General features: G+C 34.9%; 22 protein-coding genes, 1 long non-coding RNA gene and 4 pseudogenes across 32 annotated transcripts in view; 13 read left to right on the top strand and 14 right to left on the bottom strand.

The window, feature by feature from the left end:
* LOC147920912 (uncharacterized) overlaps positions 1–153 on the top strand; it is an 837-nt gene extending 684 nt beyond the window's left edge. The window contains exon 1 of the mRNA XM_087501285.1: positions 1–153. This exon is cut by the window's left edge and continues 684 nt beyond it. Within this exon, the coding sequence (XP_087357411.1) occupies positions 1–153 (153 nt within the window).
* A 578-nt stretch (positions 154–731) lies between these two features.
* On the bottom strand, positions 732–3,028 carry LOC104767074 (uncharacterized). Of its 3 annotated transcripts, none has more exons than XM_010491097.3 (4): positions 1,788–2,043; positions 1,431–1,697; positions 1,226–1,314; positions 732–1,100 (listed from the first exon to the last, which is right to left on the bottom strand). In XM_010491097.3, exons 2-4 carry the CDS (start codon positions 1,671–1,673, stop codon positions 950–952), a joined length of 483 nt encoding a protein of 160 aa, XP_010489399.1. In that variant the 5' UTR covers positions 1,674–1,697; positions 1,788–2,043; the 3' UTR covers positions 732–949. The 3 variants fall into 3 exon arrangements, with proteins under 3 accessions (XP_010489399.1, XP_010489400.1, XP_010489398.1); XM_010491098.3 differs by having other exon boundaries at positions 1,812–2,003; XM_010491096.3 differs by having other exon boundaries at positions 1,431–3,028.
* LOC104767073 (uncharacterized) lies at positions 2,315–3,027 on the bottom strand. The gene has a single exon (XM_010491095.3). The coding sequence runs from the start codon at positions 3,025–3,027 to the stop codon at positions 2,641–2,643; it is 387 nt and encodes a 128-aa protein (XP_010489397.1). The 3' UTR covers positions 2,315–2,640.
* Positions 3,029–7,494: 4,466 nt separating the features above from the next.
* On the top strand, positions 7,495–11,887 carry LOC109124412 (serine/threonine-protein kinase STY8). 2 transcript variants are annotated; one of them, XM_087500670.1, is made up of 16 exons: positions 7,495–8,037; positions 8,448–8,562; positions 8,651–8,730; positions 8,819–8,929; positions 9,048–9,102; positions 9,231–9,341; positions 9,465–9,515; positions 9,680–9,852; positions 9,939–10,046; positions 10,301–10,374; positions 10,458–10,633; positions 10,784–10,879; positions 11,007–11,087; positions 11,183–11,236; positions 11,325–11,473; positions 11,520–11,763. In XM_087500670.1, exons 1-16 carry the CDS (start codon positions 7,835–7,837, stop codon positions 11,629–11,631), a joined length of 1,749 nt encoding a protein of 582 aa, XP_087356796.1. In that variant the 5' UTR covers positions 7,495–7,834; the 3' UTR covers positions 11,632–11,763. The 2 variants fall into 2 exon arrangements, with proteins under 2 accessions (XP_087356796.1, XP_010489396.1); XM_010491094.2 differs by having other exon boundaries at positions 11,325–11,887.
* A 127-nt stretch (positions 11,888–12,014) lies between these two features.
* Positions 12,015–13,298, top strand: LOC104767071 (UPF0548 protein At2g17695). Its single transcript, XM_010491093.2, has 4 exons — positions 12,015–12,250; positions 12,355–12,441; positions 12,554–12,730; positions 12,821–13,298. Exons 2-4 carry the CDS (start codon positions 12,383–12,385, stop codon positions 13,200–13,202), a joined length of 618 nt encoding a protein of 205 aa, XP_010489395.1. The 5' UTR covers positions 12,015–12,250; positions 12,355–12,382; the 3' UTR covers positions 13,203–13,298.
* A 560-nt stretch (positions 13,299–13,858) lies between these two features.
* On the top strand, positions 13,859–15,231 carry LOC104768156 (agamous-like MADS-box protein AGL97 pseudogene; annotated as a pseudogene). The gene has a single exon (XR_015590594.1). The product of XR_015590594.1 is annotated as an agamous-like MADS-box protein AGL97 pseudogene (transcript).
* Positions 15,232–17,497: 2,266 nt separating this feature from the next.
* LOC147920911 (cytochrome P450 77A4-like) lies at positions 17,498–18,816 on the top strand (annotated as a pseudogene).
* A 948-nt stretch (positions 18,817–19,764) lies between these two features.
* Positions 19,765–20,805, bottom strand: LOC147920910 (uncharacterized). Its single transcript, XM_087503261.1, has one exon. The coding sequence runs from the start codon at positions 20,751–20,753 to the stop codon at positions 19,875–19,877; it is 879 nt and encodes a 292-aa protein (XP_087359387.1). The 5' UTR covers positions 20,754–20,805; the 3' UTR covers positions 19,765–19,874.
* An 805-nt stretch (positions 20,806–21,610) lies between these two features.
* LOC147920909 (uncharacterized) lies at positions 21,611–23,803 on the top strand. Its single transcript, XM_087501284.1, has 3 exons — positions 21,611–22,491; positions 22,710–23,550; positions 23,642–23,803. Exons 1-3 carry the CDS (start codon positions 21,611–21,613, stop codon positions 23,801–23,803), a joined length of 1,884 nt encoding a protein of 627 aa, XP_087357410.1.
* Positions 23,804–36,133: 12,330 nt separating this feature from the next.
* Positions 36,134–36,918, top strand: LOC147920908 (uncharacterized). Its single transcript, XR_015590386.1, has 2 exons — positions 36,134–36,258; positions 36,382–36,918. It is a non-coding gene; the product is annotated as an uncharacterized LOC147920908 (long non-coding RNA).
* Positions 36,919–42,456: 5,538 nt separating this feature from the next.
* On the bottom strand, positions 42,457–44,064 carry LOC104767070 (pentatricopeptide repeat-containing protein At2g17670). The gene has a single exon (XM_010491092.3). The coding sequence runs from the start codon at positions 43,967–43,969 to the stop codon at positions 42,572–42,574; it is 1,398 nt and encodes a 465-aa protein (XP_010489394.1). The 5' UTR covers positions 43,970–44,064; the 3' UTR covers positions 42,457–42,571.
* Positions 44,065–45,746: 1,682 nt separating this feature from the next.
* LOC147920907 (uncharacterized) lies at positions 45,747–48,247 on the top strand. Its single transcript, XM_087501283.1, has 4 exons — positions 45,747–46,105; positions 46,268–46,974; positions 47,371–47,753; positions 47,825–48,247. The coding sequence occupies exons 1-4, from the start codon at positions 45,747–45,749 to the stop codon at positions 48,245–48,247; spliced, it is 1,872 nt and encodes a 623-aa protein (XP_087357409.1).
* A 3,270-nt stretch (positions 48,248–51,517) lies between these two features.
* LOC109130928 (protein NOI4 pseudogene) lies at positions 51,518–52,010 on the bottom strand (annotated as a pseudogene).
* A 62-nt stretch (positions 52,011–52,072) lies between these two features.
* LOC104767068 (isovalerate--CoA ligase AAE2-like) lies at positions 52,073–54,454 on the bottom strand. The gene is made up of 2 exons (XM_010491091.3): positions 53,853–54,454; positions 52,073–53,769 (listed from the first exon to the last, which is right to left on the bottom strand). Exons 1-2 carry the CDS (start codon positions 54,177–54,179, stop codon positions 52,300–52,302), a joined length of 1,797 nt encoding a protein of 598 aa, XP_010489393.2. The 5' UTR covers positions 54,180–54,454; the 3' UTR covers positions 52,073–52,299.
* A 405-nt stretch (positions 54,455–54,859) lies between these two features.
* LOC104767066 (serine acetyltransferase 2-like) lies at positions 54,860–57,506 on the top strand. The gene is made up of 10 exons (XM_019241047.2): positions 54,860–55,294; positions 55,656–55,853; positions 55,938–55,997; positions 56,078–56,173; positions 56,280–56,304; positions 56,442–56,536; positions 56,629–56,795; positions 56,886–56,959; positions 57,030–57,089; positions 57,187–57,506. The coding sequence occupies exons 1-9, from the start codon at positions 55,166–55,168 to the stop codon at positions 57,050–57,052; spliced, it is 867 nt and encodes a 288-aa protein (XP_019096592.1). The 5' UTR covers positions 54,860–55,165; the 3' UTR covers positions 57,053–57,089; positions 57,187–57,506.
* Positions 57,507–57,551: 45 nt separating this feature from the next.
* LOC104767067 (phosphoserine aminotransferase 2, chloroplastic-like) lies at positions 57,552–59,042 on the bottom strand. The gene is made up of 2 exons (XM_087500669.1): positions 58,840–59,042; positions 57,552–58,781 (listed from the first exon to the last, which is right to left on the bottom strand). Exons 1-2 carry the CDS (start codon positions 58,902–58,904, stop codon positions 57,635–57,637), a joined length of 1,212 nt encoding a protein of 403 aa, XP_087356795.1. The 5' UTR covers positions 58,905–59,042; the 3' UTR covers positions 57,552–57,634.
* Positions 59,043–59,163: 121 nt separating this feature from the next.
* LOC104767065 (cyclin-B2-1-like) lies at positions 59,164–61,822 on the bottom strand. Of its 2 annotated transcripts, XM_010491089.3 has the most exons (10): positions 61,440–61,822; positions 61,215–61,350; positions 61,059–61,121; positions 60,825–60,963; positions 60,608–60,736; positions 60,436–60,525; positions 60,117–60,338; positions 59,934–60,032; positions 59,658–59,836; positions 59,164–59,531 (listed from the first exon to the last, which is right to left on the bottom strand). In XM_010491089.3, the coding sequence occupies exons 1-10, from the start codon at positions 61,501–61,503 to the stop codon at positions 59,390–59,392; spliced, it is 1,263 nt and encodes a 420-aa protein (XP_010489391.1). In that variant the 5' UTR covers positions 61,504–61,822; the 3' UTR covers positions 59,164–59,389. The 2 variants fall into 2 exon arrangements, with proteins under 2 accessions (XP_010489391.1, XP_087356794.1); XM_087500668.1 differs by lacking the exon at positions 59,164–59,531 and having other exon boundaries at positions 59,654–59,836.
* Positions 61,823–65,342: 3,520 nt separating this feature from the next.
* LOC109131658 (uncharacterized) lies at positions 65,343–67,110 on the top strand (annotated as a pseudogene). Its single transcript, XR_015590821.1, has one exon. The product of XR_015590821.1 is annotated as an uncharacterized LOC109131658 (transcript).
* Positions 67,111–67,274: 164 nt separating this feature from the next.
* On the bottom strand, positions 67,275–68,189 carry LOC147920906 (uncharacterized). The gene has a single exon (XM_087501282.1). It carries the CDS (start codon positions 68,187–68,189, stop codon positions 67,275–67,277), a length of 915 nt encoding a protein of 304 aa, XP_087357408.1.
* A 1,621-nt stretch (positions 68,190–69,810) lies between these two features.
* On the bottom strand, positions 69,811–70,923 carry LOC147920905 (uncharacterized). The gene has a single exon (XM_087501281.1). The coding sequence runs from the start codon at positions 70,921–70,923 to the stop codon at positions 69,811–69,813; it is 1,113 nt and encodes a 370-aa protein (XP_087357407.1).
* Positions 70,924–82,918: 11,995 nt separating this feature from the next.
* LOC104768153 (uncharacterized) lies at positions 82,919–86,940 on the bottom strand. 3 transcript variants are annotated; one of them, XM_087500665.1, is made up of 14 exons: positions 86,765–86,940; positions 86,578–86,665; positions 86,358–86,462; positions 86,171–86,268; positions 86,010–86,093; positions 85,730–85,911; positions 85,562–85,634; positions 85,433–85,478; positions 85,228–85,337; positions 85,014–85,121; positions 84,872–84,925; positions 84,731–84,792; positions 84,336–84,648; positions 82,919–84,165 (listed from the first exon to the last, which is right to left on the bottom strand). In XM_087500665.1, exons 1-14 carry the CDS (start codon positions 86,834–86,836, stop codon positions 83,293–83,295), a joined length of 2,268 nt encoding a protein of 755 aa, XP_087356791.1. In that variant the 5' UTR covers positions 86,837–86,940; the 3' UTR covers positions 82,919–83,292. The 3 variants fall into 3 exon arrangements, with proteins under 3 accessions (XP_087356791.1, XP_087356792.1, XP_087356793.1); XM_087500666.1 differs by having other exon boundaries at positions 85,730–85,903; positions 86,765–86,927; XM_087500667.1 differs by lacking the exon at positions 86,765–86,940 and having other exon boundaries at positions 85,014–85,116; positions 85,730–85,903.
* Positions 86,941–87,497: 557 nt separating this feature from the next.
* On the bottom strand, positions 87,498–89,600 carry LOC104767064 (dehydrodolichyl diphosphate synthase 6). Its single transcript, XM_010491088.2, has 2 exons — positions 89,340–89,600; positions 87,498–88,626 (listed from the first exon to the last, which is right to left on the bottom strand). Exon 2 carries the CDS (start codon positions 88,600–88,602, stop codon positions 87,712–87,714), a length of 891 nt encoding a protein of 296 aa, XP_010489390.1. The 5' UTR covers positions 88,603–88,626; positions 89,340–89,600; the 3' UTR covers positions 87,498–87,711.
* A 2,144-nt stretch (positions 89,601–91,744) lies between these two features.
* LOC147920904 (uncharacterized) lies at positions 91,745–93,467 on the top strand. Its single transcript, XM_087500664.1, has one exon. The coding sequence runs from the start codon at positions 92,259–92,261 to the stop codon at positions 93,387–93,389; it is 1,131 nt and encodes a 376-aa protein (XP_087356790.1). The 5' UTR covers positions 91,745–92,258; the 3' UTR covers positions 93,390–93,467.
* A 3,504-nt stretch (positions 93,468–96,971) lies between these two features.
* On the bottom strand, positions 96,972–98,192 carry LOC104768152 (uncharacterized). The gene is made up of 3 exons (XM_087500780.1): positions 97,929–98,192; positions 97,620–97,848; positions 96,972–97,536 (listed from the first exon to the last, which is right to left on the bottom strand). Exons 1-3 carry the CDS (start codon positions 98,175–98,177, stop codon positions 97,064–97,066), a joined length of 951 nt encoding a protein of 316 aa, XP_087356906.1. The 5' UTR covers positions 98,178–98,192; the 3' UTR covers positions 96,972–97,063.
* A 716-nt stretch (positions 98,193–98,908) lies between these two features.
* Positions 98,909–101,397, bottom strand: LOC104768151 (uncharacterized protein At2g29880-like). Its single transcript, XM_010492078.2, has 5 exons — positions 101,142–101,397; positions 100,944–101,022; positions 100,287–100,548; positions 99,709–100,057; positions 98,909–99,620 (listed from the first exon to the last, which is right to left on the bottom strand). Exons 4-5 carry the CDS (start codon positions 100,051–100,053, stop codon positions 99,066–99,068), a joined length of 900 nt encoding a protein of 299 aa, XP_010490380.2. The 5' UTR covers positions 100,054–100,057; positions 100,287–100,548; positions 100,944–101,022; positions 101,142–101,397; the 3' UTR covers positions 98,909–99,065.
* Positions 101,398–113,838: 12,441 nt separating this feature from the next.
* Positions 113,839–115,327, top strand: LOC104767063 (high mobility group B protein 4). The gene is made up of 8 exons (XM_010491087.3): positions 113,839–114,055; positions 114,169–114,215; positions 114,320–114,409; positions 114,503–114,560; positions 114,638–114,682; positions 114,783–114,863; positions 114,958–115,023; positions 115,113–115,327. Exons 2-8 carry the CDS (start codon positions 114,169–114,171, stop codon positions 115,128–115,130), a joined length of 405 nt encoding a protein of 134 aa, XP_010489389.1. The 5' UTR covers positions 113,839–114,055; the 3' UTR covers positions 115,131–115,327.
* A 6,896-nt stretch (positions 115,328–122,223) lies between these two features.
* Positions 122,224–125,931, top strand: LOC104767062 (uncharacterized). 2 transcript variants are annotated; one of them, XM_010491086.3, is made up of 5 exons: positions 122,224–122,980; positions 123,088–123,164; positions 123,293–124,672; positions 124,772–124,940; positions 125,035–125,931. In XM_010491086.3, exons 1-5 carry the CDS (start codon positions 122,896–122,898, stop codon positions 125,694–125,696), a joined length of 2,373 nt encoding a protein of 790 aa, XP_010489388.1. In that variant the 5' UTR covers positions 122,224–122,895; the 3' UTR covers positions 125,697–125,931. The 2 variants fall into 2 exon arrangements, with proteins under 2 accessions (XP_010489388.1, XP_010489387.1); XM_010491085.3 differs by having other exon boundaries at positions 122,237–122,980; positions 123,290–124,672.
* Positions 125,932–137,861: the final 11,930 nt, after the last annotated feature.

Below are 137,861 nucleotides of genomic sequence, written 5' to 3'. Positions count from 1 at the left end.
GAGATTCCTTTTAAAGAACTCCATGGGATTATGTTCGATATCCTATCTATCTCTTCTAAGTTTAGTTCTATTACCTTTTCGTTTGTTCATCGTGACTCCAACAAGGTAGCTGATGCGATTGACAAGAAAAAAAAAATCATATTAGATCTTTAGACTTTACTTGATTTTGTTTTTCTCTAATTAAAACGAACTTTTTTTTTTAATGTCAAAGCAAAATGAATGGTTTTAATTTACATTTCTACAACCGTATACATACGGGGCCTATCAAATACACTTGCTCAAAGCTCTAATCTCAAATTTCCAACGTTTTTTTTTTCTTCTCATTTTTGTGTTGCCCCTTCACCAATCAATCTCTTTAAACTCTAACCTAACAATTCTTAACTCCTATTTCTTCTCCACCCTAAATCATAAAAATGTATAAGTCGAATACCAATGGGAGAAAAAAAAAATCTTATAAATAAGACATTGCAATTTTCAGGTTGAAATAGATTATGTAGGTTAAAGTAGTAGGAAGCCAAGCCCTAAGCCATATTAACTGACAAAACATCTTAATAACAAAGTTTTAACTTCATTAGCTATATACAGTATGTATAATTGAAAAACGAAACTGTTAGTCACTCAAATCTAAAGGTAGATTGATTTAGCAACAGTTCCGTGACATAAAAATTGAGATTTACAAAGATGTATCATTCATCTGAATCTCTATGGGTAGAAATATAAAAACACCGAAGTACAATAACTTTTATCATCTATGGAACAAAAATAATTTAATGTTCCATAGAAAGACTTGAGTTTTATTCAACAGTTACAAATCAAGAACCACGCACCAATGTCCAGATCCATTAACATGGAAGCACTGCGTAACACATGAATTTACACAGACAACACACACGCACATATATATATACATACTTGCAAGACAAATGATCTTGCTGAGTTTGATCATTGTTCAAAAGACATTGAGCGAAGTTGCGTAGAGAGGATTGCAAGGCTTGAAAGAGAAACAGTTTGGTGTATAAGTCGAAAACCTCTTTCTCTTCAGAGAATCAGCAGATCCAAGAGCTGGCTGGTTCAAGTATGCGTATTTGCTCTTTGTCCACCTAAATCCAAGATACACATCGAAATTCAAAGTTAAATCATTTGGTTCTTCTTTTATATGCTCATCTAATGGTTCAAAATATATGTAAATGTGTAAAGATAACATGGATGAGAATTAAACAGAGACCAGTCTTTTAATCCCTGATGATCTTCGGTTTCCGGGTCCTCCATGTCCAAGTCCAACAAACTTTCTTCAAAGCGTTTGTAGTCCTCATCCTGCGATAGATCTCGACATCAGAACAAAGAGCTTCTCAAAGATCAAGAAATATCGAAATTTCCTCTCCAATGATCTAAATAACCACACAAGAATAGTTAAAACCAAAAGGACATACAGAGAGATTACGAGCTCTGACACGAGCTGCAGCCTTAATAGCAGAAAAGAGATGATCCTCTTCAATGATCTGCTTCTGCCTCCAGAACTTCTTGATCTGTTTATTGGTTATGCTGTCTCCATCCATCTGTCTTGATCCATATCCCGGAGATGAAGGAAGCGGTGGAGGAGGAGGTGGCGGCATACATGACCTCTTAAAACACAACTTCTCAGACTCATCCATGATCTGTTTCTTCATATTCATACCAGAACTTCACCTTTCACCAGGCTACAAATTCACTTGGAACTTTATATACAACACAGAAATCACAACAAAAAAGGACAAAAAGCTAATGGATCTGCAGATTCTGAATCTAACCTTCAAACCCAAAGAGATACCCACCTAAGATTCTTTAAGAGTATACCAAAGGAAATTTTCCAACGTCTACGTCTACCTTTCAAATTATCTTGTACGTTAAGACAAACTATAAACTCAACTGTCCAAGAAAAGACAAGTAGACGTAACTTGTATTCTTCATCAACATCAACAATAATTTTTAAGCAATTAGGTAAGTGTATGGATAATACAAAATATATGGTTTTGAAGCAACTAGTGGGGTATATCATTCAATCACAGCCGTTGAATTGAATTTCTAAGTGGCTGTCACAATCAATATCACCGAAATGACATTTTCATATGACGTCCTCCATTAAACAACACCATTGGTTCTTGTTCTTCTCTTCACTTTTTATCTTTTCAAACCCACAGAGACAATAAAAAATTCAAGCTTTAAGTTCCTCGTACGAAAATTCAACAACTGAATAGTAAACTTAGCCACAACCAGAGAAACGAATCACATACAAAAACAAAGTAATGATTAAAGAAGACGAGCCCAAACTATGTGATTTACATCAAACACAAACATCACATATATATTGATCAACACCATTGAAATCTCAATTCACAACAAACACAAACACACTACAAATATGATCAAAATCCAAACCATACCACATACTTAAAAGAAACCATATCTTAAACTAAACTAGCTACTCCATCCTCCAATTCACCATACCTTATTCTACAATAGACAAGGATACAAAGCAGGGAATAGGATTGTAGATGTTAATCACATCTGATTAAGCAACAACATCTACAATCATGTTCACCCTTTTGACAAGTTTTTATATATATCTATGTAAAGTGCCTTTTAAACCTTCTCTGCTTCAGCTCAAGTCTGAGACGAGACTTGTTGAATGGCTTTGGTTTTGAAACGATACCGAGGAGCACGAGGGATGACTTGACTAGGACCGAATCCGTACTGACCAATACCGCCAGTGAGAGGAGGACCGTCGTCGTAGATGTGGCCGATGAGGTGGTTGCAACTACTGCACTTGATCTTGGTTCGTTTGCGATGGATTCCCCAGTAATCTAGGGTTTCGAAGAAAGGCACGATCTTATCTTCTTTCTCGAATCGGAACTTTTCGGCGTCGACGGCGGCGAATGAGAGTGTTTTTTTGTTTCCGGCTTCGAAGTAGAAACCCGGTGGGAACAAATCGTTAGGGTTCAGATTTAGATCTGATCCGCATTCTTTGCATGTGTAGATCGTTAACGCCATTGTTGCAGCTTTCTCAATTCTGATTTCGTCTTCTTCTTCTTCTTATTTTCTCACTGTGCGGAATTTTCAATTTTCTCTAGAGAGACGCGTTTCTTCGGTCAGCGCCGTCGGAACTGACTCGGAGATCTCTCTCTGCCGTAGTCAAATTGGGCCTATAGACTTTGAATTGGGCCTATGATCTTAATCCTTGTTTTTATTAATTTAGGGCCATATTTATGGCTTTGTTTGTTCTCTTTCGTATAATTCGCTTTACGTGTTGCTCTTTACCATACCGTACATTGTGCATGATCTGATAGCTCTCTATAGAAATGATTTGTGATATAAATCCCTAGTCCTAGATCAAGATCCAGGTCCAGTCATATAGGTCTAGCCGTCTAGGTCCTTCCCTAGTCCTAGATCAAGAATTAAAGTCGAGGAAGGTTACGCTATATATATGTCATTAGTTGCGTTTTTAGTGTTTCATTAAGAAACTCTTTATTTGCATGGTAATCTTCTTTTATTGACTTACTGCTTTCTATGGGCGTGATGATTCATATCTGGAACCAAACTAAAACTCCAAAATTTTCTATGTAAATAAAAACAATAAAAGAAAGATGTGTTGCTTTCCTTAACATTCAAATTGGTATTGACATGTAAGTTAAAATCAATAGCTAACAAAAACATTTCAATTAATACAACTATGATTTCTAAACCAATAAAAAAACTATGTGTCACTAGGCATGTCAATTAGGCCCAAAACCTACATACTCGCCCGGCCCGGCACGGCTTTGAAAAACACCCGACTCGGATTTAAATATATGTCCAGAAAAATAGAACTTTTTGGACTTAGCCCGTTCGGGCTTTAGAGTTTTTAGGGCTTAGTCCGATCAGGCTCAGACCGGCCCCAACAATCCTTATACAAATATAATTATACGTTTTTGTTAACATTTTTGTTTGATTGCAATATTTCTTTAATAATTTATTGTAAATAAAGTTTAAAACTCTAATCTTAATTTTATATTTACTGAATAACCTTACTTAATATTTTTAAAATCTTTATATGTGCTATTTTATATGAATTATATATATATTTTCTTTGGTTAAAATATAAAAATCTATTTTGGTTTTTTATTTTTTATTTTATTTTAGATTAAGTTGGTTTTAGTGAATATAGATGAGTTATTTAAATTTGATTGATTTGTTTTATATTGCACTTTTAAACATTGCTTTTTAAGACATGTTATAAATTAACTTATACGTTTGAATTTTTGATATGTAAAATAAGCCCGGAAAAGCCTGAAAAATCCCAAAAATTCATGTAGCCCTGTTAGTCTTAGAGCCGGACCGGGCTTTGAAATATAGACTTGGAAATATTTTGGAGCAGGCCGAGAAGGGCTCAAATATATGCGAGTTTTGCGGATTTCGGGACGGATCGAGGTGAGCCAGCCCGATTGACACCCCTATGTGCCACATCACATTGTCTTTCACTTCATAAACCCTTGCCGAGATAATATAAAAAAAAACACGAAGACTCTAATTGTTTGTTCTTCTCCTTCACACTAAAAGACTGCTTTTGAATTCAGTTAGAGAGAAGAAACAAAATAATCGTCACAAAGTTTTGCCTTCGATGAAACAAACATTAAGAGAAGAAAACACACGACTCGTGCGGCAAGAGACATGGAAGAAGCATAGGTCCATTGTTAAAGAGGCAAAGCAATCTCACCGAATTCAACTTTGATTAATTCGAACAAGAATTTCAACAAAATCTACAGATTGTGTAATCAAATTCTCCAGTTATCGTGAACTTTTTGGAAGAAGAGGCGAGGTTAAAAATTAGGACAGGGAAGAAATTTGAAAAGATAGAATAGAAAGAGAGACACATAGTGATGTGAAGAAGAAGGAAGAAGAGAAGAGAGACATAGAGATATCAATTCCTCATGTAAGCCCCTCCCTAACCATAAAACTGTCGTCTTATATACAAAAGATTAAAAAAATTCACAAAAGAGCAACTTGGACATGACAAAGTTCATTAATTTATTTTAGAATCGCAAGTCCAATCGAGGTAAATATGTCATTTTTATTCAAGCTTTTAGGGTTGCTTCAAGAAAAAATATTAGTGTTTGTGTAAATCAAATCACCTATTCTTTGTTGACTTAGTTCTTAAGTGAAGATGATATTGAGCAAATTGCTGCTTTGGATTAGAACGTTTTCTTTTTCAAGGTTAAGTACAATACATGTTACTTACTACTACTTCCAGAACTCTATATGTGAAAATTATCATTTTTTATTTCCCTTTCGATCTTAGTAAATTTTAAAAGCTTTATCTTTGGTTTATGTCAGATTTATGAGACAAAAGTTGAAGTGCCTAAACCAAACGTACTCTAAGAGATCCATCAAGAACATTTAAAATGTATACATCAAAGAGTAATATGTCTTACTGTTCTAGAGGGTTTGTGAGTGAGAAACAAATCAATAACTAATGGTTTGTAATCCCTAAACTTATTTGGTAATCAAATTTAAAATCTATTCAGAAACTAAATTTATGAAATAAAAAACTCAATTATCATATGTTGATGTAAATAATATTAATAAAAGATACTATTGAAATTAATAAAAATTTATGAATTGATTCCAAATAACATATATTAAATTATGAATCGAGAAAAACAAAACAGAAAAATATGACAAAAATAAAATAAAAAAAACTAATCTCGCAGCGTAGCGCGGGTACTAACCTAGTGTAAATAATATAAGATGAGTCGTGTGTACGACTTTTTGAGTGTAATCAAAGATTAAAATAGAAACTAGATTTTAATTTTGGAGATGTTTTCTACTTATCATTAAAACTATAAGGTAAGCCCATATACAATGTATGTTTAATATATCAGACACATGTGCATGATTTGTTTATGTATGTCGATGTCAGCATATTCCTTAGAATATTTCCTCAAATCTCACTTTTTCCACTCCCTAATTGATTACTTAATCACAATTATTTCTTTAATTAGTAAGGCAAAACTTCTTGTCCAATAATTTGTGATCCAGTCACTGTTTTTCAATTTGTCATTAGTGGTGTCGGGTACCGTCGACAATCTTATTCGTTTACTGTATTTCAAAATTAGAGCAAACAGTGATTTGGATATGTTAATTAATATACTAATGGACCACTAATATTGTGCAAGTGGTCGGACAATTAACATGTTTAATTCAAAAGATTCATAAAATAGTTGACAACAAAAAATGGTAGAATTAGCAGCGTTCATTGAATCTTCTAACTAAATGGTAGGAAATGTTTGTTTTTTCTTTTTTTACAAATTAAGTAACTCCACTATGAATACAAAAAAATTAAATCTGTTTGTAGACTAAATTTCTTCAATAAGATTTTTATATTGACCAATGTAAGCATGTAACCGGTTTGTGTCAATATCATAGTTGTGTCACCAACTAAATTCAAACTCATACTATATTATTCTATGTTATTAACAACAACAAAAAAGTATATTGATATAATTTTAATATACTGAACTTCACAATAATATGTTAAAATTTATAGAATATATATATGTAGCTTATCTATAATTAACAATAGGTAAAAATCTAGTAACAAAAATAAACTATAAACAATACTAAATAAATAAAACAGTAAACTCGTAAAATTACTGATAAAAAAAAAAACCTTGTTATTTTTCCATAGTACCTAATAGTTGATTTTGCTCAATTAGTAATATGATTTTTTAAAAAGTTACCTAAAATATTTTAGACTCCCATTAGCAATTTAACACCATTGGTTTGAGTCAAAGATTGTGTCACACCAATAAAATAATAATCGTTTCCAAATGAATATGTTTGACCTAACCTAACGGATGAGAATTACACGTTTTTGGGGGCTTTTAAGTATTCAACAACGACACTATTGAAATAGATTTAACAACTGTTTCAAGAGATCAATTCATATTTATGATCTCCAAGTAGCTGGGGGGATGATTGATACTATTCGACAAAAGTAATGCAAGTATGGTCATTGTGTTGAGTACTATAGTTGACATTTTAAACCGTAAATATAAATAGTAAAAAATAAATAATTTTAATCTCAACTACCTTAAAAAAATCATTAAAACAAATTAACTCTTATCTTTCTTTCTTTTCCTAAAATGTTAACATTATATAAAAATGACTTAAATTATATTTTATTTTGTTTGATAACACAAAACTATATAAATTTTAACAATACAAAAAGCGATAAATAATACAAGGACAATACAAAAAATCGAATTTTTTTTATATTATACAGCTTTTATAGTTTGATTATAAAAAGTAAACCTACCAATAAAATTAAAAACTAATAAAATCACAGCACTACAGTTAATAATCATAACTCTACCAATATCAAATTTAAATATTAGATAAAGTAATAAGTTAAAATTAATTATTAAAAAAAAAAAAAACAGAATCACACAAATGATGACGTGGCTAGTCCCTACGTGTAACACCACACACAGTAACGTCCTCTCCTCACTCTGTGCCCAAAAAATCTCTCTCTCTCTCTCTCTCTCTCTGTCTCTCTCTGTCTCTCTCTCTCTCTCTCTCTCTCTCAGTTTCTCTTTAATCCTTTTTTTTTTTTTTGGGTTATTTTTTTTTTTTTGTTTTTTCAGCGTTTTATAAGAATCCTTCAAGATCTCTCATTCATCATTTGCTGTTTGAGAATCTTCTTGGATCATTCTCTCTCTGAAGATCATTCTTCTTTTAGGGATTTTTCAGAAAGTTTCGTTTTTTTTTTCTTTCTTTCCTCTCTTCTCCGATCCGCCGCCGTGGGTTTTTGGTGGTTACGATGACGATCAAAGATGAGTCGGAGAGTTGCGGTAGCAGAGCCGTCGTTGCTTCGGCGTCTCAAGAAAACCCTAGACATTACCGGATGAAACTCGATGTCTACGGCGAGGTTTTACAGCGACTTCAAGAATCTAATTACGAAGAAGCAACTCTTCCTGATTTCGAGGATCAGCTCTGGCTCCATTTCAATCGTCTTCCTGCTCGGTAATACTCTTCTACATTCATTTATGGTTTTTTTTTGTTTCTCTTCTTTCTTTATTTGGGGTTTGATTCAAATTGGAGTTTAAAGATAAGGTTTTTGTTTACTCTCGAGCCTAGAGTTGTAGAATCTTGGAAATTTCGTTCCTTTTCTACTCGATTTTGTGTTTTCTTGTTTCCAAGTTTTGTATATGTTCATCGACAGTGACTGATCTCTCTCTCTCTCTCTCTCTCTCTCTCTCTCTCTCTCTCTCTCTCCCTCTCTCTCTCTCTCAGTCATATGTTGTTTGTTTACAAAAATTGATAATCTTTTGCGTTTCTCAACACGTGTCTTGATCAATTGAATGAAGCTTCTTGGTGTGTTGTTTAGTTTCTAAGTGTTGTGCATTTGGCATTGTTGTTGCATGTTGTTTCAGATATGCTCTTGATGTTAAAGTTGAGAGAGCGGAAGATGTTCTCACACATCAGAGATTGCTTAAATTGGCGGAAGATCCTGCAACTAGGCCTGTGTTTGAAGTTCGTAGTGTACAGGTAATAGAAGCTTTGAGTTATGATGTTGAAAGCTTTAATATTTGCTTTTGTTGTGTTAATTTGTTTCGCTGGGCCCTCTTTCTTAAAGGTTCCTCCAAGAACTTCTCCTGACTCTGACCCTGCTGTGGAGGAAGATGCCCAAAGCTCTCACCAACCAAGTGGGCAAGGGTATTGTGTTCTATCAAATTGAGATCGATTTTAAAGTTAGAGCCTTTTCAACATTGTAATTTGTCTTGCCCTTTCTTTCTGTGAAAAGGGCTCTTGCTCCTCCGACTTTTGGTTCTTCTCCAAATTTTGAGGCTATTACTCAGGGAAATAAAATTGTTGAAGATGTCGATAGTGCTGTAAATGTAACATTGTCTACTCGGTGAGATTTCTTGTTATGTTGTTCGTTATGTTTTTTTTGTATCTGTTTTCCTATCTTGTCTCATGTTTGATTACAATAGTATCTGCGCTGATGTTATCCTTTGTTGTCTATCACGCAGACCGATGCACGAGATCACATTTTCAACCATTGATAAGCCCAAACTCCTTAGCCAGGTTGGTGATTCTTAGTCTAATAGCGCTGTTTTCTGCATAAACTTTGCCATAGAAGATACTTGGAGAATGGATGCTTAGTTCTTCCATATCTGGGATTATTTGAGTGAGCAAAATGCTTTCTGTTTCAGCTAACTTCCCTACTTGGTGAGCTTGGACTGAATATACAAGAAGCTCATGCTTTTTCCACTGTGGATGGTTTCTCTCTAGATGTCTTTGTAGTAGATGGTTGGTCTCAGGAGGTATGGTGGTTTTAGCTTTTTGAAGTATCACGCTACTTGTTACAGTGAATGACTTAATCTGATCGTGAATACCACCTTACTGTCTCTGTTATTTTGAGAAACTTATGCACTTTGGAATTATAGGAAACAGATGGTCTAAAGGATGCATTGAGCAAAGAGATACTGAAGCTTAAGGTATTTTTGATATCTTAACTTTTTAAACGTTAATGATCTTCATGCGATGCCTCATATATTCTCTCACTGATTCTCAATATGAATTTGGACATAGTCTTTTGCTCGTTTACCTCAAACATTTGACAGTTGTCCTTTCCCAATATTTTCCCTTGTCTTTTTTACAGGATCAACCTGGTTCAAAATATAAATCTATTGCGTTCTTTGAGCATGACAAATCAAGCAATGAGCTTATACCCGCCTGCATTGAAATACCGACGGATGGAACTGATGAGTGGGAAATTGACGTGACACAGCTCAAAATTGAAAAGAAAGTGGCATCTGGTTCATATGGGGATCTGTGAGTATTATTGTTTCTTAAGCTCGTTTTGAGAACTGGAATTTTTTTATTCAGAAGTGAGTAATTTGTTTTTGATGGCTATGCAGGCATAGAGGCATATATTGCAGTCAGGAAGTAGCTATCAAATTTCTCAAGCCTGAGCGTGTAAACACTGAGATGCTTAGAGAATTTTCTCAAGAAGTTTTTATAATGAGGTCAGTGCAATTAGTTCTCAGCATCAAGTAGAAATTCCAATAGTAGTTTACATGAATTCTACTTCAAATACAGTTCATATTTTTATATACAGAAACATGCTTAGCATTAACAATACCCTTATCTGACATTTATATTCAGGAGAAGGCTTGAATTTTTTTAATTCCTTGTCTGACGTTAAATCACTTTTGATGTATTAAGTAACCAACATGCATGCTTCATTGTCATTTCTTACTGACGCTTTTACTGTCTATAGGAAAGTTAGACACAAAAACGTCGTTCAATTTTTGGGTGCATGCACAAGATCTCCAACTCTCTGTATAGTGACTGGTAAGTTCTTAGTATTTGAGTTGACTGGTTTGAGTTATAACCACAATATGTATTTTAGTTGACTGGATTTATGTTTCTGTCAGAGTTTATGGCTCGAGGGAGCATATATGATTTTCTTCACAAACAGAAATGCGCTTTTAAACTTCAGACTTTGCTTAAAGTTGCACTTGATGTGGCAAAAGGAATGAGCTATTTGCATCAAAACAACATTATTCACAGGGACCTTAAGACTGCGAATCTTCTTATGGATGAACATGGAGTAAGACTTGTTCTCTGGCTATTCATATTGTAGTCTTCAAAGCATTGAAATTCTGCAAAGAATTCTTTATCCTTTACCTCTGTGAACCTCTTTTATGTCTACTAGAATCACCAGACTCTAGGATTCTAACCTTGGGATAATTTTGAGCAGCTTGTCAAGGTTGCTGATTTCGGAGTTGCCAGAGTGCAGATTGAATCAGGGGTCATGACAGCTGAAACAGGGACTTACCGGTGGATGGCTCCAGAGGTATGTATGAGTTTCGAACCTCAAATACATTGATCAGCCTTTTTTACGTATTTGTGGAAAAATAAGATTTTGGAGTCCTCTGTTTGATCTGGCTCTTTTACTTTGACAATAAACTTGCGAAACCCAGGTCATTGAGCACAAACCTTACAACCATAAGGCAGATGTGTTCAGCTATGCGATAGTGCTATGGGAACTTTTGACTGGTGACGTAAGAATCTATCTGACTACAGTTTTATTTTGTTGTCTGAATCTTTCATGCTAATTAGAGTCACTGATGAATCATGCATTTCTAAATGGAAACAGATCCCGTATGCTTTCTTGACTCCGCTACAAGCAGCTGTTGGCGTTGTCCAAAAGGTATACACTTCTAATAGAAGAACATTTGAGTCAATCTAGTTTTTGTTTTCCTCCAGATCCAAAGGCTAAAACTGAATGTGCTTTTCAGGGGCTTCGACCAAAAATTCCAAAGAAAACACACCCAAAAGTGAAGGGACTTCTAGAGAGATGTTGGCACCAAGACCCAGAACAGAGACCACTCTTCGAGGAAATCATAGAAATGCTGCAACAGATAATGAATGAGGTAAACGCCGTAGTGTGATCCCAGAGGAAAAACCATACCCATACAAGGAGAGATTCTCAGAGCAGGATGTGTGGATGTGGTGGAAACAAAGCAGGTTGGAGATGAAGACCCTAGCAAGGACAACCAGTGCATGTCTTTCCTGACTACTCCCTTTAGAAAGCCCCGTTACTAGTTCTGATACAAAAAAAAAAATCAGTTTCACGATTGAAGGCACTATTTTGTTGGCCTTTGTACAGTTTTTTTTTTTTTTTTTTTCATTGGGGAGGATCTAGTTTTTGACCTTAGAGAGTGTTTTCTTCTTTTTTAGTTGCTCCCTGATTCCTTTCCACATAGAAGAAATTAGAAACCCTTTTCTTTTGTCACTTCTTTTTTTCTTTTTCTTTTCATAAAGAAAGCAAGTTTAATAGAGTTGCGTATTCTTTTGACTATAAGTCATTTTCCCATTAGTGTTTTGGATCATAAAAATGAAGACATGTGATGTACATTCTAGTAAAATGGAGACAAAGGGAATACATAAATAACCCAACCGGTTACAGTATTTTACTTTTCCACCTTAGGAACAAACAATGCCCACTGCTATATACACACTTGAGGTTTGTGACAATGGCTTATCCGTCGTTTTAGACATTTAGTAGCGAACACCGTGCCGTTCTCAATGCAAATAAACGACATAATGCAAACCCGGAACACATGAGTGAGAACTGAGAAGGATTAGGATGATAAATCTCTGGAGCTCCACTAACCAAATAAAATTGGTGGGATTAAACGCCTCTGAATTGTGAAGCTTGCAGGTTCTTCTCTATACACCTCCCAAATTCGAATTTAGAATAGCTCAAAGTTTCGATTTTTATTAATTGATTCGCATACTTATCGATGCTTTTTTTGAATTTCTCAGTTGTTGTCCAGTGGTTGTGGAAGAGGAGATGGTGTTCTTAAGTTGGGGTCGTCCATCTTCAGAGCAGCAGCAACAAGTTCTCAACAAGTAAGAATCAAATTCGTAAATTAGAAAGAAAACAAAAAAAAAAACAAAATCTTGCACTAGAAAAAGCTCTCTCTGAGTATATTATGTATGGTTTTTGCTTTCTAAAATCCAGAACAGGAACCTTCAATTATGACAACAAGTACAGAGGAGCTTCGTCTAAATCTATAGCTAAACTTAAGGAAGACTCAGAGATTAATAAAGATGGATTCTTGATCAATCATGCTCGTGTTCTAGTCGGTTCTGGTAAAGAGAGTTATGAGAAAGGGAAAAAAGCTCTCCAGACTTGGAAGTACATAAGTTTCTTTTTTGCTCATTTCAAATTTAATGGAACACCAAATTGGTTCTGTTCTCATTGATTTCGAACTGATAACATTTGCAGGCATTTTGGTATGGGTTGGACATTTGTTGATCCTGCAACTCCAGTTGAAACCAGTAACAAGTTTTGCATCTGTGTGAAAGAAGTACTTCCATGGGTGATGCTTCCTTTGCAAGTGGTTTATGTCGACGAAAGCCGGAAATCAAGAAAAGGCCCTGCGCATTTCGGTTACGGGAGCGGCACTCTTCAGGGGCATTTACTGGCTGGAGAAGAACGGTTTTCAATAGAGCTTGACGGTAATGGTCAAGTTTGGTATGAGATAACGTCCTTCTCTAAGCCAGCTCATTTCTTGTCGTTCCTTGGATATCCTTATGTGAAGCTAAGGCAGAAGCATTTTGCTCGTCATTCTTCTGAAGCAGTGCTGAAACATCTCAATGCTTCGTGATGATATTTCAAGTTGTATTTTACGATAAAAAGTTGTTGCATATACGCTTTGTCTATACCGTAAAATGAAAGCTTAAAAGGGTAAGTTTTTTATTCAGATGATTGGTACTTACTACCATAGTCTAAGCTTGAACACCTTAATCAATAGGTGACGCAGAACTCATACGTCACAACATTCCCAACGTCGCTGTGTCACTGAGAAAGGAACGCGATCAGCATTGACATTATCATCCAAGGACGTTCTCATCAAGGAGACAATCGACAATGCAAATGGTTTTTACCTTTTAGCTGCAAACCAATTGCAGGTTGAAGAGAGTTTAAGGTCTCTCTGTATTTTTACTTAAGGGAGAATAGTCGGATGGCAACTTTAAGGTCTCTCTTCAATTATACTGAGTAAAGCCTTACAATTTCGGTTTACTTTTTTGGTTTAGTTGGTTTGAATAATTTGTTGTGTTCAAATTCAGGTTAGTATAAAATAAAAAGCACTAAACCAGATAAAGTTGGGTTAACTGGTTACTGAACCAGCCTTGGTTCGTCTCAGGTGATTAAGAGTAATTAGTTTCAAACAAAATGGAAAACAATCATACTTAGTTCGTTTAATGACTGTTTAGCGAATTTACAGAAAAAAGGAAATAACACAACACCGACCGACTATAATCTATATCTATATATACAACGATTAGGAATAGAATGTTGCCATATCTTTCGCGATAGACCAAACACAAAAATCTCTCAGTGTTTTCTACTTCTCTCTTCTGTTTGTGAAATCGTGAAAATATCATAATGGGTGGCGTGAAGCGAAAGATTCCGATAGAGATGATAGGGAAGAAAGATTCAAGAGCAGTGGCATTCTCCAAACGCACAAAGGGTCTCTATAGCAAAGCGGCTGAGATTTGCCTTCTCGCCGATGCAGAAATTGCGATCTTGGCAACTCCCGTTTCTTCCAATTCCAACGCTTCTTTCTACAGCTTTGGTCATTCATCTGTGGATAACGTTGTCGCCGCTTTCCTCGCTAATCAGCGTCCTCGGGAAGATCTAGGGTTAGGGCTAGGGTTCTGGTGGGAGGATGAGAGGCTTGCAAAATCAGAGGATCCGGAGGAACTGAGAGACGCGATTAACTCAATGTCGAAGATGTTGCAAGATCTCAAGGATTCGCGTTTCAATGCCTTGCAGAATCGACTAGATTGTGAGGACGTGGAGAAGAAGGGTTTACTAGACGGAACTCATCAAAACCATACTCTTAATAATCCTGAATCTTGTTGCGACAACGAGAACAACTATGCTTTACTTGGAAACGTGGATGGATGCAATCAGGAGTTGTTGGACATTGATCAAATCATTCATTTTGAGCCGACGGATCAAGAGTTGTTGGACATTGATCAAATCTTTAATTTTGAGTCGACGAGTTCATCAGTGAATTCACAGTTGGAAAACATCTCGATGGTGACACCAAATCATCAAAACTCCTTCTCTGATTCTAATGCTGTTGTAGATGAAGTTCACACTGATTTGTATGATGATAATATCCACTTGTCCAATTTAGATGAAGATCTGATGCTACAGATTTCTGACAACAACTGCATAAACAACAATGTTTTATCTGAAAACTTTGATGAATTCATTCAAGAGCTGGATCTTGATCATATCTTTGATTTTGAGACGAATTATATGAAGAGCTTTGAGATGGATGATGTCTCGATGGTGACTACGAATTCTGAAACAGTTGGAGATGGAGGATTAGTGACTGATCACATAGATTTGGATGAGGATAATCTATGCTTTTCTGATTATTTCAATGAACTAACCTCCCCTGCTCCAATCTGAAAACTCCCTCCAAGAAGATACAACAAGTTAAACATCTATTCTCAACTCTCTCAAAGGAAGAAGGGTCCGGGTTTGACTTTACTAATTCATGATTAAACCATCTTTTTTTTTTGTATATTTTGGTTGGAGTACGTTTTATCAACTTTCTTACTAGTCTGTAGAATTCCTTATTTACTACTACTCATGAGTAACAGTTGAGATTTTTGTATATTTTGAAGGCATAATATATATATAATATGATGTTAAACTCCGATTAGCTAACAATACAACACTAGTATTTGTATTCATTGTTTTTGGGTCTACCAAAATTGGAAAGTGACTGAGTTAATGGCTTTCTGAATACATTTAGATTTCCCATGTTACTAATTTCCCACACACATTTTCTTACTCTCTCTCTCTCTCTCTCTCTCTCTCTCTCACACACACACACACACACACACAAAAACAAACTTGTATAGCTGATTGATTTTTCTCATTGTTGCAGGTGTATCTATTACAAGCATGCTTCCATGTAATGGCAATAAGACCGCCCACAGTGCCAGCCAATTCTTCTTGCAGGGTAAAGAAGAAACTTTTAAAATCAGTTTTCGTTGAATCATTCTCAGGTGAAACTCATGATATGTTGTTGTGGAATTCAACTTCAGGCTAAGGGTGACACTGAGTGCAGCACATACCACAGAAGATGTGAAGAAACTCATCACTCGTGTTTGGACTTTGGCAACACCACCACCATTCACATTTCCTTCCTTTCTCTATCCAAAACTCTAATTTGTAAGGTGTTCGCTATAATATTGTCAGTGAATAAATAATAATCACTTGAGCTAGAGAGTTCCATTTGCAAAAGGGATTACAGCAATACATTATATAGAGTTCCATGTATGTTTGAACATATAGAGAGTTACACAATGAATGTAAAACAGAGGACAAAGAGGAAATAGTTTCATCGGGGGTCATGAAAGCAAAAAAGCCCAACTGATGAAAGTATCACAAGCCCAAATCGTACAAGTATGAGTCAGCCGCGGGAAGAAGAGAAATGAGCAGAGGCGGGAAAACATCTAAGCTGCATGGAACTCATCACTGCGCTTTCTTCGTGTTTGGACTTTGACAACACCACCACCATTCACAATTCCTTCCTTTCTCTATCCCAAACTCTAAAAAAAACCGTTTTCTATTATCTCACTTATTCCAAAACTCTAATTCGTAAGGTGTTCGCTATATTATTGTCAGTGAATAATAATAATAATCACTTGAGCTAGAGAGTTCCATGTATTGCTGTAATCCCTCCTGCTTTGCAAAAGGAGCAATATATTTTGAACATATAGATAGAGTTACACAATGAATGTAAAACAGAGGACAAAGAGGAAATAGTTTCATCGGGTCATGAAAGCAAAAGCCCAACTGATGAAAGTATCACAAGCCCAAATCGTACAAGTATGAGTTAGCCGCGGGAAGAAGAGAAATGAGCAGAGGCGGGAAAACATTCATCTCCTCTGTAACGTAACTTAATAAGAAGCCAGAAGTATGTGAGCTTATTGGGTTATGTATCTTTTGCAATTACTCTCCGTATTTGTTTTAAACGGTAACCAATCAACTTAATAATTATACCAAATGAGTGGAGACTGTATTTTTAGAATAACTTGATAATAATATTAAGAAATATCGCCATACTTTATAAGTGCAACAGACTCTTAAACCCTTAATTTTTAAGGTTTTGAATAGTGAATTTGAGGGTGCACTATTCAACCCCTTACAATTTTATGTATATTTCATTTCAGTCTTTATAAATTTTCTATCTTACAAATAGGTCTAATAAGTTTAATTGTTTGAAATCTATCTATATAAATTCAATTGGTTGATTTATATCTATATACATTCTATTATTTGAAATATATCTATATAAATTTTATTATTTGAATATATATATGGAAATAATTATATTGAATAACTTTATATTTTACATGTAATTTTATTTTATATTTTTGATATATATATATATTATATGTTGTTTTATCATAGAAGGTATTGTATTTTATTAACATTGTTTGATATATTTTTTCATTGTGTATTTTATATTTATCTATGGAAGTTTTGTGATTATAACAAATTATTGGTAAGATTGTGGACTATAATGTAAATAGAAAATTTTTTAGAAATAAATTTGAGGGTGTACCATTGGAGTAAGTCACCTTCAAACCTTCATTTTGAAGATGAACTCCCTTTAAAATGAAGGCATTGTTGGAGATGCCCTAATATGTTATCTTATAACATAAACAAACAAAAAATTTATAAACAAGAACATACAATATATATTTATAGAAATCAAAGATACACACATATTCCCTCATTAAATGTCTTAGTTGCCTAGTAGAGTCAGGAACTCGGAGCCTATCACAGAAGAGCTCCCCGGGGTCCTCTCAAGCGCCGAGGGCTCGATACCCTATATGAAAGAGAGGGGTGCCTTCGGCTCATAGAATGGCAGAGGCAAATAGAGCTTTTGCACATTTTCGATACGTTACACCAAAAGCTTTCTCACAACTAGCAAAAAAATAGATAAACTATACAGCATATATATATATATATATAATATACTTGTTGATCCAAATAATATCATATATCAAACAGTTGCAGAAGTTGCTTCTTGTTCTTGCTCTCGAACTTCGCCGGAAATTGGTGGAATTCGTCGTCGGATTCATCGAGAAGCGGAGATGGGCGATTTTAAAATCCCGGTTCCGATGAAACGGCGTCGTCTTTTGCGTATCTTGATACTTTATTCGATCTCAGAGTCGAAGGACGCGAAACGACGCTCTGTTCCGAGTCGCGGAGCTGATTTCGAATCCTGAGATTCAATCTCGGCTGTACGATGAGATTAAATCAACGGTGGGAGATGATCGTAACGTCGAGGAGAAAGATTTGGATAAATTGGTTTTTTTACGAGCTAATTTTGTTAAGGAGCTTCTCCGGAGACATCCTCCGGCGTATTTCACGTTAACTCACGGCGTCACGGAGCCGACGAATCTCTCCGTTTACGATATTCCCGTAGGAGCTCGTTGAGTTTTATCTTCCGGGTATAAGTGAGGACCCGAAGATCTGGTCTAAACCGGATAAATTCGACCCAGATCGGTTTATAACAGGTGAAGAAGAGGCTGACTTAACCGGAGTAGCCAAGTGGATTTCATCGGAAAGTTGGTGTTCGCGGTGGTGAGAGCGAGGGTTCAAGTCTAGGGTTTAAGTTTCGTAGATTCCACGTCTTTAACTCTTTATACTAGTGGTATTGTCTGATATGATGTGGTTTAATTAAACGTTGTTTTGCTACTAGTCTTCAATTATACTGAGTAGAGCCTTTTGCACCTTCGATTTACTTTTTTTTTTTGTTTAGTTGGGGGTGGAACATGGGGAATACGATGAGACATTTGGTTAGTATCTTCTTTCTCATCCTCGTCAAAGTAAGTTGAAAGTAGATCCAAGGTGAAAGTAAGACATCTATGAACTATAATGTTGGAGAATTGAGCTCCTAGGTCTTGGACTATGCTCAACATTTCTCCACTCCAGTACATGATCACCATGATGATCTCCTCTTGGGAGTGTGATAAGAATCACTATTTCGAATCCATGAGCTATTTTTCTTCTAGGTAGACGATAGAGAGAACGACTACAAGAGAATTGAAGTGGAATACAGGAAAGCTCAAAAAAGTATAGTTGTTTATGCCGGAAACAGAGGAACATCTAGATGTGTACATGTTATGAAAATGTTTATGAGTTCCAACAACGGAAAAAAATCGGACAGCGATTAATCAAAGAGTTCCTCAAGTAACTTAGACTATTCAACCATTTAATCTTCTTTGTTTTCTTACTTTTCACAAGAGAAAATCAAAATTAGTTGCTTTGGGATGAGAATTTTCTTTGTAGTTGCCCATTTGGGGGGAAAAAAATATAAATTGGTGTATTTTATATATCCAAACACCGTCAAAACCCAACTCTTATATATTTTGTTCAATATGTTATATCTTAGTGTTTCAATATTAATATTCAACAATATGTAATATAAATTGGTGTGAAAAATATTTTAATAAAACAGGAAAATGATTAATCTAAAAAAATGGATTCAGTTCGTTGTATTATAAAAAAGTATAATATATTGTTACATCAACCTAATTTTTATTTTTGTATTGCATCTTTGTTGTTAATTGAGGATGTTATATATTGTTAAATATTTATAAATTTTATTAATTTTCATTTCTGTATAATGAGATTTTCATTTCTGTAAATAATAATGAGATTTTCATTTATGTAAATAACAATGTAAAACATAAAGATATGAATTTTAATTTTCACGGTTAAAATATATTCTAACACAAAATGAACGTAAGTTTGAATAAAACAAAAAAAAATTAGATCCCACAAATAATGTTATACATAATAATTTTATTCAAGCCGAGTTGTTACCTAGTGAATTTATATACGTGACCCATTTATTAATTTATAAATGACTTTGGTTCGTTTTAGTGTGCGAACTTTTAATAGATTTAAGAACCTGTGGGCTGTTTGTCATACTGATGAGTGATTCAAATTGTTTTTTTCCTATATATCAAAATATACCTGTACTGTATATGTATTTTTTTTTCTTTCTTTTTGTTTTGGTTTGGGCTATGTGCTCGATCGCTCGAGCTCGTAGTCACAAGCACTGACCCATGCTTGAATGCTACCAACGAGCCACTAGCGACATGCACGTACTGTATATGTATAATAAATTAATCTATTCTTTTACAAATTTTTATGTTTGTATAATGTATCCCTCCGGCAAATTCTCTAAAATCGAATGCCCACGAAGATTACAATATTACATATACATCTATTGAGAGATTATGTTGAGAAGGGAGGCTCGTGTTCTAATCAACCCTCGAAACAATCCTTCTAGACTCTTCTCGAACCTTCCAATACATACCTGAACTTCCTCAAGCTTCATATGAAGATCATCATGGGAGATAGAATCTCCACAAATCGCTGAATCTACATTCTCCAACTCGTTTCTGACCATCTTATCGTGATCATGAAACTTCTTGTTCATGAGGACTAAAGCCAACTTGCTCCTTATGTCGTTCCCGTTTTGTCGTCCGGACAAGAACTCCAAGAACGACTTCAAGACCGAAATTGTCATCAAAACGACACGTCTCATTGCATGAATCACGGCCAAGAAGTGAATATCACCTTCTTGATCACAATCATGATCGCTCATCACTAACCCTACACTAATGTTCTTTAAAGATCCAAGAAGCTTCTTCACTTCTTTCCTCATGTTCTTCCTAAACACGACATATCCGGAGACATCAACATCTTTCCTTCTCCTAACACAAGATTGAAGACCAAGAACACGCTCATGAGTCTCAACCATGAGATCCCTCGAGACGTTGCATATATCCATTAGCCTCAACGAACCATCAAGTATCTCCTCCATAAACTCTCCTTTCACCTTCTTCTTCTTCTTCCTCCCATCACTACACGACAACACACTTTGCGTCGAACCCATCTTAAGAAGCTCTTCCGTGCAGTCGTACAAATCCTCCAGCCCCGATAGACCGGAGTAAACCGAATCGGATGACGTCATCGTCGAAGTGTTCATGGTGATGATAAGAAGCTTGTCAAGCGATTCCTCTATCGCTGCTGTGCTAGGATGAGATCTTGAAGGTAAGCTAATAGATCTTACATGATTCTTGATCATCATCATCGCCATATTTGGTTAGTATTGTCTTTGAGCTGTGTTGTTAATGTTTATTCAACGAGCTCAATTTATATGATGTAAGTTTGTAACATCAACCAACAAAACTTCAACAAATAATAAGATATTTATTATTTTAATTTTGTCCGATTGTTATAGGCAAAATGTGTGATTATGAGTTGTCATGTTTTTTTTATAAGCTCGATTTGTCAAAATATGCGTAACAGTTTGGCCACATAACTGATGAGTCATCGTCTGTTATGCCTCCGGTTTGGCCACATAATTAATGGCTACTCGAGTACTCTAAATTAAAATAATATGAAACGGTCTATGAATTGTCTCGGTAGGTGAAGCAATGCAGATCTTCCTCAACCATATTATGCCTCGTCCGATCCTACCTATATTGTCTGATTAATTAACCTCAACATATTGGGTTTATGACACGTGGAAAAGAGTCGAATCTTTGTATCGGCAATTTTATTGATTACTTCGTTTGTATCCGCGGAAAAATTAAATACTTGCAACGTGTAATTTGAGTTTTTTTTCTTTAGAATTTTGGAGAAATACCTTTTTTAGTATGCTATTTTTTTCCAAAAATATAAATTTTTTAAGAAGGTGTTTTTTGATGATAAATGCTATTCGGAGACACGATCCAAGTTTTTATAAAATTTTAAAGGTTTTTATAAAGTTTTACAAAGAATTCTATAAGGCTTTATATATAAAGTTTATATCATACGCCAATCTTGTTGGGAATTGCGAAAGGGTTGGGAAAGCCGGTCCGCGTGGATCAGACTATGCAAACCTTCGAAAGCGGCTGTTTTGCAAGAGTTTGTGTAGAAGTTAACTTATCCAAGCCACTGAAGAGTACAGTGATGGTTAACGGGGAACGGTACTATGTAATGTATGAAGGACTCATGCAGATTTGTTTGGGGTGTGGGATGTATGGACTTTTGATCCATTCGTGCCCTCATCGAGGGCCGGTGGTAGTAACCGGGTCGAGGTCAACAAGTGGGGCGGGATTTCCGCAGAATGTGGTGAAGATGACTAGGGAGCCGCCGCAGGCGACATATGGTTTTACGTCGGTAAGGAGTCGGGGAAGGAAAGTAGACGTACCGACGGGAATCACGGTGAGTGTACCACGACAAAAAAGTCAAGATTTGGGAAGAAATCTGCAGGATATCTCAGGAATTAATGTCGGGAAGGAGAATATTACGCTTTCCAATAGTTTTGGAAAGTTAGATAAGGAGATGGTTTTGTCTGAAATGCAAGGAGTGAATATCACGTCGGGGGAGAATAAGGAAAACTTGGATGTAGAGGATCAGGCTCTTAAGGAAAGGAGTGTGGTACACGCTAAAACAGATAATTCTGTTGTCTTTGTGGCGAAGGGGAAAGGAGGGAATCAAGTAGGGTTAGTGGATAAACGGGCTGTGAATAGTAAGCCCACTAAGGCTCATGAGCAAAGGCTAAAAGGCCAGAAAGCACAAAGGCATACTAGGGGGTTGGTATTTGGCCCAATTAGCAGAGAGATTGTTTTGTCGGAGTCTGGTAAGAGGTTGCGCGTGGAGACAGAAATGGTTGGCCGAGCAGGAGGACGATTTGTGGCGGAGGAGTCGGAGGAGTTGATTGCGCAAGAGTATAGCGGGAATGGTGAGGGCACTGAGGGTCAGGTGCGATCAGATAGGTCAGGTCCTCAGGCTGATGAACAGACGAGTATGCTTTGTGTTCCATTGGAAGGGGGAACAACGACGGCAAGGTATGAGGAATGAGGGTACGCCCCGGTGATTTGACTACTTCGATATGATCAAATGATGAATTGTTTACTTTGGAATTGCCGGGGGGGGAAATAAACCAAATTTTCAACGATCAATACGGTATATCTTGAAACGATTCAAGATGGATGTGTTAGCTGTTTTCGAGACACGCAAGAGGGGATAGAGCGAGGAGAATCTGTCAAGGGTTGGGGTTCGACAGGTCATGTAGAGTAGATGCAACAGGACAGAGTGGGGGTTTATGGTTGCTGTGGAAGTCGGAGATTGGGGATGTGGTGATTGAGAAGGCGGATGAGCAGTCTATCTATGCTAAGGTGGCTAAGGATGAGGAGACTTTCCACTTGATTGTAGTCTACACTGCTCCATTGGTAAGTCGGAGGAGTGGGATCTGGGATAGTTTACGGAGTGTCATTCTGACTATTGATGGGCCGATGATGATAGGTGGGGACTTTAATACGATCGTCCGACTGGATGAACGAACGGGTGGCAATGGCCAACTCTCACCAGAATCTATCGCTTTTGGAGATTGGATCAATGAAATGGTGCTGATTGATATGGGTTTTAAAGGTAAACAATTTACTTGGAGACGTGGGAGAGTGGAACAGACATATGTTACAAAGAGGTTAGATCGCGTGTTTTATTGTGCTCAGACTCGATTGCGATGGCAGGAGGCCGTGGTGACTCACCTGCCCTTTCTTTCGTCGGCTCATGTACCTCTATATGTCCAGCTATGTCCAGAGAATAGAGGAGATCCGCGACGACGACCGGTTAGGTTTGAGGCCGCCTGGTTAACACACCCAAGCTTCAAGGAGCTGGTTGAAAACTCTTGGAGAGGAGAATTACGGACTTCAGAAGTGCTGCAAATCATGCAGAGAATGTTAAGAAGATGGAACCGAGATTTCTTTGGTGATATTCAGACAAGGAAGAATGAGTTGGTTCAGAAACTTCAGGAATGTCAGGACATGCTAGATTCCACTCAGACGAATGACCTTCTCGCTCGGGAAGAAACGCTTATGCGTGAGTTTGAACTAGTCCTAGAGCAAGTAGAATTAAGGGGGTTCAGAAATCACGAGAGAAGTGGGTTGAGTTGGGTGATAGAAACACTAAGTACTTCCACATGTCTACTATCATAAGAGGAGACAAAATCCGATCAAAGCTTTAAAGGATAATGAAGGGAGGTGGGTTGTGGAAGCTAAGGATCTGGAGAAGTTAGCGATTGAGATTTCTAAACGATTATACTCTATGGATGATATTGATCTAGAAGTGGAGAGCTTACCGGATGCGGGCTTTACATAGTTGGATAGCGCAGACTTAACAAGGTTGATTAGTCTCTGCAATGTTTTGTTCAAGATAATCACAAAAACTATGGTGATGAGGTTGCAGGCAGTGATATCTAAACTGATTGGTCCGGCTCAATCTAGCTTCATACCAGGTTGTCTCAGTACTGATAACATAGTCGTTGTACAAGAGACTGTGCACTCGATGCGGCGTAAGAAAGGGAAGAAGGGTTGGATGCTTTTGAAGTTGGATCTTGAAAAAGCATATGATGGCATCAGGTGGGATTTTCTGGAAGATACTTTACAGGTTTTTGGGCTTCCTGATAAGTGGGTGCGGTGGATAATGTCTTGTGTGACTGGTCCGGATATGAGTGTCTTATGGAATGGGGAGCGTACTGCATCGTTTACACCAACTAGGGGTCTCAGTCAGGGTGACCCTTTGGCTCCATAATTATTCGTTTTATGTATGGAGAGGTTGTGTCATCACATTGAGGGGTCAATTGATGCTAACGAATGGAAGCCAATTAGTTTGTCTGTTGGAGGTCCGAAGTTGTCACACATTTTTTTTGCAGATGATCTCATATTGTTTGTGGAAGCCTCAGTGACACAAATAAGAGTTATTCGTAAAGTTTTGGAAAGATTATGTGTTGCGTCAGGACAAAAGGTTAGCCTGGACAAGTCAAAGATCTTCTTTTCTCGGAATGTAGATCACGGTCTGATGAAGTCCATTAGCGATGAAAGTGGTATTCAGGTGACATGTCACCTAGGGAAGTATCTTGGGATGCCCATGCTTCATAAGCGGATAAATAAGAGCACGTTTGGGACAGTTTTGGAGAGGGTAGCTTCAAGATTGGAGGGTTGGAAGGGTAGAAAATTAAGTATGGCTCGTAGGGTGACGTTGACGAAGGCTGCACTCTCCTCTATTCCAGTCCATTCGATGAGTACAATTGCATTGCCAAAGTTGACGCTTGACAGTTTGGACAGGACCTTCAGAAATTTTGTGTGGGGTAGTACTCCGGAGAAGAAGCGCCAACATTTAGTGGCTTGGGAGAAAGTTTGTAGACCAAGGCAGTAAGGCGGTATGGGGATTCGGTTATCGAGAAATATGAACACGACTCTTCTTGCTAAGGTGGGTTGGAGACTTTTGCAGGACACAGAGAGTTTGTGGGCACGAGTGCTGAGACATAAGTGTAAGGTTGGGGATACGCATGATAAGGCTTGGTTGGTGGTTAAGAGTGACTCATCTTCGACATGGCAGAGTGTGGGTTTGGGGTTGTGGGAGGTTGTTATACCAGGAATTAGTTGGGTGCCAGGGGATGGGAGAAAGATACGATTTTGGTCTGATCGATGGTTGCTACCATTACCATTGTCGGATGTTATCATGAGAGACTTACCGTTGGAGTTAACGGAGGTTATGGCTCGAGACTATTGGCGGAGTGATGGAGGCTGGGATTTAACACACTCTGGAGTTGCGATACCGGATAATATACGCTTGATGTTGGCAGCTGTGGTTGTTGGACACTATGACAGGGGCAAAGAATCATTTGTCTTGGAAGGAGAACCCGGATGGAAAATTCATGGTTAAATCTGCGTACGCAATGCTCTCTCGAGACGAAACTCCACGACAGTTTGGAGGTTTGTTCTTTGCCAAGGTTTGGAGGGTTATTACACCAGAACGTGTATGAATGTTTCTATGGTTAGGAGTTAATCATGTTATCATGACCAATGTCGAGCGACAAAGGAGACATTTAAGTGATACCGGAGTTTGTCAGGTATGTAAGGGGAGGTGATGAAACTGATATATCATGGTTTTTAGGTGTTTTTAGCCATGATATAAATCTTATTTACTGAGTATTTTTGGTATTTTTAGAGTCTTTTGAGTCTTTATAGGATTTAGCATGGATGGGAGCATAATGGAGCTAAATAGGAATATTTGAAGCTTAATCAAGCATTGAGGCTGAAGCTGTGAAGTTGGGAGACGAGTTCAGACATAAGCATCGAGCATTGGTGTCGATCGATGCATCATCCAACAGAAGAATCGAAAGTTTTCCCACAAGTTTTGAAGATTTACAAAACTGCCCCAAAGTTTCCATATTTACATCATTAGTCCCTGGACGTATTTTAGGAATATATATAGGATTTTTATGGTCATTGTTTAGACCTAAGCTTTATTTTTCCTGCAACTTTTTGAGAGAAAACCCTGAGAGATTTTTAAAGAGCTTTAGGAGAGAAGAATTAAGATTCCTTCACAGAAGATTCATAACTCCTTTTCTTCTTCCTTTAATCTCTTAATGCTATCTATTTTATTCATGATTTGTGTTATTACAATTATGTCTGAGTAAATCTGCTTGTTAGGTTTAGGTTTCTCATTAGGGATTTCATGGATTGTTAGATTGATTAATTGTTTGGATTCATTATCTTTTTTGTTTTTCACCATAGGTTGTTCTTAATGCTAGATCTTTGATTAGTCATCTGGATTTAGATCTTAGGATTATTGATTGATATGAGAATATAATTGATTTTCCTGAAAAAAACCTTTGGTGAGCAAAATTACTTTTTGCAAAGAGATTTGATTTAATAATTTTGTGAACTTATCTAAACTTGATTTTATTGCTGGTTTTTAACTTGAATTTTGCAAATAGATTTGGATTTTCGGGTTTTAAAACTTACATAATATTTGCATTGAAAACTGATTTATTTTACAATTGTGTTTAGAGTTCAAGAACGGTACTTAATTATTGAATCCTGCTTGCTTAATTAATTGATCTGATTTTCCATGATTTCCTGAGAATTTCCCTATGCCTAGCGTTTAATCCTTCTGAATTTACAACTCTTTTATTTTCTATTTTTGCATTGCTTTTAAATTAATATTTTGGTTTAGTATAATTAAAAGATTATTAAATCTAATGTGTGATCTAGAGTCCTTGTGGATACGATCCCTAAGTCCTACAATTGATCTCTTAATTTGAGAGAGTAGCTCAAGGTTAAATTTGAGCATATCAAATTTTGGCACCGTTGCCGGAGACTCTTTTGATTCACCATTAGATTAAAGTCTATGATTTTGTCTAGATTTTTATTTTTCTATTTTACTCACACGCTTTTGTTTCTTTTCTCTTGTGTGTTTCAGGTACATGCCTAAGCCTAACACCAGGAAAAATCATACTAGTCCAGTTGTGAAGCTTACAAACCAAGAGTTAGGACAGATAGAGCGTGATAACACAAAGGCAGCCAAGTCAGCGAAGATGGCCAATACAATCATATTGAGACCTGATGAGGCTGTAGTTTTGAGGATCAAGAGGGTAATATGTGGAACGAGCAAGGCCAAAAACTTGATGCTAGCTGAAGGACGGGTCATTCAGAAAGAACTCGTCGTTGTCGATGAGAATGCACGTTGCGTCGACCGACGCAATGATGACATCGATCGACACAACATTGGTGTCGATCGACACAATGCTAGAGCCGTGGAAGGTCACAATCAGGCTAGACGGGATAACAATGGAGAGCTTGTCAAGACTCTTGCGGACTTCAATAGACCAGACTTATTCTATGAGAACCGTTCCGCAATTGTCCCTCCTCTATTCCCAAGGAATGATTTTGAGCTGAAACCTGCCTACTTTTCTCTTGTTGGACAAAGGCCATTCCAGAACTTGCCGCATGAGAAGCCTCTAGACCACATTGAACACTTTGAGGATATAGTCACAAGCATCAAGGCTAATAGAGTCACCGAGGACTATCTCTACTGCAAGATCTTCCCCTACTCTCTTGCTGGGGAAGCTTCTCATTGGCTACGACAACTCAAACCAGGATCTCTGAAGACCTGGAATGACATCAAGGTGGCATTTTTGAACTACTTTTATGATGATGCGATGTCTGATGAGCTGAGGATTAAGCTCTCCACCTTTAGACAAGGACCTGTTGAATCTTACAAAGCTGCATGGGTAATGTTCAAAGCATATCAGAGAGACTGTCTGCATCATGGGTTCTCAGAGGTGCAGTTGATTAGCATATTTTTCAGCGGGATTGACTGGAGGTATCAGATGGCTTTGGATGCTGCTAGTGATGGGAATTTCAAGACAAGGTATCCAGATGAAGCTGATCAGTTGATTGAAAGGCTAGCATCAAGCAACAATACCAAGAATGCAGACTTAGAGCGGAGAAGAGCACATGAAGGCAATGGTTCAAATCAGTTTGCTGCGGTGAATGCTAAGTTGGATACAGTGCATAATCTTCTTATGGGAAAGAAGGCTGTCCATTTTGCTGAAGATGTTGAGACTTTTGAGCCAAAGCCAGAGATTATCGAAGAAGGTGTCAACTATGTATATGGAGCTGGGTATCAAAATCAAAGATTTGGTCAGAAGAATTCTTTCACAGGAAATCCAAACAGCAACTTCACAAGGACCTATGGATCTTCTTCTTACTAACCCCTCCCTCCACCCAATTCAGAGAGCAAGATGGAATCAATGATTGGACAGATTTTTGAAGGTCAACAGAAGTTGACAGTGGACTTCAATGGAAAGATTGATTATGTATACACTGAGCTGACTGGGAAATTCGATGCATTGAACACTCATGTCAAAAAGCTGGAGAATCAAGTGATTTAGACTGTTGGGTCTGTTAAAAGACAAGAGGAGCTTCTTTCTAGAAGAACTGAGAACCCCAACCATGCTTGTAATGCGATTTTGGTGAAGGAAGGAGATGAAGATATGTTAGTGGAGCAAGCATCGATCGACGCCATCACAGTGCATTGTTCGATGCAGTCACCATCCATCGAGGCAAACTCACTCCAGGACTAGAGCATCGATCGATGCTCCATTAGTATTAATCGACGCACCCCACGAACAGCTCCGGTTTCAATTCCAGCTCCACCAATCGATTCAGAGCAAGCCTATAAGCATAAAGTTCCTTTTCCTAAGCCTAGGAGGTCCAAACAGGAGATTGAAGAAGCTAGATGCAAGGCTATGATGGACAAGGTGATGATAGAGATGCCTTTGGTTGATGCTGTGAAGTTTTCTCCTGGGATTAAGCGGTATGTCAAGAGAATAGTCACCAATGGTTTGAGTCCTGAGGAAGGAGCACTGCTTACCAAGGATGTCAGCTCAATTCTGTTGAAGCAGCCTCCACAGAGAAAGAAAGAAAAGAAGCAGCAAGTGGTTGTTTCTAAGGAAGTGAGTGCAATAATTCAGTGCAGGACTGCTGAGAAGTTACCAGATCCTGGAAGTTTCGTACTTAATTGCTCTATCTCTGCAGAACGGTTTGCTCATTTACTCTGTGATCTCGGTTCTAGTATTAACTTGATGCCCTATTCTGTTGCGGTGAGACTTCGGATGACAGATTTCCAGCCAACTAAGATCTCCCTTATCTTAGCTGATTGGTCTATAAGGATTCCTGAAGGTGTCTTAGAAGATATTCCAATCAAGATTGGATATTGCATGATTTCCACTGACTTTGTGGTGCTGAAATATGACCAAGAGCCTAATGATCCTCTCATCCTAGGCCGATCTTTTTTGGCTACAGCTGGTGCCATCATTGATATTAAGAAGGGACACATAGACTTGAATGTAGATGATTTGGTTATGAACTTTGAGATAGACAAGCTGAGAAGAGCTCCAACTATTGATGGTCAAACCTTTTTAGTGGAGATAGTTTCTGATGATGATCTGATCATAGAGCTTCATGGAGACATTACTGTTGCTGGGTATGTCAAAGAGTTGGAGCCTGTTGAGAAAGTGAGTAAGCAAGCTGTTAAGCTTGAGGATTGGAGTGGAGATCATTTAATTAGTACTAGAGACCATGATGAGGTTCTGATCCATGAAAAGTCAATGGTAGATGACATTTTTGTAATGGAAACACGGATTGCTGTGGAAAGTTGCAGAATCGTTGAAGAGACATGAGTTGCAGACACATCATCGATCGATGCAGCTGTTGCATTGATCGACACACCTTCACGAGTCGACCCAGACTTGTCTAAAACCAAAGATACTCGAGTTGATTCCTTAGCTGCAAGTCCTAGACCAGTTGTGCAGCTGAAATCTCTCCATTCCAAAGTCAAGAACCCACAGGTAAGGCCAAGGTACGCATCTCCTTCTCCCAAAACTTCTCCTATCATCAATAAGACTTCCAAAGGTACAAAAACTGTTTTGCAGTTAACCAAGCCACAAGATTATCGTAGAGCGCTTGTTTCTTCTGTTGATGATTTTGCAGGACATAAAAGAAAGCCACACATACCTAAAGCCCGCCCTGGTCCTGTTCCTCACATCCTTGGCAGATATCATGCAACTAATGCCTACACACCACCTTGGATGAAGAAGACAATCTCTCGGAAGCATTCATTGCCATGTTCCGAACCACCGGATGCCTGAGATCCGAAACAGTCAAACTAATGACTGAAAACAAGCGCTTAGTGGGAGGCAACCTACTGGTAGGTTTTTCTTTTTCCTTTTTCTTTTGATTTGTTTTTATTTTTATTTGTTTTATTCGCCAATCTCTTGATTGATAACACTGTGGACAATGTTGTTGAAGTCTGGGGGAGGCAGTTACTAACTACGTTTTTGTTTTTGAAAAAAAAATGGTTTTATTGAGTCAAAATTTTGTTGGGAACTATGATTTTTCTTTTTAGTGCACTGCTTTGGTTGATTAATGCTGCAGATTGAATCCACAAATCCGACTAATGAAAAATCCAATGGCTGACCAGTGAACCAGAGACATCCAAATTTCCAACAGAATCCATAAAAGTCTGAGGTAATTTCTGCGCTTTTCTTTTTACCTCATCAAGGAGATTGATGTTCATAGAGCTTAACTCCTTGTTCATACCTGACAAGTAAGATTTCAGAAAAGAAAATGGTACTCCTCTCCCTTATTAAAGTTTGAAATATTTTTCCTGAGAGCTTTGTTAAAAAAAAAGAGAATAAAAGATGAAATGATTTTGATCAGTTTAGAGGGGTAGGTAAATTACATGTGACCTCATTATTCTACTCTTGAGTCAAATGACCACACAAAGCTTGGAAGCGAGGGGTAGGTAAATTACCGATGACCCCATTATTCGCCTACAACTTTGAGAAAAAAGATAGTAAAAAAAAAGGAACAACAAAGCAAAGCTCTAAGGAATATAAAAATAGAATAAGTCTGGGGGAGAGAAAGAGTACCACATGTGGTAAAAATTATATCTTGCTTGTTATGGTATTGTACGGGAATGAGTCTAGAAGGTTCTTGACATTTATCAAATTGATGAGACCCACCGATGAAGGTTTAATGGAGAAAGTAGTGGAATTTGGTTTGAATTTGAGATGCTATGAAAGTCAACGGAGAAGTACATGGTGATTCGATTTGGATTTATCTGCTAAGCATATGGATTATGGTTTGGATGATCATGGCATTACTTTAAAAAGAAAATGAGTTCCTGCGTTTTCAAACCTCTTTCACAGATTAAGTTTATGTTTTGCTTGAGGGCAAGCAAAGGCTAAGTCTGGGGGAGTTGATATATCATGGTTTTTAGGTGTTTTTAGCCATGATATAAGTCTTATTTATAGAGTATTTTTGGTATTTTTAGAGTCTTTTGAGTCTTTATAGGATTTAGCATGGATGGGAGCATAATGGAGCTAAATAGGAAGATTTGAAGCTTAATCAAACATTGAGGCTGAAGCTGTGAAGTTGGGAGACGAGTTCAGACATAAGCATCGATCGATGCAACATTGGTGTCGATCGATGCATCATCCAACAGAAGAATCGAAAGTTTTCCCACAAGTTTTGAAGATTTACAAAGTTGCCCCAAAGTTTCCATATTTGCATCATTAGTCCCTGGCCGTATTTTAGGAATATATATATAGGATTTTTATGGTCATTGTTTAGACCTAAGCTTTATTTTTCCTGCAACTTTTTGAGAGAAAACCGTGAGAGATTTTTAGAGAGCTTTAGGAGAGAAGAATTAAGACTCATTCAGAAAAGATTCAGAACTCCTTTTCTTCTTCCTTTAATCTTTTAATGCTATCTATTTTATTCATAATTTGTGTTCTTACAATTATGTCTGAGTAGATCTGCTTGTTAGGTTTAGGGTTTCTCATTAGGGATTTCATGGATTGTTAGATTGATTAATTGTTTGGATTCATTATCTTTCTTGTTCTTCACCATAGGTTGTTCTTAATGCTAGATCTTTGATTAGTCATCTGGATTTAGATCTTAGGATTATTGATTGATATGAGAATATAATTGATTTTCCTGACAACAACCTTTGGTGAGCAAAATTACTTTTTGCAAAGATATTTGATTTAGTAATTTTGTGAACTTATCTAAACTTGATTTTATTGCTGGTTTTTAACTTGAATTTTGCAAAGAGATTTGGATTTTCGGGTTTTAAAACTTAGATAATATTTGCAGTGAGAACTGATTTATTTTACAATTGTGTTTAGAGTTCAAGAACGGTGCTTAATTATTGAATCTTGCTTGCTTAATTAATTGATATGATTTTCCATGATTTCCTGAGAATTTATCTAGACCTAGCGTTTAATCCTTTTGAATATACAACTATTTTATTTTCTGTTTTTGCATTGCTTTTAAATTAATATTTTGGTTTAGCATAATTAAAAGATTATTAAATCTATTGTGTGATCTAGAGTCCTTGTGGATACGATCCCTAAGTCCTACAATTGATCTCTTAATTTGAGAGAGTAGCTCAGGGTTAAATTTGAGCATATCAGAAACTATTCTACATGTGTTACGCGATTGTCCAGCGATGGCGGGGGTTTGGTCTCGTTTGGTGCCGGCGCAACGGGCTCCTCAATTCTTTTCACAATCATTGTTGGAATGGGCATATGGCAATTTGTGTGATAGTGAAATGATAAATGGGTGTCCTTGGTCCACAACGTTTGCGTTTGATGTATGGTGGGGCTGGAAGTGGAGGTGCGGGAACATTTTTGGTGAGAATGGCAAATGTCGGGATAGAGTGAGGTTCCTGAAGGATTTGGCTAAAGTGGCTTACACTGTGCATCTGAAACTAGGTAGGGTTGGTGAAGGTGGCGCACGGGTGATGAGGAATATTGCTTGGTCTCCGCCGCGGGAGGGATGGTTGAAGCTGAATACAGATGGAGCATCGCGAAAAATCCCGGATTAGCTACGGCAAGAGGTGTGTTAAGGGATTATGAAGGACGTTGGTGTTGTGGGTTTGCGGTGAATCTAGGGATATGCAATGCGTCGATGGCTGAATTATGGGGCGTTTATTATGGTTTTTTGATAGCTTGGGAGTATAAAGCTGAGAGGGTGGAGTTGGAAATTGACTCAGAGATGGTTGTCGGTTTTCTTAAGACAGGGATAAGTGAAATTCATGTCAGTAAATTAGGAGACTAGAGCTCCCTCACATTACCAAAAAATAAAAACTTAAGATAAAAAGATATAGCATTGTTGTTTTGAATAACATCTAAACCTTCTCTCCCAGACAAAGGCTCTCCCATACTTGGCCCTTGCTGACTTGTTCATTCACCAAATTTCTCACGAATGCTTGAGCCTTTCCTCCCTTTCTTCTATATCTCTTGCGAAAATAAATAAACTAAAAACCTGATTACAAATATAAAATTTTTGCATATGTAAGCTGGTATCTTTTTTTCTTTTTTTTGGGTCAAATTGTAAGTTGGTATCTAATATATATATATTTGAAATTCATGTCAGTAATGTCCTATACTAAGTTACAATCTCAAAATCTATGAGACACGCCTTGATGTGTGTAAGATTTTCTTAGAAATGAACAAGACGATAGTGTAGCGTTAAAAAATACTTTTCAATAATTTTTTTTTACAAATATATGGTTTCCAAACCAAATCTTAGGCCATGAATGGAATGAGTTTTAAATTGCTTTTTAGCTTCTGATTTTTAGATTTAAGTTTTTGGTTTTTAAATATTTGGTTTTTGATTTTTGCTAAATAGTTTGAAACTTTTTTATAAATAATAATAAAAATTGAAAAATGAAAGAAAAACACTCACGGTTAAAAAACCCACTATAAGATGGTTGAACAAAAACATAAATTAAGTACAAACCCGACGTGGCACTGCAACCCCCGGACATCATCCGAGAGAATCGACTCAACACCACTCGGAGCAGTATGAAACGAATGAAAACCCAACGGCAATGAAAAAGCATAATTTGCTAATCCGTCAGCAAGACGATTAGCCTCTCTATACGCGTGAGTAACACGGACAATCCATTCTCGTGAGATGAAACCATGGCACAGACGTACCAGGAACGAAAGCGGATGAGCCTCGCTAATCCCTGTCACAAGAAATTCAACCACCTCTTTAGAATCTACCTCCAACTCCAATCGTCGAACCCGTCTCTCCCATGCTATTCTTAACCCATTAATACACACCCCACAGTTCTGCCAGAGCTGCCGTACATATCCCGATGTGTAGAGCAAATCCACAAATCCAACTGCCAACTCCATCCCGCAAAACTCCACCAGCCATGGCCAGTCCCGGGTTCCCCCGAGATGCACCATCTGTATTAAACTTCATCCAACCAGCCCTTGGAGCAGTCCAAGCAACCAGTCGTTCCACTCTCACAGTCACAGCTCCTTGGTTCCTAGGAGATGCGTTGGCCTCAGCGTCCTCTCGAGCAATATCCTTAAGATATTTGACTCTATCCCGACACTTACCATTAGTACCAAACACGTTCCCGCACCTCTATTACCACCCCCACCAGACTGCAATCCCAAATAAAGTCGACCAAGACAACCCCATAACACAACCCTCACCACCTAAGTTCGCATATAACCATTCCAATAAAGACAACGTAAAGAACCAAAATAAAGACAATAAATTAGATTTTAGAAAAACTAAAACCAAAATCTACTAAAAACTTGTAACCATTCAAGGCCTTAATATTCTAGTGTTATCTTACCTCAAATCAAGCGGAAAGTAAAAAACCGGTAATAATTTTTTTCCCCAACATAAAACTATTGAACTGATATTTTTAAAACTTTAATTCCATATATGTGTCTGGTTTGATAATTCTGCTTGTAGTTTATAAAATTAGAAGATATACATGAAATGTTCAACAAAGGTTAAAGTGAATTTATCATAACCAGGCAACTAGCATTTTTTATTTAAGTAAAGTAAGTGTGTAGATTTTGTACATATACTCAAAGTTAGGTACATGATATCTACTATTTAATTATGATTTTATGTATTAATTTTTTTTTCAGATCTTTTGGTTTGGATTAAAAGCCTCAAACTTAAAATTATCTTGTCTCCCTTTTTAATTAGATAATTATAGTATACAAATTACACATCTTAACATCATTGAGTATCTTTTGCATTGAGTGACTTTAAAATATTTAAGTATTTAATTGTCTGATGAAAATTATTCAAATTAATATGACATTTAAAAAAAAGTTAGATTTTTTTAAACAAATTTGTTGTTCTTAGTAATTACTTTGGAATAAATTAAGTGAAAAAAATAAGACACACATATTAGCGGTTTGTCCTAGTGATGTTGTAAGTCCATCTAAATTGGTATACTACATGTTGATAAATGAAAGAATCTACTAATAAAAACAAGAAAAACACCATATATATTTCCTAAAACTTATTTTATACCGTCTGTGTTATCTGTTTAAATTACATGCAAAAGGAAAACTATTTACCATGTACAATTATCTACTTTGCATGTTTCTTTTTACAGTTTTACCAAGTAAAACTATATTTTTTTTTTTGGGTATTGTTAAACTGAAGAATACCACCGTGGTAATATCCAATAATATTTCTAACTTCTCTCGTAATTGTAAAATCTGCAAAAAAAATTAATAAGCCTCTAATAGATTGTAAAATTCCACCTTTCATGGACTTGTAAACGGACATCTCCATTTGTCCACGTCACTGGCATTATGTACACATGTAAAAGCTGTTTTTTTATCATTGTTTAAGATCTCATTGGCAGTCACCAATTATTGCATGCATCCAAATTCCAAAGAATGTGTTCAATCATGTTACGTACATTGTATATAGCATAGATCTCCAAAAACATTATTTTCTAAGGTTATTTCTTGTGGTGCATGTCTGGTGTGTTCCCTAAAGTAGCTCCAACACTAAAATGGCTTTAACCAACTAAACAATTGTTGGATTCATAGAACCAGCTGAATTGGTTTACATACGATAGTTTTTAGCTAGTGGCTATTGTTTCGTTGGTCGAGCGGAAAAATAAAAAATAAAAAACCATTTATTATTTTAAAAAATGGCTTCAATTAATCAAAAGCCATTTATATATAAAAAGTAGAAATATATTAGTATTTAGGAAGTTGAACCTGTGACAAAGATGTGTTAACGTTAATTAATCAAAAAGCAACCTGTAATAATGAGAATGATCTCCCATTTTTGTTTTTCTTCTCCTACCGATTTCTCTAAATTAATGAAGAGAAGAATATGTAGGTGGGAATATTGGACGTTGGTAATGGCATAATACTACTATAAAACAAGATAGTTGTTGTGGAGTTTCAGGTCTTTCTTTTTGAACTCTTTTTGAACACTGCAGGTTTTGATTTTGAATTTTCATGTTTTGTTTTGAAAACTTTCAAGCTTTGGTTATTAACTTTTAGGTTTGGTTTTGGTTTAATACTGCAGAAACTTACACGACAACTTCAACCCACACCATCAGACCTCACACAAACCTTGCACACCATCAGCAAGGAGTCCAAGGAGTTCAAACCTCCTCACAGTCCTATCTCTCACGTTTCCTAGCTCCTCCAACACCAACTCCTCCAACACCAGCAGGATACACCAAACAATAGTTCTCATCATAACACAAGCAGGTGGATTAGAAGCAAAAGCAAAGGAAGAAAGATGAGGCTGAATTGTTGGAGAAAATCAAGCAAGCTAACTTAGACAAACAAAAGAGACTGACAGCTATGAAAAGTTTGAACTCCTGCTGGTGTTGAAAAGTTTGAAAAGTTTAAGATTGTAACTTAGTAATGTCCTATACTAAGTTACAATCTCAAAATCTATGAGACACGCCTTGAGGTGTGTAAGATTTTCTTAGAAATGAACAAGACGATAGTGTAGCGTTATAAAATGCTTTTCAATTTTTTTTTACAAATATATGGTTTCCAAACCAAATCTTAGGCCATGAATGGAATGAGTTTTAAATTGCTTTTTAGCTTTTGATTTTTAGATTTATGTTTTTGGTTTTTAAATATTTGGTTTTTGATTTTTGCTAAATAGTTTGAAACTTTTTTAAAAATAATAATAAAAATTGAAAAATGAAAGAAAAACACTTACGATTAAAAAAACCCACTATAAGATGGTTTTTCTTTGTAAATGGTTAAAATCTACCAAAAAGTAGATTTTATATTTTATAGGGAAACCAATTTTATAAAATCTTGAATGACAATAAATTAGATTTTTAGAAAAACTAAAACCAAAATCTACTTAAAAACTTGTAACCATTCAAGGCCTTAATATTCTAGTGTTATCTTACCTCAAATCAAGCGGAAAGTAAAAAACCGGTAATAATTTTTTTCCCCAACTTAAGTGTAACATAAAACTATTGAACTGATATTTTTAAAACTTTAATTCCATATATGTGTCTGGTTTGATAATTCTGCTTGTAGTTATAAAATTAGAAGATATACATGAAAAGTTCAACAAAGGTTAAAGTGAATTTATCATAACTAGGCAACTAGCATTTTTTTTAAAGTAAAGTAAGTGTGTAGATCTTGTACATAATATACTCAAAGTTAGGTACATGATATTTACTATTTAATTATGATTTTATGTATTAATTTTTTTTCCAGATCTTTTGGTTTGGATTAAAAGCCTTAAACTCAAAATTATATTGTCTCCCTTTTTAATTAGATAATTATGGTATACAAATTACACATCTTAACATCATTGAGTATCTTTTGCATTGAGTGACTTTAAAATATTTAAGTATTTAATTGTGTGATGAAAATTATCCAAATTAATACGACATTTAAAAAAAAAAGAGTTAGATTTTTTTAAACAAATTTGTTGTTCTTAGTAATTACTTTGGAACAAATTAAGTGAAAAAAATAAGACACAAAGATTAGCGGTTTGTCCTAGTGATGTTGTAAGTCCATCTAAATTGGTATACTACATGTTGATAAATCAAAGAATCTACTAATAAAAACAAGAAAAACACCATATATATTTCCTAAAACTTATTTTATACCATATGTGTTATCTGTTTAAATTACATGCAAAAGGAAAACTATTTACCATGTACAGTTATTTACTTTGCATGTTTCTTTTTACAGTTTTACCAAGTAAAACTATATTTTTTTTTTGTATTGTTAAACTGAAGAATACCACCGTGGTAATATCCAATAATATTTCTAATTTCTCTCGTAAATTGTAAAATCTGCAAAAAAAAATTAATAAGCCTCTAATAGATTGTAAAATTTCACCTTTCATGGACTTGTAAACGGACATCTCCATTTGTCCACGACACTGGCATTATGTACACGTGTAAAAGCTGTTTTTACCATTGTTTAAGATCTCATTGGCAGCCACCAATTACTGCATTCATCCAAATTCCAAAGAATGTGTTCAATCATGTTACGTACATTGTATATAGCATAAATCTCCAAAAACATTCTTTTCTAAGGTTATTTCTTGTGGCGCATGTCAGGTGTGTACCCTAAAGTACCTCCAACACTAAAATGGCTTTAAACAACTAAACAATTTTTGGATTCATAGAACCAGCTGAATTGGTTTACATATGATAGTTTTTAGCTATTTAACCAACTAAACAATTTTTAGATTCATAGAACCAGCTGAATTGGTTTACATATGATAGTTTTTAGCTAGTAGCTATTGTTTCGTTGGTCGAGCGGAAAAATAAAAATTAAAAAGTCATTTATTATTTAATAAAATGGTTTTAGTTAATCAAAAGTCATTTATATATAAAAAAGTAGAAATCTCCTATATAATAAAACAAAAGTACACGACATTTTTTTGTAAACTATATAATAGATATATTTATGATTTTTTGGTTATAAACTTGTGACATATGTGTATCACATAATATACGGGTTAGTCTGATTTTTGGTAAGTAAGGATAGTATGAATTTAGTTAATTATAGTAACATATAAATCAATTATAGGTAACATTTAAAAGATAAGGAAATCTCTCAACCTAATTAAAACAAAAATATGTGATTCTTCTTTCACATTTATTTTATTTTATATTTTAATTTTTTTAATTTTTATCTAATATATTTAATTAATAAAATTTATGAATTTTTTCTGCACATGATGTAATTTAAATTTTTTTAAACAGACATATATTGCTCAACTGATGAATAAAAAAAATATACAAAATGCCCTACATCACCTAAAAAAACTAGACAAAGATTCAAAGTCATATTAATAAAAAAAAAGACAAAAATGATTTTGAATACGAATGAGCAAAAATCTTGATTTATCAGACATTGAAATTAAAAATTTTATGCATTTTATTATGGTTCTTTATTTTAAAGAATTTCAACTTTTAATAACTTTAAAAATTCAAATGTATAACTTTTTAAAATTTTTAAATATTATTAAATTTCAATTATTAAAACATTTATCTTTTTTATAAAATGTTTAAGATATGAATAATATTTAAATTTTATAAGAAGTTTAAATATTCTAAGTATTTCAATTTCTAAAATAATAAAATTATTCAAACTTTTTAATTTTTAATAATATATACGAAAAAAATATTACATGACGGGTTACATGGTAGGACATGTTTGAGTTGATATTAATAGAAAATTAAAATGTCATTAATTCGGTGCTACACGGGTAAAATATCATCTCATTATTTTGTGAACTTTTTAAAAACTTTAAAGATTATTAATATTTCAATTATTAAAACATTTAATTTTTTTTAACTGTTTAAGATATTAATAATAATTAAACTTTATAAGAAGTTCAAATATTATAAGTAGTTCAATTTCTAAAAAAAAAGAAACTTTTTAAAAACATTATAAATATATTTAATATTTTTATGAAGTTTTTTCTGCGGTGTACAACGAATTAAAATATCACACGACGGGTTATATGGCTAGACATGTTTGAGTAGATATTAATAGAAACTTAAAATTTCATTAATTCGGTGCTACATGGATGAAATATCATCTCATTATTTTGTTAACAATATGAATATTAGATTAACAGACGTATCCAATTAAATCGATTAATTACTACTATAACAAAATAATTAATATGCGGTATAGTGTAGGTTAAATCATATAATTAACAATCAAAATATAATATATAATTTTTAAAACTAAACAAATCAAATAAAATTAACAAATAGAAATTAATATTTTGATAACTTAAACTGCAGTGTACTGCGGGTCAAAATCTAGATCTACTAGAATAGATTTTTCAAAATAGATGTTATTTTCATAAGTTATATTCAACATATGATTTCATGACATAGTGTTTGAGCAAAAAAAAAATTAAAACAAATAAAACAATCATATATATAACACTTTAAATAAAAATTACAAAATAAATGTTAACCTGTGCTCTAACACGGATCCAATTCTAGTATATTAGTATTTAGGAAGTTGAATCTGTGACAAAGATGTGTTAACGTTAATTAATCAAAAAGCAACCTGTAATAATGAGAATGATCTCCCATTTTTGTTTTTCTTCTCCTACCGATTTCTCTAAATTAATGAAGAGAAGAATATGTAGGTGGGAAGAGTGGACGTTGGTAATGGCATAATACTACTATAAAACAAGTGTTTTGTTGAGTTATGCTTATATCGTGGTCGTGCGTCATCATCATACAAAAGTGAAAAACCATTCAAGTAATACAAAAATAAAATAAAAACTAAGTTTAATTTAAACTACAGAATAGTTACCATACTTCTAATCTCAACTTGATACGAACGTAATAATGATTTTTTTTTTTTTGATAATATAATGGAATTGTTATGTAAACGAAATTTAGAAAATCAAGAACGTTTTTTTCTCTTACAAAGATTCAAATGCAAAACTAGATCAGTTTTCCGTTAATCTTTGTATTTGAATTTGCGTTTCACAACTTTGTATCCTACGATTTCAACGCAACATTTTGTTTGATATATTTTAACCTAAAATTGTAGGTGTACATATATAATACTTGACATGAATTTACTATAGTTATTTTGAGTTTTTTTTTTAATATATAACAAATCTAATATTGTAAAGGTATATATAGATCATATCAAAATTACTTTTTTTCTTATTAAAATAAGAGACATTTGCATCCGAAAAATGGTATCCAAACAGGAATGCTAAAATTAATCAAAATTGGCATCTAAATACATAAACGGATAGCATCCAATTTTGTTAAAATTCCGGTTGGTTGGCTTAGAAAACTAGCCGGGTTAGCCAAAATTATAGCATTTCTAAGCCAACCAACCGGAATTTTTTGAAGGGACAAGATTGGACTGAAACTATACAATCATGTCGTTCTTTACAAAAGCTACATCTCTTATAGCGTCATACTGTTCAACAATGACTACGTTGAATGAGTAGTCTTCATAAGCAACTCAACTTATAGTCGAAGCTCCTTGAGTCATAAATAAATCTAATCTCTTCAGCAATAGCAATTGTGCATGTATTAAATATTTAAAATCTTATGGAAATGAGGATCTTCTTTGCACCATTGTCATTGTGTTTATTAATTCTCTCTCTGTGATCACGAACCCGGCAACGTGAAGCTCTCAGATTTTCCTGATTATATTGTCCCCATTATTGTCTATTCTTGCTTCCTTTATCATCTCTGGCATATACAAAAAGATCTGTACGAGAGATGTATACAAGAACATGACAGCTCGGAGAAACTTATACTAACTCAAGAAAAAAGCTGGAGACTATTGTAGATTTAAGAATCTATGCGTTTTACAATAAGGGTAGGAGAATCTTGTATTCGTGGACCTCGCGGTACGTACGTTTCTTCCTAATACGTGTATTTTCTCCGTAGCATTCTATTGTTTAATGGTGGGGAGAAAATAGATAATGAAACATGACAGACGAGATATCAAAATAAACAAAAGAGTATATTCTTTGACCAAAACAAAAAAAACAAAAAACAAAAAACAAAAGAGTATATTCACCAAATGATTGGAATTGGTCACTTAGAAAAATGAAATAGACTAATACCATAATGTTGTTGACCATTTGTAAAAAGTCTTCTTCATGATTCCACCAACGTTGTCCTCTGTTTTCTTGCCCCCTCAATGATTTGGTTTTGTATTTCAACTGATAATTCATGATACTCTGCACTTGGCTGCTTAGTGTTAAAACAGAACATATAAGATAAGTTTGTTCACAGTCTCTCCCTGCAGCTAGAGAAAAGAAAGAATCTTTATTCAAGATACTCTGCGTCATTTACCCCGAACACATGGGGTAATTATCAAAGCAAATCTCTCTCAGGATACAACCCCAGACAAGATCAACAGCCAAAATTATAGCATTTTACAATAGCTTGTAAGAACAGACTACATGACACTAATCAAGAAGCTGATACCAATTGAATAGCAGAAAATGACTTTTTTTTTATAGAAACATAGCAGAAAAAATGTCCCTGAATCGATCTTTCGAGTGTTTAAGGAACCCTTTAGAGATCTCATGTGACGAGAATATTACCAACATAGATAACCAAACCACCTACTATCAAAAATCAATACTGGTTCCTTGAGGATTTAACTGTTAATTTCAATATAACGAATCAAATATCATTCCTTTTATAGAAAATAACAAGGACTTGAACAAAGAAGAAAGTTGGTAAGCCTTAGCTAGAGTATACCACTTAGACAACCAAGCCTTTTTCTTTCGCTTTCTTCAACCATTTCAAGGTAGTTTCAAGAGTCGTGTACGCAGAAGCATCAGTCAAACTCTTGCTCTCAACTGCATAATCAAACACTTCATAAGCCTCTGCCACCTTACCACATTTAACCAGAGACCTCACAAGCGTAGCATAACCATTAGTCTCAAGCTTTACACCGTTCGCTTTCATCAACTCATATAACTCCAACCCTTTATCCATCAACCTCGCCTTACACAACCCATGAAGCAAAGTATTATAAGTACAATCGTTTGGAACACACCCTTTTGCTTCCATCTCTTCCAACAAACTCAAGGCACCTAAAGACTCGCCTTTTCTACACATTCCGTTCATCAGCGACGTGTAAGTAGCAGTATCTGGCTCATAACCAGCTTCAACCATAATTTTCAAGTACTTCCTAGCTTCCTCAACTCTCCCAGATTTCGACAATCCATATATCAATGTATTGTAAGTAATATGATCCGGCTCAATACCTTCTTCCTTCATCTTCTTATAAACACCAATCGCCTCACTCCCTTTACTCAGTGTGCAAAAGCCTTTCATAATGGTGTTATAGACGAAACAATCAGGCTTAAACCCATTATGAGAGTTACCTAAGACATCAACTAAAAACATTGCCTCCCTCAGATTCTTAGAGTTACACACATTATCAATCAAGATAGTGAAGCTGACGAGGTCAGGCTTCACATCAAAAGACTCCCTCATCTCATCAACAAACTCATAAACAACACCAAGTGATTTGCTTTTGCACATATACTTCAGTAGAAAGTTATAAGTATACGTATCAGGAGGCGAGTGCTTCTCAGTCAGCTCCTTCATCAAAGCCTTAGCTTCATCAACCCGACCCGTTTCGCAAAGAGACCTAACCACAATATCAGTTGTTACATGATCAGGCTCACAACCACTATTGACCATGACATTGAGAACTCTATGAATATTCGCAATCGACGAATCAGGAGCTCTACAAGCATGTGAGAGCAAGATAAGGTAAGTGGAACGCCCAGGTGAGAACTTAGGCTGCGATTTCAAGATGTGCTGAAACAATTTCACGGTATCGTCGACGGCAGCGATTGAGGCGTATGATTGAAGAACAGAGTTGTGGAATTTGAGATCGAGTGGGATTCTCGAAGTGGCGGCGATTGAATTGAAGAGGCTTTTGGCGTCTGAGAGACTTGGTGACTTGAAAGGGTTCCTAAAGGGCTCGCGATGAAGGGGTTGATGAGTAGTCTGGGGGAGTCTAGTTGAATCTCTCACGGCGGTTTTGTTGCGAAAATCACGCGGCGGCGCTGGAGGAGATGGTGTGGGTTTTCTGACCAGTTGGTTCGCCGGAAAAGAGCGAAACGACGGCGGAACTTTCCCCATTTCGGTTTTGATCGCAAAAAGGTTTTAGCTTTTAGGGTTCTTGCAGAGGGTTTTGCGACTCTAGTGTTCAAAATGGGACAGAGGAAAAGCGCATGGTAGTCACACTCGCACTCGAGTTGCTTACGTTAGCGAAACGGAGAAACCGTAGAAACACATTGGGCCTATTGGGCTTTCATATTAGCGGGCCTCAACATGTATTTTTCTCTGCTTTCTGCACAAGTATGTGATTGTGTGAGCCAATCCCTTTTTTTTTCTTTTCTTTTTCGTCTGAATATTATAAACCGATGCATATAGTTTTTACAAGGAGCAGAAACGGCTAAGCTAACACTACAAAAAATGGGGAGGATCCATTACAATCATCAGACATAGCTACAAAGAGAGCCAAAAAAATCACAAACCAGTAACGGAACTCTCTTGGTTAAAAAGATCATGCAACCATTGTGAATACCCTGCTGCAACATATGATTGTATTGGATCCTCTCTAGTGACACAGTGACACTTTGAGCGATCAGAAATGATCACTTGCTTGCACTTCTATCCTCTATCTGTAGTTTCCAAAATGAGATGTGCTTTAACCCTGCTAACAAACCTCTAATTGGGATTTACAGGATGGCCAAGCTTCTGGTCAGAGAATAGCTTGCATCAAATCCTTTGCTTCGATTGCGAGAATAACTCTCCTAATTTTGATACTTACCAGGCTTTCTATTGCCCACAACCAACATTCCAATTCCATCTCATTTGAGACCACCATATTACTAAAAGCTCTCCTAGAATGTAGTAAGACTGATCAGAGTTTCTAAGAACCCAGGCAGCCCCTCCCATACACTTTACTTTGTCCCATACAATGTAGTTGGAGGCTAAATGAGGCAAATTTGCAGAAAACAAAATAAAATCAACTGACTAAACGAATGAAATGCTTGATATGCAGATGATAAAACAGAACATACAAATCCATCTAAAAATTAAACAAACTGGCAGGCCCGGCCCACTGGAGAAGCAAGTGAAGCAAGCGATTCGGCCCTCTAATTTTGAAGACCTTTTTACATAGAAATTTTTTAAACAATATATACATAAAAGGCCTGTTTTTTGTGTAGGATATGTATAAGGTTTTTTTTTATTTACATGTAAAAGGCTTTTTTTCTTGTTGGATATGTAAAAGGCTTTTAAAATTGTGGAAAACCTAAATCTTTATAAAACACTAGAGAAAAAAAAAAAATCGGACGACGTTACGACTTCTCTCTGCACATATGTGAGCGAATTTGGTTTTCTTTCAAGTTCAACTGTTCAAGTCATAGTTTTTTTTGAGGTTTGTTGTTCGTTTTACCTTCCAATGTGTTGTTTTCCTTTGTTGAATTAGTAAAAAGAAAATTTTGCAAATTTGATGATTAGTATTTAGTAAAATTCTAAACTGAAATCAGAAAATCAATTGCAATATTCTTAATTTGCTTTGGTTTTCCGTTTTCTGTTAAAATATTGTCAAAGGATCAAAGCAATTATGCAGAGCATTGGATTTGTTTTTCGTTTGGTTAGAATTTAGAAATATTCTTCTTTCATGTTTGTTTCAGTTGTGACTTGTTTCTAATTGTGACTTGTTTGGAATTATTTTAATTTTATAATACTCTTCTCTGTTTTCTTTACTTCCTCAGTTTTCTTAGACTTAGTTTATAGCTTTTGACATTTTGTAGATTGTAATTGTTGGTTTGTGTCATTGTGTGCCATGATTGTGTGTTTCTGTTTATAAATCCTTTGCTTGTTGTTTGTTTCAGTTCGTAGAAAGATGCCACCATTAGGAGTAAAAAAAAAGAAGCCATCTGGAGTCATAAAGAGTCAACCAACGAGACATGATAAAAGAAAAAAGAAGGCGAAACAACAAGCATACATCAAGTCTATAACAGGTTCTATGTTCAAGTATGTAAAGAAAGTTGAGAAATCTGGTGAAAGTTCTAACAGAGATGAGGAAGAAGAGCATCATGAAGATGTCAATAATTCTGATCAATGTCATCTAGATGAGACTGGAAATCAAAGTGAGGAGCAAGAAGATATTTCTGATATTTCTGATATTTATGATCCTGGGAATTGGAGAAACATTGATCAAAGATTGAGAGATTTGTTGGTTAAAAATGGTCCTGCAACAAGGTTTTCAAGTGGTTATCGGTACCCTAAAGATAGTATTGGTAGGCATTTTTCTCAAGCATTCTACACAAGAGAAATGGTCAATGGAGAGAAACAGGATAGAAGATGGTTGGTATACTCAAAAGCTTTGAATAAAGCTTTTTGTTTTTGCTGCAAGTTGTTTAGACATGAAGACAGTGGTGGTAACTTGGCAAGTACGGGGTACAATGATTGGAGAAACTTTTCTAGAAGACTAAAACAACATGAAGTTTCTCACGATCATGTTATGTGTATGACACGCTGGACAGATTTGGAGGTGAGGTTACAAAAAAATCAGACAATTGATAAGTATGCTCAAGAAGAACTAAGAAGAGAGAGAAGCCATTGGAGAGAGGTATTATTGAGGATATTTGCAGTGGTGAAAACATTAGCTCAGAGAAATTTGGCATTTCGTGGGGATAGTGATAAGCTTGGTGAAGCAAATAATGGGAATTTTTTGGGTCTTATTGAGATGATTGCAGAATTTGATGTAGTGATGAGAGAGCATATTAGAAAAGTTGAAAGGAAGGAAATCTATTCGCATTACCTTAGCCACAAGATTCAGAATGAGTTAATTACAATGCTTGCTATGGAAATCAAAGTTATGATCATCAAGAAGATTCATGAGTCAAAGTATTTCTCTATTATTTTAGATTGTACTCCGGATATTAGTCACAAAGAACAAATGACTTTGATTATCCGATGTGTGGATGTCTCTACAACATCAACTAAGATTGAGGAATTCTTTTTGACATTTCTGATTGTCAAAGATAAATCAGGAGAAGGGCTGTTTTCTTCTCTCCAAGATGCATTGGTTGAACTAGAGTTAGATATTGATGATGTTAGAGGGCAGGGATATGATAATGGAGCTAATATGAAGGGAAAGAATAAAGGAGTTCAGAAGAGGTTGTTAGAAGTTAATCCAAGAGCCTTCTTTACACCATGTGGTTGCCACAATCTTAATCTTGTGTTGTGTGATATAGCATCTTCTTCTACAAAAGCTGTGTCTTTCTTTGGAATTGTTCAAAGAATATATAATTTGTTTGCCTCTTCAACAAATAGGTGGGATATATTGATAGAGGTGGTTGGAGGACTAACTCTTAAATCTTTGTCTCAAACACGGTGGGAAAGTCATGTTGAAAGTGTCAAAGCAATACGGTTTCAAGCCCCATAAATCAGAGAAGCTTTACTTACCTTGGCTGAAAGTACTGATGATCCGGGAACACGAAGTGATGCTGAATCTCTTGCACTAAGTGAAACACATGGAATTGGAGGTTTCGAGTTCTTATTTGGTATGGTTATTTGGTATGACCTTCTCTCTGTTGTTAATAAAGTAAGCAAGAGCTTGCAGTCAGAAAATATGGATATTGATGCGGCGATTCACCAATTGAATGGACTTGAGTCATATTTTAAGAAATACATAGAGACAGGTTTTGAGGAAGCAAAGTCTAAAGCTACACAAATTGCAGCAGAAATGGAGATTGAAGCTACATTTCCCGTGAACAAAAAGCGTATCATTAGAAAAAAGAAGGACTATGGTGAGGACAGAGAAGTAGTTAGTGAAAACGTAATATTAACGCCAGAGGAGAGATTCAGAATTGACTACTTCAACATACTTATTGATCAAGCTCTAGTTTCTCTTGAGTCAAGGTTTGAACAATTCCAAAGGTATGAAAAACTTTTGGATTTCTATTTGACTTAAAGAAACTGAAATTGTCAAATGATGATACTTTGAAGACATCATGTGTGAACCTAGAGGCTGCTCTAAGGAATGATATGGTTTCTGACATAGTTGGTGAGGAACTGCTTCTTGAACTACAGGTTCTACGAGAAGTAATACGAAAGGAAGTTCAGAAACCTATTGAAGTGCTTGATTTTTTGAAGAGAATGCAAGGCTGCTATCCAAACACAGAAATTGCTTATCGCATATTGTTGACCATTCCAGTATCAGTTGCCACAGCGGAAAGAAGTTTCTCAAAGTTGAAGTTGATAAAAAACTATTTGCGGTCTACCATGTCACAAGAGAGATTGAATGGGTTGGCTTTGCTATCAATTGAGACGTCTATGGTTGAAAAGCTTGATTATGTGACATTGATGAATGATTTTGCAAAAAAAAAGTATACGTAGAGCCAAATTTCGTGATTGAGAGTGTATTGTTTAACTCCTTTATGGTTATTCGACTGTTTTTGGAATTTGTAAACGTTTTTTTGTAATATGTGAAAAGGGCACATTTTAATATTTTTGCGTAGGGTACTTGTGAATGTCGGGCCGACACTGCAAACTGGTATAGGGTTTGTTTCGTGTCTTACGTGCGCCTTCACTAGCACATGTGTTATTCAGAAACACCAGCTTATTTCAACTTTTAACCTGGGGAAGAAGATTACATTTCCACTTCTGTTTAGATCCTATATAGATTTAGTAAATACGAATTAATCAACCAGAGGTTCCAGCGACTTCTCTGCAGCTCTCTGTCTCATCATCTCCATGACAGCAGCTCTGCGCCGTGTATGCGGTCGCTGTTGCAACCTTCTCAATATGTTCTTTTAGGTCCCTGAAATGAGAGATGTACAAAATGATCAATACAAATCAATACAAAGAGAGATATACAATGATCAATACAATATATAACTATGTCATATGTTATATATGCCCGGGTTCTAATATCCAAAATTGTATGTTGAGATTGCGAGATTCTCGAATGTGGGCAGAAGACAGGGACACATCAGAAGTTAAAGAGTTTACCTGCATCCAGGTACGTAACAATGGGAGTCCTTGCAGGCCCGAGCATGGAGTTGCAAGAAATACCACATATTCTTGCATAGAAAACAACCTCCTGAGGCACGTACTTTGCAACGGAGACCATGTCGAAATAGATCCTTCACTTTTCTGCAATTGGGATATTGGCAACGTGGAGAACGGCACTGCGACGTATGCACCAAAACCTCTAGCCTTTTCCTGAGCTGCATATTTTAGATAAATGAAAACTTTAGCTTTTCAGAGACATTGTGGAGGGAGCCATATGACTAATCTAATCCCATCCATTTCTTAAATCAGGAGAAGCCTAAAAGCAAGAGAAGAAGAGGCATCTTTTTTAACATAAGAATCTACCAACAACAACAACAACACCAAGAAACTGAATATTACAATATACCTCCAAGTCCCGCAATTGCCTAACTCCTTTATTCAGAGCGTTTTGATCAGCTAGTGATGAATATTTTGTTAACATGTGAGGATGATTAGCACAACCGGCCTCTTTATTGAAACAAGAATTGCACACATCATAGACTGGACAAACTTCACAGCGCCAACCTTGACCACTTTCAATATCGAGGTGGCATGCGTTACATGTTATCACAAAGGCAGGAGCAGTTGGATTATGCAGATGCGGAATAGAGCGAGACGACGGCGGATCTTTCATCATTATCTCCATGACAGTAGCTCTGCGTCGTGGATCCGGCGGTTGCTGTTGCAACCTTCTCAATATGTTCCTTTAGGTCCCTGAAATGAGAGATGTACAATGATCAATACAAATCAATACAAAGAGAGATATACAATGATCAATACAATATATAACTATGTCATATGTTATATATGCCTGGGTTATAATATCCAAAATTGTGTGTTGAGATTGTGATTTTCGAATGTGGCATAAGTAAAAGAAAAACCATGACTCCATGAAAGAAAAAGACAGACATTCCATCCTACGTTTTTACTTGTCGAAAAAGACAGGGACACATCAGAAGTTAAAGAATTTACCTGCATCAAGGTACATAACAATTGGAGGAGTCCTTGCAGGCCCGAGCATGGAGTTGCAAGAAATACCACATATTCTTGCATAGAAAACAACCTCCTGAGGCACGTAGTTTGCATTGGAGACCATGTCGAAATAGATCCTTCACTTTGCCGCAATTGGGATATTGGCAATGTGGAGTACATCATTGCTACGTATGCACCAGAACCTCTAGCCTTTCCTGAGCTGCATATTTTAGATAAATGAAAACTTTAGCTTTTCAGAGACACTGTGGAGGGAGCCATATGACTAATCTAGTCCCATCCATTTTTTAAAATCAGGAGAAGCCTAAAAGCAAGAGAAGAAGAGGCATGATATGATGCACGGGTACTTCTATTTGGTAGCCCATGCTGGGAACGGAAACTCTATGGAAACTCTATGGGGACGTCTTAGATGTTTTAGCGGAAGATAACATCAAATTTTTGATATTTGCATCCATGTCATTTCATTCAAAACACTTTTATCATAGGCATAGTTTCATTTCTTTGTGTTTTTCTACTTTCTAGACTCTTTCCCCCCTCTCTCCTTATCCCATTAGCTTTACTAATCACCTCTTACTAAAGGTATAGGTATCTTCTCTTATGTGTTTATTGAAGGTGCCCAAACCGTACTCGTATCTATAAATTTTTACTTTGCCGTTTTCCGTCCTCGATTCCGTACCCATTTCTAGTTCCCGTACCCGTTTCAGTGCAACATCAGGCATCTTTTTTAACATAAGAATCTACCATAAACAACAACAACAATAACAACAAACTGAATATTACAATATACCTCCAAGACCCACAATTGCCTAACTTGTTTATTTAGAGCATTTTGATTAGCTAATGATGGATGATATGTTAACATGTGAGGATGATTAACACAACCGGCCTCTTTATTGAAACAAGCATTGCACACATCATAGACTGGGCAAACTTTACAGCGCCAGCCTTGACCACTTTCAATATCAAGATGGCATGCGTTACATGTTATCACAAAGGCAGGAGCAGTTGGATTATGCAGATGCGGAATAGAGTGAAATGACGACGGATCTTTATCCATTTTGATTTGACCGCAAAAGTTTTTAGCTTTAGGGTTCTTGCAGATGTTTTTGCGAATTGCGATTCTAGGGTTCAAAATTGAGACAGAGGAAAAAGCGCATGGTAGGCGCTCGCGCTCGCACTCGCAGTCTCGCACTCAAGTTGCTTATGTTAGCGAATCAAAGAAACCGTAGAAATAAATTCGGCCTATTAGGCATATTGGGCTTTACTAATTTAGTGTGTGCGATGATAGCCTCTCTCCCCCAACATGTAATTTCCTTTGCTTTTTGTACAAGTATGTGAGCGAAAACCCTAGGTGCAAACAATAGTTAGAGGCTAAATGTGGATTTTTTTTCTCTGATTTTGCCATTAAAGCATTTTTCCGTAGTTATAGTTTACAGGAAAAAACGAAAAGCAAGAGAGATTAAAGAAATGTTTTGTAAGGAAGAAAGAAGAACACAATTTGTCTGAATTTGAACAAGAAAGATGTTCAAGATCAAGAACTTGGTGTTCACCTCAAAATCAAAGATACTTTTTTATGAGTTTTGTCATTTTGTTGATTCTGTATTACCAAGTGAAAATCTATCATTAGGAAACAAAACCTTATCATTTGTTTATTAGATTACTACGAAACAAAATGACAAAAGTTCTAACACAAAAGTTGTCAAAGGGCTCTCAATAAGGCTCAAAGCTAAGTTCTCTTACAAACAAAAACCAAACAAATCAAGCAAAAGTGAAACAGAGCCATTTCTTGACCGTTGGTTTATCATTATCTTGTTTCCTCTGTGAATTCGTCTTCGTCGAACTCCGTCCTGTCTTTTTATCTTCACCGGCTTTGCTAAATATCACCGTGAATCCATCAGCCGTCGCCGGATCATTCACATCCCATTCTCCAAATTTCGGCAATGGCCTTCCAGCTTCGTTTGATGCCATTCTTCTATCATGAAAATTACAAACAATCTTCTTAGAAAGAAAAAAAAACAAAATCTTTTCTTCTTTTGTTTGGATGAGTTGATGATTTTGTTTAAAGGGTCGTCCAATGCAGATTTATAATGGAGAGATTTTTTTAAAGAAAAGACAGATAAGTAAGATTGTGTTTGAAACCTTCCTACGAATTGGACCCGTTTCAGACACGGCGGAATATTCTATTAAGCTTCTTCTTTCTTTATTAATGTCTTGTAATCTTTTCTGAGGTACAAAATCGTTTGCCTTTCCGCGTAAGAAATCTAATTATAGCCAAATCATATCCATGGCTGATCTGTTTCTTCCTTTTCACGCGGTGGTTTACAATTCTCACATCTTTTGTTTCCTTATATATACACAAACATTAACTACATACCAAGTTTTTTTTTTTGTTTCTTACATGGCAATCACAAGCTGCCCATTTCCTCGGCTCTCTTTCTCAGAAGATACTTTGGTACTTTCCCCGTAGAGGTTTTAGGTATGTCCCCGAAAACAATAGTCTTTGGAGCCATGTAATGAGGTAAATGGTCTCTACAGAAACCAATAATCTCCTCGGGTTTGATACCATCAAACCCATCTTTCAGCTTTACAAACCCGCAAGGAGTCTGTCCCCAGTGATTATCCGGACGTGCCACAACAGCTGCTTCAAGAACCGCTTGATGGCTACACAAAACTCTTTCCACCTCCACCGAGCTTATGTTTTCTCCTCCTGAGATGATCACATCTTTTAACCGATCTTTTATCTCTATGTACCCGTCCGGGTGCTTCACAGCGAGATCACCACTGTGGAACCAATCTCCCTCAAAAGCTTTTCTTGTTGTCTCTAAGTCTTTAAAATATCCACTCATCACGGTGTTTCCTCTGAACATAACCTCACCCATGGTTAAACCGTTATCAGGCACAGACTTCATTGTCACCGGATCTTTCACTTCGAGCCCTTCTAGACCCAAATGCTGCACTCCTTGTCTAGCCTTTAACTTACTTCTCTCTTCCAACGAAAGAGAATCCCATTCAGGTTTCCACACGCAGTGCGTCCCTGGACCATATGTCTCTGTCAAACCATAAAGATGAGACACATTGAAACCTAACTCTTCCATCTTTGCCAGGATCTGCGGTTGAGGCGGTGACCCACCTGTCATGATCTCAACCTTGTGAGGAAGCGGTTTATGTTCGGTCACAGGAGAGTTCACAATCATGTTCAGAACCGTAGGGGCTCCTCCCATGTGAGTCACTTTATGCATAGCAATGTTCTTAAAGATCAACTTAGGAGAGACTTTTCTAAGACAGATATTAGTACCGCCTTGCGCTGCTACTCCCCAAATCAGGCACCATCCGTTACAATGAAACATCGGCACTGTCCATAGATACACCGGAGAAACAGACATCTGGTGAAGAAAGACTGTCGCAAGAGAATTGAGATAAGCTCCTCTGTGGCTATACACTACGCCTTTAGGTCTCGAAGTCGTCCCTGAAGTGTAGTTTATACTAATGGGATCCCATTCGCTTCTCGGTTTGTTCACCTCAAATCCGCTGTTTCCGGATTTGACCAGAGTTTCATATTCGTAATCAAAAGAGTACTTTGATGAACAATCACTCTCATCATCATCACCATCACGATCATCATTAGAGTGAGAGATCAACACAAGCTTTGGACTTTTTCTTGTTCTGTCTGATTTGACAAGAAGATCAAGAGCTCCATGAGCAAGCTCAAGTAACTGTTGATCAACAAAGAGGATCTTCGCCTCAGAGTGAGCTAGCAAAACGGCCAATGTGGAAGGATCAAGTCGAGTATTAAGCGGACATAGAACCAAACCAGCCATTGGAACAGCGAAATGAAGCTCATGCATAGCTGGAACATTCGGAGCCAAAGCTGCAACCTAATAAAAAGTATCCTCTTTTATCACTAAAACTACATCGGAAACCTAATCGGAGCAGAAATTGAACAATTTTAGAGACTAACCACATCGCCAGGAGAGGTTCCGAGGTGGGTAAGAGCAGAGGCAAGACGGAGACAACGTTGATAAGTCTGGAACCAAGTGTGCATGTCCGAACCAAATACAAGAGAGGTTCTGTCTCTGTAAACCTTGGCGGATCGTTCCAAGAACGTGATTGGGGATAAAGGAGAGAAATTGGCGGGTGATCGGAGTAGACCCTCCATTGTTCTCCATGATCCCGGCTCGGAATCGCCGGAGTCTGAGGTTGAGGAAAAGGAAGTATGGGTTAACCAAAGTCTCTGGAAACGTGGGGTAAAGCTTCTGAGTGCCCTTTTGGTTAACAAGAATCTCATGGTTTTAAACTCTAGTTGCCTTTGTTGGATTGAAAGTTTTGGTCTTTGGAACTGTGATCAAGACAGGTTTTGATTCTCCGGGAACTCAAATGGTCTGTCTCTGTCAAAACGATTGGTCTAAATTGATTACAAATAAGCTCTATTGGGATAACCATGCCTCGTGATTAACGGGCGTCGTCGTCCTAGATTAACTGGGATATGCGTTATGTTTGAGGGCTTCGATGGTACCCAACGTGGTGAATGATTTTGGTGCTAGTGTTGATGGGAATGACCATATTATATTAGGCTTTCAAGGATGATTCTACAAATTATTAGTCTTGAATCATAAACTCTTGAAATCAATTATACTTGCTGATTTAAAATAATAAGTGTAGTTTTGGGAATGAAGTACAAGTTTGTTAAGAAAACATGGAATAAGATACAAATAGTTTATATGACCTTTATCCGGCGACATAAACATACGACTAGTTGGCATCATTTGTTTGTGGGTCTCTCTACCTTGTAGTACAACTTTTATATTCTCTCCACCGAGGAAGGCGATTAAGATTCAACTATAATAGTATTTAACAAATCTATCCGAGCCTTGTTGATTAGAATAAGAGAGACCCTAATCACATTACGAACTTGGACACAATCACGGTCGCGACCAGATAAGGCCAAAGGAAAATAAAAATAAACATAATTACAACAATGATATGATATCATCGTAGAACGAACCCTTTCAAAGCGGTGGACACTGGACACAACAACACAAGACAAGACTTGTTTACAACGAGAAACCAAACAAACAACAACGACCATCAATAGAGAATCAAAAAGTTAAAAAGATGATAAAGGGTTTTGTCAGTTTCGCATCATATCCATTAAAGTAGCCTCCTTTTTTTTTAACACTTTCTCCTTCTCTTTTCTCTCGCCAACCAATCAATAGAGTTTTGTGATTCTTCCATCTTCTTCCGGGAATTGTATTGTAAACTATCTCAGGAGATATGAACGGCGATGAGCTTCCTTTCGAGGTTTACGCTAAGGGAATGCATAAGTCAGAGTTTGACTCGGATTTGCTTGATTCTGGTTCTGATCCTATCTGGGATGCTATCAGAGAAGAAGCTAAGCTTGAGGTTTCTAACATTTTCTCTGCTTCATCGATTCGTAGTCTTATCTAGAACAAAATAAGTTATGGTTTTGTGTCTCCATGTTAATCCACAGTTGTTTATAGTAGTAACCCTGTATCCGACCATTAGGGTTAGGAATTAGTCAATCTTGTTTCTCTCGTTGCAAGCTTTGATATTTAATCCGACCAAACATAGGACTTGAATGTTCATTCCCCTCCCATTGATCATCATCACACATGGATACACTTTAAAGGTTTTCACTTTGAAGGTTGTTTGATTGAAAGCAAGAAAGTTTGACTACAGTGTTAGTGTTCTATGCTTTATATAGTTTGGTATCTTACATTGCTGAATCTTGTTGTGGTTATAGGCAGAGAAAGAGCCTATTTTGAGTAGCTTCTTGTATGCTGGCATCTTGGCTCATGACTGTTTGGAGCAAGCTTTAGGGTTTGTTTTAGCCAACCGTCTCCAAAACCCAACATTGCTGGCAACTCAACTCTTGGATATATTTTATGGTGTTATGATGCATGACAAAGGTATTCAGAGTTCTATTCGCCATGATATTCAGGTAAAAGCACTTATCTAGTACATGTGAAAGACATGATCTTTGTTTGTTTGAGGCTGTTTTCTCATGTGCTTAAATGATTTGCAGGCATTTAAAGACAGAGATCCTGCTTGTTTGTCGTATAGTTCTGCCATTTTACATCTGAAGGTAAAATCTTTGATTGAATTTTACAGACAGAACATTTCTCACTCGGAAGAAGTGACTGCTGAGGTGGTTATGTTCTACAGGGGTATCATGCGTTGCAAGCATATAGAGTTGCACATAAATTGTGGAATGAAGGGAGGAAACTATTAGCTCTTGCATTGCAAAGCCGGATAAGTGAGGTAGTTTTGGCAATCATTGTCTTTTTGTTACTGCATTATTTAGAGTCTCGCTTGAGGTGTATCTTTCATCTCAATGTCTGATATATGCTGTGGTTTTTTCTCTCAGGTTTTTGGAATCGACATTCATCCAGGTAGAGTTTGAGCTTCATATCTCGCTCTTATCTGTTTTGAACATTCTCATATTCCCCTCTCTGGTGTATTAGTTGATCAGGTTTATCAGTGATTTGATTGCTGGTTATACATATTGGTTTATTACTCTTTTGCATAGCGGCAAGAATTGGGGAGGGAATATTGTTGGATCATGGAACTGGAGTGGTTATTGGTGAGACTGCTGTAATTGGAAATTGTGTCTCAATCTTACATGTAAGCATCTCTTCTCCAACCATTGCCTGGAAATTTAATACCGAGATCATGATCTTCTCCAACCAAGGCTACTTGAGTTTTCACTGTCACAGGGTGTGACTTTAGGAGGAACTGGCAAGGAAACCGGCGATCGTCACCCAAAAATAGGTGAAGGTGCATTGCTTGGAGCTTGTGTGACTATACTTGGGAACATAAGCATAGGTCCTGGAGCAATGGTAGCTGCAGGTTCACTTGTGTTAAAGGATGTTCCTTCACATTGGTATAAAAGAGAAAATGCATCTGACAAATCTTCATGACTTGGCACTCTTTGTTTTTGGTAACAATGGACACCCTCTTTGTATTTTTGAAGTGTGGTGGCTGGAAATCCTGCAAAACTGATCAGGGTCATGGATGGGCAAGACCCGTCTCTTACAACAAAACACGGTGAGTTTGCAGATATTTTTGTTCTTCTGGCTGTGGATGTATTAGTGATTATTCTTGAATGAATATGCAGATGCTACCAAAGAGTTCTTTTGACATGTAGCTGATGGTTACAAAGGGGCACATTCTAACGGTAACTTACACGCTCACTTATATAAAGAATCTAAAATTACAGTTTAGTTGGGATTTTGAAAACCTGAATCACTTATTTACTCGCTTCTTGAAAACAGGACCATCAGTCTCAGCAGGAGAAACAAAGAAAGGACACACTATCTGCACAGCATGAGATCCTTGCATGCACTTGCTTATCATCATAAGCTGATCCTTGCATGCATTTGCTTATCATCATAAGATGATCCTTGTTTGCATTTGCTTATCATCATAAGCTAATCTCAGCATTTTCTCAATAAGTTGTTTAACACAAGATTTTGACCACTTTGAAGTTTTCATCTGTTCATTGTCTTCAGTCTCAACTCAGAGTCTCAGACAAACATAAAAGTGTAAATGATTCTTGCTTGAAATTGAAACCTAGCATCTCAGATTATTATTACTGGAAAAATTCCACGTACAATTAGAATTCAAGTACAGGCAAAAGTACGGAAAAAACTCAAAACCATAAGCATCAAAGCTTAATACACAACAACAAGATGACCAGCAGAAAGCAAAAAAAAAAAAGAATCAAGCATGCCTAGCCTGAAAATCTTTCATGAAAGCAACAAGCTTTTCGACACCAGCCAAAGGCATTGCATTGTAAATAGAAGCTCTCATACCTCCCACTGATCTATGTCCCTTGAGCTGCACCATCTTCTCCTTCGCAGCTTCTTTAATAAACTCACCTTCCAATTCCGATTTCTCCAACGTGAAAGGCACATTCATCAAAGACCTCACAGACTTCTCAACAGGACACCTGAAAAACCCTCTGCTCTCATCAATGGCATTGTACAACAACTCAGCTTTCCTCTGGTTCTTCTTCTCCACTTCTTTCAAACCACCTTGCTCCAACAAATCATCAAACACAAGACCACACATATAAATCCCAAAACACGGAGGCGTATTGTACAAGGAGCTGTTCTCATCATGAATCTTGTAATCAAGCATCACCGGAGTGATATCTCTAGCATTCCCAATCAAATCCTTTCTAATAATCACAATAGTAACACCAGAAGGACCAACGTTCTTCTGAGCACCAGCGTAAATCACACCAAACTTGGATACATCCACAGGCTTGGAACAGAAATTGGAAGACATATCAGCAATAAGGACACCATCAAGGTTTTTAACAAGAGGGTAATATTTAAACTCAACTCCATGAATCGTCTCATTGGCGCATATATGCAAATACTTGGCGTGCGTACTCTGCTCCAACCCATCAAAAGATAGGACTTTGGTGTATTTCTCAGATTTACCAGACCAAATCACTTTAGGGTTACAATACTTTTGAGCTTCCTTGAAAGCTTTATCTCCCCAAGATCCAGTAACAATGTAATCAACGGAGTCATCGGGTTTACAGAGATTGAGAGGCAAAGCAGCGAACTGAGTTGTGGGGCCGCCTTGTAAGAACAAAACGGAATATTCCGATGGAATCTCGAGAAGCTGACGGAGATCAGATTCGGCTTTTTGGATGATCGAGAGAAACTCTTTACCACGGTGGCTCATCTCCATGACACTCATACCAGATCCACGCCAGTTATAGAGATCTGATTGAGCTTTGAGGAGGACGTTTTCAGGTAATGCGGCTGGACCGGCGGCGAAATTGAAGACCCGTTGCTCGGATCCTACGGTGGCGCATCGGATAGAAACGGAATCGGTTCTTCTTCTGGTGGTGGTGGTGAGGTTGATGGTGTTTGGTTTGGTGAAGTGGATAAAAAGATTGGGAATTTGATTTGGGTTTCAAGGATGGGATCTGTGTATTGTTTCCGATGAGGAACGAGTTCGTCGACGCCGCCATTATCGTCGTTGATCTTGAAGAATCTTCAAAAAGTTTTGGTTTTTTCTTTATATCTGATGATGATGATCTGATGATGATGATGAAGTGTGAAGAGAGAGTTGGTGGGAGAGAGAGATCTCAAACAACGAAAACGACACTGTTTTTGTAAGTAGCTCACATACAAAAATACAATTAATACACATAATTTGATCTACTATTTTGATTTTGAAATGTACTTTTGTATTTACCTACAAGACAAACAGTGATAGACAAACACAAGTTGAGAAAAAATTTCATGTATAAGAATGATATCATTCATTATAGAGTGTGATGCTGAGAAGTGAAGTGAAGAGATTGTTACAACAGAAGTAAAGAAAATTGAACTTGGCTTATTTTATCTTTTTTGTTATTTGTGCTACAGAGTGAATGAGGAACTATGTCAACAAGCTGTACAAAACTACTTAATTGGCCTTTTTGGCTTTGAAAAAATGATGATGAGAATGAGACTAGGAGGACAGTACTAGAAAGTGTGCAGCTTCACATTTTGCTATGTACCCAAATTTGGATGTGTTGTACTTCCTATATACTCCTGTCAAGTTTCCAGTCGCCGCCTTCTGATGAAGACTCACCAGCTTCCGTGAACATTCCCTGCGAAATCCACGATTACAATTTAAAAGATCAGGCTTTTCTCAATACCCTTTTGTGATTATGGATTAAAGAGGATCATGATATTTGTAAAAAATTAGTTACTACTTGGGAGAGAGAGAGACTTACATGAGTTGATCCTCAGAGTAATGACAGTAGAATTCACATGTACTGTTCCATTGCCTGAAACCATCAAGTGTACATTGAGCAGTGTACACAGATGTGGCAGCTAGTAATGATGGTTGAAACCGAAGCATCTCGTAATCTACAAGGGCAAGCTCAATCAAGAAGGATGCCAAGACCTCACACTGTTTTGTTTTTCAGTTTCACGGTTAGTTCCTTTTCTAAATTCAGACTTCTAGTTAAAACTGATTCATGATGAGCCAATTGTTTTTTTTAACTTACCTTCTTGTCTGCTTGAGCTGCCATAAGAAATCTCTTCAAGAAAGGGTACTGTGTCGGCAATGAAATATTGAATTGCAAAGTACTCAACATTGCTTTCTCCTGTAAAGAGAAACAGAATCATTCAATCAGAGAACGTCTCAACATAAATGAAGCTTGTATGTAAAAAACCACCCTAGTCTTTACCATCTCAAGAACGTCTTCCCTCGTATAAGCTTTGTCAGAAATGAGTACTAAATCTTGGACAACAGGAACAGAAACCTCTTCGTACTTGCAAGCTAAGAGCAAAGCCACTAAACCTACAAGCTGAAGCTTCTTTCTCATAACAGCTTGCTTGGATAAGAATCTATCTATCAGATTCACTGTGAGAAACAGTGTCTCGTTCATCAGATCAAACTTGTCATGTACCTGAAAAGTTTACCAAAGATGATCTTCTTTAGCCTCTACCAAACTACACAGTACAATGCAGAGAGAGAGAACTGTAAAATGTTGTGGATAATATTACCTCTATTAACCAGTCTATTAGTATTGCTCTCATCTTGTCGTTTAAATCGATTTGGTGCATCATATAATCTACTGGAACACAGCTAAAGCTCTGCAATTTCAAAATCAAAGAACTGTCTTAAACAAGCTCTCAAACCACTTCTTGCTTCAAAACACAGATACAATACTTTTACCTCCATTGCTCGGTAGAATGCGTATAGATCTTGAACGTATTCAACAGCTGCAAGTGAGTTCTTGGCATCTAAGACATCAATATCCAGAACCGGTTCTTCCACTGTTACATCCTCCATCTCAATTTCCTCCTATCCAAATCAAAGTTTCAATAAAAATCATTGATTTATGGATTGAAGTAAAGCTACAAATTCAGCATTGTGAATGTTCTTGTTTTACCATTAGATCAGCTTCAGGCATCGGTTGGTCCAATGTAGCTTCCTCTTCCTCTTCATCAACATATATAGACTCACCAAAATCATTTGAACTTGGAACTGTTGGCTTCAGCCTCTTCTTAGCCTCCTCTTCAACTCCAGATCTGCAGATTCAAAACAATCTTAGATCTTTCTATCAATTTCAAATCAAGACAAAAAAAAAAAAACACAAATTGAAAAAGATTGAAGCTTTATATACCTTGTAACTGGTGGACGCAGAGAATTAAACTTCTTCTTTTGAATTCCTTCTTCTTGTTGCTTACTGATTCAAATCAATCAAAACCCCATATAAGCACAACCAAATTGAAAAGAGAGACAAACTTGTGAGATTAGAGAGATTTAAGTTAAAACGTACTTAGATAATAATAAGCTTCCTCTCTTGTTAACAACACTTGCACCACCAACAAGATTATTATGGTTAATCACACCCAACACTCTTCTCTTCTCTCTCTTCATCATCTCTTGTCCGATTTTTCTACTTCTCGTTTCATCTAAACAGAACAAAAGAAAGAACACAACACATTCTGTCAGAATTCTCCATTGGTATATAAGACCTCGAAATTCTCATACAAGGACTTACCTTGAAGAATCGTAGTTGTAGTGGATTCAACAACAGAGACTTTGTTCTCACATGAATTAACCATTTTTTTAAAATTTTGATTATTCCAAGAGAAACCCACAAAGAGAGAACAAGAAGGAGAAGAGCATTAAGAAAACGAAGAGAATCTGAAAGTCTGATACAGTCGAATCTGAACAAGGGGATGAAATAAGCAAAAGAAGAAAGATAAAAACAAAAAAAAAAAAGATATTAGAAAAAGTGTTTAATTTTTTTTTAAAAAGGGACGGCTACAATGAGAATATAACCGTTGGATGATTAGGGGAAAGAAACGATTTACTTCTAAGTTTGTATAAGACAACGGTAACTTTGGTTCAAGGCATGTGGCTTCGTTTCTTCTCTTTGTTATTTCAAAATTTTCATTATTCTTTTTTTTTTTTAAGTGGCTTCGACTTTTTTTTAAGACGAAATCGTACGCTCCATATGCGCTCCCCTAACCAACTTTTTAATTAAAAACTTAGCTTATTAATTAATATTCTCACGAATATAATTAATAATCAATAATCAATAATCTTAGCTTATATTAATTAAATCACATTTACAGAGCTAATCATGCTCTCTCAGTCCTCTGTTCAGTGAAGAATTCGTTAGGGAGACCAGACCAGATTCCGTACTGAGAATTATATGCTGGCCCGTGAGAGAGTTACTCTCTTGTATTTCCCATTTGAAAATTATTTTTTGTAGGTGAATATTTTAATAAAGTAGTATTTGGAATTTTGCTGGCCTGTGTCTGTGAGAGTTATTTGGAATTTTGGATCATAGCTTACATTAATTTCACGATATTTAGAGTTTAAAAAATGTATATAAATAATTTGGCGACACGTAAAAGTTTCTAAAGAATTACGGAAGTTTTCGAAAGCCTGCTTGTGGTTTTCTGATTTGATTGTGAAATTTTAAAACCTTTAGAATATTTTTTGAAAAGACTTGCTAAATAAACTATTGTATATATGTTAAATATATATTTTAATATTTAGGGTTATGTTTTAAAAAAAATTCTTTGTATGTTTATTATCAACAACAATTTTCTTTGCCTTTTTTTGGAATTAAAAAAAATTGAATTTTTTTGAGAACCTATGAAGCTTTCCAAAAGTTGTTAAATATTTTGGAAACATTGTAAAAGTTTGTCAAAGAAAAAAAAAAAAAATCAGAAGTCATTGTTGTCCATCACCATTAGCTAGCATGAGAACAATGCCCTTCGATTAAGCACATAAACAGTAGAATTATGTCGACTCAAGGGTATTTCCATCAAAATGTATGACTACTGTAACTTTTTAAAAAAAATGAAAAATGTAGAATTATGGTTTTGTGCTATCTGTCTACCTATTCAAGAAAATCATCAGAATTCACAACCTTTTTTGTTTTTCTTGAAGATTGTTCGTCACAAAAAAATGTCATTGTTTTGGTTAGTGGCTCGATTGCCGGAAGACAACTTAGCAAAACTTCTCCTTTGTATTGTTCAGTATATGGTTCTCGGAAGTTGGCCTCTAAGTATTGTTATGGGGCCTGGAATAATAACATCATAAAAGTAACATAGTTAGCGTGGACAAAAGTGAGGTTGTCCTCCCAAAATCTCTTCCACCTTCGAGTAAAAAAAGTCATGTGACTAGGCAAAGAACCAAGAGAAGGTTGGAGGAGGGAAAGAGAATATTGAGTTTTAACCCATATCAATAAGGCGTTATGACTCAATATGCATATGTGTGAGCTTATAAAAAGAAGTTCAATTAATGGAAATAATCATTCCGGTGCGGATTATATATTCTTGAGAGCATGTCTAAACAAATTGGATCTGAATTGAAAGTTAAGACAAAAAAAATGAATGGAAAAGAGGCAAAACTTCTGACAAATACCTTTTTGTGTTAAGAAGTATGGTTGAGGTTTTATTTACTTTAGTCTTATTTACCTTTTGTGCCTGATAAATTGATGTTTAGATATAATCACACATATTAAGAAAAACTTTCATTTTTATTTGTAAATTAGTTTCTAATTATTTTTGGGTAGAAAAGAAAATATAAACCATTAGATAGATGCCATATGTGAAAAAAATAAAGTAGAAATACTAGTTTAATTTTTTAATATACAAATTCGATCTATTGGGGACAAAAATAAATTTTAGAACACTATTAGGGACAGAGTGAATATTATTTTTGTCTGTGTTTCTATATTCTTTTACCAAAAACTCAGATGATATATCTATTTAGACAACTGATTGCAACGTGCTTCTAAAACTTATTCGAACCAAAACAAAAACTAGTATAAAAAAAAAATGTTTTATACTTTTCAGTTTTCAGCACCTAAAAAGTTAGTCATCTACCATCATATAAGCATAAGCATAAAAGTAGGAATAGTCAATGTTTTACGAAAATCTAGACATAACGGGTAATGCTAGGGAATGAAACCGTGAACATGGGGGAGCCTCCTTATCATTTAGGATTTTTGATAAAGTAATTATAAGTAGAAAAGGAAATATTTTTCTAACCAAACGCGTATATGTTAAGACTTAAGAAAAAGAGGGGACCATGTCTTGTCATTGTTGTTCGTGGGTAAATAAATATCATTGTTGTCATGCACAAAATAATTGGACCAAACTAGCTGATTTGGTCGTTCGGATTTAACTCATTGATTAGGCTACGCTAGTTTATATGGCTCAATCTGTCAGTTCGATACTATCAGTCTGCGGATTTTATTTTTCTAATGATATGTGTTTTTGATATTATTGTTCAAAATAGTATTACGATGTGGTTAGGAATAATTTCGTGTAGGCTTTTGATTAGCACTAACGAAATATTATCCAGTCTGGAGTCTGGATAACCTGAACAAACCGATCCAAACCGTCCACCCAAAAACCGGATTCAGTTTTAATTCTACTAAAGTACTAATATAATTGCTTGTCCGGAAAGCCAAAACCAAACCGAAAATAATGTAAACTGATGATCGAACACTAAATTATGATGTTCAGGCAGAATGAGTGACAAGAAACGTAAAGCTTGTTGTTTAATGACCATGTTTGTTTCAATATTGCTGAAGTTCAAGTTACTAACGAGGAGAAACAACATATTGATTGTTTGTATCATTGTTACTATTTATTTGTTTAGTAGTTATTGGTTCTGTGGCATATTTCAGCGACGACTTGTCCCCAAATCAGTTATGGGGAAACAAGTAATTCATTGTAGAATAAATATATCAACGAGTTAGTGATTACACAAAGGAACATACTTTTTTTAGTCCATTGTAAGTGTTATCAGACCCTGTCACCCTGATAACCCTAGTGATGATTTGGTAAGTAAACGAATAACAAAATAGATGGACCTATCAATCTTGTGAGGTCAGGCAAATTTCATATTAACTTGTATCACAGGTAGATCTTAAATACATACTAATAAACTTAATTATTGAAACCATACTGAAGCCCAACCCACTCTATTTAAAGTCAATGGTCGCGGGGTGAACGGGACCGACCACCCTCGCGTTGGTGTCCGTGACAAGTTGTCGACTGCTCACAATTCCATGCTTTCAAATAAACAAAGACTTTTCATTTTCTTTCTATATTAATGTTTGAAAGTAAGATCAAAACACCCTGTAACTCTTACGTATTCTTCTAATTTAGTTAATACTAAAGCACTTGTAGTAATAAATTCGTTGGCCAAAATAAATTATTGTTAATCGTTGATATGGACAGTCTGGAGAGACACAGATCATGGAGAAAACTTTAATGAAGTTGTCTATAAATTTAATTTCGTGTCATTTGTATTGGTACAATTTGTACTTTATATAATTTGTATATTGAGTCTACATTATTTATTCGCTAACCATGTTAACTTGTGCCCACATTTAGTGTAGTCATCTCCACACGATGGAAGAGGTGTGAGTATATCTGTTTCATACAAACATATTGGATCATAACCAAAACTGTAAAAAAGAGAAGAAAAGAAAATGGCTGCTAATGAGGAAGAGCCAATATGCCGTTTATCTCATCCAACTCACCCTCACACCCTTTCCCGTAGAGCTGGAAGAATCCCTCCATCTGGTTGCTTCGCGTGCGACAAAGAAGAACCCTCACCGTTGGCTACCTTCTATTACTCTTGTACTACATGTGATGTGGAGTTCCACGATACTACATGTGACACACCCTTATCACCTTCAACATCCTCTCACCCTCACCACTCAAATAGAGATCACATCTAACAAAACCGAATATGGTTACATATTCAAGAAATGTAATTGGTGTGGAGATGATTTGGGAGACGGATCACAATTCTGTTGTTGTTCTATATGTAACTTTTGTTTGGATCTGTCTTGCTCCCACGGTTTTCCAACTCTTACTATCGCAAATCTAAAAAGCCATCATCATTCACTCTCTTTATTCCCTTGGCCCCTATTAATTACATGTGTAGCTTGTGGGCTGCTTAGTTTGCTGGAACCAAGTTATGCTTGTTTTCAATGCAACTATGTGGTTCATGAGAGTTGTATAGACTTACCGCGTGTAATAAAAATCACGCGTCACCCACATCGTCTCTCTCACACTCCTTTCCTTCCACCCACAACTCCATCTTGTCGAGTTTGCTACAAGATGGTCGACATCAAATATGGCCAGTATTCTTGCGATCATGAAGGTTGTTCTTATGTTGCCCATTCCAAATGTGCAACACATAGGAACGTTTGGGACGGCAGAGAACTCGAATGGGAACTAGAAGAACCCGAAGAAAGTGAAGATATTGCACCATTCAAGAAAGTGGGTGATAATTTGATAAAGTACTTTTGTCATGAACATCATCTAAAGCTAGAGAAGTATGACAGTGTTCGAGACGCAAAGAAACAATCTCAATCGTGCATCCTTCGTATCGACTCTAATGATTTTTACAATTGTATACAATGTGAGTTCTTTCTTCATGAAGTATGTGCTGGTCTTCCTCAAAAATTGGCTCATGCATTGCATAAGCATCCTTTGGTTCTAGACCCTTCTCCCATATTCGATTACAATTCCACAAGTTGTTCGACTTGTGCTCGTGAGTCCACTGGTTTTAGGTACAAATGCTCATCAAAAACTGATTGCGACGATGACTTTCAGTTAGATGTTAGATGCATTTTAGTTCCTGAGTTATTCACCCACAAAAATCATGAGCATCCTCTATTCATCTCAACATCATATTCAAGAAAAGGTATCATTTATTGCCCTGGCTGCAAAGATAGTGTTCGTAGTGAGTATTATCTACAATGCACTACATGTTCATTTGCTATGTGTTATCGATGCGCTACAATTCCGTATGAGTTATATTACAAATATGATGCACATCCTCTCTCACTATGCTACGGAGAAGATGCAGAGAAACCATATTGGTGTGAAGTATGCGAGAAAGAAGTAATTCCAAGAGAATGGTTCTACTCATGCAACAAATGTTGCATCACTGTCCACCTCGAGTGTATATTTGGATCTTCCATTTACGTCAAGTCAGGTGACACGTTCTATTTTGGCTCTGAATCGATGAAAATTCTTGGCAACAATAGTCATACTCGACCGATTTGTTATAAGTGTGACCATCGTTGTCCGGACTCCATATACTACAAATTGTTCGAGAAGGATTTTTGTTCTTGGTTTTGTATTTCGACATCCGGCATGGACAGTTTTGAGACGGAATAAACCTTAGATGGTTTTCTGAACCGCGAAGGATAGTTCTTTTCTAATAACATCAATTTTATTAGTATCTAAGTGTTTGAATTTTTTTTTTGGTAAAAGGTTAAATTTATACCAAATTTTCTGATTTTCTCTGTACATGTTGATACAACTTATTTAAGGGAAATAAACTAGAAAGGGAAATTAATACAACTGAAATAAGAGCCAAGAAACGAGCTAGGGAGAGATAGAAGCCGATCCCTTAAGGACCGATCCAGGGTGGCTTGAACTGAAGCTGCTGGTGTTGATGTGTTGGTGAAGATCCTTGCATTCCGCTCCCGCCAAATGAAGTAACAAGCTGCCTGCAAGATCAGTTTGACGAGAGTTGCTTCCTGGGATTGAGAATTAGATCGTGCCTGGAGGATCCAGGGAGAAATAGACGAGAGATCCTGCGGAGGAGATGGCCAGACTCTAGAAGCGAAAGCGTCCCAGACAGAGGTAGAGAAGGTGCACTCGAAGAAGAGATGAGAGTGAGATTCAATACCAGAAGAACAGAGGATGCAGCCTGCAGGTACCGTGAGGCCCCAGCTTCGCATTCTGTCCTTTGTAGGCAGTCTCCCAAGCATAGCAAGCCAAGTTATGAAAGAATAGCGTGGCACTGCTTCCTTAAACCAGACAATTTTGTACCAAGGCACCGTGGGAGAGTGAGGGCGAAGCTGCTCCCAAGTTTCCTTTGAAGAGAATAAACCTGCGTAAACTCCCGAAGACCGACGCCAGAGAAAAATATCCTCTCCATTTGAATCCGCAGGTGGGGAGATGGTAGTGAGCAGCTCCATAAAAGATTGTTGCTGTTCAGATCGTGCTGCAGGCATCCGCCATTCCCCTTCCCTTACCGCGTCAGAGATATGAGCATGTTTCCTGATTCTCAGTTGTCTTGGTCCATTAGCTCCAAGAAAATCGATCAAAGGAGATAGTGCACACCAGTTGTCATACCAAAAGGAGATTGTTCTACCATTACCAATTTCACAGTATAGAAAATCCTTGAGGAGGGATTTCAGCTTTATCAGACCACGAACTGATCTGGAGAGTCGTTGAGAGTCTTCCATAGCCCAGTAGCTCTTTCGATGGAAAACATTCCCTCATAACCAAGCAACCCACAGGGAGCCTGCGTTGGCAAACAAGTTCCAAATTAACTTCAGCTGAAAAACAATCTGGAAGTCCTCCAATCTCCTAATGCCGAGGCCACCTTCTTCCTTAGGCCTACACACATCTTTCCAAGCCACTCTCGCCCCAACTGCTGTTCCCACTTTGTTTTTCCATAGAAAAGCGGCGCAGAGTGAGTCCACCTTTTCATAGAAACCCTTCGGGAGGTTGAAGACAGAACTCCAGAAATTAACCATGCCATATATAACGGAGGAGATGAGCCTAATTTTTCCTGCAAAGGATAATAACTTAACTGTCCAAGAGTGAAGCTTCAATTTGATTCTCTCTAGAAAAGGCTGAAGCGTAGCAAGCGAAATCCGAGCAGGGTTAAGCGGCAAGCCTAGATATCTCGTTGGAAAAGAGCCTACTTTGATTCCTGAGAGAGCACTGAGGTCATCCACTTCAGCATCCGAGTATCCCCCAAAGAAAATTTCAGACTTAGCTGGATTCATGTCCAAACCACTGAACAATTTGAACTGGCTCATAACCTCTACAACTCCCGTGAGAGAGCAGCTTGATCCATTTGTGAAAACAAGGAGATCATCTGCAAATAAAAGATGGGTTACCTGCGGAGAAGAGCACAGAGGGTGCAGTTGTATTTTCTCAGTTGCAGCAGCCGATTCTAGAAGCTTGGAGAGGACCTCCATCACCATTATGAAGAGGTAGGGAGAGATTGGGTCTCCTTGTCTGATACCTTTCTTCCCAGGAAAGAAACCGGCCAGTTCTCCATTGATCGAGACAGAGAAACGAGGAGAGGAGATACATTCCTTGATCCACGTACAGAAAAGGGGGGGAAACCCCTGTGCTTCCAACACTTTCAGTACAAAATCCCAACAAACCGTATCAAATGCCTTGCGAATGTCTACTTTGATCATACAGCTCCTTGGGCACGAGGCTTTTTGATAGTCTCTTATCAGATCCGAGGCTAGCAGCACATTGTCTCTGAGGCTTCTTCCTTTCAAGAAAGCAGCCTGGTTTGGACTGATACACTCGAGCAGAATCGGCTTTAATCTGTTGGCAATAATCTTAGAAATGAGTTTATAAATCAGATTGCAGCAACTTATTGGCCGAAAGTCCCCTAGCTTGCTTGCTTGAGGCACCTTGGGTATGAGGGCTAAGATGGTAGTGTTAAAATCCTTTAGAAGACGCCCATTCCTGAAAAATTCCTGAACTGCTTCCACTACCTCATTACCAACGACATCCCAAGAAGCTCTGAAGAATTCCACAGAGAACCCATCTGGACCTGGACTTTTGTTCAGCGGCATTGCTAGGAGAACCGCTTTTATTTCCTCAGGAGTGATAGGACTTAAAAGCAGCTGACTTTGTACATCAATGCAGCGGAAAGGTAGTAGCTCTCGCAACATGTCAACTGTGGCGGGAGAGGTAGGCATGTCAGTTTGACCCAAGATACCTTCAAAGTAGGATGCTGCGTAAGACTTAATCTCATTAGCATTCATTATCCGTCTATCATTATGATCGCACAGCAGGTGAATATGATTCCTGGCTGCCCTTTCCATCACAGACTTATGAAAAAAAAGAAGTGTTCTTGTCCCCCAGGTGTAGCCAAAGAACCCTCGACTTCTGTCTGTAGAATTTCTCCTCTGCCTTAATCAGGACATGCCAGAGAGTCCTTGCTTGATGTTCTTCAGTAGCAGTCTGCACATCTGGCGAGGAGAGAAGGAGTCGTTGCAGTGTAGCAATCTTAGCTGCCTGTAACTTGACTCGAACACTGATACCACTGAAATGTCGTTTGTTAAGTTTCCTCAAAACAGGTTTCAGTTTTCTTAGGGCCCGGACCAACTTGAATTGGGATGTTCCTTGAATAGACGAAGGGGACCAAGCCTGCGAAATAGACTGGTGATAATCAGGATGGTCAATCACATGTTGGAAGAACTTGAAGGGCTTGCGGATCTGCCGCCTCATCGCTGGAACTTGAAAAAAACAAGGCGCGTGATCTGATTGCTGAGGCTCCATATAATCAGCAAAAGACTCAGGGTGTTGAGAGGCCCATGCCTGATTGATGAGTGCATGGTCTATTTTCTTGGAGATGGGGTTGTGATCTTGATTATTCCACCAAGAGAAAGGAAGACCCTGAGCTTGAGCTTCGAACAACTCCGCTTCTTGCAATGCGATCATGAAGTCATCAACACCAGTGGTATCCACATCCTGAGAGAGATGATCAGAGTGATTTGAAAGACGGAGGATTTGGTTAAAATCACCCACCACCGCCCATGGGCAGCGGCTTACTGGAGTGGTATCATGAAGCCGGATCAGATCCTCCCACAGTGGCAGACGGTCTTCCGGAAGATTGTGACCATAGACAAAAGATACAGTAATATTTAAACTCAAAGTTGAGATATATATACCGCATGTAACCAGTTGAGCAGAGGACTGGTACACTAATACAGAGACTGAGAGGTCCCAACACACAACAATCCTTGCGGTGTTGTGATGGTCAAAATTGCCAAAAAAGTTCCAACCAACTGGAATAGCTCTTGCAACTCTGCTTGCATTATTCGACTGAATATGCGTTTCAAGGAACGCTCCAAAAAGTGGCCTATGGATGGAGATCCATTCTTTTGTAAAGTCCTGACGCCTGGTACTATTCAGAGCTCTTATATTCCACACAAAAAACATCGATAAAGGGGATTAATGTGACAACATGGCCTTGCGGCCACTTCTCCTGTTAGAAACAAGGATAAACGGACCTTCTGACTCCTGCACGAGTTCTTGAGCAACCGTTGTCCCTTCGTCAGGCGGCTCAGATTCGACAGGGACTAGGTCCTCCACCGGAGCCATAACAGAGGTTGGTGCACGATAAATCTCTGAAGCTAGCCAATCCAAAATTTGATTTGCTGAGCTAAGCTCCTCATTCCTATCCGAATGTTCCCCGGGGGAATTACCAGGAGGAGGGTGATCAGGTTCAAGCCTCGGGATTGACTGCTCGGTCTCTAACCCTCCCTTGATTCTCCAAATCCTTTGAGATGGTTTACTATCAGGAGATCTTCCTTGCCGTGAGCGTCGCCTGCTACGGGGTCGACTACGGGACCTATTAGCGCATTTACGTTGGCTAGAAGGCCTAGAAGGACAGGAGGAGATGTCGTGGCCATATGCACAACATACTGAACATTTAGGGGGCAACCAAGGATAGGAGACGTCAACCTCCACTTCACGACCATCAGAGAAGCCCGTGATTACCTTAGAGGGGAGCTCCTTGGTGAGGTCAATGCGGACTAGGACCTTAGCAACCTCGAAGTTCTCCTTCCTCTCAGTTTCCGGGGCAAGAGCTACCGGTTTTCCAACCGCAGTAGCAATCCGACTAAGACTCTGCTTGTTGAATAGCAGATAAGGAACCCCGCGTAATTCCACAGTGATAGCAGCTGAGGTTATCGGAGGGGAGTTGGGAGTAAACTCCGGGGACCAAGGAGAGACAAACATGGGGAAGCCTGCAATGTTCCAGACATTTCGTCCCAGAAGAATAGCTCTGGTTCTAGGGTTAGTGACCCGTAGTAGAAAGGCACCATAGCCAATTTTGTGAACAAAAATGCGAGGACCCGAACAAGCCCAAAGCGCATTAACGACGCCTATAACCCGACCCATGTCAGGAGGTTCCCGTGAAATTGGGCAAAGATAAAGTCTTTAAACTCTTCCCTAGCAGCTTCTATATTCTCATCCGGGATAAGAACAAAGGGGACCCCAGAGATGTGCTGCGACGGAGACCCCACTTCTTCCAATTGAGATGATTCACCGAAGAGAGAGGTCCATCTTTTTCCCGCTTTAGGCGGAACACTGACCGAGGGAGCCATCGGGTCCGAGGCACCCAGGGAGACAACGGTTAAATTTGGTTGAAAAGTGCCAGAGGCGGAGGCCTCAACAGCGACTGAGGAAGTACCGGAGACCAGAGTGACCGGGATCTCGGGAGGGGAGGGTGCGTCCTCAACCGGCTCAGGAACCAAGGAAACAGAGGCAAGGCGATCTGTATCCGGGTTCGCTGAAGGTGTCGCAAGAACCTCCGGAGAAGCTACCACAGGTGGTAGAGAAGGGGTGTCTTCCGCAAGCAGAGGGCCATCAACCCTTTGGCGAGGGGAGGTCAACTGAGTTGTTGAAGAGGCAAATCGAGCGAATTGAGAGGTTCCAGGGACTAAGGGGCGAGATCCCTTCTTCTTTTTCTTCCTTGTCATCGTGAAAAATTCTCGCCAACCGGCGAGAAGCCGGTGGGCGGCGGGAATTAGGGTAGAGAAAACTAATCGCCTTTTCTATCGTCTTAGGAGAGAGGAGGACTAATCGCCTTTTCTCCCATTATAAAAAGATAACACGTAGATTCGAACTCGATACAGTTTAACCATCTACGCTAAGTAAATTTATTATTGTGTTTGAATTTATGTAAGATATACAATAATGTAAGCGAAGTTTATCCAATAAAGTTGCAATTTTGGTTTATCAACAACGTTGGAATTTTGGTTTAAGGCACGATATGTTGGATGCGAACCATTATGGGGAGAGTGCCATCTTCTTTTAGTTAGCTGAGAAGTAGAAGTTAATTCTATTTTGGTTTATCGTTAACTACTTCCTTGGGAAATGTCTATGTTATGAGCTATATTATGAAGTTTCATAAGCAAAATTACATGGTGTCGCAATTTACTCTAAAACTAAATCCAACTAATGATGGAATGATTGTTAATACTATGTCTTTTTTGTGATTTTTTTTTCAACCGCTCCTCCCAGGAACAATTTGGTAATATGCTACAACACGATAGGTAGTCTAAAAAGCTAATCAACTAGTTCCTACGTTTTGAAAAAGTTTTCGTTTTAACATTTTATTTTTGTTTTATAAATAATAGTATCGTTTTTGTGTTTAACTATACATCTATCTTATATAATATGAGAAAGTTTTTTCTAACTTTTACTCACATTACGACATTTGGCATTCTTTTTTAGTGACACATGTCATCCTTTATTTCCATTTTACTCTTTTAAAACAAATTTATATCATTTCTAATTCCAAATAATCATATTTCTCTTCTTAATATTAGTAAAATTGACATATATTTTTAAATCTACTTTTATATCTTAAGTTCTTTTGTCAAACAAAATCAGATTGTTTTATAATAAAATCTCATATTATATATATGATACAAAATATAATATTCTATAACATTTACTAATAAATAACTGATATTTGATACATCTACTTTACACATTTTTCTTACATTTCATTTAATTTTATTTCTTTCATATATCCTTTAAAGTGAAAACACACACACACACACTATTTTATAAAAAAAAGAAAAATCATAATAAAAACCATATCTTGGATGAGAAATGGAATAGTTTAAATACATGATTATGATTAAGCTTTTATGTAATTTTATAAACCTTAATTTTTACATGTTTTAGAATCATATAATATTTTCTTTCATTAATTGAGTAGGCAATAAATTTATAGTCAGCTCCACACTTCCACTAAAATCCTATTAAATTATGATAGATTACACAACAATAGCTTTTCCTTTTATATCAATACACATACCAACATAAAATCGATCTTGTCAAGAGCATTTCAGAATTGTTGTCATGTTCAAATTATATATATATATATATATATATACAAAGAAGTTTTTTCATATATGTTGATTTTCTTGATTTTCTATCTATTTCTTTCATTAGAAAATTGTAAGTGACATATTTAAAATAGTATTAATTAAATCATTAAGTTTGATTATTTCTTATATGGAATAAATATAAAAATTTTATATTTAATATCATGTAGTGGGTTACAAATTGCTTTTACCATGCATTAAAGAGATTTATAATTTCAATAACCATGCATTGAAATGTATTTAGTCTAATGAAAAGATTTCCGTTTGCAAATATTAATGTTACAAAAGTTATGACACCAAATTCCATAATTCCCAAATTTGTAACTGTTAATAAAATATTTTGAACCTAAGAGTAACATATATCTAACATTCAAATAGGGTACGTATATATAGCCATAGGTAGACATTTACTTAAATACTTAGACTCAAATTTACTCTCAAATTCTAGACCTGTTATAACATATATCATCAACGCTACAAGAGGAAAAAAGATCGTCATGTTTCTTGATTATGATGGTACCCTTCTCCAATCCTTGATGATCCAAACATAGGTTTGATGTCTAGCAAGGGGTCCTTATAATTAACCAAAATAAATATACCCTTTTTCTCCATAATCAAGATATATTTTATGTGTTCTGTGTTTCACAGATGAGAAGAAGAGTGAAAAACATGGCTAAGTATTTTCCAACTTTTATAGTTACGTAGACGCATTTTATTTTTGGTAGAATAGTTACATAGATGCATTGACAAGGTACATTTAGTAAAATAATTTTGTTTCCCATTTTCTTAACCAAATTTGTTAACGATCAAATTACAATTTGATGTTATTTAGTATTTTTATTTTTGTAGATTTATAGCTTAGTGAATCTAGCAGAACTCTATTATATAGAAGTCATGGAATGGAATCAATGGATATTAAAGGCTAGCTAAAGTGATTAACCAAATTTTAATCTGAATTCCTTTATTTACTTTTTAATCAATATTTACTCTTGGTTTTTACATATGTAGCCATTATTTTAACTTTCCTGAGGATTAGTTAAACGTCTTTATTTTAGGTTTATGTGTTTATTTTAACATCTTATTGAGAAAGGAGCCAAGCCAGTTCTGGAGGACAAGCAGACTAAACAACCTTAGACCACAAATTTATATTACAGTATGTTTAAAGGCCATCAAATAATATGTATATTATAATAGTCACAATATATTTTCCTCACTAAATTCTACTCCATCCATTCCTTATTAATCCATTTTCTAGAGAAAAACAAATGTTGCACAAAAAACAATTTTTAGGTTTTCTATATATTTTTAATAAGTAATTAATAACAAATTGTAAACTTAATAAAAAAAGGACTGAATATTCTTGGTTAAAATTCGTTAACCACAAAAAAGTAATGCAAGTAAAGTCAGTTTTTAATATGTGTTTTTAATATGTTTGAAAATCCTAAAATATGGAGTAATCAGGAACAGAGGGAGTATTGTCTAATATAACCATTTAATACAGTCCCACATAATTTTTAAAATTTTCAATGGTGGGAAGTCTTTTTTAGTCAAGTGGTTACAGCACCACCTCTGCGACCGACCCACCGGAGTTCGATTCCACTATGTCACGTTATCCCGCTTAGTAGGGACTGGCTATGAATCGGGCCTTGCCGATTATATGTTGAAAAAAAAAAATCAATGATAAATGGAAATAAGGCCGGAATATGATTTGTGGCAACATTTTCATTTTGTTGGATGAAAAGGGAATTTGTTTCATATAACAATATTATTGGCCATGCTGGATTGTGGAGAATCACTATCCATGAAGATGGAGGCATATCAAAGGCACTTCAAACGTTTGGACCGAGAAAAAAAAAGTTAATTATACAGAGATAAAGTGAGTCGTAAAGAAAGCAAGCAATGGAAAAAATGGTACATCAATACTTCATAGTATAAAATTTATAAAAGTTAAATGTTTTATTGATGAAATCATTCACAAAACATAAAAAGTTGAGGCAAGTTGATTCAAGAGTGATGGAGAGATAATGTTTGTATTATAATCTTTAGTATGTTTAGTATTTGGTGTTTAGGGTTTAGAATTTAGTTATTTTGTATATATATAAGGATATTATTGAAAATGGATTACAAGAGAAGATATTTCTTTTAAAATTATTTGTTGTTAAGTATTACTTTTAGATGATGAAAGTAAAATTAATATATAGAAAAACATTAAATTATCTATCAAAGTAATTATATAGTAAGGTCTTACAATTTTCTTTTTAGACTATTTATCAGTTTTTTTTCCAAAAAAAAAAGTGTAAATAAATAAAATTAATCTTAATTACTTAACGAGAATACCAAATTAAATTGATTTTGCGGTAGCTTAAACAATGGTCCTATAAGTATAGTAACATATTGTTTAAATATTTTAAACAATACTGTGTACTTTAACTTTTTTTCTCTATCTCAAAATGACTCTTTTATGAAGCATCATATAACAAATATATATTAAAATATTATAGTTAAACCGTAATATTATAAAAATTAATTTTCAATACATATAGTAACAATTACATGTACATTTCATATACAACTGAATAGAAACTTTATTCTTTATTTCAAATTAATAATGCATACATAACCCATGCATAACGTGGGCTACTTTCTAGTAATATATATATATTAAAATTCAAGATTCCATAGTAGTATTTTTATTTTATTTTTTTGGACAAAAAGATTCCATAGTAGTAAAGACACAAAACATTCAAACTATATCATAATTAAAGTTTTTGATATGGCAATTGTCATTTCAAAACATCAAAATTATCAAAACATGTGTGTGAGTGATGTAGAAAACCAAAAGTTTTCTAGTTAATAAAGCTATCAATTCAATTTTCATCGAATTTATCTCATTTTAATTTTTTGCAACAACTAAACAACAGTAACTAAGAATACATTGCATTAGCCATTTTAAAATTGGATTTGTATTTCTTAGTAAGTTTGAAAATGTTAATGAGTTAATTATTAATTTGATAAAAAAAAACTTGTGTGTATTTCTTAAAGAAGCAAGAAAACAAAGAAAATAGTGATGTTTATATGTGTATTATCTTGGTGAGATATGTTTGTATATTCTTGAATGTATTCTATAATAACGCATGATAAACTTTTCAATTTATTATAGATTACAATCAAGAGAAACTTTTCAATTTCTTACATATTACAGTCAAGAGACTTTACAAAAGTTTAATCTATACTTATCTCACTAAGACTAATAGACTATTATCTTCACCATTTTCTTTGGTGTCTTCCTTGTCACTTACATCGTTTACTTATTTCCTTATAACATATTAAATGCAGAAAAATAAAATAGGATTACACAAAATATTTAATTTTCGTATTTACAAAAATGATGTGGTAAATGTAATCCAATCATAACATTTCACTTGGATTCATGATGTGGAGACATAACCATTTTCGCACTACATTCTTCTCTTTCCTAAGTCATAGACACATACAAAATCACTCATATGAAATCCAATTATTGGAAGTCACTCGGATTGATGATGTGGAAATATGGAATATTTAATTTTCATATTTACAAAAATGATATGGCAAATGCAATCCAATTGTCACATTTCACAAAGGTGACATCATTTTTATAACATGTTTTTCACTCTAAGTTATTTTCTCTTGCCTCTCAGTTAAAGTCGCATACATAAATACGAAATCACTCAGATGGGAAACCATAGCAGCCGTCGGGCTTCTCAAGCATATAGATATGCTCCCATCAAAATATGGTGGGATATAAATTTTTGCTACTTTATCAGGTTATCAAACTCTCCTTTGTACCAAACTCTAATTAATTGAAGCTTTGCTTTGACAAAAAAAAACCTTTATTTATCAAACTAATTACCAATTCATTAAGATTTTGTAGTTATGATGCAATAATATACAATCTACAATATGTATTAACTAAAATTTTGCTACTTTATCATGTTATCAAACTCACCTTTGTACCAAACTCTAATTAATTGAAAGCTTTGGTTTGACAAAAAAAAACTTTACTTATCAAACTAATTATCAATTCATTAAGATTTTGTAGTTATGATGCAATAATATACAATCTACAGCATGTATTAATTAAAATTTTGCTACTTTATCATGTTTATTGATAGTGATCATTGTTGGTTAGTCATATGACTCATATCTAGTTTAAACTAATTTTCAGTTCTATTGCTGTCATTTAAATTTATTACAGTGATTAGAGAATAATATTACTGAATCTATTACAAAGAGAGTAGAAATTTCTATACTTTTTGTTATTTTATGTAAAGAATGACACTATTTATGAAATTATAAAGAGTATTACGTCCAAAACAAACATTAAGTGGTATCGAATAGAACATACCCTAATAGCTACCCAAGCATTTGGGTAAGTAGAGTGGTCTTTTCAAGTGTCCAAAATGGTCAAACCAATCGAGAAAGATATCCGAGTTTAAATTCTATTGAAAGAATTAGTTTGTGTCACGATTAGATCTGAAGTATATAGGCTTGAAGTAAAGGAAGTGTAGACCGAATAAACAAACACTTTTCTTTGTCTCTATAATTTTGTTTAAGCAAGATCGAAACCGCCTATATTGTAACACATGTGCACTACTCTTTTTCTTTTTTTGGTCAAACTAGATATTGATTACGAAAGAAATAGAGTTTTACACTCCACTTGGGAGAAGGAGTTCGCTGCATAAAGGGCAGACTTAGCACTTCAAGGTGACAGATAGAGGTGATTGATGAAGCTCATCCTCTCTAGCCCCACATCTCTTACAGAGAATGGAAGACAGTAATCTTCGTTTAGCAAGGTTGCTACCAAGAGAAAGAGCACCACTAGTTGTCTTCCAGAGGAAGTTCTTGATCTTCGGTGCCACTTTGATTTGCCAAATTTTTTTGTTCCATCGGAAATTCTTGTGGGGTACTATCTCCTCTGTTGTCGTTTGTAATGCCAATTGGTAGCCTGTTTTTGTTGAGTACGATCCTGACTTTTCTGGTAGCCAAATCAGCGCATCTTGCATTTTAGCACGACTAGGGATAAGCGTACGAGTGACATCCTCATACTGAGGTAATGTGTTTCGGATAAGTGATATGTTCCAATCTTTTGATATTGGACAAATCAGATCCTTAACCATCATAGATGATGTGTCATTAACCTAATGCAGTTGAAATACAGAAGGTGTCAATTCAGATGGAAAACTTTACTAACAATCGAGATCCAATCAAGCAGTCACAAGTTAAGCCAGATTCAAAATGTGTTTTCGTTTGTCTAGAAAGAGTAAACGAGATGCAGGAAAAAAACAAGTTTGTAGAAAAAGAGCTAAAACGCAATAACGGAAGAGAGTAAAAACAAGCTAAACGTGCAGAGACAAAAGAGAAAGCTATTGCAACAAAAACAAAGAACAAATTTAAAGATGTAAAAACAATCAGATAAGTAGAGGCCTTAAGGATGGGGTTATTGGTTTCGGTGGAGTCTCTTAATCTACCTAGAATGCCTAACAGAATACAATCAAGCTATCCCTAGACAATGAACATCACAACTTAGCTAATCCAATCTCTTGACAGAAGCTACTCAAACTCAATCACTTCCAAACCTAACTCTCGCTAGAGAAACATGATTAAGCAGGCATGACACACAAGTTCATGCACGTCAATAAACACCCTAGACATCCAATCTCTTAGGCTAGGAATGTAAATCTCTGGTATTAGTTTGTTCAAGCATCTCATGGAACACCTTTTGGATGCTGAGATGCTTAAGATCTAATCCCAAATGATCAGTAAGAAATTAGCAATAAGAACACTAATCTATAAGGGAAATCAAACAATCTAAGCTTAGGCATCTTATTAGACTAAGATTCTCCACATAATCTATCCCATTCTCAAGAACCCTAGTTCACTACTCAAGAACAATCATCATAAAAAACCCAGAAACCCCAGAAAATACTAAATCAAGCATGACTAGATAGATAAAGATGAGATAAACAACTTTGCAGAAGAAATCAAATGCAAAAACTAAATAGATTAAGAGATTTCTTGATTACAAACTCATAAACGTTTTTGGTGGCTACAAAAAAACCCTAGGATAAAAGTTATGTCCTTTGGGTAAAGGCATAAGAGTCTATTTATAGCAAAACATAAAAACCCTAAAACATAAAACGACAAAATAGAAAGGCGGTTCAGGAATCCTTCTCGGACGCGTGTTCAGAACAAAACCAGGATTTCGGTTTAAGAGTGTCGATAGAGTCGTGTCGTGAGAGTGTCGATCGAGTCGGATTCTAAAACGTTTGATCGAATGGCGGCTTGAGATCGTTGTTCGAGTGGCAGCTTGAAAACGTCGATCGAGTGACAGCTTGAAAAGTGTCGTATGGGAGCTGTTGATTGAGTCGCATCTTGAGGGTGCTTAGGAGCCCCCTGGGACATCTTGTTCGAGTCTCTGCTAACATGTCCGATCGAGTGGGACCTCTCCTTTGCATGCAGGTCGAGTCGGAAATATGGGTGTACATGCATCCCATAAAACGGTGATAAATCTTGAACCATGCTTTTGATAGGCTTGAAATAAACGACGTTGGAAATATGACTCAATTCCCTACAACTTTGATGAAGACGTTGAAAGCTGAATCCCAAAGTAAAATCTTCACTCGACTTGATGAAAGACATGGAAGGTTGGGTTGCTAGGTAGTGTAGATCGAGTCGCTGGACTGATTTCCTGCTCCCTGTTTGCTTTTGATGGTTTGTACATCTCCTAAAACACCTGAAACAACTCCAATATGCAAGATGCATGCAAGATGATTGCAAATACTACCGAGATATGCATATTATGCAAAAGAGACTAAAAACAATGCACAACAATGAGTTAAGAGAACAAAATGAATGACAAATGAATGATGAAAGAGTGTAAAATATATACATATCATTAGCCTATATTCTGAAGAAGGGATGATTGTCTAAAATGCCATTTTTGCCTAACCATTTTTTAAATTTGCCATTTTTCCTAAATTCTTTCATGTTTGCCATATTTTTTTTATAACTATTTTTACCTTAAAAACCTAAAATTTTGGGAATTTTTTTTTATTAAAATACATACTTAATAACAAAAACTATACCCTAAAAGAAAATGGCAAATTTGAAATAACTTTAAGAAAATGGCAAAATCTATAAATGCCACTCAAATAAGTCCTTATCTCATAATTAACTCTTCTGAAGAAAGGTATGCACTTGTTTAATCTGCCTTGTTGGGTCAGTGATGTACGTAACGTTTAATTCCTTTGTTGTTTTATGTTTCTTCTAGATGAAAATCTTTGCCTTGTGAAGCAGTTGCTTCCATGAAACTTCTAAGAATGGCAAAGATGCTGAAATAACAAATCTTGGCATAGTTTACGTCGAAAAATTAGATGATGCTGAAAAAGCCGGAGGGGAGAAATCCAGACTCTGCACATTGATTTTAGTAGAGGGAGATTCTGCAAAATCTCTTGTTGTAAGTGTTCCATATTTCTTCTGATTTATGCTAGCTGTTTAGTTACTAATTAGTCTCTTGTTGTAAGTGTTCAACAGACTTATTCATATAATTAGCCTATACATGCTCTGACATTCATTTGGAAACCATATTTTCTCGAATTAAAACACATATACAAAAAGTCTATAAAACAAAAAACAAAAGGAAAATGTGAGCCAAACAAAAGAAAAATATGAGCAAAATAAAAAGAAAATATGAGCCAAGAAAAATAAAAGAAGACTCATAAAGTACACAGTATGGACTCAAACTTGTACTAATAGAACACAACATTAGACAACTAAACCATCATACTGGATTTGCATGAACGCCCTTAAATTTGATCTTCGTTGATCTTTTGGTAACATAGAATCATACTTGACAAAGAAAATAAATGTATGATGTTACTTGATCATTGTTGTTTATCGAACTTACCTAATTGTATTTATAAGTCAGTGGAAGATTGATAAACAATTAATGATCATAATGTTTTTTTTATCACCGTTTAATTCGATATTAACACAAAACGACGAAGATAAGATTTGAGGGTTTTCAACAGATTTCACTCACTTTTAATTATTGGCTATGAATATATCTTTCATCAACGCAAAACATCAGTCATTATAACACGTAATTTAGGAATATTAAACTCTTGCTAATTGTTGTCTATAGGATATCGTTAACATGCTTGGGTAAAAATATTATAGCCAATATATATATATATATATTGTAGCTATTCTTAATTATATAAACTTTATTTGTAAATAATTTTATTTTTAATTAGTTCGTTTGAGCTGATCTTGTAAGTTGTTGACAACAAAAATTAAATTGATTCTTACAAACGTGTCATTACCTCGGATGCTTCATAATCTTTTTGCTCTGGTTCATGTCCTAAAGAATCCTTACTGCCAGTTATAGGGATTCCATTGCAACTGTCAGTTTTACGGTTGGAAAACTTATTCAAGAAAATTTGTGGATCCTACCAATTGGGTTTGTGACTATTTATTTTATCTTTTATGTGATGTAGTAATGAACATATATAACCTATGATACTGATAGATTTGAATGGTAGCATTTGATATTTGTGATACTGATAGTTTTATTTTATTTTTTAGTATGAGAATCATCAAATATGATAGCCGATAACCATAAAGTTAATTAGCGTCACAATTTCATATATGCATTCGCTAATTAACTTTACTCGTTCGTGCGCACACACAAATACAAATATAACTTTCAGAAAGATGTTGAACAAAATAATAATAATAATAAATTGATTGTATATTTTAAAGTTTATTAGAAAATTTAAACTTTACACTATAAATTTTTAGTATTGAGATATATTTTATATTAAGTTCAAAATGACATTTTATTCCTTTAACTCCTATAAAAATTTTCATTTCAAATTATAGATTAACTGTTAACAAAATCATAGATTTGGTATTTTTTGGTTTGACTGTGAGTAGTATAATCTTAACAAACGATTTAGTTTGCAAACGTAAGAACAATGAAAGACAAATAAACTACAAATCGTTTTCATTTTCAAGGTATAAAGAAATTGAACAAATGTGTAGTAAACAGGATCCAAAGAACAAGAACGATGGAATCGTGCATGAATCTGATTTGATAGAAAGGAAGAAAATTATTTGAAATCTAAATGAAACAAAGATACGAATAAATATCTAATTTGCGACTATTATATTACTCACGGCCAAAATTTCTCTCTACCAGAGACCAAATAAAAACAAAAAAAAAAACAAATTGGTTCAAGTTACAACAACATGTCGTACCTACAAATTGTGAAGTGAGACCGTGACTGACAAGAGACCTTCTCACTCGTTCTGAAGGTCCAGCTTGACTTCAGGCCCCCAAACACCAGTAGGGTTACCAATTTCACCTGAACAGACTTGAGAGACTTTTTGGTCTCTTTGTCTTCTCTGATGATAAGGAGTCGCTCTCCTCTTTGCTAGAAGCGTGCTGACTTGATTTCTCAAGAACTTTTAGAAGATCGCTCATAGATTTGTCAGAAACAAAGCTGCTGTTTGCTTCTTGAAGCTCATTCACAGGCAAGTCGATGTGTTTCACTTTTTGTGTTTCCTTTGAACGGTTCTTTGAAGTCTTTTGCTTAGGCTGCTTACAGATCGGTGCATTTGTGCCATGCTTGTTACTCTGATGCTGATTCTTTACTGGAACAGAGAGACTTCCAACCGCCTCTTGGTCATCTGATCTCGACCTCTTTGAAGTCTTTTGCTTAGGCGGCTCAGAGACTGGTGCTTCTTTGCTTCGCCGTCTTTTCAGCTTTTGAACTACAGACTGATCTTGATTCTTTTCTGGACCAGTAAGGGTTTTTGGACATACCTCGGTCTCTTGGTCATTCTTGTTCTCACTGTCTTCTCTCGTCTTCTTCAAAATCTTTAGAACAGATGATGCATTTGACCCATGGACTGGAGCTTGATTGTTGTCATCCTCCTTGGAAAATTTAGAAACTACCAACTCACACTTCTTCTCCAAGCAAGCCGCTGGAACAGTTTGCTTACTGGTGCTCTGCTCCTTCTTGACTGAGTTTAGAGGTTCGATGACGATACCTTCTGTGATGGTGTCCAGAATGATTTTGCCAAGAACAAATCTTACTTCACATGGATTTCCCTTCCCAAGTGAGAGATAGTCAATAGAGAATCCCTCCTTTTTGCTTTCGTATGATTTGACATCACTCAATCTCGCAAACCCTTCTGCTACATCTCTCCCCTTTCTCTTCGGTATAAACACCTGAAAAAACACATCCATCAATTATAACATTAACTGCTAGAATAAGAATACGTGAGCAGAGCACAAGACCAACATAGATTAGCATACTTGCACAGAGAATATATGTCTTAACACAATGAATCTTTGTACAGTACTCAAAACTGAGAAGTAAATATGCACTTTGTACTAACCAGACCAGAGAATTTGAAATCCGGGTATAGGTATAGAGATTCGCGGAGAGCCTCTATACCAGTCAGAACGTATTGAGTATCTTTTAATAGACATGTGAATTCTGAAACTGCTTCAACAAGATCTTCATCAGATCTCCTTTGCACAGATTTAAATACCTCAGGACCGTATCCGACTACAGAAGTTTCATGTTCTCTAGCAAATTCAACAGCTTTGCTCCAGTCTCTATGGTAGAGCAAAGCAGCAAAAGCGCGCACCACAATAGCCTCCTGGGGGTTACGCACAAGTGCAATGTGAAAAGCTAACACTGCAATCCTGTGTAAAACAAATCAGGACATTAACCAAAGCTCATTGAAGAGAAGATTCATATTCCTATTGATATACAAATATGACGCACCATAGTTTGGAGTCAGCAGGTTGATCGCAGGAAACCAATTTATCCATATTGGAGAATAACCTCTACATAAACCATAAACAAAACTCAGAAATATCAAAATGGATTCACTAGAAAATGCTTCTGCATGAAGATATCAAGTACCACTAGCAAGGAACTTGATAGAGATGTTTCACTAGCTTGTTCCAGGTAAGCTGCCTGAAATCCAAATTTATCCAAGTTAAAAGTGTTAAAAAGGAAGAAAGAGAGGGAGAGAGAGAGACTTGAAGATTGACAAATGACATACCTGAAACGGAAGTAACACGTGAAGTAGTTTGAACTTCATGAGAAGAAGGATGGAAGGCGCAGCAGCTCCATACGCAAGCATATAATTCATTTCCATGATTAATCTAAACTGAGCAAAGACAGAGGAGGATTTTAATAGCTGAGGCTATGAACATACTTCATTAAACATAAAGGAAGTGATTCCAAGTATATCCCAGTTCAAGCAGTCAAAGTACCTGGTCCAAATTTGCAACGGAAGATACAAATTCAGGTATTGCAGTCTCAACATCCTTTGATAATGATAGACCCAATCGTGCTGCAATTCTTAACCCCCTAAGAATTCTAGCTGTATTTGGAAATAAAACCATGACGCAATGGTTAAGACTTTAAACTACATAATTGTCTAGATACAAGGCCGTGAGGACAATAAGTAAGGCATACCACAATCTTCCTTGAATGACAAAATTGCAGGGATAAGTGTACGAAGCTGCATTTGCAGTAGCGAACAATGGTTAATAACATAAGAAATAACAATAGATGTATCCAGAAAAAGTAAACTAAGTTAGTCACCTTACGATCCGTCAAGTCTTCCATTCCGTTGGTGTAGTCATAAATTTTAAGTTCAAAGGGATCATAGAATAAACTGCACCAATATTTAAATACCACAAATAAGTTGGGAGTGTATCATTCAGCGAAACACACAACAGTCCCTTTCCGTATGAACTTCAGAAACTACACCTGTTAATTGTGAAATCGCGCTGAAAGCTATTCCTCCAACGATTAAAGTCTTTAACATCGCAACCAGAATACAATTTGAAGAGGCTTTTATTCTTGTCTGCCTCGATAGCTAGTGGAAAAGGCTTCTCCAAATCATTTTCAAGCTCACTGTCACTGTGTGCCACGGTATCAAAACTGGATACCTATAAGAGAAGTGTCAAGGAATACACAAAGAAAATTGCGAAAAGCATATGGTAACCTCAAACAGAAGATAAAATTATGGAAAGGCCATAAAACTGACCTCAATTATTGAACCTCTCATCCACACATGACAAATAGGGAACCGTTTCCCAATAACCTGAGCACGATGAAACAGCCGTCGGATCTAAAAAACAAACGAGATGCGTGAAGCCATAGTAGTCCTAAACAAGGTAACATTATCAGAAAACCAATCCACTAAACCTGCTTAAGATTAGCTGTAGTGATCACATCATAGTCTTTTGGCACTCTATGTAGTATCAAATCCCTTACACATCCACCCACAAGGTATGCATCGAAACCTAAGGCAATGATCCAACAGTTCAGCTTCTTCTTACTCTTGTACATCAATGCTAATAATAGTAAACCTAAAACATACAAAATTACAAACCTTGACGTCTAAGGAGTCTCAAGACATTCATAGAGGATTCTGGGATCATTGAATTTCTAATTCCAGCATCACTTGCTCGTACCTTCTTCCACTTCGATGTATCAACTGTCAAAACCAACCCATAAAGAAAAAAAAAAGAAAAAAAAGGAACAACCTTTTAACTTGGAACTTGTAGTTACGTCCAACCCAGCTTACAAGCACCAAAAAAACACAAAAGCACCTGAATTTATATCGTCATCAATAACTTGACGGATGGTAGAACACTTCTCCATGACTCCCTCAGCAAGCGTGCAGTTACTTCTCTGCAACTAGAGACAAGAAGAAACCCGCAGATGAAGTGTTCGACCAATTGCCGCAGAGAGATAAATCAACTAAACGAGAGAACCCGAAGAGGAGAAGTGACCCACCTTGGAGTAGACCGCAGTTAAGGTTTGCGACCGAGAGAATAAGTTTCCTTTGCGCCTAATGAAACCCGCCATGGCAAAGACTCAAAAACATGTCTCTTTAAGCCAAAAGTAGAACCATTTTTTTGCAGAGAGCAGAGTCGCGACGTTTTAGGTTTTCAATTGCAAGTTTAAGTCCCGAGTGTGTACTCTAACCTACCAAACCATAGTTCAAACCCGGTACGGTTTAGGTACCAATCCCGGTTTTCGGGTTTTATTATAGCTAAACCAAAATTTCATATTGCAATAAGGCTGAACCAGTAACGATCTTAATTTATTGCTTCAGATCGTATTTTGGTTTTGAGAAAAACACTCGTCAAATTGTTTCATCACTACAACAAGCTTGTTGCGACACACACACAGTTAAAATAGTGTTTTGTGAGGGAACATTGTCTTTGGTCAAGGTTCTTTGTTTCAAAACTATTTGGTTGTGTTCTTTGGGGTTTCAAAGGATCCAATCAAAGATCAAAAGGGATGTTAAAGAGTAAAGACATTGGTAGGTTCTTGATGATGAGGCCTTATACCGTAATAGTAACGGTTCCAAGCTTCTGGGAGCGCAAATGAAGAAGTGTAATATATTTATGAATTGAGTTTTTATATGTAGATGACTGGATTTGTAGACAGAAGTGGTTAGCTCTAATGTTCTATGAACATATTTCTTCTTGCAGGATAGAAAAGAGTATGTACAGAACAAAACTTTAATAGAACCAGGAAGTACGATGTCATTAGGTGGGGGACTTTCTCGTTAATGGTTCATAAACAAAACCACGAATGAGTTTGTGTGTAAAATACATTACTTGTTGTTCTATGTAATCCCAAGTTTCCTTTTGATAGTATACCACAAAAGCATCACATCATAGTACGAAGCCAAATAGAAAAGAGAGCTTTTGTGTATATCCTTCAGGACAAAATCACAATTGCTTCTTTCTCTTCTCTAAGTATGAATGGCTTCTCTGGAAGTTCAATATAGCCCAGACCAAATGCCTCAGACCGATCTCAGGCCACAGAGCAGCAGGAGAACAGAGCTGGGAATTACCTGTTTGCCATAAGAGAAAATTGCTCAACCTCGTCTCTCCTGAACTTCTAATGAGTATATCAGGATTCGGCGCCACACTCATCTGCATATTCTCCTCAATATCCACCAACTGTATCTTCTTCTCTTGGTTCTCCATATCCTTTGCTTCTATATCACTATCTGTATCCTCATGTTTACAACTACCAGACGCTTCAATATTATCTAACTTGTTAATACAAGATTTCTTGACAGCTTGTAAGATCTCATCTGTCGAGTTATAGGCAATGCAGATGAGAAGCACTACCCGACTATTCTTAGCTGTGGCCTTCATGACTTTCTCTGCAGCAGCTCTCACTTGGTCATTTAGAAGTGCCAAGTTACCAATAAAATACACCCGGATCCCATACTGATGCACGATACTCTCTTTCTCAAGCAAAGACTTAATCTTTTCCAGCATCAAATCCATAAGAGACTGAACCTCCTCAGGTTGTCTTCTAAAATTATCAATGCTAAATGCGTATATCGTTACATACTGAATCCCCAGCTCGTAGCAGTATTGTAGCATCAACATAAGCGCAGAAAACCCAGCTTTATGACCAGACCCTTCTTCAAGACCACACTTCTTTGCATATCTTCGATTTCCATCCATGATAAAGGCGAGATGATTAGGTATAGGACCCATAGATATGACCCGAAACAAACATCTTCTTGAAAACCCGAATATCTGCTCAAGCAGTTGGTTAATCCCACCGTTCATACGTTGTATTTGACCCGGAAGTTCAGCCATTTGAGATTCCACCTTCCAGTATCTCTAAGGGAATGCAAAACATTCAAAAGCCATTATCAATAAAAGGATAAAAGACAAAGCTATATTAACAGCACACACTGCAACCTAAAACTAGTTCTACACGCCTTAAACAGTACTTACTAGTAAACAAGTATCATCCTAACCTAAACTATCCACATGTAACAAAGCAGTAACAATAATGCCAAACCAAGATAGATGCTCTTGGAACAACAACAGATAATAAAACTTCCCCTTTATTTATTTATTACCAATCCTACAAGTTACAATATGTTCAAAAATATCAGTACTAAGTTCTGTATCAGTACTAGGTGAAGGAATTCGAATTCTTTTATCAAGAAACTGACGTCACCAATATAAATAGTTTTGGCTGCTTCACACAAACCCATGGAGTTAGTTAAAATATCCCTCAAATAGAAGAATACAAAAAAACAACTAACACTTGGAACATAACCAAGTCAGGGTTTTAGCCACGAAACACAATACGAATATAGAATCAGCACAAGACCGAACAAAACAATCTATCAATTTGCATGCTTTTGAAAATCGAAAACAAAGATCGATGGATCAAACGAATTCAATGAACAGATTCAGAGTACAAAGAAACAAAACTCCAATATTAACAATACCCAGAAACGTGAGAACTCTTAAAATACTCCAAAGCAAGTATATCCAGGAAAATTTTGGTAAAGCAAACGTGTTATAAAGTTTGATCCTACCTGAGAGATAGCGAGATCAAGCGCCGTCTCTAGCTTGTAAAGGTAATCGATTCCGGAATCAAAAGCTCTTCACTTTTTGAATCGAAAACAGATGAAAAAATTCTTCTTTACAAATAGTTGACGGCGGCGACAGAGATTCTCCGTTCAATAGCTCTCTGACTGTGAAAGAGAAAGGCAGAGAGAAGAAGAGAGTAAGGAATATCTTTTTTTTTACTAGGGAAGACATATATAAATAACCGGTACCGAATAAATCTGATTGACATGGTATAATCCGGTTCAGGATTTCTTATTAAAAAGCTCGGTGCATTCTGCATTGCAATTTATATTGGGTTTTTGGATTTCAAATGTATGAACTGAGTGGCAAAATGGCAAAAGTCGATCCTACCTATTTGTTAAAGGGTTTTTTAATATCTAAATTTTGACATCTTGTAAATAACAATTTGAATCGTATTTAAATTCAGTTTTTCTATTTTTTTTTAACAAGCAAACCCTATATATTAAGTTGTCGGAAGATGAATCTTTGAGAGAGATCCTATTAGGTAACAACGAGCTTACATGAGAAAACAGTAACCTCATGCTTGTGCACATTTTGCAAGTTTATCGGCACAAATATTATCCTCTTGAGGAATAAATCTAATACTAAAACTAGTAAATCTATCTCTGAAATGAATGAGTCCTTCAATTTTAATGAAAAGGTTGGCTAATCTTCGATATTAGACGTCATTGTTAGGAGCTCTGAGCAATCTGTAGCAAAAAGAGCTCTATCCAAGTCCAAATCCAATAAGCACTCTATAGCCCAAACAAGGGTGTCCAACTCTCCATGTAAAGGGGATAGACTTCTACGCGATCCTTTTAGCCCCATGTGCAGGATTTTATCATCGATAGACGCAATCCAACAGAGACCACTCCAATTCACCTCTGTATGCCAAGATTCATCGATAAAGCATACAAGAGATTCTACCATCGCTGGTGGTATATCTCTATTGTTTGCTCTTCTCTAGACTTCTTCTTCTCGGGTGGCTTTCTCCAAAGTATCTTGTAGAGACTCAGAGATATTTTCAAAAACTTTCTTGTTTCTTGCCTTCCAAATGTACCACATCACCCAAGGGAACTTTCTCCAATTCTGATCGAGTGCGCCAAAATCTCTACCACGCCCATATAGATAATCGAGGTTACTATATAGGGAAGATGAAAGGAACACCATAGGATGAGAATAAATTGTTGATAAAGCCCACACTTGGCGTGCTGGTGGACATTCAAATAACATATGATTTATAGTTTCTTCCTCCGCTCCACATCTAAGATAATCCTTATCTCTACCAATATGGCGATAATGCAGGCGTTGGCATGTAGCCATACACCTAGTCACACATTACCAGACGAAATGCTTCAGCTTTCGTGATGTTTTTAACTTATATGCTTAAACTACTAAACTATAAGACGGAAAAAATTAGTTTTCCTACTTAGACTATATGAAATGTTGTTAATTTCAACATTTGTATTTTGTTTGAACGATGTTAAGTGGAAAGTTAAAGGTGTTGAGTCATACGACATTTGGCATCCATGTGGCAGTAGGACTTGGTAAAACGATGTCGTTTTGGTCATTTTTTGCGTGTTGTGGCAAGAAACAAACTGATCTCATCGGTTTGCATTTGAGGATAAAATATTCACCTAGTCCTAGTGCCATGTGGATGCCACAGATCATCTGACTCAACACTATTAAACTCCCATTGAACACCGTTCAAGCAAATGTTGAAATTGACAACATTTCATATAGTTTAAATGTGAAATTTTAATTTAAATAAAGTTCATATGTTATTTGTAGGGTGTTAAAGTTTAGATATGAAAAAGTATTTAACAAATAGTTAGGGTTGATTTATATTGTTTTTCCATGAACTGACTACTACGTTTCTAGTTTTAAAATTTTAACCGAATTTATCTTCACAGATGTTCTCTTTCGATTCATATTAGATTTAAATTTGTTTGAATCAAATCTACTAAGTATTCCGAGGTCCAGCCCATTAAGGGGTAATTTAATAAAAAGGCCCGTTAATTAAAAAAAAAACCACTAAAAGCATCTCCAATAGACCTTTAAACCCTTAGGGTTTTTAATTCCAACAGACCCTTAAACCCTCAATTTTTAAGGGTTTGAATAGTGAACCCTCAAATTTGATGGTGCACTATTGAGCCCCTTAAAGTTTAATATATATTTCATTTTAGTACTTGTAACTTTTATATCTTACAAATAGTTCTATTAAGTTCGATTGTTTGAAATATATCTATATAAATTCAATTGTTTGATTTATATCTATATAAATTATATAGATTATAACAAACAATTATATTTCAAATAATAGAATTTAGATAGATATAAATGAGTTGAGGAGATATTAAAAAATATAAAAGCTTAGTCATGCGTAATTAATTGATTAAACTACAGAAAAGTCTCTCCCTGCTACAGTTATCGAGACAACGATCGATACCCAGATCTCCGATGCCGGTGAAGCTTCGGCTTGCCGGCGTCGGGAATTATCCCTGTTTTTTAGCTTTTTCTGCTCTCTTCTATTTAGCTCTCTTGGATTCTGGCCCCCTTTTCAACTTTTTCAACCCTCTCAAACCTTTCTTCTTTTGTCCAAACTCGATTTCAGCCTACATATTGACAACCGGAGAAGGAGGAGTCTCGCAACAACTTACCTGGCCCCTGGTCTGTGTGTAGCCCCTTCCTTGAAGTCGACAAAAGAAGACACTTTTCAACACAGTGGTGTTTCACCACACAGATCTGAGCTTTGCTTAACAACGCCAACTCATAATCTTAGATCTGGAACCTTGAACCTCCCGAAAGCCCTTTCCCTCTGGCACCTGCCGACGGCGGAAACAACACCTCCTCCTGTGTCTCAACCAAACCTCTCCAGAACTTTCATGCCGATCTTGGAGTGGTCAATACTGAGGAGTTTTTGGTCGATGCGTGCTCCGGCGATGGCAGAAGTATTGAACGGTGGCGCTAACCTAGCTGTTGAAGATGTCCCCTGGCTGGACTTTCTTTATTGCCAATTGGGATTCGGCCCAATTGGGGATCCATTGAGGCCCTTCTCCACAAGGTGTATTTGGATATCATATTGGCAAAATTCCATGTTTGGTCTTTTTATCTCCTTGTCCATCTGTAGCATACCGGTGTATAGAATTATGGAACCAACAGATAGAAGACGTCTTTTGGAACTTATTCGAACACTGCGTCTATGGTGGTACAAATCTTATATGAGAACCTGGCTTTTAGAGTCACTTAAAAGCAGCACCAACCTTCTAGAGAACTTTCAAAAATCCCTTATTCATCTCTACCACCAACCGCCTAAGGGTATGAACCTAAGATCTGTTAATTGTGTTCAATGTAAATCCAGCTACAAGCTTTGTGTGGAATTCCTTAACCTCCATGTCCAAGTGCTTCATGTGAGGGAGGACCCACCTGCTATGTTACGTTTTTGCACATATGGATTCACGTATACCCTTCTCACAAATCCTAAATCCACCCTCCTCCAGCCGCCTAAAGGATGTAAGCTTGGGTTTGTATTATCTTTGAAGTGTAGAATTGACTACAAGCTTTGTGTAGAATTCCTTAACCTCCATTGTCGATGGCTTCATGTGAGGGAGGACCTACCTGCTCTGTTACTGTTCTACACATATCACTTGCGATTCCCTTTTGTAGCTTCACCAACAATCTTGAGATTTGGGTCTAAAAGTGTGGAAAACCTTGAACTAATGTTCTTGAGCCTTCTCTTAGTGACGAGAATCCTACCTTGTGTATCCCCTGTGGAGCACTCTTCTAAAAGCTCAGTGGCATGTATTGCGCAAGCCGTCTATGACCACTTGTTGGTCAAGGAATTCGTGAAGCCTGTCTTCATAGTCGATTCCACTATGGTCCCAACAGATTCTTCAAGCATTGCAAACTTCTCAAAGCTCAACACTTCCTTGGAAAACTCATGGAACCACTATCTTTATTTGCTTTGTATTTTCTTAGCTTTCAGTTGTCTGAACTTCCCTCTTATGAGGTTTTAAGTGAATGAAAGTCTTGTTTGTCCAAAAAAAAAATATAGATAGAAATCAAACAATTTATATAGATATATTTCAAACAATTGAACTTAATAGAACTATTTGGAAGATATAAAAGTTACAAGGACTAAAATGAAATATATATAAAATTTTAAGGGTCTCAATAGTGCATCCTCAAATTTGAAGGCTCACTATTCAACCCCTTAAAATTTGAGGGTTTAAGAGGCTGAGGTTTTAAGTTCCAACAACCCCTTAAATCCTCAAATTTTTAGGGGTTGAATAGTGAGCCTTCAAATTTGAGGGTGCACTATTGAGCCTCTCAATTTTTTTTACAAATTTCATTTTAGTCCTTGTAATATATATCTTATAAATAATTCTATCAAATGCAATTGTTACAAATATATCTATATAAATTCAAACACACTAAATTAAAATTAAAATTGTTGATATATAAAAGATATACCATGCACAAAATATTTTCTTACAACAATAATGCAATAATTAATCATATATGGGAGCACTATGAAAATAGTTACATTGTGTTATATATATAAAAATTATATATGATTGATTACGGTAATAAAATACTATCTCATAAAAAAAAATTAGTACTAAGGAAAAAAATTAAATTTCAGATACACAATTTATTAAAATATAAAAATCAGTTGTATTATAAAATCAAATCTGATAAAAAAATTCATAAATTTAACTTAACGTCCAGGCGAGGCAAATCAAACTGATGACCTCACGTATTCAAAACCATTTTCTTTGACCACTAGAAAAACAAAACAATTTTATAATCATGAATTTAACTCGTTTTCATATTTAATTGATCGCTACCACCTATGTTTTCATGTTTTTTATTCAATGTTTTCTTATTCTTCATATTCTTTTTTGTCATTTTCATTTGTCAAATTTTTTGTTAATTGTCATCGTAACTTTTACCATTTGGTTCTTCGTTATACTCTTTTTCTTCTTCTTCCTCGTCAACTTTTTCACATTCTTCCACTGAAAAACCTTTTTTTAGACTACCACACAACTTGTTAACCCATCAAACTCCAAGAACAAAATCATTTCTTTTCTCATAAAATTTGTGAAATTCATGATTACCAGCATAGTCAACACATGCACCCAATTATTGACAATTTTATCCATATACTTATTTGGTTTTAGATCCACGCGTTTAGAAACTTCTCAAACCAAAATCCTTACTTGGTTTATAATATTTTTAAAACATAATAAAATATACTAAGAATAATTTATTTAATATGAATCATATGATATATAGAAATATGAGTACACTATAAAAATATATTAATTATAAATAAATAAAATCAATTATATTATATCATCAAATAATATCAACCATATCATATTATCAAATAACCGTAACCGTATATAATAGTAACCGCTTGAACCGTAACCGTTTAACCGTTTGTTAAACGGTTCTGGTTAAGGTTACAAAAATTTCTAACCATAATCGATGGTTAATAAACCTTAACCGTGACAACCGTAACCCTGGTCATGCCTATGTATAGCTAATAAAACATGTGTGTTTGTCGTCCATCTTTCTTTTTTAAACCTCAAAATTTGACTCAAACATCAAATTAAGGTCTTGCGATGTCAATCCTTCTTCCTTAGACCCAAAAAAAAAATTAATGAAAAAATATCAACTCATCTATAAAATCATACACAAAAATATGTTTTACAGCTCATAAAAAATAAAAAGTACAAATGTAGATAAATAAGATAATTTATGTTTTGCATCAATATTTATAATATTTTAAACTTTTAAAAGGTTTTGAAATATAAAATTTAAACCTTTTAAAAAATTTCAATATTTATAATATTTTAAACTTTTAAAACTTAAAACTTATAATATTTAAAAACTTTTTAAAAGTTAAGAACTTTTAAAAGTTTTAATATTTATAATATTTAAACTTTTAAAATTTTTAAATATTATAATATTTTTTTGAAGCTGTTTAAAGTTTTAATTTGATCAAATAAAAAACCAGATCAAACCAAATAAAACTTTTAAATTTGGATGCCTGATAAATCAAGCTTTCCTGTTCATTCGTTGTTGGAAGCATATTAATCTTATTTATACTAGTTTTGAACCATTGTCTAAAAAAATTCTAGCCGATGTGAGATATTGTGGTTAGTTTTTGATTTCCATAAATTTAGAATTTTCCTTTTTCTAAAAAAATTTGTAAATTTAAAAAATGTTAATGAATGATATGTCAAATCATGATAGGTTCTTCAAAATAATTCTTAATATAGAAAATTCTGGAAATTGTATAAAATGTTAATAAGTGATATGTCAAATTTTTATTGGTTGTTTAAAATCTTATGTAGACGGACTTAAGAGATTATAGATTAGTGAATTTTGGAAATATTAACGATTATTTTGCAAATTAATTAGTTTTTAAAGATTTTTTTGAGGATTCATTGTTAGAGCAAACCACCCTCAAATCTTTATTTACAAGGAGTCTTGTTGGAGATGCCTTAATTACGATTCACCAATCACGACCAATAAATGCAAATTTATTTTTTTCTATGAAAAATCAAATCGCACCATATATAATCTATGGAAACCTATGTTCTAATGAATGCATATCAAATGTATGATTACGTTTCACATGTCTTCGAAAAAAAATACTTCTCAACCTATATTCTAATGAATGCATTACTGGAAAGTGGAAACCTATATTTCTATGGAATAATAATATTCAACTAAATAACCACACAAACTAGTTTTACTCAGTTAGTCAGTTTACTGTTAGATTAACCAAAAATTGAAGACAATCTATTGGCCTAAAGAGAACTCGAAGACGCCATGTTAGGCTATCGTGTTAGCGGTTGTTGGATACGTGAGATTGATTACCAATAACACTATGTAACTAAAAACCTCATAGAAAATATGGTAATTGTAAATTTCAAAATTCATACTTTTCTAAATAATTTTAAAACTTATAAGTATCTCTATATTAGTAAAAAAAAAGTACAAAATGTTCTTCGGGTCGGATCATTAAAACAAATGACCCGAAATTGATTTTTTCGGATTCGGGTTAGTAATATCCGAAATCTACAAATGGGTTATCCATTAAACTGACAATAACCGAAAATATTAAAGTAAATATTTAGAGGGGGGTATTGAACTTGATATTCTTAGGATTTGGTAGGATTTTAAATTGTAGAATTCTGAAAGATTTTAAGAGATTTGATAGTGTTTTAGAATTATTCTATCAAAAAAAAAAAAGGAAAATAAAATCTGATTTTATGAGATTCTATTAGATTCTATGAGATTTTAGTAAACTTTGAATGATTTTAAAAATATTTTATAACACCAAAAAAAGAAAACTCTATACCATAACATAACTATTACGTAAAGCAGAATTTGCCCCAAGTACATTATTTATATTGGTGGTTTGTTGGCCACGTGATTGAAAAGGAAGTCTATGTGAAGTGGAGAACTGCTACGATGAAATGGTTGTTTGGTCTGGAGAGCATGAAAAGGAAGACAATGGTCGAATCACTAGGTTGCAAGTCGTTTTCAAAACAGAGAAAAGAAAATAAACTTTTACGTTTCTAGACAAGAACCAAAACAGAGAAAAGAAAAAAGAATTACCCAACAAAGGAAATGAAACAATCTAAAAATAAAGCATAGTCATAGTATTGCATCATGACCCCATATTCATAGCATCAGTCCACATGCTTGCAGCTATATTTGCTCTCCATGTATTAGCGAGCACTCTTTGTTGTTCTTGAGTACAATGAAGTTGTTCTTCTTCTTCATCATTTATTTGATCAACGTTAGTTTCTTCGACATCATCTTCTTCTGGAGGAAACAAATCGGAACGACATTCTTTACGGAGATAATTATGTAAACCAACACAAGCAATTACTAACTCTACTTGCGTCTTATACGGAAAGGGTGGTGCATATTTGAAGATGTGAAATCTTGACTTGAAGATGCCAAAAATCCTCTCTATTATATTTCGCAAGCTAGAGTGACGATTGTTGAACAACTCATTTGGATTTACAGGGTCTTTTCCTTGTCCTCTAAAGTCTTGCAGATGATAGCGAGTACTTCGGAATGGAGCTAAAAAACTGCGTCGATTGGCGAATCCACAATCAACTAAGTAAAATTTTCCTAGAGTTTAAAATTATAGGTGAGATAAATTGCAGATAAATAACATAACAATTTAGTTTTATACAAATATAAGTGAGACATACCTTCAGGAACTACTAATTTGTTTGTGTTTCTTGTTAAAGCATCCTGTAATACCTTTGCATCGTGAGCTGAACCTTCCCACCCGCTAAAAACATACGTAAATTCTAAATCAAAATTACATGCAGCTAAGACATTTTGTGATATTTGTCCTTTTCGATTACGATAGCTAGCCGTGTCTTGTCCTGGTATCATTGCAAGGATATGAGTTCCATCAATCGCCCCCACACAATCCTAAAAATAATATAAACAAAATATCAGTCATAATTTTTTGAAATACTTGGAAACGAACAGAAGAAAAAAAATTATCATACCTTAAAATAAGGATAAAATCGAGTGCTGTCTTTTATTTTTGTAGGAATTGCAAGTCCAGGCTTAGCCATAAAACTTGGAGCAAGTGCTTTTAACGCCTTTAGAATTGTGTTAAAGCTCTTACTTATTGAGAATTTTGATCTCTGGAATCTATCTTCAGCTACAACGTACCTCGCATTTTGACCAACGATGAATAAAAATGTGGCAAGCATTTCTTCAACAGAAACATATGTTGTGTCGGTTAAATCCATCTTCAATCTAAGAATAGAGCATAGTTTCAGAAATGCTTCTGGGTACATACGATATAGCTCTCGAAAATGCTCACGCTCTTTAGTTTCAGCCAACGCCTTCAGTATATACTCATGTCCAAGTGTTGTTACTGATTTTCTAATCTGGCGTGGTATCTGCGGTACGAAATATCGAGTTCTCGCTGACAAAACCAATAACATAATATCAACATCTAACTTGAAATTTCTCATTCTTTTTCTTTTTCTTCTAGATTCTATCTCTTCACTTTCTTGAACAATGCGATCCATTGTTGAAATCCTACACACAAAAAAATAACATAGCTATAAATCATAACAAACAGCTCCTAATCATCAAGAGAGAAAAAAAAATGAACGATAAGCATAATATAGAGATAACTGAACGATAAGCATAATATAGTCACATAATCGTAAACGAAACGATACAAAAGCATAGAACAATGAGAAAATTTGGAACTTACAAGGAGAAACTGACGGCTGGTGTGTGGAAATAAAACAAATGAGGGTGAGCAGCAAATGTATATTAACCCTACCTCTAATGTTTTTTGCCCGCCACTATGTCCTAAAAATCTATATTTTACCCGGCAAAAACAAATCTTACAACTAACATGAAAATATGCAACATGTATACACAAAACATGTATAATCTTATTTTGACATATCATAAACGTGTATACATTTTTTAGTACTAGTACGTAGCACAAAACATGATTTATAATCTGATTTATATGTAAAATGAAAGAAATAACCAAGACCAGTGTTAAATAAATAAAAAGAATAAAGAAAAGCTCATCATGTATTACTAAAATGAAAACGAACAAGTATATTATCGAAAAAGAAAACCATTTTCAGTCCATGCATTCAACTTCCTTTTCATGGTTTACGAAGGTTTTGTATGATCCATCCCTTGCGATCTGCTATCGACATATTAACGAACCCATATTTCATCCCTAAGCTGTGAATGAGTGTCATGGCTTCGTAACGCAAATCTTCCTCCAAATCAGGAATTTCTTTGATAGCTTCCCACACATTATTAGCCTTATCCTCAGCTTCTTTTTCTTCGGATTCCTTTTCCCACCTTTTCTGTATCATGTCAAAAATCTGGTGACTAATTTCTGTGTTCACTTCATTAGAAGTATTGGTTGAATTAAGTGCAGCAGTTCTAGCTTTCTTTCTATGAGGTAGCTTTCCCCCTCTTCTTTTCTCTAATGAAGCGAAAACTTCTTGAACAGATGTATCTTCGTAGGCTCTTTCCTCTTCATCATCCTCAACTTGAACAGATGTATCTTCTTGATATGCATCTTCATCAATGGCATCACCTAATCCCATGGCATTTTTGCCAGTTGCAACATTTGTTGAAAATATCAGGTGTAAATCTCCGAAATCTTCAAATGTTTCATCACGCAGATGATTTTTATTTGTATGAGCCTATTCAAAACATAAAAACCATTTTAGTAATTTTGGTACATAAGAAACACTACTATATTCACAAACTGTATACTATAAAGTTTCTTACCTTCAAATAGTCATCCCATACTTCATCTCTAGCTGTGAATTTCTTTGTTTCAGGATCCCATCCAAAACCAGAGCTGAAACGGAAAAGTTCTGCCAAGCCGTTGTACCTACCCCTCAAAACCTTCATCCTATTTGTATACTCCTTATAAGTTTTTTTAATACCAAGATTTTTGTTTAGAGTTGCTAATACTCTTGTCTCCACAGTTAATTTGCTGAACTTGCCACTAGCATCACGATAACCATCGTTGATTGCATCAACTAGCAGCTGCACTAACATCTTGCTTTCAGGTTCTAACCAATGATTATATGGATTTTTATATTTTTCCACTACCTGTGAATTTTCCATGGTACTATGGCCACACAATACAAAAAAAAACCAAAGACATTTATATTAGTTATGCTACACCCCAGATCTTAACAAGTATTATTATTAAATGGCCGTCAATACGTTTCTAAGCTAAACTAGCTTTCAAATTGCTTTCAATGGTATCTACTAGCTATCACCATGTTCTCTTATATCTTTCATGATACAAAACGTGGAAATACAACAATTAAAGTAATTCAGTAGGAAAAACTCACCTTGACAGAAACGGAGATGAACTTCAAGTATGATGATAGTAATTGTGCAGGGCAGAAGAAAACCTACAGATCGAGATATATATATGCACCAATAATTTAACCCTAATAAGAAAACAACATAAAAAGCCCATATACTCAAAAAGAACAGCCCATAAACCATGATCCACCGTCAAATTGCAGTACAAAAACAAAATGATCTCCTTTCTCACGTGTGATCCCCTTTCTCAAACTCATTACGCCTTCCCCTATGCTCTCCACTATACTGCAGACACATCCATAGACACAATACCAGTATTCAAACCAGTTGTCTATTTCTTAACTCAATTCACAAATAACTACACCATAGAAGACACTTGACCAATGAGCAAAGTCTCTAACACTCGACCAATGCCTATACCAAGACCCTAGACAAATTCAAATGTTGCTAAAATCACACTAGTCTTATGCTAATTGCTAAACACCGGAACAATGTTGCTAAAATCACACTAGAACGACAATAGAACACTCAATACCACATCAAATTCAACATATTCGAAACTAAAATGCAGAAGTATAATCTGAAAAAAATGCAGAAGTATAATCTGAAAAAAATGCAGAAGTATAAAAAAAATCAAATAATTCCTAACCACACATTAAAAAAGATGATCAAAATTATACCAGAAGCAGTCTTCCAAATCATTGGAGAAGTGTTGTCAAGAACCGATTTCTTCCGAGATTCCATCTCGTCGCTCCAAATCTATCAAAAGGCATGAATAATGATCCAAATTCCATTATTTGATTTAAAAAAAAAACCTTCTATTGAGTGTATATCTTCTATTGAGTATATATCTTCTATTGAAGGAAGAGAGAGAGAACCTTCTTCTTAATCTCGCTACGGAGGCTGTTCTCAGAGTCGATATCTTCTATTGAGTGTATGATTTGCTATGACAAGCTTGGGCGATCTGCCAATATCTGGTCTTGCTCCAGCTGTTAATCTAGAGAGAGAGGATTCGAAGGATTGTACAGAGGATCGGAGAGGAGAAGTTAAGGTTTTGAGAGAGAGAAAGAGACGATGCTTCACCGGGGACATATGATTTTCTCGGTTGGGTTGGGTTGGGTTGGGTTGTGTCGACTGTTTTTTTTTTTTTTTATAGAAATCCTCCGAAATTCCACCTCCTAACATATGATTTTGGTATTCATATTTTTCAACTAAAAAATAAACAAAAGTTTTGTAGAATCATTCAAAGTAGCATTTTTTTAAAAAGTTGTGATATTTTGAATAACAGTAGATTTTAAATAAGTTTTATAAATCATTGATTGAATAACAAGAGATTGTATATTATTTTAATTGATTTTATATAGATTCCAAGTTGAATAACATAGAATTTTAGAAGATTATTAAAAATCATTAATTGAATAACAAGTGATTTTAAAAATCCTCTAAAACGTTCTAAAATACAAGTTCAATACCCCCCTCTTAGCTATAATGATGCAATCTGTAACTATGGTTCTCTAACAAAAAAAAAAGTCATTGATCGAATATTTATTATTCCTCTAATTTAGGAAACTATCAAAATTAATGTCATATAAATCATAAATCGATACTATTACCAATGGTGTATTTTTATTTATAGAAGTATAATTATATCAGAAACAATATTTCGAAAAAATATTTAGTTTTGAAGATATCATATCTGTACCCAATATCTTTTCGCCAAACTGATCCTAATTTTTAGTCTCCAATTTTTTTTTTAGTTAGGAAAGTTTTTTAAAAAATTATTACGAAATTACAAAAAAGATTTTTTTTGTTATAACTATATTTGTAATTCTTAATCATTCTAATCAAATATTAATACAATATCGGTTACAAAGAGTATATTCAATCAGTTAGTTTAAGTAATAACCTTAAAATCCGTTATTACCATTAATATTCTAAGGATATCCATATACTTATTACGAAATCACTTAAATTTTTCTACAAGCTAAAAAAAATTATTCAAAAAGACTTCAATTTACTAACCCTAAAAATCGAGTCCCATTCCTCACTATATAAAGTCATACATTTGTTGAACAAAGCATCATTTCATTCCAACTTTTCTATGTTTTTCTAATGTTTTTATTTATTTATGATTTTCCATTTACCATATTCATGTTCTTTTATACAATACGATATATATTAATGTTTTTAATTTTTATATTTTACAGAAACATATCAAACTCATATGTTCTAAATATGATGCTGATTACGACTATCAAGCTCAATTATGAATTTGATTTATTTTTTTAATTGTTTTCAGGACATATGAAGCATAACGAAAATTATCAAATTACTTTATTCTTATGTGAATCAGGTATATACATAATTTGACTTAACAAATGAATGATTTTACATTTTGTAAATATATTGTTTTGTTTTCTGCAACTAATAGGTTGCTTAAATCTATTTAAATTTTTTGAAAATATATATATATATATATATATATGTATATATTTTAATTTGTTAAAACCAAATCAATGATTTTATATGTGAACATAGAGTTTTATCATTTTGCTTTTACTTATGTTAATTACAATGTAACAATAATGAAATCATATACTTATAATATCAAAACTTATTTTTCGAATTTATAAGATTTTTTTTTCTTACATCTTGTCAATTACTATTTTTTGTGAAGCAACATGTAACTAAAGATCCTAAATATTTAGAAAATTCCATAATATTAATTAATCAATTTTTCTTATTCCGATCGTGAGTAAATAATTATTTCTACATATTTTTGTAAACAACAAATAAAATCAAAAATTTGAACTGAATATTATACATACAATATTCCTTAATCATTCTACTCACTATTAATACAAAATCACTATAATTACTTAGATTATATTCTATAAGTTTGTTTAAGTAAATTATTAATCTACTTTCAAAAACAATTAAGAAGTTAGTAAGTATATCAATATTCCGATTGTTATTATTGGAAATTTTAATTTTTTTTTAATTCGTAACCTCTATTGTAGGGATTTAAATTTTCTATAAAAAGTTCTTCTCTAACAAGCTATTAAAAAATAAATCTAATATCACTCCTAGCAGTATAGATTTATTTATATGTAATTTAATTAAAGATCTAACTTAAGCAAAACTCATCAACATAAAAAATAAAACCAAAGTTTAGAGAAAATTCTAAACAAAAGAATAGATAATTATGATATAATAAAAATGGTGGGATTATTAGTTTAGGGTTTTATTTATTTAATTTGTAGTTCAAGAAATATGTTTTTGATCTTTTTAAAAAGAATTAATGATAAATTTTTGACTATAATGTTTTGCTAAATTTCAATTTAGATAAATTTGAGTAAATGATAAATTGTTTTGCTAAATTTGAGTAAATGATAAAATAGATTAGAATTTTTGGATAAAATTATTATGGTTTGTCACATGATACATTATGAGTATGTAACTTTTACAAACGGAATATTTTGATAATATTTTATGTATATTCCTATTTCTACTAATAAAATAGTCAAAATGAATTATCAATCTGAACTCATTACACACATATATGATTTATTGTAATCTACTGCAAAATAAATATAGCATATCCAAATGTATTAAGACTGTATATATATATATATCAATAAATATTCTTCCGCACTGTAGCGCGGGTCCGATCCTAGTATATTTATTAGAACGAGATCACGACCCTCTTCTTTATTGAAGTTTCTAGTGTTGCAACAAACACATTTGCGGAATCACAATTCTAATAGTTTATTATCTTAAAAATAAATTCGAAAATCCCATATTAGACCATTATGTTATATATGTCATTGTAGTCATAAACATCCTCATAGATCTCCAGAAAAGGGGTTGAATAACATTGGTTTAGTCAAGGTCAATCTGTACGCTATGGCAACTCTAACAAACATCTTTTAAGCCCTAGAGCTCCACAAACCTTGCTCGAAAACTTGTCAACCTACCACTTTGTGTAGGCTTCCTCAAACCGGAGAGAAGTTCAGCTTTGACTCCTTTATTAACGCCAACCAGTTTGATGACAGTGGCAATCTCCTCATCCGTTGGCTTGTCGATGGAAGAGCTATCGACAATCTTGATCTCACATATACGAAAACTCCTTCAAGAATTTGGCTCAAAGCATTCTAAGCTTTGTTATAAGAAATTTGCCTTTTGATTAATGAATGAAAGTGGTTTGACAAAAAAAAAATCTCCAGAGAAGTACACGATATCGTCCACATAACTTGTGGTCCTAACTTGTTTAGGTCTTAACTAGTTTTTTTCTTCGTCATTTCATCATTGTTTTTGTATTGTGTCATTGTGTGAATGAATTTTGTTTTGGTAGATTGGTTGATGAGAAATAATAACATGAGTAATGTTGGAAACTTTCAACCATAATTTCATTTTTTCATTACTTAAAGTTAAATCTAAACCTTTTTTTTGTTAAATCTAAGAATAGTTAGTAATGTTTTTGACTTTGACTAACACACATGAGATAAAGTTATATCAATAATGAGAAAATGAGTCTCAATCAATGATTATAAATAGGGCCCATTACAAATCTGGCTTTAGTTATTTGTTTTCGAATTTTAAAATATTTTATACTATTAAGCACAAGTCACTTGGTCAATCAACTTGTGCCTAATCATTTTTTCTTTTGAAATTAATTAACTAAAAACAAAATAATTCAATCATAATAATAATAATAATAATAATAATAATAATAATAATAATAATAATAATAATAATAATAATGCAATCGTAAAATTAACGACTTCAAAGCAGTTTTTACATCTTCTACTTGATTTCCTAGATTTTCTCACACGATCACTACGTTCACAATGAAACCATGATTTCAAAATTTAAACTGTTTAATTTTCTAATTAAACTCACGAAAACTCTATTTGTTCTAACATTTTCTTTCTTTCTTATGTATTGTTTGTTCTTTCCTATCTCACTTCATTCCTTCCTCTGTTTTGTGAATCGCATGGTTTATTCGAACAACTAGGAGAAGTTTTTTCTTCGCTATCTTCTTTTCCTAGATGAGTTCATATATTTCCCTTACTATTTGCTTTCTTTGACAATTTGCTAATTTTTTTTTATAGGTTGGACTCATACGGCTGTTAAATTAGGAGGGGGTATTGGATGAGAGAATTTAATAGAATCTGATTGAATGGAATTAAAGACATAAATAGCAGATTTTCTAGAGTGTAAAAGACTTTCAAGTCTTTCTCTTTAATTCTTCTTTTAATTATATTTTTCAACATTTTAGTAGAATTAAAAAGATTTCAATTCTTCTAATTTTTCTACTTTGTTCCCACTATGTTAGCAACCATGAAGCATTAAAACCTAGCAGAAATCTCATCCACCAAAAGAATATCGCACCAAAGTTGTGGTTTTGTTGCCGGCGTTTGCCGTTGTTCCAGGTTGTGTCACGTGTGTTGATGCTCGATCTGCTCCGTCCAATCAAAAGAGGATAACTGCTAGGATAGAAAATCTTTGGAGATGCAAAGGATGAGAGAGAGAGAGGTCGGAGCAGATTAGTTCGTTTATTTGTCTAAACTACCGAAATCTAGAATCAATTGGAACTTGGAAAACCAAAAACCTCTAATTAGAACGAGAAATGAAAGAAGATATGATCACCTCACTCTATGATGAAGGCGAATTACAGAGGACATATAAATCTCGGTTTTGACTTTTGACTAATGACTAATCTCTCTAACCATTTGAGCCCTTAACGTTAAATATATATATTCTATCCAAATCTCAGCCTAAGGTTAGTGTACAAATTAATGGCAAACATGTCGATCTCTGCTAATTTTGAGTCTTTCACGATGAATTATAACAGTTTATTTTCCAGGTTGTTGGGAACCATAAAACACAACAACAAAGAGCTATGAGATTCTCATTTCTCTGTAAATTAATGGTAATCATCATTTCTTACTGCATCTTCTTCTTACTGAAAATTAATGTCTTTTAGTCGTTAGTGTTACACATATTCCGGACTTTGATTTTTTGAGTTAACCTAGATTTTCGAAAGCTTTAGACTTTAATCAACATTATTAGTCCTTCGTATGTCTTCTTTTTGTAATTAACCTCATTGATTTTCTTAACATCTTCCTCTTATTGTCCTTTTTAAGTTAAAAGAAGAATACAAAGATATTATTTTTGTTGTTGAGTTGTGATAATCACAAGTTTGCCCGGCTCTTGCCAAACCATGTATTAATTATCTTCATCATGGTCTATTTCTGATGATCTAGCGCCTTTTATTGATCTATTTTTTCAGAACATGCAACGAACTGAACCAAGTTGGTACACTGAGATACAAAAGTGAAGCATTAAGAAGCAGACAAATTACAAATAAGAATGCTAAACGAAGAAGCATTAAAGGAAGCTGAAGAAAAATCACATGGGTATTACGCCGAAGGAAAAGCCTTCAATTTTTTTAACACAACATAAAGCTTCAATCTTCTCTACACAACAAAAAGCTCAAGTCATGACACATAAATTATATTTAGTCCGTGTCAACTTTCACCGTCTTCACATTGAGTTGACACGTTCATATGTTTCTAGCTAGAGACGTATTTATCCGCACTTTGTGAACTGTGATAATCTTATTACATCAGTCATGAGCTATCTTTAATTATTTAGTTCCATGTAATAAAAAGATGACGTATTACACCTTACTATAGATGATCAGAAAAATAAAGGAACTACTAACACATTATACATATACAACATACAAACTTAATACAAAAAGTAACTAAGTAAGTGAGGTTTCCTTATAGTACGGGTTGAATACTAGTTTGCATTATAATTTGAATAGATTTGAGTTAAAGTTTAAGCCTACTACCATGTGGCATATTACAAAAAGTTGACATAACATTTTAATTAATTTAATAACTAATAAAAGAAATATTTATAAGGGGATTTTCAAAAATACCCTTTTTCTATGAATAAAACAATTAAATTATAAGTTCTAAACTCTAAATACTAAACTCTAATCCCTCAAAACTATAAAATAAATGTAAAATAGAGAACCCAAACCTTAAAAAAAGTTCTAAAAATCAATTTAACATATTGTAATTGTGTAAAAGAGGGTAAAAATAAAAATGCTCAAGAAAATAGGATTTTTTAAAGGGTATCCAAAAAAGGTATTTCTAACAAATTCTCAAACTTATACTGGTTTATAAAATAACAAACAATATTTTTGAAATTATATAATAAATTATTTAACAGATTTTATTTATTGTTTCAGAAATCTTAGGAAACAATAACAAACTATTTAGAACAATTATAAAACATAATTTTATTAATAAAAATAAGATTAAATATTTGCATATCTAAATTGTTTAATAATGACAAATATATTTTAAAACTAAGATACAACATTGCTTGTATTTTTAAATATCCATATATACTTATTTAAGCAATGTTGTTAGAACTTTAATCAGCTTTGATGTGGCATATTAAGAAAAATACTATTGTATTTTAATTAATATAATAACTAACAATTTCACTTTTATAAGCACTTCACATCAATTGCAAATTCACTTTTACTTTTTGTAACCATTTCACTTTTATTTTTTCTTTACTCACAATTCAACTTTTGATCATAATCGACCGGAAGAAACAATCAAGCTTTCATCAATTAAAAATAATAATAATAAAAATATATATATATATATACATATATGGTTTGTAAAAATAGTTGATTTGAAAACAAAATACCTCGAGCTTTTATTTTATTTGAAACAATGTGAATTTTTATATTTTAACCTTTAAATTATCATATTTTTAAAGCAAATCATTAAAATATGTTTTTAAAACTTATTTTTTGGTCAAACAAATCTTTTAAATTGAATCAATTTTTTTTTTAGTGCAAACCAAGAACGTTAAAAATTATTAAGTCTAACAGATCCAAACCAATAACTTATCGGCGATAAAAACAGAAAAAAATCAGTTTTAAAACCAAGGATTTCAAAAGACATAATCATCACATATTAAAAACCAATTCAATGACAAAGAAATGGAGACAAGATCATCTAATCATTTGCATTTTAAAATCCATCTTCCAAGCCAAATACATTTGGATGAAAAAGACTAATAAACGAAAATCAAGAATCTTAAAGATGATTAAGTTAACCGTTCCAAACAAATAACTCACTCATGATAAACACATCAAAATTCACTTATAAAAATAAGGTTATCAGAGACAAGGTAACATTAACAAGCCTTTGGGTTTGGAATTCCTAGAGGTATGATACCTAGCCCAAAACCTTTCATACCATCTAAGTCGTTTATTGGCAGCTTGTCTGGGTACATGATTCTCTTGAAGTAAAAACTCTGAAGGATAAACACCTCAACATCTTTTGAGCTGGAGAGTGCACTTTTAATTTTAAATGTAATCCTATCTCTCTCGAAGGTAGCTACGATTGATTTTACCTTAAAGGTCTCATTAAGGATGGATGCTTCATACTTGGATGCTTCGTGCTTCAAAGCCAAAGCAAACTCAGGGACATTTGAAGCTTCCCCATTTGCAAACTTTATGGCCTCGTAATCATGTAGAACAAATCCAAAATACTCAAATTTTTTCAAAGGGTTTGTTCAAAAAAAAAAAAAATCAGAGACAAGGTTATCATAAATTAAGAACCCAATCAATTTCAAAGATACATAGACTAAATTATCTTCTCTTATGCATTGTGTTAATATGTTATATGTTACATGTTATGTGAATTTCGTTCGTATGCAACTTCCAGAAATTATACATTTTTAGAATTATTATTGAATATGCTATTTTTGGTTCAGCAATTTTTGGATTTGCCTAGGCCTGGGCGTTCAGATATCGAATCGGATTCGGTTTGGATTTTTTGGATTTCGGATTTTTTGGATATTGACTTTAACATCCATATGGGTATTTATAAAATTCGGATCGGTTTCGGTTCGGATTATTTGGATTCCGGATCGGTTCAGATATTTTTTAAATCTGATTATACCCAAATTACCATACTAACCGAGCCAATAAAATAAAAAACAATATAAATGAAGCAAATGACAAGCTCTAAGTTCAAACTTAAATCAAACCATACCAATAGATAAAAATCTGACTAACTAAAATCCAAAGTGAAGACTCAATGAAAAAAAATTCAAAACCAAAGTAAACCATACCATCCTAAAGAATAAAGAAATAGCAAAATTAAATAACATCCTAAATCAAATTGAACGTGGTTCAAAAAAATTTCAGACCATAGCAGCAAACTCAAACTTCTCCTAGCCGCATAAGCTTCATGTCTTTAAATCCCTAATACAACAACATACATAAATTCTTGTGAGTCATAATATCTTTAGTGGCTTAAATTATGAAGGACAAAAAATTAAACATCAAGTTTAAAACAATCTACCTTATAACCAAGTAATGAGTTTACGATTACAAGTCTTCTAATTCATGTCTGCTGGACTTTCAAACTCTGACAAACAACAAAAACAAGAGACTGTTAACAATTAAAACTATTAAGAAGAAATTGATATAAAGTAGAGAGAATGAAAATACCTTTTTCAAGTTTATCAAGTAGTTCAATCTCTGCAAGCAATTCTGCATTTGTAACAATTGATATGTCACCAAACTGATTAACATTCTTCATCCATTGCTCTGTGCACATTAACACTTCAACCATATAATGTGTTAAACAGCTCCGATGTGGCTCTATGACCCGACCACTAGTGCTAAAAGCACTTTCAGATGCAACTGATGACACTTGTATTGCAAGAACATCCCTAGCTATTTCTGACAAAATAGGATACCTACCACTATTGAGCTTCCACCAAGACAATACATCCCACTCTGATCCGATGAAAGTTTTAGGATTTTCCACTTTTTGTTTCAAATATGAATCCAACTCATCCTTACCATCACTAACACCTTCGTCAACCAACTCATTATAAGCAAAATCCATCCTTTCATACTCCATACTATCAGACATTGTATCAGTGAAATCACTTCTTGCAACATGATCTTGGCTACCAAAAGTCGGTTGAGTGAATTGTGATGATGGAGAACTTGATACATTCTTACGAGCACTATACTCCTTAAAGAGAGATATCAAAACAGTGGTGACCGAATCACACATCTCTTTAGCATCTAAAGAATCTTTCCCATAAAGCTTTTCAAAGCACATCTTAGCAAACTGCATTTTTTTCCTTGGATCAAAGACACTAGCAACTATAAGAAATTTATTAATGTTCTTCATTCCACCCCAGTACTTATCAAATTTTTCTAGCATACCATCAGCTTTTTTGGACAAATCTGAATCTATACTATTGCTTAACGACACCAAAGCCTTTCCTATAGTCACTATCTCACCATAGGTCTTGTAAGAAGCAACTGAAGATGAAGCAGACACAACCAAGGTAGAGTTGTAGAATATGATTAGAAATTTAACTAACCTCTCTACAGCATTCCAATCTGTCCTTGTAGGCGGACCTACTTTTTTCCCCCATTTTCTACTTCATTGAAGTAGTCATTGTATAACTTATCCTCAACTTCCATTTTATCAAATGCTAATCTAAACTTAATGGCTCTTGACAACATTAAGTATGTAGAATTCCACCTTGTTTTGATGTCCAACGGTAAACTTCCTCTAGTCATCTTGCCTGAGACAACTTTCTGTTCAAATGAATCACATCTTGAAGTTGAAGACCTCACATATTGCACTGCATTGCGTATGGCTGCCACATTATCACTCGATTCAACCAAACCGTCCTTGACAATCAAATTGATAATGTGAGCACAACACCTGAAACTTCTTTATTCCTTAAGCTGAATTCATCCTGAAACTTTTTTAAAGCACAAGTGTTTGCAGTTGCATTGTCAACTGTGATCGTGAAGATCTTGTTTATACCCCAATCTGCCAAACACTTAAGAAGAACCCTTGATATTGTTCTTCCTTTGTGATTTGTGATGTACTTAAACCCAATAATTAGCTTCCTTAATCGCCAAGACGCATCAATAAAGTGTGCTGTAACCACCATGTAACTAGCACCTGTAGCTTTAGCAACCCATATGTCAGTTGTCAAAGAGACTCTAGGCTTGCTAGCAGCAATCCAAGTCTTCAGAGATGCTTTCATTTCCACATACATTTTAACTATGTCTCGAGTAGCTGTTCTTCTAGAATGTGGCTTGTAGAGGTTTACTTTGTTGCAAAAATGCTTCCAAGCAATGCTTTCAATGAATGCAAGTGGTAATTCTGCTAGCACAAGCATCTCGTTTGTAGCCTCTCTGAAGACTTCCTCTGTAACTTTCCCATCCTACAGTTTTCCATGATTATTAATCACAGTCTGAGTTTGCTTCTGACACCATGCTATATAGTGCTTGCAGATTGCCAAATGATTCTTCAAGTTAGAAGTTCCTGCAGATGGAGCACATCCGTAAGTTTTGTGACAGTAGTTGCACTTGCATTTGTTTACCTTATCCTCTCTTATCGTGTAATGTTCCCATACAAAGGATCTTGTATTGCGCTTCTTATTTGGCTGAGATGTAGTTCCACCTGAACCCGGAACATCCTTCCTTTTCTTTCCACTTTTCGACATATCTTGGTTATCTTGGTCTGAAAATTCATTTCCATCATTGTTGTGTGGAAATGACGAGGAATCCATCTAAACAAAAGAAGAGAAGAAGTTAAGAACACACCAACGTATATTAAAAGAGGCTAATAACAAATAAAAACAAGAAGAAGCACATTCACGTTCAATTATATATGAATTTTTTCTTTACTTTAGCTGGAATCATTCAGAAACATGAGAGACTATTGAAAATTGAATATCTCTTACGAACATGTAATACAAAGAGAAGAGAGTATGCAAATTCTGTTTATTAAGAAGAAAAAGAATATCTAATAAAATGACGACAAGAGCTCCTCTAAAATACATGTTCCTACATTGACGACAAGAGCTATTAAAATGACGATAAGAGCTACAAAGTAAATGTACGTTCCTACAATTATACAAATCATTACTAATTGGAACTAGTCACATAACTATGATCTGAAAGGCTAACAACACCAGCAATTGATCTTCCAACCAAAGCTTAACGAATTTTTTTGTTGTTGTTGAAAAAGCAATATGAGTTTCAGATCCATGAAGTTATTTATTCTGCTGAGCAAGGAGACATTAACATGTCATATACTTGGGACAAGTGTGTTCTGTTTGGTTTTAACATTCAAAAATCCCAACAAGATATTAAATATCAAATTTTATCAAGTTTTCATAAGAAACAGAGACCTCTGATAAAAAGCACAAGCATGATTTTTTTTTGTTTCACGTTTCTAAACATAAATAACCAAACAACCCAACACCAGAAGCGATTGATTTTCCAAGAAAAGCAATACAAATTTCAAATCAATAAAGAGATTTGTTTTAAAATCACAAACAACTCTACTCTCAGATTTGGTATATGAATATAATTAAACCATGAGCTACAAAGTAGACAATAGCAATCGATTTTGAAACTAATGAAAAAGAAACATCACAGTTAAAAAAAATTAAAGTTCAGAATTCAGAGCATACCCGATATCAATTTCTGGTCTGTGATGGAGGAACTTAGCCGAGAGTGGGATTTGGGATGCCAGATTGAAATTTAGGGTTTTTATCTTAACTGCGCACAATCGAGATTTGGGAAGTGGAAAGATACAGGCAATATTCTTCGGGATATCAATTGTTCATATATTTTCGGATTTATGTAGATATCTATTGGATATCGGTTCGGATCGGATATTATCCGATATCCACAAATAATGGAAGCAAAATCCGATCGGATATATCTTCGGTTTTGATTCGGTTTTAATCCGATTTTTTCGGTTCGGATTCGGTTCGGATTTTCGGATTTGGATTTTGTGCCCAGGCCTAGATTTGCCATTATGCTTCAATTTTTTTTAGATTTGTCATATTTATTCACTTAAAAGTTAAAACTAAATATTAGGGAAAATGGTTTCACAAAATATATACTACTTAATAACAAATACTATATCCTAGAAAAGAATAGAACCAAATAAACTCAAATATAACGTGTAAAACTGTGTTTTGAGATATAAGAAAATGACAAATTGAAAACATTTAAACAAAAATGCCAAGAATTACTAATGCCACTATAAAAAGTATCTTTGGCAATCACAAAATTACATGAGTAACCATTTTTTATTTTTTACTTGCTCCAATTTACAATTCAGCTTTTGGCGATAATCTACCGAAGAAAACAGGTCATTGTCAAGCTTTTGTCAATTAAAATTGATATATTAATATATTTTTTGTTTGATTTCTTTTATTAGAAATACCTCGAAATTTTATATAATCTGGAACCAATGTGAATTTTTAGATTTTAAGCTTTAAATTACCAAATCATTTTAAGATTGTTTTTTTAAAATCTTATTTGGTCAAACAAAGTCTTTTTATAAATAAATGTACTTGAAAAGAGATGAGATCTGCAAAACTCAAAGTACACGTGTAATATGAACGGTCAAGATTCGAAGAGAGCACCAATCCATTATTCCCGTCCGTTGCTCTTCCTTCTCCCCCATTACGTGTCGAATTATTTCCGCTCTTCCACGAAAAAAATCCCGCCACTGTGCAAAATTTTCAATCTCTTTTTAGTTTTTACAATAAAAAAGAAAAAATATTATTATCATCATAAAAGCCCCAGCAAATAAAAACAAAAACCCTATTACTCAACACTAGTCTCATACGCTCTCTCTTCTCTCTTCGTCAAACAAAAAAAGAAAAAAGAACCCTAAAGGTAAAAAAAAAAAAAAAAAAAACTCGCTCCTACCGTTTCGCCCAAACTCAGTCCCAAACTCACTTCTAACGATTCTTCTTCGTTTTTTTTTATTTTTCTCTCTTCCTTCGCAGATGAAAGGCGGCGAATCCAAAGCTGAATCTACGAGCACTGATCAGAGGTGTTTTTTTTTCGTTCTCATACTCTTTCGTCGTTTCCTCTGTTACATCTGAGATTCAGATCTTCAGATTTCTGATTTTCTCGTTTTTCTTTTCGATTTCGTAGACTCAAAACCAGAGGAAGGAAGCCTGGGAAGAAGACTAAGAAGGATCCAAATCAGCCTAAGAGACCTCCAAGTGCTTTCTTCGTCTTCCTGTAAGTAATCTCACGAATCTCCTCCTTCCAATTTTTGATTTTTTTTCGAATTGATTTGAATTTTATCAACTGATTCTTTGTTATTGATCTAAGTGAGGATTTCCGAAAAGAGTTCAACCAAGCGAATCCTAATAACAAATCTGTCGCTACTGTAAGTATATTTCTCCGTGATTTCTGGAAATGTTCTCAGATCTGTAATCTTAAACCTAGTTTTTGTGCATATATTAGGTTGGTAAGGCGGCTGGGGCTAGATGGAAGTCTATGACTGAGGAAGTGAGTAGTTGTGGCTACTGTAATGCTTGATTTGTAGAATTAGGTTTTTTTTGTTGGATCTGTGTTTTGAACTTTGTGGTTGGTTCAATCTGTAATACAGGATAAAGCGCCTTACGTCGCTAAGGCTGAGAGCAGGAAGACTGAGTATCTCAAGACTATGCAACAGTACAACATGAAACTGGTATGAATTTGTCATTGATAGCTTTCACTTTGTGGAGAGACTGTTGTTTCTTATGGTTGCTAAGTAGTTTTATTATTGTGTGATTATTGTTTAGGCTAGTGGAACCAATAGAGGTGAAGAGGATGACAAGTCTGAAGTGGATGAAGCAGGGAGCGAAGAGGTTTTTTACTGAGACTTTTAACTACTATTGTTTTGATATATGTATTTTGATGTGTGACATTGTGTTCTCTTTGGATCTTTGCTTTGCAGGAGGAGGATGATGATTGAGGCTTCTAGGTCTTGCCATTGACTTGACTCAGATTTGAGATTGTAAACTTTCTTAGATTATGGACGAAAAAACTAAAACTATGTTTATGCTTTGTGTTTGTGATATTGAACCTCATTTGCTACTGCTATGTGCTTTTTAGGCCAGTGGTTAGGGATAATATCACTTGAATGCTATATTTTCCCCCTTTTCCTGTTCACTAGGATTCATATGTGTTTCAACTTTTCATGTGTGGTATTGGTTATTTAGTTTCAGCTTTATATCTACCTATTATACCTATTGTTGACTTCTGTTTCTACTCGTCTCTGATTTTGTCATCTTGTGGTATTTGACTCTTATTATGACTGTGGAAAGCTCCTACTTATCTGGCTTTTTCCAAGGGAATATTTGATCCAACTTTTGATTGGGACAGAATCTTCTTTGCTGGATTGGATCGTACGCCATGATACAATCTATCTGTCTGTCTGTTTGCTTTTGAGCTTTTGGCATTATGTTGGAGTCTATTATTCATGTTTATTTCTTGTGTGGTAAATCGCTGCTTGTTAGAATGAGTATCATACTATATCATAACTTTGAAGAAATTTCCTGAATTTTCCTTTCAAATTCTTATAATATATTTAGAAAATCTCTGAATTCCATTTTTATTGTTTGGATCTTCCTTTTGAACACTAGAGTCTAGAAGAGTCAGTGTGATTTGTGGTTTTGTTTGTTTTTGGTCTTTATTTTCTCAAAATTGGTTTGGTTTTCTTTTGTTTAATGTAAATTATGTTTGAATCGTTTTGATTTTTGAGTTGGAGTCAGTTTAGTGTGTTACTATAGGATAGGTACGAATAGTTAATGACAATTTGAGAAAATTCGAAATGAGTAATGAATATGAATTTATACAGTAGGCATTACGATTTCATCTGATTTTTGTAACACCTATAACTAAAAATATGCAATTTTAATAAACCATGGTGGCTTTGTTTGGATTCGAGTTGATTTTGGTTTCTATGTTATAAATCATTTTATTTATAGTCAAAATTTTGGTTGGTTTTGTTTCGATGTGTTTGAATCTGTGTGTTTATGGTATATTTGTCCACTCCTGTTGATCTCATCATCAGTCATAACTCAAAAGTGTTCCTTAGCTGTGGAGTACATTAGCATCCAAACCTTTGACGTGATGGTCTTTGAGCATTTTCTCGTCATTAGTCGTAGTTTCCTACCCTTCTACCCTTGCTTCAATGGTATACCGTAATCTTTTGATCGACTGGGGAATGTGGTACGACATGTTTTGGATCGCTAGCTTAAATAATTGGGCTATATATTATAAGCCCGATATGGTTTTCTAATATACTTTCGTGCCTCTTAGTAGATCTATATAGATAAGTCTATGTAGATACTTATTAGGTAAGTCTATTTGGGACCAACCTATAAAGGAACAAAATGATATAAAGTAAAGTACTATTCCATATTTTTTGTGATATGATTAAAGAAGCCGCGAGGAGAGGAAGAATTCGATTGCATGTGAGTCTGATGCGACTTTTAGGAACTGATGTTGATCAAAGACAAAATATTATTATGGTCGGCCCCATAGATATTTAGTTGTGTAAGTTTGGGTTTAGTGCATTTTTTTTATGTTGTAAAGAATATTATATACGAGAGTTTTTTTTTTTTTTTTTTTTGACAAATGTGTGTATTTCGAATCCAACCACCCGATTCTACCTGTTTTCGAACTAAACTACATTATTTGCATAAGTTGTTAAAATAAAAAAACGATAACATTCAAAATGACAAGACCAAACATATTTATTTATAAATCTCTTTATAAAAAAAAAACAGAATTTGCATTAACCCAAAGATAACCACACAAATTAGGCCACTCAAGTGAAAAAGTTTCCTACTGTATAATATTATTAATCTCTTCACTAACTACTCAAAAAAATTTCATATCATTGGAATGTGTCATTAATTTGTTTTGTGTGATTTAATATTTTTTTAATCTTACAATTATATTTTCAACAGCTTTAACAGAACAAAAACAAAAAATATTTCATAAAATATATTAATAGCGAATTGAATCTGGATATCTGAAAAGATGTTGAAAGTAATTAAGCACTAACGTGAATGGATTAAAATTGAACCAATATCAATATGTTTCTACAACATTGTTGCATGTCTAATATAAAAAAAACATTGAATTAAACTACACACATATGTATGCGTTTATTGTAATTCGCCAAAATTCTACACATTCACACTTGACCTAAGAAATAAATTACAGTTCTGTGACTTCTGTCTATTGTGTTCATTCAACGGTATTGATTTTTCGTATTGAGTTTCACAATAGTACGTAGTTAGGCACGTAAAAACAAAGTAAGAATCAGAATGAGCTTTCTAGGTATGCAAAATATAGGGGGGAGTCGTGCCCCTCGTGGCATAGTCTTGTTAATGGCCCTATAGCTTTAAAATGTCTAAAACCTATGCGCAGTTAGGATTAGTAAATACGCAGATTAAGAAATTTTTACTTTTAACCAGTTCAACCAATTAAAAACAATACTGTATAATATAAAATATTAAACTAATCTAAAAGTTGCATAGCAACTTGAAAACATCTTATATTAAGAAACAAAAATCTTCTCTAAAACATCTTATATTTTGAAACGGATGAGTACATAATACAAATGAAGGTTGTATGAAATTGTAATAATGAAAAAGATGGGATGAAATAAAAGGTGTGTAATAATGGAGGATAGTCGAAGGAGGGATACGAAGCACATGACCATCCATCATTAATACATTATATAATAAATAAATATAAACAAAAAATAAACAAAGCGTGTTTTGAGTCATAACTTTACAACTAAAAGCCCCCACAATGCCATCACCATCACCATGAGTTGTATGTATATTACTATATTGTATTCATATCGATTCCCAACCTTTTCATTTCTTTGTAGTTTGTAGTATGTGAATTAATTATTTAGTATTTAAGCTTTCATGAGATATAATAATGTTTGTGTTAGGTGTTTACATTGTGAATTAGATTTTTTTTGTGCGGAACTTGAGTTTGTGCTCTTTTAAGGTTTCTTTAAGAAAAAAACCACCAAAAACAAATGATATTTGTGTTTTGATTTCTGGTTAATGATTGTAGCCTACTGATTTTTACTTACGTTATATGCATTCATGAATTATAGATTAAAAAAAAAAGAAGAAAAAAAAATTTATGTACTATTTTTATGTATGATATCAAAATTAATTTTAATCTTATAACATGTTCTATTAAGACACGAATTTGAGGGTATTGACCAGGTACGTAGATGGTTTAATATTAAGTATTAACTAATCGTAAGACCCACTAAGATTATTACAATGATTTTTAAAAGTGAAAATATACCGACACAAATTTGACAATTAATGGTTAGATTAATACTCCATCCTATCCAATAACTAGAACACACAATTTTTACATAAAAGACTAAAAACTCATATATATTTTTTTTAATTTTATTTTTGAAAAAACGAAAAACCAAAAAGTTATAGTATTTAATATTTTGATTTAAAAATATGATTAATTTAAAATATAAAATGATTAAAAAATATGATGTTCATTTTTTAAATATAATTTATGAAAATAAAATATGATTTAAAATATAATGTATAAAAATAATATTCAAAAAATTGTTTATAACAATATTGTATATAAATATATGATTTTAAAAATATGACATTAATACAGTTTAATTAAGTTTTATAAAAATATTGTATATAAAGATATGATTTAAAAATATGAAGTTTAAGATTATACAGTTTAAAGAAGTTTTATAAAAATATAATGTATAAAATTAAAACTAAAAAATAATGTATATAAAAAATATTAAAATAAAATTTATGAAAATATAATATGATATATAAAAATATGATTTTTAATATGATGTTAATTTTGTAAATATGATTTAGGAAAATTAAAATGTATAAAATATGTTTTAAAATTACGAGTTTAAAATATGATTCATAATATGATTTATAAAAAATATATTTAATAAAAACATGACTGAAAAAAATATAACTTAAAATAAATCTGTTGTCATTGTATTTATATTTTACATCTAATAAATCGGTTATCAAACACCAAAATTTTGGAAAAAACAAAAAAACTGTCATAACATAAACAAATCTGCCATAACATATGATATTCACATAGGTCATTTTAGCAATTTTTTAAAAATGTTATAAATCTGTTATCAAACGACAAATTTTTGGTTAAATTAATAACTCTGTCGTAACTTAAAACAAATCTGTTATCACTAGAAGTCAATCTAGTAATTATTTTTCTGTTAAAAAATCTGTCATGTTACGACAGATTTTTAATCATAAAAATAAATCTGAAATAACTGTGGAAAATAAATCTATATCAAATCTGTCATATATTGTGAAAGTCTGTGGTGTCTTTATAAATAAGTCTGTTGTAAAAAAATAAATCTGTCATCAATTATAAATCTGTCATAACTGTAGTTAAAAAATTTGTCATCCAAAATAAGTCTATCATAAAAAATCTGTCATACAAAAATAAATCGGTTGTGCAAAAATAAATCTGTCATACACAAATAAATCTGTCACAACTAGTCCGACAGACTTTTGAAAATATTTTATTTTTTAAAAAAAAATTCGGAGAGGGTAAATTTGATTTTATTTTTTTCCTAACAAAGCAAAAAAAGTATTTTAGACAAAAAAATAACTCATCTAACCCTCACATTTTATAAGTTACTTTAGTAATTAATCTCTTAATTTGGGTCAATTTAGTTTTTCTAAAAAACTACATTTTTTTGCAATTAGCCAATTAGGGGCGGGTCTCTCTCTTTCTTTTTTTTTTTTTAAATGAAAAGTTTATTGTTACATAGCCATGACCGAAGTAAATCTAGTATTGACGAACGATACATGCATAAATATTAATTTGGAAATAAACATAACTAAATCTAGTAATGGGTCATTAGTGTTTTGCATATATGCAGCAACGTCTCAGATTTATATAGGTGCCTATTTTTATGTAATTATTTTTTACACAATGAACTATTTGGTAATTTCGTTCGTAAAAGAGATTCTTACTGAGATTTTAGGATGTTCTCACAAATAATAAAACCATGCATATTTTATACGAAGAATATTTTGGGATTCGAATTTCTATATGGAGAAATAAATGTTAAGTGTAATGGTAATGGTCCCTAATGTGTATAGATTTTGGACTTAATTTTTGTGCTACAAAACATGTTAGATCTTTTTTGCCTGTTCATATTATTTGGAAGAAACAAACCACCAGCTACATATGTATGACATGCAACTAAGCACCACAACATGTCCTTTTCTCGATGTTTAATTCTATCGCAGCGTCTAGGATGCAATAAATAATGTTAGATGGTTCTTCTCTCCAACCATTTGCAACTCGCAAGCGTTTGTAACCCTATAAAGCTATAACTATAACTTCAGAATTTTTAATTCACTTTAAATTTTTAGTCTCAACTTCTCAAGCATTAGATATTCGTAACAAGTGGTAGACAAATAGAAAAAATAAAAAATAAATAGGAAAAAAAAATTAATAGAAGCATCATTAGTATGTTTTATACAAAATTTGCTTAAATATTAACAATAATTACAAACAATGACGGTCCAAATGTCTTCTCCATGAGCTGTTCGTTACATGCATGGTTTCTCTATGTTGTTCAAGTTTAATAAAAGCATCATTTTCCATAATCTCTTTTTAATTGGGTCAATTTTTTGTTTTTTTTTTCCTTAATCTCTTTATCGCACTTAGTTTGTTAAATTATTAATTAAAAGTTAGTACCCGAAGAGACTGATTTCACAATCCAACTACCCTTCTGTTCACGTTCCAACTTACAAAAGAGAATGAAAGAAGTCTTATTCATTCTTCATTTCATATTTCTCACTTTATTACTATTTTTTTCCCTCAATAAAAAATAGTATAAAGGAATCTTTCAACTTCTCTGACGAATTTTCGATATTATAAGAGTACGAATGGTAACATCGGATTTGATAGTGCATAATTAACTATTTGATAGCGCGGTACGGTTCAATTGCAGTTTGTAGGGGACACATGTATTTGCGGGACAAATGCGGTTATTCCAAAATAAGTGGTACAAAATAATGTTTGATTGGTGAAATATAATTTGCGGTACGGATTTCATTTTGATTTATTAATAACTAATATAATTATCTAATTTAATTTGTTTTGTATTAATGAATAATTTTTTCGATTTTGTATATATATTATTATTGTAACAACAATTATATGAATAAATTTAAAATTATAAATAATTAATATAATTGTAAATTATTATGTTCTTTGTGTTAATAGAAAAAAATTAAGAACTTTAAATATCTAAATTTATTCAATCATAAAAAAAATTATTTATTTATAAGATTAACTGGAGTTATTAATAATTGTATGTACATACTACTAAATTATTTATTAGTAGTTATATGTTTTTTGTATCTTTATTTAATTGTTAAAATAATAGTGTAGTGTTACTGCAGATTTTAGTTGAAAACCGCTGCATAAAACACATATTGCACTACAAAAGCGGTCCAAGTACAAAAATCAGTATATAAAACCGCAAATCACTAAAAACATTTTTTTATTATGGAAAATGCAAATTTATAATTTTATGTATGATTGGTAACCATGTGCGGTTTTGTCAAAAATTTTCTTGAAAACCGCTTATATCATGTTTCCATTCACGCCTTAAGTTTACTGAAATTAGATATATATCAAAAAAAAAAAAGATATATATTTTTAAAACAACCTTCCATCCATGTACACTTTTTATTCATGATATATATACAACACAAAAACGTTCTGCCAAACTAATCAATCTTCAAAACCTCTTTATACACCAAAACCAGGAAAAAAAGAAAACGGAAAAAAATAATTTCAATAATTTCTGATGATTTATTTCGTACAATAATAATGACAATAATGATAAGTTGTTTCTTTATATAAAATTAAAAAAGATGAGAAATAATGATAACGGTTAACAGGAAGGAAAAAAAAACTCAACTAAATAATGAATCTGGAACATCATAATAATAAGAATTAATAATTAATGAAAATTTTGGAGCGGCTCAGAGGAACCACGTACGTACCGGAGAAGAGAGAATACTCTGTTTTATCTTCCAATCTCCACGTTTCTTCTCTCCACAATTCCGTTTTTATATTTTTCTCTCTCTTCTCTCTCTCTCTCTTCAAAAGTGAGAAAGCGACCAGAGTTCCGTACTTTGGATGAGATGTGTTTCGTCTCGCTGTTTCGTCAGTTTCCTCCTTCTTCTTCTTCTTCTTCTTCTTCTACTTACCATTAGTCTTCTCTCTCTCTCTCTGTCTTTCTGAAAACGACTCTCCTCTCTCCTCTGTTCCCCTCCCCATATTTCTTCTTCTATCATCCTTTCACAATCTCCATTTTTCGATGCTTCATTGATTCACGAGAAGACACAATTTTCAGTTTTTCTGATATAAATATATATATATATATATATTTATAATATTTCCCCATCTCTCTCTCGATCGATACGTTGCGTAATAATAAACCTGATTCTGTTCTGTTCCTCGTTTCAGACTCTGTCTCTCTTATACTCTGTTTCTGTTTCTGTTCTGTCTGTCTTCAATAAAGTTTCTCTCTTTAAAGACGTTTAGTTTCCCGAGCTTCACTCTCTCTTGTCGGGATTTCGTCTCATGGTTCATCAGATCTCTGTTTGAAAGATCCAAAATCGACGGAGAAAATGGGAGGATTATTGCATCTCTTCGATTTCCATAACAACAGTTTCTCCCGGAAAGTTTTCTCTCATCACAAAAGCCGCGACGAAGGTGAATTAAATGATATTTTCAGAGAGAGAGAAAAAAAAACAAATCTTTGTTTCAGGTTTTGATCATTATTGAATTCATTCGTGTTTTTTTTTTGTTGTGTTCTGCAGATCTGGAAGCTCCGAGGAATAGTTTCGAGCTACAAGTCGATAACTTTCAGACTTACCATAACGAGAAAGATAAACCGGTAAATTAAATAACGAACTCAACTTTTTTTTTTTTTTTTAAATGTGAAATTGAAAACATAATACTTTTTTTGGGTAAAATGATTTAATGTTTTTGACTTTTTTTTTTTTATTTTGGTAACAAAAGCAGAGTGATAAATTTGAGGAAGAGGAATGGTACGAGAGAAGTTGTTACCCGATTGAGGAATCAATGAAGAAGAAGATCATCGATGAGCTTTCGAAAAAACGTTCCAACGATAAACACAACACGCCTAGTCTTGTAGCTAAGCTGATGGGAATGGATGCACTTCCTTTGGATTCTGCTGCTGCTAAGTCATCCCCTTGGATCTATCCTCCTCGTCAGAGTAAAGCGGATCATCGGTTTGATAACGAAAAAGGAGGTAGAAAAAATAGAAAAGGGAGGTTGTCTTCCTCGACGGTGACAGCATTAGATGTGATGGAGACACCAATGCGTCGTGAACATCCTCAAGAAGAGGAGCTTCAAAGATTCAGAAGAGAGTTTGAAGCTTGGCAAGCTGATAAAAGGTTTCAAGATTGTTCAAGAATCGTTGATTCGGGTTGCGTGGGGGCTCGAGATGATAAAGAGAGGCTTTTCACTAGAACTAGGAGCTTTGGTCGGGATTTTAACTTGAAATCAGATAGAACTGCTCCAACTAGGATTGTGGTTCTGAGACCTGGTCTTCAGAGAGCGTATGATTACGAAGATTCGTTGACTACTTCTTCAGGGACGACCATGGAAGGAAGCAGAGGAAGCAGCATAGAAGAGTTTCTTGAAGAAGTTAAAGAGAGGTTAAAAGGTGAGCTTCAAGGAAAAGCAGCTCTCAAGAGAAGTTCATCGGTGAGAGGAAGCGGGATCGAGACTCCTTTTAGCGAAAGACCTTCTCCGAGGTCTGAACCGATGAGACCATACGGTACTAGTGAGGTTCAGTGCAATGCACCAGACTCACCTACTGAGTTTATAAGTAGAGATACTAGAAAACTCTTGGCAGAGAGATTGAAGAATGTTTTGAGAAAAGAGATGAGTCCTTCCGATGATTCTATGATCAAATGTAGTAGCCGTTTGCGACCTACCGTGTCAGACGCAGCGAAACAAATTGATGAAATCAATATGGAAGACTTGAGAGTTAACAGAGATGTTCCTAAGAAAGAGTCTTTATCACCAAGAAATCTTAAAAGATCACTATCTGCTCCAGTCTCAGGGATGTCTTTTGGTAAGCTTCTGTTAGAGGACCGGCATGTTTTGACAGGCGCGCAGATCATGAGAAAGCACGAGGCTACGATAACAGAGCGAGAAGAAACAGAATCAGAAACAGAACCAGTTGTTGCGGATCCAATCAGGAGGAAAGAAAGATTCAATCTCAGGAAAAAAGTTTCCAGCTTTAGATCAACTCTTAGAGGAAGAATCTTTGGTAAGAAGATACGTTCAATGATCGAATCAAACAGTTTTGAGGATGAATCGATCAAAGATTTCGTGACAGGATCCAAGTTTAACAACTTTTACGATCGAAATGTATGAATCTCTTAACTCTCTCATCTGTGTATATATATATATATGTTCAAATTCTTGGTCCTTTATAATCTAAATTAAGACAAGTTGTGTCTTTCTCAGGAGAATTCAACAGAAGTGCCTCCAAGCCCTGCATCAGTCTGCAGCAGTACACCAGACGAGTTCTGGAGAAATGTGGATTATCTCAGCCAAGTTTCAACACCTGACGTGACTGTATCGGATGAGAACGGTATGCCTCAAGTCTTCAGAGACATCAGTTCCAATCTAACTGGTAAGAAAACTGTAAACAAAGTTTTCACCATTTTCTTGAAATGTTTCACACACTATCTTGAATTGTGTCTCATTCTCTGTTTCTGCTGTTTCAGAACTAAGAAGACAGATAAATGAGCTTGAATCCGATGTACAAGTGCGAACGCCAGTGGATGAAGAACCGACTCAAGAGATTGATGAGACCATAGTTGATTTAGGAAATCCAGACAAAGCATTTGTCAGAGATCTTCTTGTGGCTTCTGGTTTGTATGAAGGTACATCAGATATATCATTTTCTAGATGGGATCCATTAGCAAAGCTTATAAAAAAGTCTGTTCTTGAAGAAACAAAAGAGAATCTTAAGAAAAGAAGCAATCAGAATCAAGAAGACGACGATGCCGAAGAGAGTACTCTAAGTGAAGAAAATCATAACATACTGTTTGATCTTCTGAATGAAGTGCTCACGGTGGTGCTCGGACCATTGACAAAGTCAGGGTTCAAGAGAAAACTTATGAGTTCTTCTGTGTCTGAATCGACGACTATACGAGGTAAATACCTGTTGGAATCAACATGGAGGATCATGTCCGAGTATTTATATTCTCAACCAGAGAAACCTTTTTGTTCATTGGATGGGATCATTGGTTGGGACATGGATAGGTTTCCATGGAGTGGTTTGATTGGTGAAGAAGTTAATGTATTGGGGAGAGAAGTTGAAGGTATGATCATGGCTGATCTTGTTGAAGAACTTGTTAAGGAACTAAGAAGACAAAGAAGCTAAAGAACTTATAAGATAAGAGTTAAACATATCTGATTGGTTTGGTTTGGTGAATATGAATGGTTTAATTTTGGTGTGTTCTTTTTGTAAATAGGGTTTTTTTATGGAGTGTTAATTTTTTCTTGAAGAAGTGAGTTTCCATAATAACTGTAAATGTTTTCCTGCAGTACAAGGAAGCTAGATTCTTCTGATTGCTACATAAATTACTATTTTACTAATACTAAAAAGAGTTTCTAAATTTTAATAGAGACTGCAACAAATTTAAACATTTGTGTGTTTATAACATTAAGTAGTTATCAAATAGACATTAGGTCACCAATGCTCGACCAGCAAAGTGGTGTTGACTCAGCATGATATTGGAGTCTCACCAGGGTTTTAGTAACAATATTGGTACCCCCGAATGGAGTAGGCAAAAAAAGCCAGACCTTCTCTCCACCTCCATTGGTTGACGACGGGGTTGGAAGATATGAATGTTTCGAGCTTTACCGGCGCTCCCTGAAGTGAAGATCCTTTGTCGGACAATTTATTTCTTCTAGGGGATGTCTATCACAGAGAAAATCATGCTTCTTGGTGGTAACCGAATTGAGGTAATCTTAATTACCTCTTTTTTTTTTTTTTTTTTTTTTTTTTTAAATTCATTCTTAATTTAAATTTCTGCTACTACGTACAAAACTAGGGACTGGTACTAAGCAATACTCTATAGCTAGAGATTAAGTAAGGGTTCCGACCCTTGGTGAGAGCCACTTCGATTACCAACATTCTTAATATATATAATACAGCGATATCTCAAGGTAACAGAAGTATACATACACGTATGTACGTAGGTAACAACCCAATCATAAGAGATGAAGGATGTAACTAGAAATGCTCCGAAGGAACAAAACTGGGTAGGATGATGCTTAATTTTGCCGGATAACAAGTGAATAAGAATAACAAACAGTGTAAAAATTTACCTCATCTACTCCGCTACTATAAAGAGGTTGGATGTTTTATAAAGAAATATTTTTTCCTTAGCATATTCATGGTAACTAGTCAGGTTTCGGGATCTTCGCTGAATTGATGGAATCCTTGTCGGAGAGGTCTATCACAGAGATTCATGCCTCTACTGACTAGTGGTAGCCTAATTGAGGTAATCCAAATTACATTTTTTTATATATAGTTATATATATATATGTATATATATAATTTCATTCGTAATTTAAATTTCTGTTACTACAAAACTTGGGACAGAGCATCACCATACTTATTTGTAAAACCTGAAATTGAAGGAAGAAGAAAATAAAAGACGATGACATGGTCTTTCAATCGTGCGTGCTTTGGCTTCCTCGCACGAATAAAAGTTTCGGAAGAATATTGTATAAAGAAGGCTAAAAAAGAATGGTGACCGTTGTTATAAAAGTGCAAGTTCATATTCTGCAACAAAGGTTTGTACGTAGAGCAATAAAAATAGAACTGTTACTTGTGAGAGAAACAAACACAAAGAATTTGGTAATAGAGTTTACGGCCTCTAACAGCTATGTTTCGGGAGAACTCTTCCTCCCAAATGGCCAAATTCCACTATGACGATGTGGTTACAAACATCTCTATAATTAATGATGTGATATTGTCTTTGTTTCGTTTACAGGTTTTGGCACACGAAGAACAAAGATCAAAGATACAAAGAAGAACAAGAAAACTTGCATGCTCAAGAAGCCCTTGTTTCTTTCTCTCTACTCTAGAACACTCTTTGACGTCTTTCCTCTACCTCCACTTCTCTTGATACGATGAAACACATATATCTTATATAATATGAGAAGGTTTTTGCTAAGGAGATGACACCTGACATATTATCTATCTAACACTTGTTTTATTTTGTTGTTTGGAGTTACTTAACAAAATTTATTTGTACTTTGGACTTAAGTAACTACTGGCCCATAAAACAAAACAAAAAAACTCTCAAACATTTTATTTTTCTCTTCTTCAATAAGAACCAGTTGTAAGTCTCTTCTGATCTAAAGCCACTATTTATCAATTTGTGCTTTCATTCTAGGAAAAATTGATGATAGTTTAGTCTGAAATGATAAATATGAGTTTCAATCTTATGTATGATTCAGGAGGAAAAACAGATTCTAAATTATGTAAAAAAATTATTCTCGCGTTTCAATCTTATAAATGATTCATGGGCACGAAAAGATTATAGATTATGTTAGATTGTGGGATGTTTATGTGTTCTCAAAATTCTTTTATCAATTCATAGATTTTTGGCTCTATCTTTGAATTTTGGGTTTCCATTCCTGCTTAGTTTCTGGTCTTTAATCTTATATAACCTACTGGTGGGATGTTTTCCGTAAGTAATTTGATAATTGCTTACTCATTTATTCCTCATTAGATCTTATCAATTCTTTATCCATAAAAGTAGAATTCATTCCGTTTTCCATAAAATTAGAATTCAATTACTAATTACTATCCTTTTAACACAAATTTTCAGTCATTATTATTTAATTTCAGTCATTAGGTTCTTATGAAGAATTATATTGTTTTTTATATTATCTTTCCAAATTTGAATATGTATTCTTGAATAATTTTTAAAACTTTTTTACAGGTTATCATGTTTGTTGTTCACATTAATACTACAAAGAAAAAATTATGTGAAAATGTTTGAAAATTTTATTTATTCATTTATGTGCTTATATATGTCTTTCCTACTCTCCATGGGCCGGTCCGGCAATTTTGAATGTCATACGCCAATTTTTTTTTAAAAACCCCTTTTATTATTGTAAATACAATTATAAAAAATGTAATATAAAAAATTATTTTTATTATTTCCGTATTGTAGTCCGTTTTGCTTGCTCATATTTTTCTTTGTCTTTTCAATGTTTTCATGTTCATTCAAACATTTATACAAAAATAACTATCATATTGCTAATAACTCATTATTGTTTTAAAACTTTTCGAATATGGAAACTTTTTTTATTAGAGTTTCAAATTTGTTTTTCTAAATTAAATTTTACTTTAAATCTCAGAAAAACAAGTTTAATTAACATTAATCTAATGCTCATTCACTAACAATTCAAAAGATGAAACAAGTTTTTACATAAACCTAATAAAATTTCATCCGTAAATTGGATATATCTACATGAATAATATATTGTTTTCTTATACTCCCTCCGTTTCAATATATAAGATGTTTTAGCGAAAACACGCATAACAAGAAATGTTTACTTTTAAAAAATTTAACCAATCAGAAACAAGACTGCATAAAATAAATAATAAGAAAATATAAAAGTAGTGTAACAGTTGCCTCAAAAATTGAAAACATGGTATATTACGAAACAAGCAAAAACCTCTAAAACATCCTATATTATGAAACGGAGGGAGTAGAAAACTTGAACTTCTAATTTTTTTCGAACTTATAAAAAATATTAATAATAACTGAACTGATAATTTTTATTTCCTACATAAAAGACCTAAAACTTTTGGTCTAAAATATGCTCCAGAAAAATTGATGTCCTATTCCTTTGCTTCACTTACTTGGCTTATGGGTCGGGCCTTGAACCATATTTTATTTTTAGTTCAGCTTGTCGTGTTTGTTGGTTGTGTTAATATTACTACATTATGAAAAAAATGAACTATCATGATTTAATATGTTAAACATGTTAGGTTTTGTTCCTTTCGTATATTTTAGAATCTCTATTTTTATTCTTTTGGGGTATTAATGTGGTAAAGCAGGCTAAAACTTCTTCTTATTGGATGATGCATATGAGTCTCTCCACTGTAAATTTAGTTTCTTATTAGTCTTCATCTTTAAGGAAAAAATGTATTTAAAATTATTATAAAAAATAAAAATTGTATGTTACTATCATATGCTTAAAAAACCATATTGTTAAGCTTGTGATGTCTTTTTATCTCATGGTACGATATGAGTTGCATTTTCCTATACTACTAGGTGATGCCCCGTGCTACAACACGGAATTATATATTTTGTTAGTTAGTTTTTTTTTTGTAATTTGCATTTTTGTAATGTAGTTTTTTATTTTGACTTATTTTCTTTGTTTATATAGTGTTTATTTATATATTTGGGGTTATACAGTAAATTGGAAATCCTAATAGAGTAAGTAGTTTGTAGAATGTAATTTGTACAATGTAGTTTTTCACGAAAACAGACACATTGCAATATTGAATAGTAATTTTGTAAGAAAATAGACACTCCGCAATTGTATCATAACAAACATCATCTTCCTCATCGCTTCCTTCTTGTATATAATCATCATCGTCCTGATCTCCAATATCACTGTCATCATCAGATTCTTCAAAGATTGTGCAATCTTATTCAGAGTGATCATGAAAAGTAATGTTTTTCTTTTGCTCTGAACCATATCGAGTACAATACTTAAATAACATACAGATATTATCACTTTGTGTTACGTCCACATGTTTCTTATTATTTTCCAACCCCTTGATCTCCTCCTTTTGTTGTAATTTTCTGAAATTACAACTGAATTCGCCAACATTTACAACCTCACTAATGACGTATGTATAAAATTTAAATTAGTTCAAATACAAAGTATTACAAATAATAATTGAAATTAATTTCAAAATAACTAAAATAATTCCTCACCGACTAAGTAATCTTCACATTGGGTACCATCATGAATGAGACTGAAATCGACGAAATCATAGAAATCTTCCTCTCCAACAATTGAATTCTCTTTGATCTTGGTATTGTACAAAATAACAATTTTATAACGATGTGTAGTAGCTAAACATGAACCATTATGTTCAACAACCTTAAAGTCTTCGAAATTAAGCCAATCACCAACCTTGAACTTTGAGACAAAACGATCATAAACATCTCCACGAAAGGAGCATTGGACCTTTACACCCTAATAGAACATAGTATTAATTATTGTCACATAATATAATTTTATATGTCAAAACAATATTCTCAAAACTTGGAAATATAACTTTAAGGTATAATTGCATATACGTATTATTTTTGGAATATATAATGAGCTTGTGATTAGAATAAACTAAATACCTTTATATCAGATAAAACCATCTCCAAACTTGGACCTTTTTCTTCCCACAGACACAAGACCTTCACACGAATTTTCCATTCGTATTTTGAAGAATTCAATCGCGAAACATCATCGAAAAGGCTATACCTAACCATTGTTTTTTTTGTTTTCTGTCTTCTTCTTTAATTTAGGTTAAAAGCCAAAGAGAGTCGAATAGACGTGTATATATATATATATATATATATGTAATTTAATAAATATATTATTTACATTTATTTTTTGTAAGTGATATTTAGGAATACATGTTTAGCGAATCATTTAACTAATCTGCATAGATCTCCATGCATAATATCTCTACACTTCCCTTTATTTTAGAGATAAATAGTAAACTTCTTAATGTTTATCATTACGGCTTTAAATGCTTAATTTACATTTTATATTTGACATTAATCGTGATAATATACGTATTCTATTCTGTTTTGAATATAGAATATTTCTTTAATTTATCCACCCTACATTACATAAGGTAAAATAATTTATTTTTAAGATTTTATCATAACATTTATAATTATTATTTTTAATTAACAACCTTACATTAACTTAACAATAATCTTCAAATTTTTGAACGAAATTTTATCACATTTTAAAAAAAATAATATTTATCATTACAGCGATTAATTAATTTATTCAAAGTTTGAAAATTTTCAAGAACTTCAGAATCCGTTTGATTGCAGTGTTAATAATTGTATTCCACGATTTTTTATTTTTGGTCGATATTATAAACATACCAGATTATTGATGTTCATATATTTTACCTTTTTTTCCCTTAGTTTATTCACAACTTTTGCATCTTTTGCTATCCATTTAGGCCATTATTGTGTAGCTTTAGGACTAATCATGCATTAGAGTATAGTTGCATTGCATTTGCATCTTTTCATGCATAAACAGGTGATTTTGGAGCTTAAGGAGCATGGAAGCAATGCTGAGGAGAAGTGAAGCAATCATGAGGAGAAAACAAGAGAGTTAAGGCTGAAGAATCAAGGTCCAGAGTCCAACTCGACCGCACACTCGACCGTTCTATCCAGGACCATTCTAATCAAGCTTGAGGATCCAGGACCATTCTATCTACCTTGCACAATCAGTTACCTTCACTACAACCAATGCCTTTGTGATTTGGGAGCCTCAACCAGTGTGATGCCATACTCCATAGCACAAAAGCTTGGGAGAACTGATTTCAAATCCACCAACTTTCATATATGCCTAGCTGATGGGTCAAACAAGGAGGTAGTTGGAAGGTTGGAGAATGTCCCAGTCAAGATAGGGAAGGCAAGGGTTCACACTGATTTTGTGGTGTTGGAGATGGACAAGGAACCTGAAGATCCAATCATTCTTGGAAGGCCATTCTTAGCCACTGTTGGAGCAGTCATTGATGTCAAAGAGGATCTTGTGACCTTGAACATTGCTGAAGATATAACCATGAAATTTGACATCTATAACCCAACCAATCTGCCCTCCATCAATGATCAACCTTTTACTATCAAGGACAAAGGAGGTCAAGAAGGCTTAAGTGGTGAAGCAACTCCAAAGGCTAAGCTCTCCTTTCAAGATGATTCTGTGGAAAATCTTTAGAGGTCAATTCAAGAGTTGACTAGTATGGTTGAGGATCTCCAAGTTAAGCTGAACAAGAGGTCTTTAAGGAAAGTAAGACCAAGGCTCAAAATCAAGAAGAAATATGGTTTGTGTGTTAAGGGTGAGGTGATCAAGGATCAACTTCACAGTGATCAAGAGGTTCCAGGGAGGATTTCATCACCTCCTTGGTATCTAAACCAAGTCTAAAAAGGACACCAAAGTCAAGCTTAGTGACTTTAAACAAGCTCACTAGGGAGGAAGTCCCTAAGGTATCCTTTGTAAATATGCTTTATTTTCTTAGTAGTTTTGATGTGTTTTGTTTTATGTTTGTGTTGGGCAGGCCTTTCAATGAAAGTGTAGATGGGTATGGAGAGATTTGGACTTGGGGAAGGAGATTCGCAAGCCCACTCGACCAGCCCACGAGAGGTACTCGACCGAGTTGGCAAAGAACTAAGGCCCACTCGATTCTCATTTCTCTAGAATGATCGAGTGGAGGGAAGAACAAGAAGAAAAATTTTGAAATTTCAAACTTTGGTCAAGGAGCTCGACCACGTGCTGGTCAAGTGTGGGGTCGAGTGGCAGCAAAAAGCAGGTCAAAGATTCTCATTTCAAATTTGAATGGTATGGACGCTCCACCCTTGTCTCCTTGCCCCCTTAGCTTCTTTAAATAAAGCCTTACACGATCCTATGTCTCTCACACTCTCTCACTTGCTCAAAACAACTAAAATCAAGTTTTAAAATCTCTCTCAAAGTTCATCTTTTGCTCAAGCTTAGCTCTTTTGAGTTTTTGGGTCACTAACCTATTAAACTTAAGCTTTGAGTCTATTCCCTTCAGTTCTATTCGAAAATGTCTTCAAGGATTACAAGGAAGTCTCAACAAGCGGCTGCAAGCTCCATGGAACGTTTTGATGATCGCCTACAATCAAGAGGAGAAGCTGGAAGAACCACTCGACGCTCCACTCGACGCTCCACTCGAGCATGCACTCGATCGAGTGGTGGTCCGAGTGGTCGATCGAGCCAGCTGCCGCGTTCAAGAAATCAGTCAGTTGAGGAAGATCCTGAGAGAACTGAAAGTGAAGAAGAAAGGGAGCCAACTCTTAGTGATTTCATGAGGAGAAACAAAGCCAAAGGGAAGAGGCCAACAGTTGAGATTGAACAAGAGGTGGTTGAGAGTGAGAGTGAAGAAGAAGGTGAAGAAGAAGAGGGAGAGGATGATGGAGAAGCAGAATCTTGTGGATTGACAAAGAGGCAACTTTATGAAGCCTTCATGAGAATGGAGTTCCTGGGGACTAGGTATCCACACAAGGAGACCATGGAGAAGCTAGCCATTGATAAAGATGTGGAGTACCTTTTTGAGAAGAGCAGCCTAACCAAGTTCATGGGGCTTTGCATGGAGGGGTATAAAGAAGAAAGTTGTGAGTTTCTAGCCACAATCAAGCTGCACACATATGCAATGAAGGATGATGAGTTTGGAGCTGGTCATATTGCTTTCACAATCAAGGGGAAGAGGTATGATCTTTCAATGAAGAAGATAGCAAATGTGTTTGGATTTGAGGTTGGGAGCAATAGGAGTTTGATGATTCCAAGAGAAGAGCTCTATGCTGTGTGGGAAACCATTGGGGACAACAAATTCTACTCATCCTCCAATTCCAAGAGTTCAAGGATAAGGAGCCCAGTCCTAATGTACTTCCACAAAGCTCTTGCCAACACCTTCTTTGCTAGGAAGGAAACTGGAAATATCAATGAGGGGGAGCTAAAGATGATTGACTTGGCACTCAATGGAATCATTTTTCAAGCAAGAAATGGTACCATCATTCTTGGGAGCACTGTGGAGACTGACCTAGCAATGGTGCTCATTGACCACATGATTTACTTGAGAAGTTGGGTAGGCAAGTTGGAGAACAAAGGATCAAGAGGAGCACTAACCATTGGAGGCATCATCACTCCAATCCTACAAGCTGCTAAGGTTCCACTTAGAGGAGAAAGGGTTTCACCAAGATGGATTGACTCTAGCTACCTCACCTCTACTCTCATCCTAGCCAAGGAGATGCATCAAGGGAATCACATTTTCAACTTTGAGCTTCCAACACTTGGGAAAAAGCAACTGATTTTGCCTAACCAAGAGCTCACCACCATTCAAGAAGGAGCCAACATTGACTTTTGGCCAGCTGAGGAGCACTGGTTTGATGGAGTAGTTCAACCTAGAGTTGAGGAAGCTGGGAATGCACAAATGGCTGATGGGGAGGAGCAAGTTTACTTTGAGGATTATGAGCTCAACCCAAGAGATAGTAGAGGAGTGAGGGAGACTACCAAGAGATTAACTCTTTTGCAAAAATGGAACAAATGGCATGGGAAGAGGTTTGATAAGCTGAAGAAGAAGGTGACCAACATGGCTAAGTCTATCAAGGGCTTAAAGAAGGAGATAGCTGAGTGGAAGAGTGGGAATTCTTCACCTACACCACCAAGCCCTTTGAGGAGGAGTAGCTCAACTAGAGCACTTTCTAGAGTTGCGAACCCTGTGGAACCAGCTAGGGCTTCAATGTATGAGCCAAATCAGAGGAAGAGGAGCTCAAGTACCCGAGAACAACAATTTTCAAGGTACTCGACCGGGTCACTCGAGCACCCACTCGACCGAGCACCCCAGATGCACTCGGCCGAGTTCCAGCCCAGATCACCATATGGCTTCCCACCTCCAGCTGCTTATCCAGGATATCCAGGTTACCCTCCCATCCCACCCCAGTACTTCATGGATCCAGCACTCTACCAGCAGTTCTACCAGCAGCAAGGTCAGAATTTTGACACTCGTGGTCCAGCTCGACCCCCCCACTCGAGCACGTACTCGACCGAGTCCCGGTCGATTTCCATCGTCGAGCTGCCCCAATCTCCACCTCCAAGTCACCAGCAAGACCCCAACTACTCCTATGACAGCATGCAAGGGGATTTGGACAACTACTTCCACAATCCCTAAGGTACCATTATCACCTTCACTTGTAAATATCATTGCATTTGATGTTGTGTTTTGTTTTTTGTTTTTGATCTTGAAACCTCTTACAAATTTCTTTCACACAGCGGACTGTGTGATTTAAGTTTGGGGGAGGGTTTGAGATAGCATTTGATGTTGTGTTTTGTTTTCTTATTTCAAATTTTTAGCATCATCATGTTAATACTTGCATAGCATCTAAGGCATAGAAAATCCCTAAAAATTTGAATTTTTTTGCAAAATTCTTTATAAAAAAAGAGTGTCCATGTAGTTTGCATTGCATATTAGGATCTTGTTTAGCATGTTTCATCTAGGATTGTATAGTATTTGCATTAGGGATCTATGATTCCCATCGTCGAGCTGCCCCAATCTCCACCTCCAAGTCACCAGCAAGACCCCAACTACTCCTATGACAGCATGCAAGGGGATTTGGACAACTACTTCCACAATCCCTAAGGTACCACTATCACCTTCACTTGTAAATATCATTGCATTTGATGTTGTGTTTTTTTTTTGTTTTTGATCTTGAAACCTCTTACAAATTTCTTTCACACAGCAGACTGTGTGATTTAAGTTTGGGGGAGGGTTTGAGATAGCATTTGATGTTGTGTTTTGTTTTCTTATTTCAAATTTTTAGCATCATCATGTTAATACTTGCATAGCATCTAAGGCATAGAAAATCCCTAAAAATTTGAAAATTTTTGCAAAATTCTTTATAAAAAAAGAGTGTCCATGTAGTTTGCATTGCATATTAGGATCTTGTTTAGCATGTTTCATCTAGGATTGTATAGTATTTGCATTAGGGATCTATGATGAGTATTCCCTTGTTAGCTTGTTTATTCACTAGACTAGGATCAATGCCCAAGTTAATAGTACTTTGGTGCTAGTTGAGTGGTTAGAAGCATAAGATTGAACCAAGCCTTGAATTCCTACATTGCATTTGGTCTAAATTGAAGCATGTTGAGATTTGAAACCATTTCCTATTTATAAGAACCTAATATTGACTTTCAATTATCAATGTGTGCATTGCTTTAAACTCATGGATACCATATACATATTTGGATCATCTTCTTCCTTTTTACCACTCTTGTTGATCCAAGTAGCTGATTTCCTCATTAAGAATCAGTTCCCCTACCCCTAAACCAAACCTTCTTTCAAGCCATGTTTATTCTTGTGTGTGTGAGGCCTATTTTTTGGATTGAGCTTGGTAGAAAGTGTTAGGTTTGAACTGACAAGAGTAAAGCCTTGTGTAGTTCTAGTTTGCATTTTTCAAACTAGATAGGACTAGGTGGTTCACTTGTTGGGTTTGGGACTTGGCTGTTATGAAAAGAAAAGAGGAAAAAGAGAAAGAAAAGAGGGTAGAGTCTTTAAGAGGAGAATGTGTTTAAGTAAAAGTCTAGTGAAAGGATGAGAAGTAAAAAATGTTGAGAATGGTTCTAATTAAAGAAAAGAAAAGAAAGAAAAGGAAAGTCTAGCAAAGTGCTTATATGTCTTAAGAATAAGAAGAAAAGAGAACCATAGCAAATAAGTAAGAATCCCCCATCCCACTAGAAAGATCAAATAAGAAAATCTCCTAAGACTTGAAAACCAAAAGAGAAAAGGGTGAAAAAGAAAAGAAGAAGTTAAAGGGTAGAACTAGGATCATTTGGGTTTAGATTGCTAGGATAAAACACTTTGGGAGCCTTTGGGTAGACAAGGTTTTATTCTTGTATGTGTCTAGGTGTTCTTACCTTTAGCATTCTTCTAAAGCTCAATCCATTTTCATGAGAGAACCTTGGTATTGATAAGCCCTACTCTAAAAAGAGACCATCATTGTCTCAAAGCCTTTATTTCCAAGCCAAATGAGTTTAAGCATTGCATAGAATTGATTCATGTTCTTGATTAATGAATGTTAAAGGAAATGGTTGATTTGAATGCATGTGGATGTCTAAGGCTCAAATCAATAAAGGTTGCGATATGCTTGTCTAAAGTCTTTAAGTATAGCTCATTCAACTTGCATCATAGTACTAGTAACTTGGACATTGATTCTAGATAGTCTATTTGCAAGCTTTAGGAGCTGAGATCCCACTTTCAACCTCACCTACCTTCTTTTGTCTTGATTATTTGCTTGAGGGCAAGCAAAGACTAAGTTTGGGGGTGTTGATGTTCATATATTTTACCTTGTTTTCCCTTAGTTTATTCACAACTTTTGCATCTTTTGCTATCCATTTAGGCCATTATTGTGTAGCTTTAGGACTAATCATGCATTAGAGTATAGTTGCATTGCATTTGCATCTTTTCATGCATAAACAAGTGATTTTGGAGCTTAAGGAGCATGGAAGCAATGCTGAGGAGAAGTGAAGCAATCATGGGGAGAAAACAAGAGAGTTAAGGCTGAAGAATCAAGGTCCATAGTCCAACTCGACCGCACACTCGACCAGACACTCGACCGTGTGCTGAGAAGGACTCAACCGAGTGGAGAATGCACGAGAGAAGCCAGCTCGACCAGCCACTCGACCAAGCACTGGTCGAGTTGACCGAGCAGTTGACTGTTTTGACTTTTTGTATTTTTAGGGCTTCCAC

Source organism: Camelina sativa, chromosome 19, assembly GCF_030686135.1.
Source record: "Camelina sativa cultivar CO46 ecotype springtype chromosome 19, ASM3068613v1".
Classification (NCBI taxonomy): Eukaryota; Viridiplantae; Streptophyta; class Magnoliopsida; order Brassicales; family Brassicaceae; genus Camelina; species Camelina sativa.
This window is presented reverse-complemented; position numbering and strand designations above follow the sequence as displayed.

Bases quoted from the DNA above. Each gene is read 5' to 3' on its own strand.
- LOC147920910 (XM_087503261.1), bottom strand. From the start codon at position 20,753: ATGGCGATGATGATGATCAAGAATCATGTAAGATCTATTAGCTTACCT.
- LOC104768153 (XM_087500665.1), bottom strand. From the start codon at position 86,836: ATGGCGGGTTTCATTAGGCGCAAAGGAAACTTATTCTCTCGGTCGCAA. The intron at 86,094-86,170 runs GTTTAGTGGATT...TTTGTTTTTTAG, and splicing joins CTACAGCTAATCTTAAGCAG to ATCCGACGGCTGTTTCATCG. The intron at 84,166-84,335 runs GTTAGTACAAAG...GTGTTTTTTCAG, and splicing joins ATTTCAAATTCTCTGGTCTG to GTGTTTATACCGAAGAGAAA.
- LOC104767071 (XM_010491093.2), top strand. From the start codon at position 12,383: ATGGTGTTCTTAAGTTGGGGTCGTCCATCTTCAGAGCAGCAGCAACAA. The intron at 12,442-12,553 runs GTAAGAATCAAA...TCTAAAATCCAG, and splicing joins CAGCAACAAGTTCTCAACAA to AACAGGAACCTTCAATTATG. The intron at 12,731-12,820 runs GTACATAAGTTT...TAACATTTGCAG, and splicing joins AAAGCTCTCCAGACTTGGAA to GCATTTTGGTATGGGTTGGA.
- LOC104767070 (XM_010491092.3), bottom strand. From the start codon at position 43,969: ATGGGGAAAGTTCCGCCGTCGTTTCGCTCTTTTCCGGCGAACCAACTG.
- LOC104767066 (XM_019241047.2), top strand. From the start codon at position 55,166: ATGAACGGCGATGAGCTTCCTTTCGAGGTTTACGCTAAGGGAATGCAT. The intron at 56,537-56,628 runs GTAAGCATCTCT...TCACTGTCACAG, and splicing joins ATTGTGTCTCAATCTTACAT to GGTGTGACTTTAGGAGGAAC. The intron at 56,960-57,029 runs GTGAGTTTGCAG...ATGAATATGCAG, and splicing joins GTCTCTTACAACAAAACACG to ATGCTACCAAAGAGTTCTTT.
- LOC104767064 (XM_010491088.2), bottom strand. From the start codon at position 88,602: ATGGCTGAACTTCCGGGTCAAATACAACGTATGAACGGTGGGATTAAC.
- LOC104767063 (XM_010491087.3), top strand. From the start codon at position 114,169: ATGAAAGGCGGCGAATCCAAAGCTGAATCTACGAGCACTGATCAGAG. The intron at 114,216-114,319 runs GTGTTTTTTTTT...TCGATTTCGTAG, and splicing joins TCTACGAGCACTGATCAGAG to ACTCAAAACCAGAGGAAGGA. The intron at 114,561-114,637 runs GTAAGTATATTT...TGCATATATTAG, and splicing joins ATAACAAATCTGTCGCTACT to GTTGGTAAGGCGGCTGGGGC.
- LOC104767067 (XM_087500669.1), bottom strand. From the start codon at position 58,904: ATGGCGGCGTCGACGAACTCGTTCCTCATCGGAAACAATACACAGATC. The intron at 58,782-58,839 runs ATCAAATTCCCA...CAACCTCACCAC, and splicing joins ATCCCATCCTTGAAACCCAA to CACCACCAGAAGAAGAACCG.
- LOC104767074 (XM_010491096.3), bottom strand. From the start codon at position 1,673: ATGAATATGAAGAAACAGATCATGGATGAGTCTGAGAAGTTGTGTTTT. The intron at 1,315-1,430 runs GTATGTCCTTTT...GATCTATCGCAG, and splicing joins TCAGAGCTCGTAATCTCTCT to GATGAGGACTACAAACGCTT. The intron at 1,101-1,225 runs GTCTCTGTTTAA...TCTTGGATTTAG, and splicing joins CATCAGGGATTAAAAGACTG to GTGGACAAAGAGCAAATACG.
- LOC104768151 (XM_010492078.2), bottom strand. From the start codon at position 100,053: ATGGAAAATTCACAGGTAGTGGAAAAATATAAAAATCCATATAATCAT. The intron at 99,621-99,708 runs GTAAGAAACTTT...TGTTTTGAATAG, and splicing joins TATGGGATGACTATTTGAAG to GCTCATACAAATAAAAATCA.
- LOC104767068 (XM_010491091.3), bottom strand. From the start codon at position 54,179: ATGAGATTCTTGTTAACCAAAAGGGCACTCAGAAGCTTTACCCCACGT. The intron at 53,770-53,852 runs GTTAGTCTCTAA...ACTTTTTATTAG, and splicing joins GAACCTCTCCTGGCGATGTG to GTTGCAGCTTTGGCTCCGAA.
- LOC147920909 (XM_087501284.1), top strand. From the start codon at position 21,611: ATGGTTAACGGGGAACGGTACTATGTAATGTATGAAGGACTCATGCAG. The intron at 22,492-22,709 runs GTATGAGGAATG...GGGGTTCGACAG, and splicing joins GGGGGAACAACGACGGCAAG to GTCATGTAGAGTAGATGCAA. The intron at 23,551-23,641 runs GTAGAATTAAGG...TACTATCATAAG, and splicing joins TTGAACTAGTCCTAGAGCAA to AGGAGACAAAATCCGATCAA.
- LOC104767062 (XM_010491085.3), top strand. From the start codon at position 122,896: ATGGGAGGATTATTGCATCTCTTCGATTTCCATAACAACAGTTTCTCC. The intron at 122,981-123,087 runs GTGAATTAAATG...TGTGTTCTGCAG, and splicing joins TCACAAAAGCCGCGACGAAG to ATCTGGAAGCTCCGAGGAAT. The intron at 123,165-123,289 runs GTAAATTAAATA...TGGTAACAAAAG, and splicing joins ATAACGAGAAAGATAAACCG to CAGAGTGATAAATTTGAGGA.
- LOC109124412 (XM_087500670.1), top strand. From the start codon at position 7,835: ATGACGATCAAAGATGAGTCGGAGAGTTGCGGTAGCAGAGCCGTCGTT. The intron at 8,930-9,047 runs GTGAGATTTCTT...TCTATCACGCAG, and splicing joins AATGTAACATTGTCTACTCG to ACCGATGCACGAGATCACAT. The intron at 11,474-11,519 runs GTGATCCCAGAG...AGAGATTCTCAG, and splicing joins AATGAGGTAAACGCCGTAGT to AGCAGGATGTGTGGATGTGG.
- LOC104767073 (XM_010491095.3), bottom strand. From the start codon at position 3,027: ATGGCGTTAACGATCTACACATGCAAAGAATGCGGATCAGATCTAAAT.
- LOC147920905 (XM_087501281.1), bottom strand. From the start codon at position 70,923: ATGTTTTTTGTGTGGAATATAAGAGCTCTGAATAGTACCAGGCGTCAG.
- LOC147920904 (XM_087500664.1), top strand. From the start codon at position 92,259: ATGCCGATCTTGGAGTGGTCAATACTGAGGAGTTTTTGGTCGATGCGT.
- LOC147920906 (XM_087501282.1), bottom strand. From the start codon at position 68,189: ATGGAAGACTCTCAACGACTCTCCAGATCAGTTCGTGGTCTGATAAAG.
- LOC104768152 (XM_087500780.1), bottom strand. From the start codon at position 98,177: ATGGATTTAACCGACACAACATATGTTTCTGTTGAAGAAATGCTTGCC. The intron at 97,849-97,928 runs GTATGATAATTT...TATTATTTTTAG, and splicing joins GATTTTATCCTTATTTTAAG to GATTGTGTGGGGGCGATTGA. The intron at 97,537-97,619 runs GTATGTCTCACT...TTTAAACTCTAG, and splicing joins CAAATTAGTAGTTCCTGAAG to GAAAATTTTACTTAGTTGAT.
- LOC147920907 (XM_087501283.1), top strand. From the start codon at position 45,747: ATGCCACCATTAGGAGTAAAAAAAAAGAAGCCATCTGGAGTCATAAAG. The intron at 46,106-46,267 runs GTTTTCAAGTGG...CAAGTTGTTTAG, and splicing joins AAAAATGGTCCTGCAACAAG to ACATGAAGACAGTGGTGGTA. The intron at 46,975-47,370 runs GATATGATAATG...AATCTCTTGCAC, and splicing joins TGATGATGTTAGAGGGCAGG to TAAGTGAAACACATGGAATT.
- LOC104767065 (XM_010491089.3), bottom strand. From the start codon at position 61,503: ATGGTTAATTCATGTGAGAACAAAGTCTCTGTTGTTGAATCCACTACA. The intron at 60,033-60,116 runs GTAAAGACTAGG...TTCTCTTTACAG, and splicing joins GGGAAGACGTTCTTGAGATG to GAGAAAGCAATGTTGAGTAC. The intron at 59,837-59,933 runs GTAAGTTAAAAA...AAAACAAAACAG, and splicing joins CAGCTCAAGCAGACAAGAAG to TGTGAGGTCTTGGCATCCTT.